This window comes from Alligator mississippiensis, chromosome 2 (assembly GCF_030867095.1).
Source record: "Alligator mississippiensis isolate rAllMis1 chromosome 2, rAllMis1, whole genome shotgun sequence".
Classification (NCBI taxonomy): domain Eukaryota; kingdom Metazoa; phylum Chordata; order Crocodylia; family Alligatoridae; genus Alligator; species Alligator mississippiensis.
Genome location: NC_081825.1, coordinates 277,453,534 through 277,581,620, shown reverse-complemented (window position 1 = coordinate 277,581,620; position 128,087 = coordinate 277,453,534). Strand labels below are relative to the sequence as shown.

General features: G+C 47.2%; 3 protein-coding genes and 1 long non-coding RNA gene across 7 annotated transcripts; 3 read left to right on the top strand and 1 right to left on the bottom strand.

Moving 5' to 3' along the window:
* The first annotated feature begins 10,365 nt into the window (after window positions 1-10,365).
* Window positions 10,366-36,418, top strand: LOC102567291 (alpha-1-antitrypsin). The gene is made up of 6 exons (XM_059721351.1): window positions 10,366-10,516; window positions 27,293-27,423; window positions 30,868-31,549; window positions 32,663-32,933; window positions 33,284-33,431; window positions 34,576-36,418. The coding sequence occupies exons 1-6, from the start codon at window positions 10,366-10,368 to the stop codon at window positions 34,780-34,782; spliced, it is 1,590 nt and encodes a 529-aa protein (XP_059577334.1). The 3' UTR covers window positions 34,783-36,418.
* Window positions 36,419-68,423: 32,005 nt separating this feature from the next.
* Window positions 68,424-82,318, top strand: LOC102566140 (alpha-1-antitrypsin). 2 transcript variants are annotated; one of them, XM_006266265.4, is made up of 5 exons: window positions 68,424-68,520; window positions 74,178-74,858; window positions 77,714-77,984; window positions 80,475-80,622; window positions 81,831-82,318. In XM_006266265.4, exons 2-5 carry the CDS (start codon window positions 74,195-74,197, stop codon window positions 82,020-82,022), a joined length of 1,275 nt encoding a protein of 424 aa, XP_006266327.1. In that variant the 5' UTR covers window positions 68,424-68,520; window positions 74,178-74,194; the 3' UTR covers window positions 82,023-82,318. The 2 variants fall into 2 exon arrangements, with proteins under 2 accessions (XP_006266327.1, XP_014451932.1); XM_014596446.3 differs by lacking the exon at window positions 68,424-68,520 and adding an exon at window positions 73,043-73,061.
* A 10,842-nt stretch (window positions 82,319-93,160) lies between these two features.
* Window positions 93,161-127,885, bottom strand: LOC132248821 (uncharacterized). Of its 2 annotated transcripts, XR_009460255.1 has the most exons (5): window positions 127,799-127,885; window positions 120,956-121,081; window positions 116,223-116,370; window positions 114,378-114,474; window positions 93,161-93,874 (listed from the first exon to the last, which is right to left on the bottom strand). It is a non-coding gene; the product is annotated as an uncharacterized LOC132248821 (long non-coding RNA). The 2 variants fall into 2 exon arrangements; XR_009460254.1 differs by lacking the exons at window positions 93,161-93,874; window positions 114,378-114,474; window positions 116,223-116,370 and adding an exon at window positions 118,924-119,303 and having other exon boundaries at window positions 127,799-127,883.
* LOC102567070 (alpha-1-antitrypsin) lies at window positions 101,452-121,566 on the top strand. Of its 2 annotated transcripts, XM_059723191.1 has the most exons (6): window positions 101,452-101,506; window positions 105,901-105,994; window positions 113,488-114,171; window positions 116,599-116,869; window positions 119,463-119,610; window positions 121,237-121,566. In XM_059723191.1, exons 3-6 carry the CDS (start codon window positions 113,505-113,507, stop codon window positions 121,435-121,437), a joined length of 1,287 nt encoding a protein of 428 aa, XP_059579174.1. In that variant the 5' UTR covers window positions 101,452-101,506; window positions 105,901-105,994; window positions 113,488-113,504; the 3' UTR covers window positions 121,438-121,566. The 2 variants fall into 2 exon arrangements, with proteins under 2 accessions (XP_059579174.1, XP_059579175.1); XM_059723192.1 differs by lacking the exon at window positions 105,901-105,994 and having other exon boundaries at window positions 101,455-101,506.
* Window positions 127,886-128,087: the final 202 nt, after the last annotated feature.

Genomic DNA, 128,087 nt, shown 5'->3' with positions numbered 1-128,087 from the left:
GCTATAGCCAAGCTGGGCCCTGTGATCTGTGGCTTCAGTCTGCTCTGAGTGGATAGATGAGCCTACATATCCAGAAAAAAATAGCTTCATCAGCATCAGGTTCATGTCCTCAGAGATTATTTTTCTTTGCTCTGTTGTTAAATGTTAAACAGAGTGCAGTGCACTTAATGCTGTTCAGCAATATAAATAACAGCACAGATCAAACAAGTGGGAGCCTTCTGCATGTATTGTAAGTACTGTATTAATCACTCTATAAGGACTTAGTTAATTTAGAAATGACACCAGGCTGGCTAGGTAACAGATACATGGGAGGACAGGATTCAAAATGTCCATGACAATGGAAAAATGGTCTGAAATATGGGCAGAGATTCTGGAGAATAGGAAGGATGCAGGGTTGGCAGGGGGAGGGGAAATTGTTCCTAGCACTGGAGATGGCAGCAGGGAAGGGGTTTGAGAGGGAGGCGAGCTCCAATGAGTCTTACCTGACTCTGGAGATTTGAAGGTCCTGGCTGATGCTATCCCAATGCAGACTCCGTATGGCCACCATTCTGGTGCCCTGTTGAAGTTGGCAACTGGAGTGAAATAGATTTGAATTCAATAAGTTATGGCAAACAATGTTCATAGGACAGAACAATCAAATGCATAAATACAAGATGGGGAGCAATTGCCTAGGCTATAGTACTGTAAAAAAGGACCTCAGGGTTACAGTGGTCCATAAACTGAATCAAAACCAAGTGTAATATTGTTGCAATAAAAGTGAGCAGCACACTGAGATCTATCAAAAGCAGTGTTACACACAAGTCACAGAAAGTTATTCTTCCATTCCATTCAGCTCTGGCGAGGTGTCACAGTACTGTTCAGTATAGGGCACCATACATCAAAAAAGATATAGTGAATTGGAAAGAATGCAGAACAAAGGACCTCTAAAGTCATTCATGGCTTTATGATCTTTGAATTCATGCTTCTATGGAGAATGTAGTTTATGTTATTTTTTCAACCTTGTGTAGGCAATTTTAATGCCTATAGAGAATCATCTATTCTGTAGACCAGGATCTGTCTAATGCAACCATGCCACAGAAGAATAGAATGGGTCCTCTAATAAGGAAACAAGTTGACTTAGTCAAATATTAAATATCAAACCTTGGATATAGATTGATACAATCCCATAAACTATAAGTATACTTTTGTGAGGCACCCATTTTTTTAAATTTTTTTTTAAATCTCTGGTTCCAAAACATGCTTGGTTTACAAAGGAAGACAATTTCCCTTTGATTTTGTAAACTGCCAGACTGTAAAGCTAACACAAGCCTGAGAATCAGGCTGAAAGTGGTCTCTACAGGGGCACTCTATCACACAATTCAGATCATAGTAGTGGGGAAGGGCTGGGGAGGAACTTGTATGTATAAAAATTGCATTCTGAACCTGCAGGGGGTGTAGTGGTGATGTGCTGTCATAGGAAGATCCAGGATTTTGAAAAGGGAAGTGCAGATGGTAACATCACATATAAAACCAGACATATTTTTCTCCAATTAAAAATAAACTAGATGCTTTACTAATATGCTAGGGGACTGGCCCGCATCACACACTTTAAGATTGAAGCAAAAACAAATATAACCTCATCTGAATGAGTTAAAAAAATAATCTGCAAGACTGTGAAATAAGAGCTTCACTACCAGGAGCAGCAAACAGCAGAATTGCAGAACAAAGGATAGTTTGATTGGTGGAATGTCAAGACCATTAAAAAGAAGATAGGGTTGTGAACACCTGGGGAATGAAAAGTTTACAAGGCATCAGGTAGATTATAATGAGCCATGAAGTCAAGATAGTCCCTCAGCACCACTTCACAAGCAGTTGGTTTTCAACACTGGGTGGAGCAGGAACCAAAGGGGGGTGCATCCCCACACCTCCAAATCTCCCCATATGTGCTGCTGTAGTGTTCCTAGGACCTCCTGTAGACATAGTGAGTTGATCCAGAAAAGGACTAAGTTACCTAATTACAAATACAGGCATTCCAATCCAAAACATTGATCTTCAAAACTACTCCTCAGTTGCCACCTAATCCTGAGGCAGCTAAAGTTTCTATATTTTGACAATAAAGGTTCCTAAATACCTGGTACTGGGTATGCTGTGAACCAGCTAAATCCTGAGATGGCCAAGCTTCTTCACAGCTAAGGGCCAACAGGATTCATATATTAAGCATTCCTCCACCTTTCAGGCACTGATCCAATAGATATTCTCAGAGCTTTCATGGCAGATCTCATCATGCACAAAATACATTTAGAGGAGGAGATGGCAGAGTGATAAGTCCATGAAGGGCTAACATCCCAGGAAACATGCCAGACAGGGCAAGGAAATAAACTATTCTGAAGTCCACTTATAAACAGGAAGCTTTAAGCATAAAGGTGCAGCATGGTGGGGCCCTCTTACACCACCCAGCACTGTGAAATATGCCTCCAAACAGGGCTCTAACATAGCAGATCATAAAAGGTCATAAATACATTTCAAAGCCATTTGGCCATGTGTTCATTATTCAATGCATACCATCAATATGAATTAATCTATCAACATCCAAGAGATGATATGTTACTTCATTGGATTGCCTCATTTAAAGGACGAAAACAGTAGAAAATAGCAAAACACACAGAAATGGGCAAACTGACAAAACTGTGTTGTTCAGTTTGTTTGTTGTTTGTTTGCTCAGGAAGTGCACTGTGATGTAAATAAATTCAATATTGGTAAATGGCCCAAAGAGAAGTGTGAAGGGACCTCCCTACTGGCAAAGGTAAAGGAGCCAACTTCTGTACTACCTGCCTTATGCAACCAATTCCAGAGCAGTCAGCCTGCAGAAAAGGTGATGACTGGGTGCATGGATGTCCAATCTGACATCAGTGTAAAATGATACAACTCTATTCGGCACTGGTGACATTTCACGTGGTATTGCGTCTGCTGTGGGTACCGCACTTTAAGAGATGCATAGATACATTGGAAAGAATCCAGTGCAGACTTAAAAAAATGAGGTCTGCAAGACATGATTCAAGGAAAGGTTAGAAGAATTGGGATTATTTAGGCATGGAGAAGAAAAAAACAGAAGGGGATTTGATAACAGTCTTCAGAATGATCAGACGTCTATGAAACATGACTTGCAAGGAAAGGTTTGAGGACCTGGGATTATTTTGTATGGAGAAGACAAAACAGAGTGGGGTTTGATAAAGATCTTCAACTATAGTAAGTGTGCTTATAAAGAGAATGGTGGTAGACTATTCTCTGTGACCACAGGAAACGGAACAAAAAAAAAAACAATTGTAAATTGTAACAAGGACATTTAGGTTGAATATTAGGATGAAACTTCTAACTATGGAGGTGATTAATGACTGGATCAGACTAATCAGGGAAGTTATGGAGTGTTTATCCCTAGAAATTGTTAACGGTAGGTTCAACAAGCATTGGAGGAAATGGTTTAAACCAGGATGATCCTGCCTTGAGAAAGGAGTTCACTATGCCTCCTGGGGCTTCCTTCTTTAATGAAAACTAGAGCTCAGGAGTAAGAGTGAACTTAAACCTAGATGTTTTTATTAGTCCAGAAACAGCTTTATTGATGTAGCTGTATTGTTATAGAAAGAGAAGGTGTAGTTCACACAGACTTTCTTATTTAGCTAAAGATACTAATAAACAGCCAGCTGTAATATGTAGTCATAACCAATTAATCCAAAGACCAACTAAATGGCTCCTGACACAGTTGCTCACTATAGAACTGTTTCTTTATGCTACCTATTTTCAGATGCAGGCAGAACACCTTTCATTATGTTAAGCAGTTGGCAAACTCCCATAATGTTTTCTGACTTATATTAAGGGCCTAGAAATCTACCTAACCCTTGTAAAAGGCATTTGCCAGTTTCAGTGTTGCCTGGCTAAAAATATTCTGCAGTGCCACAACAGACCAAGACATAAGTGACTTTATGGTGTTGGTTGGATATGGCTATTTACAGCTCTAATCAATAAACCAATTGATCTGTGCTGCATTAGTCTTCCAAGACTTAGTTATAAATTATGGATTTAAAAAAACCCCAAAAAACAAAACAAAACACCTGTTCATCATTAGATGAATAATCGTAGTGACCTGATGACTTCCTTTTCTCTGACTCCTGAGAGAAAGATGCCTTGCGTTTAAGAAGCTGACTAAGTATTGACCCCTCTTTTATTTTCCATAAGTCTCTAAGAAATATATGAGAACTTAAAGAAAACTGATGAAAAGGAACTTGTCTACTGCCTAAAATATACAGAAGATGAACAACAGCAACCTCCTGCCACTAAAAAATTTATCATAAAGCTGATAAATGTCACATAACAATGGGAAAGGATGACCAATGTTCATTACACTACCCTCTAGATGCAATGAATACTTTGTTCTGGCACTGTTCTGTGAAGAGAAAGGAAGATGAAGCCCACCATCTATCTGTGTTTGTTAATTAATGCACTTCATGCTATTGTCCACTGTGATAACCACCTGACCACCACAATGATGATCAGAAACATATTGGGTGCGTCCAAACAAGTGCGCATGTGCCTCTTGCCCTGCCTCAAACCCCTTTGAGGTGGGGCAAGAGGCACTAGCAGGAACGAAAAAATGTTCCCCACACTAAACCCCTGGATATCCGGGGTCTAAAAAAACCACTCCACAATACAGCGTAGCTAGACCATGCCTGGGGCCAGGTCCTCCAAAAGAGATGCTCTGGTTTTGGCCAAAACATCTCTTTGGTGTTCCTGCTGCCCCCGGCACTGTCCAAGGTAAGTATGGGGGGGGTTCATGGGTGTGGGTTCATGGGTGTGGGGAGGTGAGAGGTGGCTGGGGGATCTGGGTGGGGGGGTTGGGAAGTGGCAGGATGGATGTCCCCAGGGCTGCGGGGGGGCGAGGACCTGGCCCAGATCCCTGTGGCTCACTAGTCCGGCTTTGCACCAGAGCGGGTTGCACAGCTCTGGGAGGCATGCACGGGAGCCACACCTCCCAGAGGCCTGTGACCCACTCCGATGCAAAGCCGGACTAGAGAGCCACATGGGGCTGGGCCAGGTCCTCACCCCCCTGCAGGCACAGAGGGCAGAGGTGGGAGCCGGCCCTGGGGCCCGGCCTATGGTGACAGGACCCAGCCTGCCATGCAGTCCCCATGTGCTGGGCCCAGCCAGGTCCTGCTGCCCCCAGGGCCACTCCGCCACCCGGACAGGCCCTTCCTATAGCAGCAGGACCCGGCCCAGCATGTGAGGACCAAGCAAAGCCAAGCTGGGTCCTGCTGGCCCTGGGGCTGCTTGTGCTGGGTGGAAATCTGGCAGCCCTTGCAGGTCCTGTAGGGAGAAGCGTCACAGGCTGAGGAGCTGCCAGTCATATCGGAGCCCCTGGAAGTGGTGAAGGAAAGTGCACCCCAGGTGGCCCCACGCCGTGTGGCTGCCGACACTGTATAGCAGTTGCTGCAGGGCCTGAAGGTAGAATGCCAAGACCTGGCTGTGCAAGCAAATCAGGTCCTGGCTGCCCTCCCACAAGGGGAGGCTCAGAACCTCTGCAGCAACCTAGTGCTGTCCTGGCCAGAAAAACTCCAGCGCCCATCTCTGGAGTCCCGCCAGGACTTCAGGGGGCACAGGTAGGGTGTGTAAGTGGTGCCAGAGCATGGACAGGACCAGCTGGTTCAGCACCAGCACTCTCCCACACAGGGAGAGACATCACAGGAGCCCTGCCCATGCCCAGAGCTTCTCCACCACCCTTGCCTCTAGCTGATGCCAGTTCTCTGGTGGGGAGGGGTCTGTGGGGAATAGGTAGACTCCCAAGTAGAGCAGTGAGCCCATGCCCCAGTGGATCCCACAGAGTGTGGGTGGGAGTGAGCCCACCTGCCACCTGTCACCCAGGCCAAAGCTTTTGACCCAGTTGACCCCAACAAAGGAGGCCTCTGAGTACAATGCCTGGCAGGCCTCCACCCGTGCCAAGTCACCTGAGTCCTGGACCATGAGGAGTACATCGTCAGCATATGCTGATAGGACCAGCTACACTGCCGACTCCTGGAGCATCAACCCTGCCACCTGCTTCCACAGGAGAATGAGGAAGGGCTCCAGGGCCAAGATGTACAGCTGGCCTGACAGTGGGCAGCCTTGACGCACCCCTCTCCTGAATGGGATGGGCTCCGTCAGGGTCCAGTTGAACTTGACCAAACATTCTGCAGAGGTGCACAGTACCTGGAGAGCCCGCACAAAGCGGGACCCAAAGCCAAAGGCCCACAGCATGCCTGCGAGGTACCCGTGATCCATTCTGTCAAACACCTTCTCCTGTTCCAGGGATAAGAGGGCAAAAGACAGGCCCTCCCAGTGCGCTAACTCCAGGAGGTCCCAAACCAGATACAGGTTGTCGACAATGGAATGTCCAGGTACCATGTACATCTGGTTGGAATGGATCACCTCTGTCAGCACAGACCATAGGCGCAGCAAGATGGCCTTCGTTACCACATTGTAGTCCGTGCAGAAGAGGGACACAGGATGCCAATTCCTTAGGTCATGGGTGTCACAGGGAAGAGCAAGAAGGGGGCACCATAAAACAAGGAAATGAAATAAAGAAAAAACACTTACCCACACCAGGAGCAGCAGCAGAGCGGGAGCAAGAAGAGGAACCCGCGGAACTCGTCAGTCACATCTTTATCCAATTAAGACCGGCGGTGACGTCATCAACAAATGCCAGCTGGCGAAGATAAAGATGGTGACCGGCAGCGAGGAGGGAGGAGGAGAGAGCTGGAGAAGTGTGCGGGAGACAAACGAATGCACAGTGAGGCCTAGGAGGCGCGAAGCTTCAGAGAGGGAGCCAGAGGAGGCTCCTGAAGAAGAGTGTGCCGGCACCGGTGGGGAACATGCTGGAAGCTACATAAAGGGATTAAAAACAGTCTGTGCGGACTGCGGAGGTGTGACCAACGAAGAAAGGAGGAACAAGCCTGAGGCGATATACAGGATATCAGGTGGGAGCCAAGGGGGACGACAGGGAGGAGGAAGAGACAATTCCATGGGGAAGGCCTCAAGAGGAGCAACAGGGGGGACATTGGAAGAACAAGGCAGTGGCCCTGGAGCCAGAAGAGGAATAGAGGCGTGTGGGGAGGACCCAAGACACCCAGCTCAGACCAGTCCAGAGAGAAGAGATGGCAGGGAATGACTTGGGAACTGTACCTAGGGAGGGAACCTCAAGGGAGTGAGGACCCCAGAGACATCAATAGGGGACTACCAGGAGTCCCAGTTTGATGCCAAGATAAACACTTTTTTGTTACAAGTTTAATTTTGTTTCCCTGAGTGAAGAGGTTGAGAATAGGAGTGGACGGGATTAGAAAATGGGAAAAAGCTTAAGATCCCAGGGTAGAAGCATGGTTTTGGCATTTCTTTTATTTTTCCCTGAATGAAGGGGCTGGGAGGTAAGGAAAAAGGGGCCCAGATACCCTGGTGTCTTGAGGGCAGGAACATTCAAGATCCCCTTTGGATATAAGCCAGGAGGCCATAATAGGCATTAACCACATGGAGATTATTCAGGCAGGTATAGAAGGAAAGACCCTGACTGGGGGCTAGCCTGGTATCCTCGACTTCACCATAAAGGAGTGACGTGGTCCATCCAACCGGCAAGGCGGAGTAAGGCTGGGGTGTAGGGGTGGCGGAGCCCTGTAAGTGACCATCAAGCAGACTACACCCGACCGGGTGACCCTGAGAAGGCAGCCTCCACTGGGAACACTCAAAGTCATGACAGGAAAGATATGGGCGAACCACCTCAGGAGGGAACAACTACTCGGGCAACAACCAGAGTGGGCGAGGCAAACACCACCCACCATACGAGGTAAAGCTGCTCATGACCGGGTGTTTGAGGCCCAACGGCCACAGTGGGGATCTCCTTTTTTTGTCAGGAGGGTCAGCACGGCCCTCTGACATGACAGGGGGAGCTCCCCACTTCCCTTGGATTCGGCCTAGACCACAGGAAGGTCCGGGACAAGGACATCCCACAAAGCCTGGTAGAACTCTGAGGTCAGCCCGTCGATGCCCAGAGCCTCGTTGCCAGACATCAGGTGGAAGGCAGCCGAAAACTCACCCAGAGTGAGAGGAGCTTCCAGCTAGTCCTGGTCACCCACACTGACCTGCGGGAGTCCCTCCCAAAGGGTCTGACAGGCCTCAGCATCAGTCAGATCCAGGGAGAAGAGCTCTTCATAGAAGGCCCACATGTGCTGGCACATCTCACCTGGATCCATGAGGGGGGTGCTGTCACCCACGAGAAGGCAGGTGATGTACTTCTTGGCCCTCCACCTCCTCTCCAGGGCATAGAAGAAGTGGGAGCTGTGGTCCATCTCCCAAAGAAGCTGGATGCATGAGCAAATGCACCGTGGGCGCGGTGGTCTTCCAGAGCACAAAGCTCTTCCTGCCTCACCTGACACTCTCTGCAGGGGGACAGGTTGGTTGGGTCAGTGGCCAGGCACCTCTCCAGCTCTAGCACTTCCCACTTGAGCTGCTCCCGGACTGTCTTCCTCTGCCGGATGTGCCCCCACATCTGTTTTTTTGCTGCGGCAAAAAACCAGATGTGCACCTTCCCCACATCCCACCATCTCCAAGCCAAGGGGAAAGCTACCCATTGCTCCTGCCAGGCAAGCCAGAACTCCCAGAAAGCCTCTCTGAAGCCTACATCCTCCAGCAGGATGGCATTAAAATGCCAGTAGGCCGACCCCGAATACCCAGGCCTCAGCGTGGCCTGGGCCCAGACAAGGTGGTGATCACTGAAAAGGGTTGGCCCGATACCAGAGAAGTGGGCCCGGGCAAAGAGATATAAACCCAGTCTAACTGGGAGTGGCATGCCTGCTCCTCCCTCACAAAGGTAAAGACAGGGGTTTCAGTGGGGTGACAGGCATGCCAGACATCCACCAGGGAGTCCCCCATCAGGATCTCCCCAAGGATGCGCATGGCGGCCTGGTTCTTTTCTTGGCTTGACCAGTCTTGTGCATCTAGGGTGACGTTAAAGTCCCCACCAAGGACCAGGCACTCAAAAGGGTTGAGGGTGCTGATGTATGTGGCCACCTGGTGGAAGAAATCTGCCAATTCCAGGTCCTTCACTTCTGGTCGTACACATTCAGAAGGTTCAGGACCAACCCCCGCACCTGGAGCCAGAGGTGAAGTATGCAGCCCGGCACCACCTCAATGTCCTGGAGAACCTCCAGCTGCAGGCCCGGGGAGAACAGGGTGGCCACCCCAGATGAGGTGGCTGACAGGTAACTAAAAATGACCCTGCCTCCCCACTCCAGCCGCCAGTTTGGTTCATCGGCTGGAGTCGTCAGGATCTCCTGCAAGAATACCATGGGGTTCCCCTCAACCTGAATGAAGAAGAGCACCTGGCACCTCCAGAGACCCTTCCTTTAGCTTTGGACATTGAGGACCCAGGCAACTATAGGCCCGTCAGTCTTACCTCAATCCTGGGGAAACTCTTTGAGAAGATCATCAAGGAGCACATCTGTGATGGGCCGGCATCAGGGAAACCAGCATGGTTTCATTAGGGGCAGGTCATGTCAGACCAACCTGATTGCCTTTTATGATCAGGTCACAAAAACATTGGATGCAGGTGTCGCCGTGGATGTAGTCTTTCTGGACTTCAGCAAGGCCTTTGACACTGTCTCCCACCCCATCCTCATTAAAAAACTAGCTGACTGTGGCATCGATGCCTACAGTCAGATGGATTGCAAATTGGCTGAAGGGTCGTACTCAGAGGGTGGTGGTGGACGGGTCATATTTGACCTGGGGGGGAAGTGGGCAGCGGAGTCCCCTAGGGCTCGGTCCTTGGGCCCGCACTGTTCAATTTCTTTATCAGCGATTTGGACAACGGGGTGAAAAGCAACCTGTTCAAATTTGCTGATGATACCAAAATTTGGGGTGAGGTGAGCAAGCTAGTAGGGAGGGAAAGACTGCAGCAAGACCTGGATAGGTTGCAAGGGTGGGCTAACAAAAACAGGATGTGTTTCAATACTGACAAGTGCAGGGTGCTGCACTTGGGCAGTAGTAACCAGCAGCACACTTATAAGATGGGAAACTCCCTTCTTGAGAGCACAGAGGCAGAAAGGGATCTTGGAGTTGTGGCGGTCGAGTGGTAGGCCGGGGCTATGGCCAGTAACCCGAAATGGCAGGTGGGTACTTTTTGACAGATGGAGCGGAATTAGGCACGGATGCGTATTGGTAACAAATAGATTATTTACTTACGCCACTGATGTATGGGCGCAGGCAGAGTTGACTGGCTTAATTGCAGTTACAAACGAGTTACAAAGACTCTCTTAAACACGCAAGAGGACCAACAAAGTTTTCGTAATCGGCTTACTGTGGTACCGGGGTCGGGGTATGTCAGGAGGGTCGTGTGACGGGGAGTCGCTGGTGGGTGATCAGTCCACCAGGTTCACTCCGAGGTGTATACAGAGTGCTCCAAACTCCGAGAAATGTGCGGAGTTCTCCAACTCCAAGGTGTATACGGAGTTCTCCCTGTGCTCTCAATGTAAGGAGTTCTCCGCTTTGGGCAGAAACTGATTTACCTCTTATATAGCTAGAAGGCCAATCACCAGTCACTAAATATGAATAATTTGGAAGAAGCCAATAGTGATGTGCAGGTCTGCATACAGTTGGCGGGAACTTTTTCTAAAGCTGTACTTTTCCATGACCTAGCATATAGTCCTTGGGTTCTGTCTCAGCGGAATTTTCCACTGTGACCTATTTTCCTCGCTGTGACCTAGTTTCTCCCTGTGCCATATGTATCAAACCAAAGGAATGTTCCACTGTGCCATAGGCATACAACTACTTGGTTCTGACATGCCCCCTTGCCGATGGCACAGTTGGAACTATTCTACTTATAAGCCGATTACGTCGTCATCGTCTTGTTCAGGATTCTCAAATGGTAAACGAGTATATACAAAAACTGATAACGAAACAAGTTTGTTCTTAAGGTACTGTACAAAACAACAACCAACACATACACAAATACTAATGCAAACAAAAGGCATTATCAAGGTAATGGGCCAGAAAGTTAAGAGCTATGAGGATGCGTCCCATCCAAACCAATTGAAGAGGTTCGATAGTCATCCCTCTCTAATACCTGAGACCCTGCTCGTGTCGGTGGCGATTTTTGTGCCCCCTTGGCTATAACACAATAGATTAAGAGTTCAAGTTATAGATAATTTTCGTCCAGGAACTCGTCATTACCACAGGACTCAGATGGTGAGTGTATACATAAGCAGACAGCTTATTGAATCGCCTTTTGACAAACTGTAAAATACAACAACCTATACATACAACAATAGCTATTACTATTAATGGTAAACACAAGGTAATTAAAATGTTGACAATTGAATTAACCCAAACGCAGCAAATTGTTACCCTTAACTTTATGTAATTTTCTCTAATTCGATTTTCTAAGGTAACTGAGAGTGGGGTATTAGATTAATGCCCCCTATACGGAGGGTTGCTATAATTGTGGAGTAACCTCATTATGCTCTTATTATACTTGAGTTAAATTGTAGCTCTTAGAACACTGATTTTCCGTGCCGCCATCAGCGGCCTTTCTTCATTTCTTTTCATGTATCACCACCTGCTTCTCCTACATCAAACACTTCCTGCCCTCCATCCACCTACGACATCCTTCACATTTGCCTCTTGTACTCTCTCGTGTTCCAGTTAAGAACAAGACTTAATTCTGAAACCAAACTAAAAAAGGCAAAATTCCTCTCTTTTCTCTCTCTCATTTCTTCTGTCTACACCCGACCTTTCTGCGACATCCCCCAAACCTTCAGATTATCAATGCTGTTCTCTTTCTATAATTCAGAGCTGGCATAAGCTGGTTACAGCCAGCATGTCAAACAACTTGGACTGCTCCGCTAAGTGAGTTATCCTTTCCACTCAAAACATTATGGCTTGGCTTCACTGTGTAAAGTTTTGAACAGGCTTCAAAACAAAACAAAACAAGTATGTACAAGATCATTAACAGAAAAAAAAGGAACCATAAGATGAGCCGTTAGTTATGGCTTTGGCCTAGAGTGATAACAAGGTTACTTCGGTAGGTGTCATGGTAATGCCACACATTGGGCCTCGGTGCCTGCGGTGGCATTTCTCTCTCTCCCTCTGGGCCGGGTCCCTTGTCGCCGCGCGTCTCAGGTTCTGGGCCTGCTAAAAGCAAAGAAAACTAAAACAATAAAATTGTCTTTTATACATCTACGAGCATAACGTCGTAGTGGTTGGAATAGATTGTAGATGCCCCCTTCGAGTAGTTGCTTGTTGGGTCAGGCTGCGGTGTTATCCAGAGTGCGCTGTTAGGCGTGGGTGCCTCCGGGGCCCGGACCGGTTGGCGGGATCGGTCGAGGTTGGTAGCCTAGTATATGTGCCAGTTGTCGTTGTCCCGCATCTCCTAGGACACGTAGCCGTTGCTTGGTAAGCGCGGAGTGGTTTAGGAGGAACCCAAACATGGCTCTTTCCTCTGGCGTCCTCTGGGGTGGCAGTCTCAATTCCTTTTGTGAGTCGAATTGATGATATCTTGGCCCTCGATATTCGACTGGGTACGCAGTAAGATGGCTTAGGGCGACGGCTGAGTTTGCGGTTGCTGATTTCATAAGGGCTTGCAACCGTGGAATTTGACTTAAAATATTCCCAGCTGACTGCGTAACTACTGGGTTAAGGAGGAGGTGAAGGGTGATGGCATCCTCTCCTCCGTAAACCTCCACACATGCTTCGATGGCATCGAGGGTGGCTGGGACTGTCCCAGGGTTTCGTAGGAACCGGTGAGGCCAGTTGCTTCTTTGCTGGGCTTGCGTCAACCCCAACTGATGTAACTTCGGGTTCCAAGAACAATAGGATACCCCTATTATGGCTAGTAGGAGTTGTTCTGCTGTGGCTTTTCCCGACCTGCCGTCGTGCCACGTGTGAGATTTATTTTTGATCTGTCCTGCAACCAGGGATGGGAGTGGAATGTTCCAGTCGTTGTTGTTCGCTACCAGTTCTAAATCAGTAGCATGTCCTCCACTCCACGAGGCCTAACGAGTTAGGAACCTGGCCTCCTCCAAATCCAACAGTTCTGATCCATACTCCACTACGAGATGACCCAGCCAAATGACTAGTGTCTCGGTGGGTTTTACTTTTGATTCTTTACATAATTCCTGTAGCTCAGTCCAAGTGCGGGTGTGATAGGTGGTGGTGGTTGCACCCTGCGGGTTGGTTACTTGCTTGGTTATCGCTACAGGGTGAGCGGCTGCTGAAGTTGTTACTCTATCTGGTGGGAGGGTTGGATATAAATTCCCGCTCGTTGCCCCCTCCCCGTGGTACGGAGGTGGGGCCATTGGGAGCAACGTCACCTCAGGGGGCGGGCTTGCTGGGTGGAGTCCCGCCTGTTCTTCTGTGGCTCCGTCCTTCTTTTCCGGGTCCTCCGGGCAGCTCATTTTTTTCTCGGCGCCATTTTCTGGTGGTGGCGCCATTTTCGAGCATTGGCTCAGAGCCCCCCGCTGCCTGCTCCAGTGACTCCACGCTCGCTGTTTGTAATTGCATTTCTGGGTTGGCGTTTTCTCTCAACAACCCTGCTACCTTTTGAAATAACACGCTTATTGTGGTGTGGCCCTCCGCTTCTAAGCTTTTATGAAGCTGAGCGAGCAGTTCTTGGCTGCGCAACTGGGGTGTTGGGACTGGACAGTGGAACTTGTCGGGGGTTGTCCCTTCCCTGCCCTCTCGTACGGGTGTTTCTAGTTCGTCCCGTGGTCTGTACATGATCCCTTTTCTGCTCATAACACACCCGAAAGAGCTTGGGCCCAGTTGGGCGGCCCACTCCTTTCCGACTCCCTCTCCTCTGAGGGAGAAGTAACCCGCGACCGGGGCTGAACTCCTCCTGCTTGCCTGATGATAGGCAATGTGCGCCCATAAATCATCCGAGTCGGACGTCAGGCACTTCCCCCTGCGCCATGGGCAGTATTTAACTAGTTCCGACTCCATCGCGTCTTCCCCTGATCCTGTTCGTGATGCCATGTGGCGGTCGAGTGGTAGGCCGGGGCTATGGCCAGTAGCCCGAAACGGCAGGTGGGTACTTTTTGACAGACGGAGCGGAATTAGGCACGGATGCATATTGGTAACAAATAGATTGTTTACTTATGCCACTGATGTATGGGCGCAGGCAGAGATGACTGGCTTGATTGCAGTTACAAACGAGTTACAAAGACTCTCTTAAACACGCGAGAGGACCGACGAAGTTCCTGTAATCGGCTTACTGCGGTACTGGGGTCGGGGTACGTCAGGAGGGTCGTGTGACGGGGAGTTGCTGGTGGGTGATCAGTCCGCCAGTTTTACTCTGAGATATGTACGGAGTTCGAGCTCTCTGAGTTCGCTCTCTGAGTTCTCCTTCTCCGAGGTGTATGCGGAGTGCTCCAACGTGCTAAGCTAGAGAGATATGCGGAGTTCTCCGCTGTGGGCGGAAACTGATTTACCTTTTATACAGCTAGAAGGCCAATCACCAGTCACTAAATATGAATAATTTGGAAGAAGCCAATAGTGATGTGCAGGTCTGCATACAGTTGGCGGGAACTTTTTCTAAAGCTGTACTTTTCCATGACCTAGCATATAGTCCTTGGGTTCTGTCTCAGCGGAATTTTCCACTGTGACCTATTTTCCTCGCTGTGACCTAGTTTCTCCCTGTGCCATATGTATCAAACCAAAGGAATGTTCCACTGTGCCATAGGCATACAACTACTTGGTTCTGACAGGAGTCATCATTGACTCCAAGATGAACATGGGCCAACAATGCAAGGTCACGGTCGGCAGGGCTAACCGGACCTTATCGTGCATCCACAGGTGCATCTCAAGTAGGGCCAAGGAGGTGATCCTCCCCCTCTATGCAACACTGGTCAGGCCACAACTGGAGTACTGTGTCCAGTTCTGGGCACTCCACTTCAAGAGGGATGTGGACAACATTGAGAGGGTCCAGAGGAGGGCCATCTGCATGATCCGGGGACAGCTGGGCAGACCCTACAATGAGAGGCTACGGGACCTGAACCTGTTCAGCCTTCACAAGAGAAGGCTGAGTGGGGACCTGGTGACCGTCTATAAACTCACTAGGGGGGACCAGAAGGGTTTGGGGGAGACCTTGTTTCCCCTAGCGCCCCCCAGGATAACACGGAATAACGGCCACAAGTTGTTGGAGAATAGGTTTAGATTGGACATCTGCAAGAACTACTTCACAGTTAGGGAGGCTAGGATCTGGAACCAACTTCCAAGGGAAGTGGTGCTGGCTCCTACCCTGGGGGTCTTTAAGAAGCGGCTCGATGCCTACCTGGCTGGGGTCATTTGAGCCCAGTTTTCCTCCTGCCCAGGCAGGGGGTCAGACTTGAAGATCTACAAGGTCCCTTCCAACCCTACTTCTATGATTCTATGAGGGTCATGATCTTAAACAACTTCATGGCTGGAGGGCTGGAATAGATGGTTCAGCAGGGGCCTCATGCATCTCAATGCCTGGTGTGGAGCCCGCTGGTTCATGTAATGCCCACCCATATGCATAGAGGGCAGCTATGAAACTGTGGACATGCCTATAGATCTGGACATTGCATTTTTTGGGCCCCTTGCCTTCCCCTGCCAGTGCCCTTGCAGTAATGAGGAACCTGTCAAAATCTCCCCAGCAGTCCAAGGCGAGCTGTCCCTTGCTGGTGGACCGACGGGTGTAGTCATGGTCAAGAAATGCAAGTAGCCCATCCCTGGGGACCACTGGGACTGGGAGGTCAGCAGGATCCATGGAGCTTTCTGGTACTTGGGCATCCTCCTCCTGGTTCTGGAGCTCAGAGGGCTCTTCTGCCACCATCTGAACCCCCCGGTCCGCTAAGACCCTGAACTCTGGTTGTGATTGGGAGAGCTCTGCAGCCCCCTGGGACAGGGGTGGGGATAAGGGTGGGGGTGGGGCTCCTTCACAAAATGGTTAGGTAGAGCTGGAGCCCTGGGAGGTCTGTGCAAGGTCCCTGATGAGATCAGCCCATTGATTAGGGGACCCTACCATGACTTCCTCTTGTGCAGGACTATGGGGCAGGCTGCAGGTGAGGTTTTCCTGGAAGGGGGAGAGAAGAGACCTACCAGGCACCAGGGTGGCTCTGGCGTCTGCCTCGGGGTCCTGGGAAAGGGGATCTCCTCTCTCAGAATTAACTGGGGTGAGCCCCAGGTCCTCTGTATCCCCTAGATCCTTTGGGCAGGCCTCAGCCTTGGTGCCCATGGTTTCAGCGGATAGGCCTTGGTCAGCAGAATGAAGGGCTTCCCCCATGGCTCCTGTTTGGGACTATCTAGCAGCCCTGAAACCTCCTCCGTGTGGATCACCCATTTGATCTTTCCCGGGGGGTGGGGTGGCAGGCACAGCTGGGGAGGCCCCTGGAGGCTGAGCCGCTCCTTCCCCACCCCCATGTGGTGGTCTTGGGAGTGGGAGAGGAGTCCTCCTCATCAGAGGGCTCCAGCTGTACCTGGGCCTTCCTCTTTCCTTTATGCCCCAAGGGGACCTGGACCCACTCAACCATGGGGTGGTCCTCACGTGGACAGGCTCCAGCAAGAGAAGGTGAGGGTTGGGGGGGTGGGGCAGCCACAACAGGGATATGACTAGGGACAGGGTGGCCCTGTGCTCTTTCCCCAGTTGCTAGTGCCCTCCCTGGGACTGCACTAGACTTGGTTGGGAGGCAAGTTCCCTTGAGCTCATGGGTGAGCTCGTAGTTGTGGCTAGGGTGCCAGAGGAGCCTGAGGGGGGTGAGACACTGGTAGTAGGGGCACCTCTTTTTCCAGTGGGACCCACAGATGCCCTCCCCACCTGGCCATGGGGCACTCATGATGCGAGTGCCCCAGGGCATGGCAGTGAAAGTACCACAGATCCCCCAGTGTATAGAAAATCCTCACCAGGGCCCCCTGATAAGGAATTACCAGGCACCCCTCAGCTTTCAGCTGCGCTTCCCCCATCAGCTGGATCATGACCTGGCAATGGAAAGAGTTCACGTGGTGGAGGCCAGGGTCTCGGCCCCCCCAGTGAGGGACTACTGGAACCTCCTGCCACTGAAAAATAATCATGAATCTGATAAATGTCACGTAACAATGGGAAAGGACCACCGGTGATCATTACACTCCTCTCTAGATACAATGACTACTTTGCTGTCTCCACAGAATAGTTCTAAAGAAAGAAGAAACCCACCATCTATCTGTGTTTGTTAATTATTGCACTACATGCTGTTGTCCACTGCAGTCACCAACCTGAACACCATGATGATGATCAGAAAGACATTGAGACCCAAGAGCCTTCTCCCCCGGTTGAAGACCATGAAATTAAGGCCATGCCCTGTCACAAGATCGCCCCTAGAAATGCCGACTTTGCATTCAGATTCTATAGGCAAGCTGCATCAAAGGCAGCTGGCAAGAATGTTTTCTTCTCACCTGTGAGCATCTCCACTGCTATTACAATGCTTGCCCTGGGGTCTAGCTCAACCACACTGGCTCAGATTCTGGAAGGTCACGCCTTTAACCTGACAGGGCTTGAGGAGAAGGAGATCCTCCACATGCCAAACCATCCTGACAGCAAGATTCAGTTGAATATGGGAAATGTGGTCTTTGTTGATGAGGAACTGAAACCAATCCAGAAGTTTTTAGATGACATTAAAAGCTTATATGAAGAAGAAAGCTCTTTTACTAACTTCCAGAATTCCTCAGAAGCTGAGAGATCAATACATCGAGAGGAAAACCCATGGGAAATTTGTTCAGTTAGTCAAGGTCCTTGATCCAAATACTGTAATGGATCAACACATCTAAAATCTAGTGTTCTGTAGTCAATGCCTAAATATGGATTTGGGGGAATAGCTTTATGTGCCAGGGTTTGAAAAGAAAAATATTCTACAATATATTTATGGCAGAATCAAAATAAGCAGAAGAATAAATAATGAAGTTCAGATCCTCAAAGATATTTTAGACTCCTAACTCAATGAAACTTAGATAGCTGAAATATTTTTAAGAAGCTAGGTCATTACTATATAGTGCCTTGGTTTCTAAGACTGGACTGTGAAATTCTTTCAGAAAGTATTCTGAAATGTAGTTGGCTGTTCTTTTTAAAGATTTTTCAAGTTCTTACACCTACAGAATAAACAAAAAGTCTAGAAATCATGTGAGAAAAATCTTGTTAACAGCTAATTTATTTATGGAGAAATTGATGCTATACGATGTGAACTTTCTTTCTTTCTTTTCAAAAACATGAATAAAGAAATAATTTATTCTCATTTTCAAGACATTGAGCAAATATTTATATGAAAAATGGATTTAGGAATGAGATGATTTGTTCCTGTGTGGTAATAAACTTATATATTTCACATTTTGTATAAGTTGCTATGAACAACAAATATAATATGGTCTAGTTCTGGGGTATACAGGGCCCGTCTCCACATCGCCATATTGATGCTGCTGCTATGGCACTGTGCTTTAGTATAGGCAGTCCTCAGATTTATGACACAATTGTTTCCTTAAAACTGCATCTTAAGTTGAAACGTTGTAACTCAGAACCAATTTTCCCATAGGAAACATGTTATAAATGGGGGATTGGTTCCTTTACGATGCTCAACACAGCTGTGTCCAGCTAGTAAGTCAGTTTTGGAGGGGGCGGGGGGGGAGGAAAGGGGCATGGGGAGGCAGATCAACGCCTCCACAGCAAGGGAGGGATTGGGGCTGGGGCTGGGGCAAGCGCTGTCCAGCTGAGACAGGAGGCATGGGGGTGCAGGGAATGGGGGGAAGCTCCCACCACTATGTACTGCCAGTCCAGGAGCTGCTTGTCTGGCTACTCATCTGCCGGCTCCCACCGCCAGTCCAGGAGGGCATGGGGGGAGGCATGTGCCCCTGGATCTGCGCAGAGCAGGTCAAGCTGTGGCTGCACCGGGCTGCACTCTGGGCAGGAAATGGAAGGCGCTGGGAGCAGGGGCTATGCCCTCCCTCCACTTGCCCAGCTGTGGCAGGGCGGTCATGGGTGGAGCCACTACACTGCCTCTGGACAAGCAGCACACAGCAGCAGGAGCTGCCCCGGCCTCCCTGCACCTCCTGGATGAGCAACAGCTTTGTCCTGTGCCCGCCTCCCACCACCTTGCCCAGGCAAGCGGCAGCAGTGGCAGGACACGGCGGGGGGGGGTGTTGCCCCTGGATCAGGGCAGGGTGGGCAGCAGACCAGGGGCTATGCTGGGGCTGCAGCCACCCAAAAATTCACTGTAGCCCACCCATAACCCCTGCCACCAGTCTAGAGTACAGCCCTGGCCCCAGCTGCCCTGCACAGATCCAATGCATAGGCCCCTGCATGCCCTCCCAGACCAGTGGCCCACAGAAGTAGGAGCCACTCCTCCCCTTCCCTGTGCCCCCCCCCCATCCTGGCTGAGCAGCCTTTGCCCCAGCCCCTGTCCCAGACCCAGGCCCCAATCCCTCCCTCACTGCAGGGGCATTGATCTGCCCCCAAACATCCCTTCCCTCCCCTCTCCCCTTCTACCACAATGGACTTACCAGCTGGGCGCAGCTGTGTTGAACGCTGTAAAATCAAGACCCACATCAGAACCTCAAAACAGTGTAAATTTATAAAGGTCGTAAGTGCCATTTATCATAACTCGAAAAGTCATAAGTCAAGGACTGCTGGTTTTTCCTTTTGGAATTACTAACACTTGGTACAGTATGGGAGGTTACTGCACTGTGCACATGGCACATGGTTAAATTTCACTGCTACTTTGCTGTAGCAGCATACTATACTGGGGAAATATGCTGGTTTGGTAACGTAGCTGGTGATTACATGTAGGCCCGCATGATTACTATGTCATCATAGGGTGATATGTAGATGCAGCCACATTGTATGAATATTAGCCAGAAATCAATAGCAAAACATAGTTAATGTAAAAGGATTTCTTAATGAATGCTGACAAGAATCAAGCAATAAAATTATTTTAAATAATAATTATAAGAGCATAAAAATGGAGAATAATCATTATGTCAGCCTTCTGATAATGTTGCTTGTGAAAAAGGAAGCTCAGCCTATCATTCACATTGTTGCAGGGCACTAACGTGCCTGCTCCTCTAAGAGCAGAAATTGTATAGGGAGAGGGCCCCAAAAGCCAGACAGAAGCCCACAGGTGCAGGTTACTATGGCAACAGACTAAGGAGTACATTAGCCTGCACCTGCACCTGGTCAGCTGACTGGAAGAGGCAGGGCCCTGGGCATATATAAACCCCAGGCCTGGGACTAGAGGCTTAGTTCTCTAGCAGCAGCTAAGGGGAAGGAGTCTCCAGGGAAAAATTGCCCAGGGACTGCCTGATATGCTGCATACTGGGCTAATGGGGCTCCAGGAGCTCAACAGGTACCCTAGCCTAGAAAGCACTTAGTGCTGGGGGAAGTTTGACTTTTTTAAAGGGACAGAGCACACCCTGAACCGCTTATATTATGTTATAGCCCAAGGGCTCATGTTTAAGTTGCTGTTTATAAATACCAGTGGATTGGGCTGAGGCTATTGGGGAAGGAGGAGGCCTCATTGGGAGCCCACCATGGTGTGGGAACCCCAGTGCCAGAGAAGGACGCAGTGACAAGGGGGTGAGCAGACCCCAGTACCAGTGTGGGGCATGGAGACAGAGCTGCGAAGAGCCCAGCACCAGTGTGGGGCACGGAGATGGGACTGTAAAAAGCCTGGTGAGGACAAGAGGCTGAGCAGTGGCAAGGCCCCAGGAGAGCAATGTTTAAATACCATCTGTGAGGCTTGAGGCATGGTAAAAAGGTGGTTTTGGAGCCACGCATCTAGTCCATAAGGCTGAGGGTGTCCCCTGAGGCATCCATTTTGAACCAGGACCAGAGGGGTCTAAGAACCGACAGGATTCAGTGGGGTTCATCAAGACCATGTCCAGAATACAAACTCAAGGGCAGCCTCCTGATTTATTAAAATTACCAGCAAGACATGGCAGGCAAGAAAGGGTGCCCATTGGGCAGGATTGGCATCATCAAGGAGCCCTAGGGGTATCACGGTCATCCCTGGGGACCCCACCCTGTGACACACATCTAGCGGGATACTGAGATTTGCAGTTGTTACATTGTATTATTTATTTTTACAATTTTGTTTAATTTCATTTGAATCCATAATATACTATATACCTTGGGGGCTCGGACAGTAAAGAAATTCTTCCTTATGTCCATCCTGAAACGGTCATAAACTACTACAAGACCGTTTCAGGCTGGACATAAGGAAGAATTTCTTTACTGTCCGAGCTCCCAAGGTCTGGAACAGCCTGCCACTGGAGGTAGTTCAAGCGCCTACATTGAACACCTTCAAGAGCAAACTGGATGCTTATCTTGCTGGGATCCTATGACCCCAGCTGACTTCCTGCCCTATGGGCAGGGGGCTGAACTCGATGATCTTCCGAGGTCCCTTCCAGCCCTAATGTCTATGAAATCTATGAAATCTATAGAGTCTATTTTTTAAGAACTTGTACCTTTCCCATGCCATCTAAATGGGAGCTATATGCTCCTTATTCTTATTCACCTGAAATCCCAGACAGAAAGCAAATAAAACATCAGGAAAATCTCAGATGAGATGTCATTAAGAAGGAGACATCACTTGACCATTAGAAGCATGATCCATTAATTTTAATGGTGTTTGGATCAAGCCCTAAATACTGGAATGCTCTTCTACATAAAATTTTCCTTGGTGAAGCAACATTATCAAAAAAGGAGCAATCAGATGTACAGCTTCCTTTACAAAGAACAGAAAAATTGGGCACCTGTACACATGCATCAAGACTACTCCGACACACTGTAATAACTGCAAATTTTACCGAGCATTTTAATTACCACGCTCCAGCAGACTCCAGCACCATGTGTATCTGCCTCCCCATGCTAAAGATTGTGGTGGGGGGTACTTTAACTGAAGCTTGCTCAATGAGCTTTAGTTAAAGGGCCTCCAACACCATTTTTCAGCATGTAGACTCTCATACATGTGACGCTCCAGGCGCTTTAATTACAGTGGCTCTTGGAGTCAATCTAATTAAAGTGTACATGCATACCTCTTGGAGCACATCTTAAGTAATCAAGTTACTTTTATTTTTTTTAAATCAGAATGAAAATCTCAGGATTCTTTAATTCCCTTCTTACAGCTATCAAGACTTCAAACAATCCATGAAACTTCCAGCCCAGATATGGCTATTACATTATTGAAAGAAAATAGCAAACAGGATAGGAAACAAATCCCATTAGGAAAATATACTTTTGAGTGCTCATAAGTTTCCAAATGTGGCATTATTATATCTGAGTCATTCTGGATTATAATAATACAGTCTCTTTCACAAAATAATGCATGGCATTTTTTTCTTTTGATCATCAGCCTACTGGGAAAGACCTTTAATATTTGACTGACACGGGGAAGATGATTTTTTTTGTGGGTGACAATACAACGATTAAAGTGATTATGATGACTCAATATAATTGGTATAAAATTCACAATGATAAGGTGCTGTCTTGTAAAGTGGTCCAAATTCCTTACAGTGGAGATGCTGTAGCACTATTTATCCTGCCCCAGGATAAATGAAGCAGGTGGAAGATGTTCTTGTAAAAAAAAAAAACAACCCCCCCCCCCCCCACAGTTTTTAAATGGGAAGCAGCACTAAAAGAAACATAATTGTTAGCTTCTGCTTTGATCTCCTAATCTCCTATTGTTTATACAGGAATACACATTTGGGACAAAAGTATTATTAATGATACCATAAAAATACTGTAATATAGCTCTCTGGAAATAGGGGTAACTAGGGACAGTTTAGTTTTTCCTTACTGTGAGGTAAGAGTGTGCATATGAGCAGTTGTCAGAGAACAGATGAGAAATGGTGAAGTCCTTCTCCCATAACCATCATGATAAATTATTGCTGTACTCACATAATTTCTGAGAGGCGTCTTCTAATTGATCTTGAGCTCTAATATTGACACTGACAGAATAACTACTTTAAAATGGAGTTTATGATATTTATCTACTTCATAAAGGCAGTAAGATAGAAGACACTGATACCTGTAAAGCTTTTCTGACTTGGAAGAGTTGGTTGCACCTTTTTCTGTCACACAACTGAGTAAAAGACAGAGTAGATATGATTCTGATATCATAGAAATTTTACACTGATGGCACTCCCTTTATATCAGTGGAGTAATTCCTGACTTCCCTGGGTCATTGTGAGATAGGGGAATAAATAACGCAACAGTCCCTTACAGTATAGCAGAAGGTAGGACAAGGTGATAACCTTAGACACTAAATAGCTTGGAGAAGTATGAGCTCTCTTAGGCAACATCCTGCTTCCTCAGATGCTATGAATGTTCTTGCAGAAAGAAAGGATATACAATATAGAGAAATGTAAATACAAAGGAAAAGGACTTGGGGGGGCACCTCTGAGAGAGGCAAAAAGTGGATTGAAAAGGTCAATATGTATAAACAAAGCAGTTAACATACTGCGGGACATAGGAATAAACAGCAGCAGTTAAAAGCTAGCATGTGTAATACTATCTCTTCTGCAATATTGCAATCAAGATCTTTTTTAAAGTTTTTTTTATTTACTAAGTTCAGTGATAGGATCTCCAGGAAAGTTAAAGGGTTCTGGATTTTTGTGCATTTCTGAAAATGGTTATTAAATTGTTGTCCTTTCATTCTTTTACATGGGGATTGTTGTGTCTAGCCAAAACAGACAGTAGAGGGGCAATGTAAGAAGGTGATGGTATATGTGATCTTGGTAGAGAAGCAAGTGAACAGATCCTGGATGTTATATTTATGTGGTTTGGACCAATGATGACACAGTCTGTGCTGATGAGGGAGCACAGCTGGCACCTCAGTGTGTAGCAAGGTCTAGTGAGCTGGTGAGAGTCAGAGTTCAGTACAGTAGTATGTTACTGGCAACACATTGTTTGACGCTGGGGGTTACCAGTGAGCCAGAATGCAGTGTTGAGACTGCATCTATAGCAAAACAGAGTTTAGTTCTTAGTTCTGCAAGAAATAGATGGGCAAACCCAGGAAAATCAGAGAAACCAGAAAAAATATAGTGATTGTAAAGATTAGTTTGAGGGGAAATGTATATCTATATACAATGTATCCAGAGGATGACTAAAGTCGATAGACTTTGTGTATGAAGATTTTCATGGGAATTTATTTATCAGGCCGGGCCCAGATTTGACTGGCTCGCCTTTTATCATGTTGCTTATTTCAACATGTTTTGCCCACATCCAAGAATCTTTTGTTCTGAGCAAGAAGGGGCCAGGACCTTGAAAAGCCAGTAGATAACATTAAGAAGGTGGTTATCACCAAGCAGAGATGGGAATTGCTTAGTGTCACAGTATTCAATCCTGCACCATTAAAGTCAGGGCAAGTTTTGCAACTGATTTCACTAGTTGCAAGACAAAGGTCATAATGGACTGTAACTAAGATTGACAGGTATTTCACTAAGCAAAGGAAAATGCAACCTGAATGTCATGGCCATGGGTGATTAGTGCCTCCTGAGCCTGGGGCGGGCACAATTTTGTGGGCAGGCCAGGGGGCGGGTCAACAGCCCCATGTCCACCCCTATACTTCTGTGACAATAAATTAAGGGCCATGCTGGTGGGAGGGGGACACAGCACTCCACTACCCCACCCTTTCCCTCCTCCCCCCCCCACAAGATGCCCAGGCTTACCTTTCTCCCACCAGCAGGAACAGCACCTCTGCTGGGGGATCAGAGCAAACTCTTTACAGGTAGGGAGGGGGAGGGAAGGGCCTCACAGGGGAGGGACGCAGGGCAGTGTTCAGGTTGTGTGGAGCGCTGTCTGATGCTCTGGGCTCCAGAGCGCTGTCAGGGAGGGTGGGGCTGGGTAGAGAAGCAGAGTACAGCCGTACAATTTGGCCAGGGACATCTGCTCTGCGCCTGGCCCCATCCTGAGCTGTGCTGAGTTGGGGTGCATCAACGGGCCCCCCAGCACTTTCGAGAAGGACTCTCTGGGGGGGCATGTGCCCCCCGGTACTCCCCTACCAGTTGCCTGTGGTCATGGCATATTACTTTATCTAAATGAGAAATATTGATCCATTCAAGAGTCTCCCCTAGCATGTAGTGGAGTTAACAGTATTTCACCTGGATTGTATTAAGAGTTCAGTGAGCATTAACCTGCATTGTCACAGACTAATACAGCAGAAACAGAAAAGATGGCCAAAGGGGTTCTACCATATCAATTTTCTTTGTTTCACTGCCATGAAGTGTGATAGACTGGAAATAATATACTCCCCATCGAACAGAAATGATGTTTTGGAAGGGAAGGAATTCCATAACTGTACCTCAGCACAGAGGGAATTGGAGATGAATTAGGAAAAGATTCATTTCTTCCATCAATGCTTAGTCCTTCATCCATCGTATTGTTCGAAACGAAGAAAATACAGAAGTTACCATCACTTGTTTAGCAAATGTAGAGGCTGAGCAGATAAGCAGGGAATAGGAGGCTATACTTTTCCCTTCGTGATCCTGGAGCCGCTCCAAAGAGACTACGTTCAGGCCAGTGGTAGAAGTGGCCTCATTTATGTGGCTGGCCAAGGGGAAGGGAGAAGACAATTTCAGCATCGAAAATCCCTGCATCCCAGGCTCAGCAGCTCCAGGACCACCAGGCTTCTCAGTGCCCTGCTCTGAAGGGAATTTGCACTAAAACATGTTCCTTACTATAAAGGGGATCTCTGGTAGGGCCCTCCCAAGTCAGCCTCACATCTCTCAAGAAAGGTCCAGCTGAGAAGGTTCTTTAGAGACAGTTAGTTGGGGCTGGATTTGCTGCAAGAAAATTCACCTAAATTAAGTGATTCCTGAGGAGTCACGAGAGCTTTTTCAGCCATCACGTTCTTGTGGGCATGCTTGGGCGTTGTCTGACTGCAATACGTTCCCATCACTTTGTGTTGTATTCAACAGAAGAGTCATTCTGCACGTTCCAAGAGTGTCTGTTTCAGGCACCTATGACCTAAGTGAGATCTTCAAACGCCTGGGCGTGACCGATGTATTCAGTGACCATGGAGATTTGTCTGGAATCACTGGGAAGCCTAAGCAGAAGGTTTCCAAAGTAAGTTTGTAATCAGAACCGTTGACCAGAGGATTTCTCTGCAAGTAAATAGCAATGGCTCTAGACAGCGTAAGACAATGCTCTATACAACTTGCAGTGGATTCACAGTGGCTCTGCTCCAACTGCGCTCCCCATGGGGGACAGGAATCAGGCTCCGACCTCCACTCTGCTCCACTGCAGCAGCTGCCACCTCCCACAGGCAGCAGCCAGGGCTTGGGCACTGCTGCAGGGGGCAGATGGGGGTCCCTGGCCCTATAGCCCTGGCAGCTGGGGCCCCCTCTGGCAGGGCTGGGAGGAAAAGGCCATATTTCATTGCCAGTTAGTCCTTGAAGATGAGCATAAATTATTACCAAAACACAGCAAATACATTTATGCATTCATCATACAGAGTAACATATCTGTGCTACATTCACAGATCAGCTATTTTTAAAACATAAAGATTCTAGTATCAGAATAGAGACGTTACCTGGCTAAAAATGGTGTCAAGGTTCCTGTTGTCTATCAAGTAGATTGTGAATGAAGAGGGTATGAAATAGCAGATTTATTTTTATTTTACTGACTCTTGTAAAAATAGGATAAGAATTTCAGTACAGCTTCCCCTTCCCTCTGGGTGAAGGGACAGCTGTAGGAATTGTTTCATCCCCACTGTAACTTCTGTTCCAACCTGAAGGAATCTGCAGGTTGTTACAGTAATCTCTGTATATCCCATCCCCGAACCAGCTGGAGTCTGCAACTTAGAGCTAACTGTAGTAATTTCCAGGTATGCAGGCAACTTGGCCAGCCTGTCTATCTACTCTTACTCCACTGGTGTGTGCACAGGCATGCACAGACACACACACAACAAGCAGAAAATAGGAGTCAGCCCTTAGGCAGAACTCTGGACTGTCTTCTTTTGCTTTCTCCTAATACGTTTGTTATAGTAACCTCTTTATCCTAACTGAATATGGCATTTCTTGCAGTGACAAATGTCAGTATCTTCTTGCGGGGAAAGATGCCATGAAAAGTACTCTACATCAAAGAGCTAGTCAAACAGTAAGAAGCTGTGGGGGTATCATACAGTAAGCCTTCCTACAAATACAGAGTGTGCTGGAAGTATGGCACTGCAAGAAACAGTCTGAGCACAACTAGCAGAAACTTCCGGTTGTGACAAAACAGCAACAGGGCTCGTGATCAGCCCTGATAGGGGCTCATGATAGGGGCGGTACTAAGACTGCTACCCCTTGACTGTCAGAAGTACTCTGCCTGAGTCCTTGTACATAACAGAAAGTTGTTTGCAGGCCTCAAGCCTCATTAATACCAGAAACGGACAGCTCAGCGTGCTGGAAGACACAGTGACTGAGGTAAGACAGAAATAGAAGCTGCAGAGCCTGCGAGCTCCCCCTCCCTCCTTGATATTTCAGGAAAGTGCTGAATATGCCTGGCAAAGGTTCAAACAGTAAGCTAAGCAGCTGTATGTGAATGGCACAGGGGCAGATGAATTAGAGGAAGAGAAAAAGATTGCTCTGCTCTTAATAGCTGCAAGGAAAGAAGCACCAGGGGTGTATAATAGGGTTACTATATTTACATTTTCAAAAAGCAGTGTGGGGAGGAGGAGAAGTTAGAGGGAGCAGAGGTAAAAAATTGCTCTACTCTTAGTAGCTGCAACAAATGAAGCTCTGGGGGTGTTTAACAGGGTTACTGTATTTCCAGTTTCAAAAAAGCCTGAGGGAGGGTGGGGTGAAGAAGGACAAGGCTGGGAGAGAGGGGGTATATGATTGTTGGAGGGCCAGTGTTATGTGGGTGCCCTGCCCCCACCCCTCACTCCCAATTTAATCATAATTTTGGAAAATCACTGTGTTCCTACCATAAAAGGTATTTATTTATGAGACATGCAAGTTCAGGATGCAAACATAAATGAAGGGGGGAAGCAATGGAAGAGTTTCTCACGGACCGGAAACTAAACAGTCAGTCCCATGAACACAGAATGCTCAGAGACTCTCATTAAAGACCAGGTAGTCCTGGGGGATTATAATAAACAAGTCCATGAGTGATTACAGAGACAGAGGAACTTGACACTGCACAGGGTAATATGTATATGCCAAGCTGCAGAATTAGCAGAATCGCAAGCAGAACTTAACGGAAGGCACAAAAGAAATAATTGTAAATCCTATCATTAAACCAGCAAAAGAAAAGTCCACAAAAACTAAGGACAGTCACATAGGAAGTTAGATCAGTAATACAACAGCCGGCACAATCATAGGAAGTGCACAGCATTTGGACATATATGTAGAAACTGTAATAAACTGAACCACTATGTAAAACTGCACGGAGACATCAGGAAAGTACAATGTATATATAGTAAGTGCAGAAAGGGAATCAGCTGAGGAGAAAGAGTGGTTTTTAAGCGCAGCTCAAAAAGTAGCTTAAAAATTTACAATACAAGCTAATTAAAAGAACATAGCATTTATGTTACCAACAGCAGATACTAGGGCACAGTAAATGTAACAACAGGAACTGAAATACAGATGTAAGGAGCATGTGAAAATGAAAGTCTAAAGTGTCTTCAAAAGATTAAAATGGAGAAGGCATATACGGAGAAACCATCTCAATGTTTGGAGAGTGTAAACCCTGACAACAGAAAAAAATTCTGGTGCTACATAGAGGAAAACATTCAGTTGGGGGCTTGTACATATCTGAGATACTTGGTCTTATTAAGAAGAGGCTGTGTCTTCCAAAGAAGTTTAAAGACAGGATTAAAGGCATTAAATAGCATCACAAAGATGTATTTACAGAAAATGGGTGCCTTTTGGTAACATAAGATTCAGTTAAGAGAAGATGCAGAACATGGAGTTTTGTGCAGGCTTTTGTTGTTATATCTGCTATATAACCTATGTCGTGCCTACTTTTCTTCAGAGACCTGAGGACAGGTATTTGATACCCAGAAGCTTGCCTGCATCCTTCCCAATGGCACAGTTAGTGCACTAAAAGATATTGCCCACAATAATTCTTGCCTCTCACATTTTTACATATACCCTCTCTAAGTCCTCTAGGGCTCCCATTCTCTCCAAATGACACAGCCCAGAAGCAACAGCCATGGGTATACATCTCCAAGGGAGATGTGCCACATACCTCTCCCATTCTCCCAGCATGCGTCTCTGAAGCATGGCACATTAGTACAGGTACATATATTGAAAAGAAAGAAGAAACAGTGAGATCAGATTGGGTGGATAACAGCAATCTTAGCATAACTGCTTCATAGCTGTGGTTTGTTTTTCTAGCTGTGGTCTTAGGAAGAAAAGCATCTTGAAATATGTGATTATTTATAAACCTCATCAAAATAAAGTCCTCAAAGATTGGGATAGGAAATTAGTACAGCAGCAAATTTCATTTTGTCTCTAGTACACATTCAATTTAATTCTGTTTCCTGCAGGCTTAGATGCCTCCCTCAGGAAAGCCAACAGTATTCCTTCTCCAAGGCCCCTAGGGCTCCCATTTTCTCCAAAGGACAGTCTAGTGACTCCGTTTAGCATGAGCCAGTACCAAGGAAACATGCAACCTACCTCTTTTGTCCTCCCTTCAGGTAAAATGACTGGTGTCCTCACAAGCTTTATTTGGGTCACAGTTGCTTCAAGTCCCAAAGAGGAGAGGCAGGGTGAGGCACCTTATTCAGATTCAGGTTATGTGGTGAGGACACCTCACTGACTTAAGAGAAGAGCCACCCCACTTTTGCCCTACAAAAGGGGCTTACTTTAAAAATGATAGTTTTGGTTTCTAGGTGCACCTCATCATGGTGGCATTTAAACCTACACCTCCTACTTGCAAGCCAAGTGCCCTATTCCCAAATGGGATAGGAAATTCATTTAAGCATCTGTGTGCTCATTGGCCACAAAGGATTGTTTCAAAGCAAGACGGTAGGTGAAGTCTAGGCATGTAGGGAATTGTGGAGAAGAGTTTCAGGTTAAAATGGAGCTGAACAAGAGGAAGATAAGGAATCTCAATGTCTTATTGGAATATTTTGCATATAAGTGGAACTAAACAGGATCACATTAAAGGATTGAGGTGTTTAGGAACTGCTTAAGAAGCATTTGGTGCCACAGAAGTCAAATAGGATTGGCCAATGAAAAATTCTCAAATAAGGGCTTACAGCAGTGGTTCTCAACCTTTTTTGTAGCAGGACCCATTTGTGAACATCGCCGGCCAGTCCCAACCCAGCGCCCCTCACTCCCGAGCCACTGTCCCCCGCCCCCAGGCCTCTGCCCCCAGTGTGTGGGGTAGAGGAAGGGATGTGAGGGATGTGTGGGAAATGGGGGGCCCCAAGCAGCCCCTGCAGGCTGGAACTCTGCTAGCCTGCAAGGGAAAAGCCACTGTTTCCCGTCTTTTTCTCCTTCAAAGGAGAATCCATTTTCAAAGTTTGTTCACAATACTTTCATACATTCTTGTGACCCACTTTTGGGTCGCAACCCACAGGTTGAGAAATGCTGCCCTACATGATCTGCATTCAGCTACCAACTCTTTGTCTGCTGCTCTCCTGTCCTTTTCTGACATCCACTATTCCCACACAGATCCCCTTCCCATTCCTTAAGTCTCCACTTCTTTGGAGACTTATGAACTTGAGTAGCTATTGAGACAGCATGGAAGCAAGTTGCAAAGAGGCCTAAGGAAGAAGCATTTCTACATGCATCAGTAGCAATACAACTTAATATCTCAAACAAGAATATTGATGCTCAGAATCTATAAAAAGAGCAAAACAGTTTTCACAAGTGAACTCCGTAGATCTAATCATTGCCTTTATGTTCTTTTAACAGAATAAATCAAAAACAGAAGAAAGCCACCATCTATTAGTGTTTGTTACCTCTGCACTTTGTGTCCATTGTCACCAAGTGCCCCACTACGAAGAAGACCAGGACAGTCAGAAAGAAATAAGTTCCCCACAGCAGCAATCCCAAGCTGAAGGCAGTGCCACAGGTAAAAACATGGCCTGTCACAAGATAGCCCCAAGCAATGCTGACTTTGCATTCAGGTTCTACAGGCAGGCTGCATCACAGGAAGACGGCAAGAATGTTTGCTTCTCTCCTGTGAGCATCTCCACTGCCTTTGCAATGCTCATGCTAGGTGCCAAGAACACCACACTGAGGCAAACTCTGGAAGCCTTTGCTTTTAACCTGACAGAGATTGAGGAGAAAGAGATCCACGATGGTTTCCGGCATCTACTTCACATGCTAAACCAACCAGACAGTGGGGTCCAGCTGAGCATGGGAAATGCCCTGTTTATAAAAGATGGGCTGAACGTACTCCCAAAGTTTTTGGAGGATGTCAAAAGCTTTTATGCGTCGGAAGCTTTTTTGAGTAACTTCCAGAATCCTCCTAAGGCTGAGAAGCAGATCAATGATTACATAGAGAAGAAAACTGCGGGGAAAATTGCCAGTTTAGTGAAGGATCTGGATCCAGATGTTTTAATGGTTCTGGTCAACTATATTTTCTTTAAAGGTAAGTTGTGTTACAGAGGTGCATACCTTCTACACATAGAAGGTAGGAATATAGGAGTATGATCTAAATAAAGAGCCTCTCACTAACGAAGCTGCATGGTAAACCATTTTAATGCCACTGAGAGTGCTGAACCTACAGATACTTACTTCTTTAATTACGCTAAATCTTTCACTATGTTACTTCTAATCCATATTTATTTATCTAAGCATGTAGTGTTAGACAGTTACCTGATGAAACATGGCTCATCAGGAACACTGTCTAATACGTCATATTACTATGAAATTAAGTGGAACCAAAGGTGCAGGTCTTCTTAATTTTATTGCATATGTAGGAAGCTAAAAAGATAAAGATAGCCACAATTTTACACACGTTCTTAGTAGTAGAGATATTTTTTGCATGTGGAGTTGTGCAGTGCCCAGTGAATAGATGTTTGCATGTTCAGGCAATTTTCCAACTGCGTAAGTGCCATTCTCCATGCAGTGTGGACACATAAGCATCCATGCAGTTACTGAATGTGTGTCATAGCCTCCAAACTAGCGAAGAAGGTGCATGGGTCTGGACCCAACTATTAGACTTGAAAAATGAGTAGGACTCATCCAAACTTCAGTTCCAATAGTTGAGTGAGGAATGTATTCCCCAAGGAGGCAGGCAATCCAGGTTTAAGGGAGCCCACCCCAAAAGGGCTTAAACCCACATCACTCTCTGACTGCTGAGTATAGTGCTCTAACCACCAGACCAGACCATATTCACTACAGCCCTTGGAACTGAACCATTGGGCCTTGTCTTTAATTGTATGAAGTGGGCAGAAAGTCATGGAAACATTTCTGTTCCACCGGTCCCAGGCCCAGTTAAAACCCTCCTTCAAATGAGAAAAGCCATGTTTTTCCACAGCAAATGGAAAGCCCGCATTCCAGCTCATTAAGGTTGCTAACACTTTATACAACATATCAAAGCATCAGAAATGCTTCAGAGGACAAATATCTGAAGACAGAAAAGCACTAGTGATTGACTTCAGACTCCAACCAGGCATGTTACATTTAAACTGGTCTGATAAAACATTAATAATTCCTTTCCCAGTTCATTCAATCATATTCTCTCTCTTATTGTCATAAGCCAATTGGAAAAGTCCTTTCAAGAAAGAGGACACCAAGGAAGACGATTTTTTTGTGAACAGCAAAACACCTGTCAAAGTAAAAATGATGCATGGAGAAAAAGTCTGTGGTGTTTACCGTGATGACATCCTGTCTTATTGGGTAGTTGAAATGCCCTACAAAGGAAATGCAGCTGCATTATTTATTCTGCCAGATGAGGGAAAAATGAAGCAGGTAGAAGAAGCTCTGTTGAAAGAAACTGTGGAGAAATGGGAACAAGCACTGGAGCAAAGGTAAACCTTTAACTGGTGCTATGGTCATGTCCATTTTTCTTAAATATAGACTAGACCCCTCACTAAGTTATTCTCCATGATAAATTAAACAGTCCTTTCAGTTGTTTTCCAGAAACAGCTAATTGGTCATATGTAGCTAATGAAAATACATCTGAGAGGAGTGGAACTTTTTAGTGCCTCCAGTAGCACAGTTAATACAAAAATATACACCTTTTGTATCCGGGCAACAGTAGATCAAAATTGTCAATACTTGGTAACTTCAGTGAAACAGGTGTATAAAAATAAAGCCTATTTAAGTACCTAGTGCCCTGGTGATAATCTCTGGGCATTTTGTATTTCTTTTTAAACAGACAAATTCATTTGTACCTTCCAAAATTCTCTATCTCTGGCACCTATGAGATGACAGCCCTGTTGAAGAACATGGGTGTGATGGATGTATTCTCTGACTGTGCTGATCTGTCAGGAGTCACCGGGAGAGCTGATCTCAAGGTCTCAAAAGTAAGTTTTGCCAACTTGGTGGATGCTTGTCTCTTCCCAGGTTTCATCTTTGTAAGCATCCCCTGGATCACGCTAGGGAATGCTACAGTCTATCACAAAACCATTAAGTACAAGCTACCCAATGAAGTATGTGTTCATCAAGCAGAAATATGTTAGTTTTCTAAGCTTTTCTTCTTGGTCCATGCCCAGCACCACTTGACAGCAGCCTATGTTATATATGTTTTACAGTGTAGCATGCGGAGCAGGCAAGACATGCTTTACTAAAGGACATGCCCTTATAACCCAATTCTTGTTTCCACAGAAGAAATATCTTGCTGATAGCAATAAAGTCATGATGGTTGCAAATCATAATATGCTTGATATACTGTTCCCATAGGAATAAAGTCTGACCTGAAGTGCACAGAACAAAAAGAGGAAGAAAATGTATTTTCACTAGTATCTAAGATAAAATCATGAACTTTTAAATATAGAACCTCGCTGTACTGTTGGTACATTTGTGAACCCATTATTGCAGTACTTGAGCACCTTACAATCTGCTGTTACATTTATGCTCACACCGCCCTCCTCAGGTAGGGATTATTTTCATTGTACAAATGGGGAACTGATGCAAGACAGCTCTAGTGACTGGCCAATTCACAGAAGAGATCTATGGCTCCATGGGTGGATTTTGAAAAAGGGGTACAGATGATGTGATGCATCATAACATATAACACAACACACATTTCTCTCCAGTTAAAAGGAAACTAGAATCTTTACTAATAGCTAAGGGCCTAGGGCTGTTCAGTTTAAGATTGAAGCAAAAATTTTATGAATCTTTTTCAGATTCATAAAATCATGTCTTCCTAAGCGTCTTGACAGTGCACTCAATGCTTCACTGAAAACTATTTCCATACCTAAGTTGATGTTCAGCTGAGTAAATGTTTCCATACCGGAGCAATCATTTTAACTTGGGTTCAAAAACTCTGCAAAAGGAGCAGCTAACAAACAGCAGAACTGGAAAAGAAAGTATAGCTTGACCTATTTTTATGATGGTGAGACAATACAGAATCAGGAGGATTTCTCTGTGGTATGAGGGTGGCAGACATCTGAATTTTGCAGCTCAGCCTGATGCATTTGCTGTGATCTTTGCTTCATTTCTGCGTAGGCTCTTCACAAGGCTGTGGTGGATGTTGATGAGAAAGGCACCGAGGCTGCAGCAGCAACCGCTCTTCTATTGGTATTCGGGAGTTGTTTTTCTTATGTTCCTCCTCCTATCATCAAATTCAACAAGCCATTTCTAATGGTAATTGTTGAGAAAAATACCCACAGCATCCTCTTCGTGGGCAAAATTGTGGATCCCACTTCTGCATAAATCAAGGTACTCCTTTTAGTTAAATGCCAAAGAGGATTTGCTCAGTATGCAAACTCTTTTACCCTAATGAAACAATGATTAACGTGAAATAAAAAATTGGGAAAGCTCACAGCAAAGGGCAGGACTATAGAATAATGAATTATCCTTGGTGACACACACATTGGTTTCTCCTTGTTCCAGTCTCTCCCATACCAATCTAGCCTTCTCCCCACCACCCAATGACCTCCTCCAAAGACAAACTCCACCCATTAACTGACTGGTTAATTCTGTTTTGCTTTGTAACTTGAATCCTGGTTTTCTGTGTCTAAAAATCACAAATTCTCTGATTAAAAACTAAAAATCTCTGTTTTTCCACAATTAAAATGAAATACTACTGTATATATGTATTAGTTGAACACAATGTTTTATTGATATATACAATTTTAAAGCAATTTTGAAGCCTACCAGGGTCCCCCCCAGCCCTCAGCCCCCTCCCTACTTGCCCGCACGGAGCCCAGGTCCAGCTCTCTGCAGCAGCGAGCGGGGACTGCCCGAATCGTCGAATCTCCGAATCTTTCTCCAAATCTTTTCTGAACCGATTCAGAGGCTTCTACTCAATTTGGACCTTTTTATTGGTCTCCCGATTAGATTCAGATGTGGAGATTTGGCTACCCAATTAAGCCAAATCTCCTCCAAAACTAATCAGCGCCTGAAGCTTCACACAGCCCTATTGAGCAACCCTGGTATGCTGGTGCACAGCCTATGCCATTGCCCTTAAAGCCAGCCACAGCCCCCCATGAGGAGGCCCAAGCAAGGAGCAGTGTGTGGAGGGTCTGTAATCTCTGCTTTGTTCTCAGCCCTCTGCTGCTGCTGCAGCAAGTCCAGGGACTGGAGATTGGAGGGATCATTGCAGATCCCCCTGAATGTGAAGCAGCCCTCACAAGCTGCTCATTGACCTGTTCCTTGTAAACTTAAATAGGCCCTTTGCTGCTTGATGGGGACATAGCCTAGGCATTAGCTTACATCCAGTTGGCCATAGCAGGTAAAAGAAGAAGCAAAAGATAAGCAGGCAAGAGGATGCCATAGACAAAGAGACTTTAAAAGGCGTCAGAAAGATAGGTTGGAAAAAGATGACTCAAAGATACTTAGAGCCCATTTAGTAGTTTTATGCTTGTTATACCTGATTTACAACCAAGGCTTAATAGAAATAAGAGATAAAAACAGACATATTATTATAAGTTAAGATATAACCTATTAGGGCCATTTCCATGTTCTAAGTAAGCTTGGAAATTGGGACAGGTAACGGAGTACAAAAACCCAGGACCACCTTAGAATTTTTCTCTTCAGTCTAGAACTACACTTCTTGCTGAATTGTTAGTCTGCAAACATAGTGTGTCTTAAAAACTTTGTTTTTGAACCCCAGGTGTGAAGCTCAATTCCCTATTGCCCAGGCTAGCCACTTGTTAGAGGCATTTTAAGGCCTAGAACATAGAGTATTTAGGATAAATTTGTTTGCAAAATTGAGAAGACGATTATTTTGTTAGGTGAATAAGAAATTTAGCATTTTCAATAATGTGCTTATTATGCCTTCTCTGTAATATATTTCATCATTTATATATTATCTGTATTTCAGTATTAAACTTGATATTCAAATGTGCTTACATTTATTTTCTTGAGTACTTAACGTGTTGGGGTGGGCTCCTTGAATCTTCCTTGGTTTCTGTGCTGCTTGTATTACTATATGGAGCTGTATCTCTCCCTTCTGCAAGTTCTTACCCCCAGTGGAGCTATCTTGCAGGACTCAGTTTCAATCGGGCTGGGTTCCTTCAGCCACCAAATTAGTCAAATACACACACGCGCGCGCACACACAGATTAATGCCTGACCCGGCATGGGTCATGCTGACTGGGTCATGCCGGCTGGGTTGACCAGCATGTACTGACTGACACCTTCATATGCCAGGAATCAGTTCCTGGGCAAACAATAAAATGCAGTCAGACACAAGCACGCAGGTGAACAGAATAACTCTGAATCCGGCTGGGTGTCCAGCTCACACCCTCATGAGCCAGCATTCAGTTCATTAGGGCACGTCTGAGCCAAACTGGGTCAATTAGCCTGTACAAACCGATCCCCTTATGTGTTTCAAACTCAGCACATCCCAATCTTTTGCCCTAATTGTCCTATTAGTGGTAGCCTCTTGATGAGCGGACCCCACAGTATTTCTGGGCTTCACAGGATTTTTGGCTTAGGTAAAAGAAGCGTTGCTGCAGAGCAAGTGGGGAAGGGAAGTAGAGAAGGAAAAATACACCCACTTAACACCAGTTTGATTATAAAAGTTATTTATTGCTAGGTATATGAAATTTATAATGGTACTAGTAGTAATAGACAAGCAAGGCAAAAATGAACAAAACAACTACAATATTACCCTGGTTTAATTGAGTATTTGGGGAAACCTAGCTCAAGCTTAAATAATACAATCTAGATTCGAAAAGCTATGCCTAGAGAGAAAAAGAAAAAGAGAGAGAGAGAGAGAGAAAGAAAGAGGGAGAAAGACAAAGAGAGAGAGAGTGAGAGCTGGGATCTCACGTTCCAAGGCACTCGGGTGATTTGTTGACAAGCAAAATTTCTAACACGATCGTTGACGGGAGACGATCTGTTTCTCCCAGCTTCTCAAGAACAACAGCGGATAGTGTCAGAGAGATTTCTCTCTCTTGAAGCACACTGTTTGCTGCTTTACAGCTTTTTTGTACCCTTAGTCTAGCCTCTTCAAAGCATTCTTTTAATTGTGTAAATCAAGAGGGGCCCAAGCCATAATTGGCAGGAAAAATCCTGTTATATAAACAGTTTCAATTTAAATGAATAACCTTTCTCAGTGACAAGGGGTTACCTGGTTTGGAACATCTCAAGCAACTGATTAACAACCAGGAAAAATATTAAATTTTAAGGAGTAGCCAGACACCTAGAAGCCATCTTGAAATTATTATGAATATACAAGATATTTTTTCTTAGATGGCCTAGCTGTGCTTGCACTGTGAAATCAGCATCAGTGTTTTGCATTTTACCTGTTGTGAATAAGCCTGAGCTTAGCATAACTCTCCGATTTTACTGTAGTCTTTTAACAGACTTAAGGGGATTGATTACTTGGAGTGTTCATAAAGTTTGTGGGGAGGACTTTCACCAGTCATCCCGGGAAAAGTTTGGCAGCATTTGTGGTCAGGGCTCCAATGGGCTGGATGCTGTGATGAACCCCTAACCATTGTTCAAATGTTGCCCATACTCACTCTGACTTGGTCTCTTGCCTCAGCATTCCCTAACCCGGCAACCGAGTTTTAGTCAATCAAGTTTAAATAGGCCTCCCATAGTGGGACTGGGGAATGTATGGCCCGAGATGCCTAATAAACTTTTCTTCTGCTTAGTTCTGGTTAGATGAGGTGTGTGTTTGGCAGGGAAGAGGGGGAAATAGAAAAAGTCCTTTGTAAGTCTAGCAAGCTGAGTGCCAGCGCTCCCTCAGGAACACAGAGCTGACAGGTAACAAAGGGACATATCCTCCAGGGAGGTTTAAAGGGAGGTTCAACAATGGAGGCACAACTAATTGGTGCACATATCAATGTAGTGAAATCCGGTACACATGTATGGGTATCTCTTTGATAACTGGTGATTGGGTATTTTTATGAGATTATTAAAATCAGAAATTTTTTAGTAATTATTCTATGTATAACAAAGGTAGAAAGGTTGTAACTATACTCTCACACTTTGGACATGTAGGCTAAGTGCAGACCTTCAGGGATATTAGGGGAACATTAGATGGTGTTACAAATGGCAACCTAATCTAAGGCAAATCAGGATGGGGGTGCTAATGTGGGAGGGATGCTGGGTAGGGCATATGTGATTCTTGGGAAAGATAAGGGGGGCAGGCATGATCTCCAGGTGTGATGGGGGCAGGGAACAATCCACGGGGGGCTCAAAGGATTGGGGGCCTGCAGGAGGCATGGGGAGGAAGTTGTTATCTGTGGGGAAATGGGAGGGGGGCAGGTGTGATCTTTGTGAGTGATGGAGGGAGACTGGGGTTTCATGGGAATGATGGGGGGAAGGCACCATGTGCAAGGAGGTGGTAGGGGACAGGTGCAATCTGCAGGTGGGTCAGGGGTATCAGGGCTCCGTGAGAGGGATGAGGGGGCAGGCAGGATCCATGATGGGATCAGAGAGGTCGGGGGCTAGATGGGGTCTACAGGGGGGTTCTGGAATCCAGGAGAGTTTGATGGGATCAGGGGTTCATAAAGGTCTGCAGCAGGGTTTTGGGGGGAACCAGGGCTTACCCCTCAGCAAACCTACTTCCCATCACTCCCATCTGTCATCCCACTGGGACTTACTTGTTTGGCTCCTGGCTGCAGGGCACACCCAGAGCGGCATGGGGATTGGCAGTGGGGCCAGATGATCTGCGTGGGAGGGCGCTAAAAATAGCCTAGTGCCAGGGGAGTAGGGATAGTAAAATTGCAGCCCTGGGGCTAGGATTGGTGGCTGAGCTTTCCCAGCACCGTGGCTGTGCACGTTATTGTACAGAAGTTCCATGCTCCGGTGTAACCTAGACTTAGTAAGTTTGAGTATACATTGATATAGATCAATCTTAAACCAGGTTCCACCATTTTTAGACTGGTTTGTGTGCACAGAACTTCTGTACAGGTTTCCCGCAATTTATATGGCACGTGTTCCCGGAGAATGGCACATAAATCAAATTCATATAAAGTGAACCCACTTTACAATGTAACAAATAGGGATAGGTTCCCATGGCAGTGATGGAGGGAGGGAGTGAGGATGGGACTAGGGAAGGGGTGGGTGGAGGGGTGCCACTCCTGAGGCTGCACAAGGCAGCAAAGCAGAGGGAACAGAGCAGCACTCACCCCAGCCCCGGCTCCAGTGGTCCCGGTAGTGACTGGCGCCAGCGGCCTGCAGCCATGGGCTGAACCGTGCTCTGCCTGTCCCCTGGTGCGTGGGCTCCACCTGTGCCCACTCACCTCTGCTCCTGGGCTGCGCCATGTCCTGGTGCAGGCAACTGGTGTCAGCTGCTCCCGGGGCTGCTCCAACACGGGCTGGGTTGAGTGTGGACAAGTGGAGTGTGGTGCAGCCCAGTGGCTGCAGGCAGCTGGCACTGGCCACTCCTAGGGTCACTGCAGCCAGGGCTCGGGTGAGTGCCACGCCCCACGCCACACGGGGCTCCACTTGCCTGCACTCACGCCAGCCTGTGCTGGAGCAGCCCTGGGAGCAGCCAACACCGCTGGCTTCTTTACTATTCCTTTCATCCATGAACAGAACATAGACACATCAACTGCAGGTACTTACTCAGCCTAACAAAGGGTTTTTGAACCCAAAAGCTGGCATCCCAGTCAGCTAAGCTGAGCTCACCTGGAGCCTCAAAGCTCCACTGCAACCAGCAAGCCTGAGGCCTGTCAAAGATGTGACGGGTCTGGGCTTGCCCCAGCCAGGACTGTGCATGCATGTGGTAGCTGCAGGTTATGGCACCTCCTACCCACCTTTCACCAGGGGATCCTCGGTCCTGGCACTTCAGGGCTACTGCTCCACCAGCAGTTCCAACAGGCCTTCCTGACCCTGGCAGAGTTCAGTTTTAGTGTTCATGCCCAGGACCTGGGGCCTCCTCCTTCCCCATAGCCTCAGTCCATACCTCCAAGTTCATCCTGGCACAGGAGCTCAGCAAGGATATGTTCTTTCCCTGCTGGCTGGTGATGCAGTGAGTTCCCCCTCCAGCTCTGACAGCAGAGCATGAAATGGATTTAAAAAAATTAAAAAAGGAAATCGATGCAGACGGAGTGAGGAGGGTGGCATTCATTCATCTGCATCTGGAGCTTGGGGAACCCCAGCAGTGGGAGGTTCACCTTCAGAAACACCAGCTGCTGCACCAAACCAGGATCCAAGCAGGTGCAGTGGGGTGTCACTACATCCCCAGCAATGCTGAACACCCTCTCACTCGGAACACTGAACGGTGAACAGGACACGTGTTCATGGGCAACAGTGGCCAGATTCGGCCACATCTGGATGCAGCTTGCCCAGTAGGCCAAGGGGTCGCACAGCAGCAGGTCCACATCCTCAGTGAGATAGGCAGCCACCAAAGCCTGAGCGCTACCTGCCTGATGGTGGAGTCTGGTGCCTCTGGACCCCACCATGAAAGCCATGCCCTTGGCCCACATTGGCAGCACCTGTGGTGGAGGAGGAGACTGGCTGGTGGTGAAGACTGACTGTTTGGGACGCCCTCTCCATCTGGACAAGCACCATGCCACATCACCTATCCACACAGAGGCCCTGACGGCGACCCCCCTCTGGGCAACACCTGCTGGACAAAGACCCCTTTCCAGCCTGGATAGGTAGCTATCATCCCCACCCCCTCTTCAACCAAGGACTTGGAGTGTGTGTGTGTGTGTGTGTGTGTGTGTGTGTGTGAGAGAGAGAGAGAGGGAGAGAACCAATAACTTCATGGGGTTGTGTAGCGTGTTGTCTGTTTAATAAACCTGTTATTTGGACCCCTGAGTTGGATTTTGCTTTATTATGGTTCAGCCCTTCTCCAATCTCTGCTCCTCACCCCTCTAACTTCTGTCTCATTTCTCCCTCTCCTGCTTCTGGCTGACTGCCACCTCCAACACCTGTCCTGAGCTCCTCTCTGCCTCCAACCCCCCTGTTTCTTTGCCATTGCCTTATCCCCACTGCCCTTTCCCCTGAGCTCCCAGGTTTCTGCCTCTCTCTCTTTTCTGGCCGTCTCCTCCTTGCCACCGGACTTTTCCCCTTGCACCAGTGACCTCGAGTAACCGTGGGGCTACTTGCCCAGTCTCAGTTCCTCAGCCAGCTTCTCTCTAGTCCACTTCAGTTTCTTTCTTGGCTGCCTCCTCCTTGCCACCACTTCTCTTCCCTCCCAATATCTCAGCTGTCTGCCTCTTTCCAGCCCCAAACTCCCAGGTTTCTGTCTCTCTCTCTTTCCTGGCTGTCTCCTTCTTGTCACCAGGCTTTTTTTTTTTCTTTTTCCCCACCCCCGCTGTGCACTAGTGACCTTGAGTAACCCTGGGGCCACTTGACCTTAAGTAAACCCAAGCCTCAGTTCCTCTGCCAGCTTCTCTCCAGTCCACCAGTTCTAATCCCAGTTCTGGCAACTTTCACTCCCTACACTTTAACTCTCTCTCTCTCTCACCTTAACCTTCCCCCAAGTATCCCAGGTACCTCTAGCACACACATACACACTGTACCATCCAAGTTAGGAACTTACCTGTGTGTATGTGTAGGTGGGATGTATGTGTGTGAACTGGTGAGTGTGTGTGTATATATGTCATTGTGTGCATGATATACGAATTAGTGATCTGTGTATGTGTACTGAGTGTGTGAGTATTGACAATTGATTTTTGTCTAATTTTTAGTGTGTAGTGTGTATGTGCTTGAATTGGTGATATGTATGCATGTGCCTAGGCTGGTTTGGATATGTATGTGCCTGAGCTGGTAGAGTGAGTGTGTGTGTGTGTCTGTGTGCACGCACCTAATTGATTTGTGTGTTTGTATATGTGCAATTGTGTCACACCCTCCTGTTTAACAGCAAAATATTAAGATCCTGAGAGTTGGCCTAACCCCACAAGGCAGCAGTGGATGGCGTGCTACCATGGGACAGTGGATCCCCCTCTTCCACACCCCACCGCCTCCACTATCCTGCCTCTCTGACTCTGTTCACCAGCACCTCTGTCCACGGATTCAGGGTTTGGCTGCTGCATGCACTGCCCTTCACCCTCAGGTCACACATAGCGGCCAGCACATGGACCATACTGGCCCGCAAGGGATCAAGCCATTTCCTGATGCCCTCCTTCAACTGCCTCACCAGTGCCTGGATGTCTGATGACAGTGGCCTGCCCCAGCCAGGAACATGAATCCCCTGGAAGCTCTCCATGTGGCTCTGAAGTTCCTTCACTATGGTGATCACCTGGCTAAGGAGGACATCAGCAGCACCGAGGTTCTCAGTGGCCTCGAGGAAGGGCTTGAGGACCACCAAGATCTGGGAAATGGTATCCCACTCAGCTCTGTTCAGCGGGATGCTGATCCCAATCTCCCTGAGCAAGGTCATCATCTCATGGATGGCCTTCTGTTGCTCTACCAACCTCTTGAGCATCAGGTATGTAGAGTTCCACCGAACCTCCACATCCTGCATGATTTTGTGCTGCAGGATGTTCATCTCTGTTTGTTTGTCCCACAGCATCTTGCCCCCCTTGATACTCCAGTGGAAGTAGCCTGCGACCTTCCTGCATTTCAAAATGAGCTTGCTGGTGGTGCTGGTGCCATCACCGGCAGCCCTGTCCCCCTGCAAGGCATCCCTGACAATAAGGTGCAACTTGTGTGCCTGTAACAGAGCACTGAGGTGCCCTGTGCCTGAAGAGGGGAAAACTGCTAAGGAAGGAGCCCTAGCAGTGACTAAGGAGCACAGCTGTGGGTTGCCGGGGCAACCAAGGAAGGTCAGCTGACCAGAAGGGGCAGGGCTTGACCCTTATAAAGCCCAGGAGCAGAGGCCTGAGGTGTTTCCCTGTCAGCAGCCAGAGAGACAGGAGCTCCCTAAGCTAGGATATGGGAAGAAGCCTGACTGCAGGTATGGCTTATAGCAGCTCTTGAGGCTTGAGCAATGTTGTTTTAGCCAGGTGGCTTCAATTTATGTTACAGCCCAGGGGCTTGTGTTTTGTTGTTGTTACAAGACTGGTGGTTTGGGTGAGGCTATAAGGGGAGGCCTCATAGGGGACTCACAGCAGAGTGTGAGGGCCCCAGCGCCAGTGCAGCATAGGGGGTATAAAGACCCAGCCCCAGAGGGGGGGTGACTGAGAAGCCCCAGTGTGGGGGTGGTGAGCCCCAGAGTGGGGGAACTACTGAGAGCCCCAGGAGAGAGCAGCGTGATTGAGGAGTCCAAACTGGACACAGTGAGCCCCAGATAGGGGGCAACATTACTCGGAAGCCCAAGTGTGGCCACGGCGAGCCCCAGATAGGGGGCAACATTACTCGGAAGCCCAAGTGTGGCCACGGCGAGCCCCAGATAGGGGGCAACATTACTCGGAAGCCCAAGTGTGGCCACGGCGAGCCCCAGATAGGGGGCAACATTACTCGGAAGCCCAAGTGTGGCCACGGCGAGCCCCAGATAGGGGGCAACATTACTCGGAAGCCCAAGTGTGGCCACGGCGAGCCCCAGATAGGGGGCAACATTACTCGGAAGCCCAAGTGTGGCCACGGCGAGCCCCAGATAGGGGGCAACATTACTCGGAAGCCCAAGTGTGGCCACGGCGAGCCCCAGATAGGGGGCAACATTACTCGGAAGCCCAAGTGTGGCCACGGCGAGCCCCAGATGGGCTTCCTGAATTATGCTGCCCCCTATCTGGGGCTCGCCGTGCCCACATTTGGGCTTCTTAATAGTGTTGCCCCCTATCTGGGGCTCGCCGTGCCCACATTTGGGCTTCTTAATAGTGTTGCCCCCTATCTGGGGCTCGCCGTGCCCACATTTGGGCTTCTTAATAGTGTTGCCCCCTATCTGGGGCTCGCTGTGCCCACACTTAGGGGGCAACACTATTAAGAAGCCCAAGTGTGGGCACGGCGAGCCCCAGATAGGGGACAGTATAATTCAGGAAGCCCAAGTGTGGGCACAGTGAACCCCAGATAAGGGGCAACACTATTAAGAAGCCCAAGTGTGGGCACGGCAAGCCCCAGATGGGCTTCCTGAATTATGCTGCCCCCCCTATCTGGGGCTTGCCATGCCCACACTTGGGCTTCTTAATAGTGTTGCCCCTTATCTGGGGTTCACCATGCCCACACTTGGGCTTCCTGAATTATGCTGCCTCCCCTAAGTGTGGGCACAGTGAGCCCCAGATAGGGGGGGCAGCATAATTAGGAAGCCCAAGTTGGGCACGGGGAGCTCCAGGAGAGGGCATTAGCATCACAGAGAAGGCCCAGAGAGAACAGGAAGGGGCCAAGATAGGGATAGACCTGAGTTAACATATGCGAGGCTTGGGCTGCGGTATTGGGGAGGAACAGAGCCGCAGATAGCGCCCCCTGGCAGCGGGGCAGTACCAGGGCAGCCTCCCGCTAATTAACACCAATTAATTAATTAACAACAAGGTGTGGCAGGCGAGTAGGCAGGCGGTTGCCCCAGAGACAGGTGTGTGGGCCACATTAAGGGCGGCCCAGATCGTGTACCTGTTACAGTGCCACACGATGGACACCAACAAAGTTGGCATCATGGTCCGCCCTGACAATATTGGCCCCATTGCTGGTGACCATGAACCCATGGGTGAGCCCTGCCCCGCAAGCCACCCCTGCACCAAGCAGTTCATGGTCCCCATGAACTCATCCATCACCTCAGCTTGAAGGAGAGCCCACCAATGGCCTGACTGGTCACAACACTGTCCCATGAGGGACAGGTAGGCATGATTGCCACCCTGGCTGCCTTGCGCAGCTCCTCCCTTATGTGCTCCCTGCATGCCTCATACAGGGAGAGCACCACCGTCCTGCTGAAGGTGGTGCCTGCAGGCACTTGGAAGGATGGGGCTATGAGTGCCATGAGCCACCTGAACCCTGGCCGTTCACCTAATGAGAAGGGCTGGCCACCCATAGCAGGCATCTCCCCAGTGCTCTGGGTGATCTCATTGGCCCTTGCAACTTGCCCTGCTTCCTGTCTGCCTTTCCCCCACTGTTCCAGGATGAACTGCCTCTGCTTTGAGGGGACAGGGGCTTTGAAGTGAGAGTGGGCCTTCCCTTTGAGCATGCTCCCCCTGGTGCCAGGCTGAAGAGGAGCAAGAACAAGGGGGTGATGCCTGCAGAGATGCATCAGGTTCCCCATGGTGCTCACGTGTTTTGTTCTCATGCCCCAGCTGATTTTTGGCTTGGAAGTTGAGGCAAATAGCATATGTGGGATCATCTGCCAGCTCAAAATGATCCCAGACAACACTATCCACACACTTCTGGGGTGCAGGTGCATGCGTGGATGCTGCTGCACTTTCCCCCTCCTCAGCAGGCAGAGGCACAGCAAGAGGAGGAGCAGACTCAGCTGAGCCACTTGTCTCCACCTCTACCTCAACCTCTTCCAAAGTGCCTTCTGGGGAAGGAGACCTGGCTCTAGGGGCAACTTGAGGGATGTGGAGCACAAACACAACTGATTCCCCCTCCTTCCCCAGAATTTCCCTTGCTAGGGCACTGAAGTCCAGATCCAGCTCTTCCTCTGGCACTGGGAGGCTCAGCATGGGAAGTGAAATAGGGGTGGAGTAGGCTGTCATGCTGGTGCTCCTGCTGCTGCTGCTTGTTGTCATGGTGGTGTTGAGGGTTATGGCTGGTTACCATGGAGGGAATGCAGTCTCAGGCACAGGCAGTGGCACTGCTCCCCTCTCCTTGCTGCTTGTGGAAGCCTCATCACTTCTAGCTGGAGGAAAGAGGCTGCATCTCAGTTTGGGGGGGCGGGGGGGAGAGGGGGAAACTTTCAGCTCTCCCTCTACCCCCTCTTCCGCTCCTCCCTGAAGGCTTGCCAGCTGCCATTCCACCGTGCTTCATGGTGTGTTTCAAGTATTCCTTTTCTATAAATATATAAATATATTTGCATTCCTACATAAATTCAATACCATAGGGGTGTGTGTGGTACAAAGAATAAATGTATAAAAACAAATATAAATATATCTTTCTTCCTATATAAATTCTATAATGTATGTATGTACGCTACAAAGGTTTAAATGTATAAAAATAAAATATAAATGTATTTGCCTTCCTATATAAATTAAATTATATGGTGTGATCCTATCCAATATAATTATAAAATTCAAAAGAATAAATCAATGAATATAATAATAAAATAAAAGTGTCTAGAAGAAAGAAAAAGCCAAAAAGGTATTCTGAAATCCCTCTTGCTAGGCTGCCTAGGCTAGCAAGTAAGAAATCCTTCAGAAGATCACTGCTATAGACTCCAGTGTCTGCTGCTATGCTGCTGAAACCCACAGCTCAGTATAACTGACCCCAAGGCAGAAAGCAGGCCAGTTCAGACAATGCTGCCTTGTATGCTGTTTTTCCATCCCTCCCCCAGAGCACTGGGATTGGAAGGGACCTCAGGGAAGGATGACGGTCACTGGGCCATCTACACAGTCAATATGAGAGCATTTCTTCCCCCTGTTGGAGGGGGGGCAAAAGCCGCCCCCCACCCCCATCTGATACACCCCAGTACTTACCATAGGAGCCAAGACAAGCAGCAGTCGAAAGGAAATGCTGATGCAGATACAGCAGTTCTGCAGCTGCCTGAGCCTGCGTATCAGTGACCACCAGGGGCATGGCTCCGGAGAAGCGTGGGCTGCTCAAAAGGCAGCCGGAGATCCAGGTGAGCCAGTGCTGGGGAGCGGAACACCAGTCGGGAGACGCCGGCTGTGGAGCCAGAGAGCACCAACTCTGGGTGCCAGAGGAAGGAGCCAGGCACCTGCCGAAAGACCCAGATGGGTGATGCAAAAAGCAGTCTTGGGGGGCTGACAGGGGCAAGGGAGCCTCACCAAGGAGCAGCAGCCTTCAGGGATGCCACAGGGGAACAGAAAGTCTCTGACCGGTAGCACAGATGCCGTGGCCAGGGACAGCCACTCAGGACTGCAGGCATCCCTAAGCAGCCCCACAGTGAGCAGAGCATGGGGGAATCACAGGCCCCTGGGAAGGGGGAGTTATTGATGCCAGCTGGTGGGACCAGGACAGCTTGATCACAGGTCAGCTGGGCCCCCAGGAGGTCACGCCGGAAGAGCTGGCAGAGGCTGGGCACAGGGCAGTTGCTTGTCCCCATGCCTACTAGGATACAAGGGACAGAAGAGTGTCACCAAGGGCCCAGAGAGACGGGATCTCAGGAGCCTGTTGACAGATGCTGCTCATTTTTTCACTTAAGTTTGCTTCAGTTACAGTCTAGCCCTGGATGGGACAGGTGTAGTTGCCCGGGGAGGGGGAAACCAACCCAAAGAAGAGGGATGGACCTGGGAAGACTGGCGGCCAAGAAGACCTGACCCTTTCAAGGCGAGCAGTATGGATGAGGTAAAATCATCCAGGGGAAGACCCACGGTGAGCAGCATCTACCCAAGCTGAGGACATGGTAAGGGTGGCGTAAAGGGGAGGTTTGGAGCCCCACAAAGACAGCCCAGAGCTGAGACCCCCTCAGACCACCTACAGGGAACTGCCTCCCTAACAATGAACATCAAAGACATGGCAGATGAGAAAGGGCAGCACCTGAACCATCTAGGTGTTACTGAAACCTGATCTCACCTTGTTGCCGCTGGGGAGGCAAGGCACCCACCAAATGGGCACCAAAACCCTATAACACCTACGAGCAACACCCCCCTCCCTCTCCTTACTTTCTGTTTCCCTGCAGGCAAGCCCAACTTGAGCTTCAAAACTCTAAATGTTTCAAAACTTTCAAAATGTTTCGACTGACCTTGTTTCATTTTGAGTATGTTTTGAAGCCCTCTGTTTCATTTCGATTTCACGTTTCAATGTTCAAAACAACATCAAAACAAAACAGCTAGCGAAGCTTCGCACAACCCTACAATCTACTCATGAGTAAACTCGTAAGTAAAGACTCCCAGGCATGTGTTTACACACTTCCTGGGGCACTGCAATGGGATCCACTGACCACCAGGGGGAGCTCTGACTAGTCCAGGGCCTGCCAGAGAGAGCACTGAGCCAAAAGATATGACCGTGGAGCTCAGACAGGGAGATAAGGATCTCCCAGCGCTGGCCCTGCTGTTGCAGAGCTGGTGCTGTGTGATAAGGGTCTCTGAACCCAAGCCCCATGACCACAGAGCTGAAAGCTCCCTGCTGGCAGGGGAATGTAGAGCCTGTTCCCCACCCAGCTCTGTGCACACAGAGCTGAGGAATAGGCTCCCAAGCTCCGCCCCAGAATCGTGAAGTGGGGACTGGGAACTGTCCTGGTCAGGGGCAGGTCCCAGCCCTCTGCCACGATCCACCTGTGGGGCAGCTAGCATCTAGCTCACTTCTAGCTGCCCCACTGGCAGATCGCGGCAGGGGGCTGGGACCTGTCCCTCCAGTGCAACTCTTTCCAAGCAGTAAGGTGTCTCAGGTAGACGTACCCCATAGCACATGGCTAGACAGCTGACCAGGTGCAAATTGCTCCCAGTTAGTCCAGGCAGCAGGGGCAGGAGAACTGTCCCCTCCCCCAGGCAGCTGCCTGTTTCCCAGTCCCTGGAGCCCCTGGCCCTGATTGGAGCTGAGACTGGATCTCAGAGTACGGACTGGGGTATTACCCTCTGCCCCAGCAGCAGACAGTTTCCATGCCCCAGCTCCGAGATTAGACCAGGAGCTGCCTGGGCCCAAGATCAGAGCAGGAGCCCAGCAGCAGACAGCTTCTGGGGCAGGAGATAATGTCCCAGCCTCTGCTCTGATCTTGGAGCTGGGTTTGGTAGGGGTGCAAGGTGGGGGAGCTGTCCCAGAGGCAGGAGAGCTCCCCCAGCCTCCCAGAGCCCAGGCCTGACGCTGGTGCCCCCCGCCAGCTCAGAGCTGACACCTGGAGGATGCTAGAGCTCCCCCTGGATGCCATATGGGAGCAGAACAGGGCAAAAGCAGCACTGTACTGAACTGCTCCTATTGGGAGCAAAGGGCTCCCAGAGAAAGCTTACTGCATAGTATTTTACTGTGCAGTAAACTTTCAGCACATTAATCAAATGTGTGGACATGCCCACTGGAAAGTTAATGTTTATTGGTAGCCGGTATTTCACTGTCAGTTAAAGACTTTGAAAGTGACTGTATTCTTAGCAAAGATGCAGTTAATCTATTTATATATTCACCATAAAGACTAATATATCTGTGCTGCATACAAACATTAAGTATTTACAGAATGCAGGAATGCTATCATCAGGCTAGACGGCTTTTCTCACATTGCTAAAATGGTGGCAAGGTTCACAAAATACATTGTCAATAAAAGTGATATAAAACAGATTTTTTATTTACCCATTTCACTAAGAATAAGAAAAATACTAAAGCACAACTCCTTTCCTCTGGGTGAGCCAAGAGTGGAATACAGTCTATGTACCCCATCCCACAGCCAGCAGCATTTTTCAGCTTAAAAGGAGTAAGTGGAATTTCCAGGAAGGCAGTGCATGTTGGCCAATCTCTGTCCCCTCTTACCTCACTAGTATGTGCAGAAGCATGCCCACATACGTTTGTGCACGCACACATCCACACACACACCCCAGAAAGTACTTTGACCACAGATATTAGCATGCAGTGCATTTAAAGTGTCACTAAAAACTTGTTATAAAAATCCCTTTTTTATAAAAATCTCTTTCTTACCAACCCAAAATGGCATTACTCAAACAGAAATGTGTCAGTACCTTCAGCCCTTGCTATAAGTTACATGTATTACACAATTAACTAGTGAATTCATAATCATTTTAGACTGGTCACATGTACAAAGTAATGATCACACAACAAACTGGTTAATTGCACAATAAATTTAGATTCGCTACATGCTGCAAAGTAATTATTATGCCATTAAAATGTCCATCCAGCTATAAAAAGAGCCAAGCAGCTACAAAGACAGTGCTTGAAAATGTATTACAACTTTATAGCTGGTTTCTATCCAGCTTTAATTTGAACATGTGGCAGGGCCCTTATTGTGGGGAAAGAACTAAGTAACTATTCTGAAAATAACAGAACAGAAAAGCTTATCAAACAGGAAGAAACTGAGGTCAGGAAAATCTGTCTTCTAGTGAGAATCTGAACAATGAGACCAAAATAAGATATGTGTATTACTCTGAAGTAATTATCCATAGGAACAACACTCTTAGAAGTGGGCTGCAGTTTCTCAGTCCAGACTGGGTTTCTTCCCAACAGAAACATGCTCCCGTGACTAGAGGATCTGAGCTGGACGCACAAGCCACTTGGCTGCAGCCAGAGTTCTCAGGGTTTCCAAGCTACAGACCCAGAAGCTGAGTCCTGATTAGAGACAAAGCTTCAAGAAAATCCACACACTTGCCACCATGAGCACGGAGTGTGAGACCTTTAGAGTGGTTGGCAGCCCTAGAGCAATAGCCTCTGTAATCCAGGGGTTGATGGCACTCAGGCTTTTTATCTGCTGATTTGACCCAGTGACAGACAGTCTCAGCTTACAGACTGCCCCAGAGCCAGGGACCCTGCACTGGGCGCACACAGCGGGATTCCTTCAGACATGGTAAAAGCTGGTTGAACCTTGATGAGACATTCTGGGCTCACTAACTCAGCACTTCAGGAGAAAGTCTTGTTGTGTCTAGTTGTGTTGAGTCCATCCTTGGCAAAGTCTTTGAAAAAATTATCAAGGCTCACATTTGCGAGAGCCCGGCAGGACAAATTATGCTGAGGGGAAACCAGCACGGGTTCGTGGCAGGCAGATCATGCCTGACCAATCTAGTCTCTTTTTGTGACCAGGTTACGAAACGCCTGGACACAGGAGGAGGGGTGGATGTCGTATACTTAGACTTCAGGAACACCTTCAATACGGCATCCCACCCCATACGGGTGAACAAGTTAAGAGGCTGTGACTTGAATGACTACACAGTCCGGTGGGTGGCGAATTGGCTAGAGGGTCGCATCCAGAGAGTCGTGGTGGATGGGTCGGTTTCGACCTGGAAGGGTGTGGGCAGTGGGGTCCCGCAGGGCTCGGTCCTTGGACCAATACTCTTTAATGTCTTCATCAGCGACTTGGACGAGGGAGTGAAATGTACTCTGTCCAAGTTTGCAGATGACACAAAGCTATGGGGAGAAGTGGACACGCCGGAGGGCAGGGAACAGCTGCAAGCAGACCTGGATAGGTTGGACAAGCGGGCAGAAAACAACAGGATGCAGTTCAACAAGGAGAAATGCAAAGTGCTGCACCTAGGGAGGAAAAATGTCCAGCACACCTACTGCCTAGGGAATGACCTGCTGGGTGGCACAGAAGTGGAAAGGGATCTTGGAGTCCTAGTGGACTCCAAGATGAACATGAGTTGGCAGTGTGACGAAGCCATCAGAAAAGCCAATGGCACTTTATCATGCATCAGCAGATGCATGACGAATAGGTCCAAGGAGGTGATAATTCCCCTCTATCGGGTACTGGTCAGACCGCAGTTGGAGTACTGCGTGAAATTCTGGGCACCGCACTTCAAGAAGGATGCGGATAACCTGGAGAGGGTCCAGAGAAGGGCCACTCAAGGTTAAGGGCCTGCAGACCAAGCCCTACGAGGAGAGACTAGAGAAGCTGGACCTTTTCAGCCTCCACAAGAGAAGGTTGAGAGGCGACCTTGTGGCTGCCTATAAGTTCATCACGGGGGCACAGAAGGGAATTGGTGAGGATTTATTCACCAAGGCGCCCCCGGGGGTTACAAGAAATAATGGCCACAAGCTAGCAGAGAGCAGATTTAGATTGGACATTAGGAAGAACTTCTTCACAGTTAGAGTGGCCAAGGTCTGGAACGGGCTCCCAAGGGAGGTGGTGCTCTCCCCTACCCTGGGGGTCTTCAAGAGGAGGTTAGATAAGCATCTAGATGGGGTCATCTAGACCCAGCACTCTTTCCTGCATATGCAGGGGGTCGGACTCGATGATCTATTGAGGTCCCTTCCGACCCTAACATCTATGAATCTATGAAAGCAAAGATATACCAGAAAACACTGTTTGTTATTATACATTATTCTCAGTATTATTCACAATCCCATTCTTTTTTAAATTTAACCCCTTCTTCACTTTTTTGGACCAGAACTGCAAAAAGGAACAGAGGCCTTTATTGAGATTTCCACAACAATATCCAGGTCCTTTCTCTTACCAGACAGGGGTTAATTCACACCATTAGGGTAGTTTAATTTTCTCCCCATCAGCTATCGCTGGGCTCGTCTACACGAGACACTTTATTGCACAGTCGACTAAACTACTGCAAAGTAAAGCGTCATTGTCTACAGGTGTGTGGCATGTACTGCACAGTAAATTAGTCTACTGCACTGTTAGCTACTACCTGTAAATCCAGGGACTAGATTAACTAAGCAGTACTTACTGCATAGGGGTCCATCTACACATTCATTAATGTGCAGTAGTCACTCTGCATTTAGTTTAGTGTTTGCTTAATGAAGTACTAACAAAATTCACAGTAACTACAGCTACTGCACAGTAGCCTAATAACACTACACAGTAGCTTATTAGCACAGTTCTTGACTGGCACGCTATTGCACGGTGTTGTTAGGCTACCGTGGAGCAAGCATTGCATGTAGACATGCCCAGTAGCACTTGTGTAGGTGCTGACTGGGAGCAAATGTTCTTTCCATCAGGCATACCAGCAGGGGGTCACAGGGGATGGGGAAGTTCTCCGTCTGTGGTCCTGGTTCTGCTTTCCTCTTGGCTCCTCCCAGGAGCCTAGAGCCAATCAGCACCAGGACAAGGTCGCTCTCTGCCTTCCCCATCCTGGTGCTGCAGTTTCTGGCTCCCCACAGGAACCAGGAGCAGAGCTGCACCAGGACTTGGGAGTTCTTTGCTCAGCTGGGGACTCACCAGCAGCTGTCCTGCTTGTGAAGCAGCTGCCAGCAAGACCCTGCTGGGTGGGGAAGCCCCACTGGGCATGGGCCTTGCTGGCAGCTTTGTGTCCCAATGTGCACAGGATCAGGAAGGCTTTGCCAGCTGCAGCAGCAGCAGTCTCCCGGCCCTGTGCACATCAGAACTCCTCCTGATGGGTACAAGGCCAGGAAACAGCTGCCTCTATAGCCAGCAGAGCTCTCTTGGCACTGAGCACATCAAGACCATCCCCTGTGTCCCATGCCAACCCCTGGCATAGCACTCCAGGGGAGCCAGAAGCTCTCTATAGCTGCTGCAGAGAGGAAGGAGGTGGCAGATTTGCTCCCAACAGCATGCATGCTTAAACAAGCTCCAGGGAAAGGCTTATGCAGTATTTTACTGTGCAGTATTTTACTGCAATGTACAGGTTTTCCTCGATTTATGCGGTACATGCATTCCTGGAAAACTGCCCATAAATCAAATTTGTTTAAAGGGAGGGCTGCATGTTGGGGGGCTGTGCTGGGCTCTTCCTGGGGGGGCACATGCCCCCAGATCTGTGCACGGGATGAGAGCCAGCTGCCCCTGCAGGCTGGGGCTAGCAACAGCACTGTGCTCTATCCAGCATTCGGGGAGGTGGTGGCACTGGGAGGCGGGCTGCTGCCACCCCATAATTCACCATACCCCCCAACCTGCCCTTCCAGCACCGCCACCAAGTGCTAGGAACAGCCTGGTGCTGCTGCCAGCTCCAGCCGGCCGCAGCAGCCTGCTTTCATCCCACACACAGATCTGGGGGCACACGCCCCCCTGGGAAGAGCCTGTCGCAGACCCCCAGTCCACAGCCCTCCCATGGTATGCGTAGCAACAAGAGCTATGCCCCCCATCCCGTGCCCTGCACCCACTTCTCTGCAATGGGTGGGGGGGTTACCTGCTCCCCACATTGTGCATATGGTGGGGCTTATGGTGGTCTCTGGTTCTGGCAGGGCACAACACAATTGCGGGCTCATGTAAGATCCCATTGCAATTTATTGCTCATGTCTGGGGAGCCAAATCCCAGGCTAACACTGTACTGGCAAAAACCAAGCTCTCACAGATGGGAATCCTCTCAGCTGAGGGGTCCCAGCTACAGGAGCGCCCCATAATCCCCCGTGGCTGCAAATTTTGACTTCTTTATCTCTTATACTGGTTCTGATCTTAGTATTTTCTTTGAGCATCCAAAACACTTCAGTCAGACCAAGCACGAAAAGATGACTCCACAAAGCTAAACTAAGTCAACAGGGGTAATGAAAAGGAACAGCAGGCAAGTAAAGAAAAATATAACCTACATATAATAAGATATTAGCATGCTGAAAAATAAAATCTTTAGCTTTGTGGAAAACTCTCCCTGTGGATGACATGGAATCCTGCATAACAGGGGGTCTGAATTGATCTGGAAGAAAGAACTCAGATCCCTTGGTGCGCTAAGTTGCAAAATGTCAGGATCTAGCACCAGGGGAATTGAGAAGATGGCAAAATCATTTTTTCTATGTTGAACTAACTTGTATACTCATCAATGCATGTTAGTCTGAATAAATATATTAATACAGCTTCCTAGAAAAGAAACAAAGTTCTGGACAAGAAGGAGAAATTATTCAGACACTTCAACCTAGAGAGGAATAAGCACAAGGCTCATTTCTTCTATAGATGCTTCATCCTTAATCAAGCATACAGTTCCACACAGGAAAACACAGAGGCCACCACCAAGTCAGCCTCATATCTCTCAGAAATTCTGCAAAATTCAGCTAAGAACATTTTCTCTAGAGACACTAAGCTGTGTCTGGATTTGTTTCCCAAAATCTCACCCAAATTAAGCAGATTCCTGATGAGTCACAAGATCTTTTTTCTCAGAAATCACTTTCTAGCAGGGGCACCTTGGTGTTGTCTGATTGCAGTTATTTTACCATCATCTTGTGTTCCTCTCAACAGAAGAGTTGATCTGCACATTCCAAGAATTTCTCTCTCAAGCACCTGTGACCTGAAAGATATCTTTGAAAGCCTGGGTATGACTGATGTATTCACTGATGATAGAGATATGTGTGGAATCACTGGAAAGCTTGAGCTGACAGTTTCCAAAGTAAGTTTATAGACAAAAATGGTGACCAGTGTACTTCTCAGCATCTAATGGTCTTGACTTTGACTGTGTAGGAAAACAGTCCCACAACTTGGAGCAGGATCTCAATTGCCTATAGGACATCAACTAGAGGAGGCTGATGTTTCTGTTCAATCTGGCGGCTAAGAATATCCAGAAGTGAAAAATAAACTTCCCCAAATTAGGGTATATCTTAAGCAGGGAAGTCAATTTTATGCCCAAAATAATAGCACCCAAATGTCATCCTTGCTCCACAGTGCAGCAGCAATATGAGCATTTTTATTCAGGTAGCTAAGAGATTCAATTGACTTAATCTTCATTGTTCTTCACTCCACAGGTGTTAACAATTATCTCTCCTTCTTAATGGTCTTGATGTTTCACTAATCAAGCTAACCTTTCTTCAAGCAATTTTGCTGTCTGCTAGCTTCTCCGAGCTCCCTCTCTCCTATTTCACAGCCCCAGACACTCTTTTTAGTTCTTTTCCAAACCATTGATCCACCCATGGAGAGCAATCTTCAGTTTTTAGTTAAGCAGGAAAGAGAGGGTGAACAAGATGAAGACTGGGCTGTATCCCTGCTCTATTCAGCCATAATTCTAGACATATCACCTGGTCAAAGGAGAAGAGATTGATGTCATATATCTTGACTTCAAAAAAGCTTTCAACCTGGTATCCCACGATTTTCTTACAGAAAAACTGGCCAATTGCGGGCTCAGCTACATCACAGTCTGCTGGCTGGGGAACTGGCTTCGAGGTCAGACCCAGAGAGTGGGGTAGTTAATGGAAGTCAATCATTGTGGTGTGCTGTGACCAGTGGGATCCCCAAGGCTCTGTCCTTGGGCCTGTCCTTTTCAACATCTTCATTAATGATGTGAACATTGGTGTCAGAAGCGAACCGGCCAAATTCACTGATTACAGCAACTTTGGGGTAATGTGTCCATACCCAAGGACAGGATGGTGATCCAGGCCAACCTTGACAGGCCTGGAAAATGGGTGGATGAAAACCTGATGGCCTTCAACTCCAAAAAATGCCAAGTACTCCAGCTTGGGAAGAAAAACCTGCAGCATGCTTATAGGCTTAGCGGTGCAACGCTTGCTAGCACCATGACCGAAAGGGACTTGGGGGTCATGACAGACCACAAGATGAACATGAGCCACCAATGTGATGTTGCAGCCAGCAAAGTGAGAAAAATTCTGGCTTGCATCCATAGATGCTTCTCTAGCAAACCCCAGGATGTCATCTTCCTGCTGTACGTGGCCTTGGTGAGGCTGCAGCTGGAGTACTGTATCCAATTCTGGGTTCCACAATTTAAAAAGGATGTGGAGAAGCTTGAGAGAGTCCAGAGGAGAGCCACATACATGATCAGAGGGCAGGAAAACAGGCTATATGATAAGAGGCTGAGAGCTATGGGATTCTTCAGCCTGGAAAAGAGCAGGCTCAGAGGGACCCAGTGGCTGTCTATAAGTATATAAGGAGTGTACATCAGGATCTGGGGGAATGCCTGTTCACCAGAGCGCCCCATGGGATGACAAAGTCACAAACTTCTCCAAGACCGTTTCAGGCCAGATGTAAGGAAGAACTTCTTTACCTTCCAAGCCCCCAAAACCTGGAACTGACTGCCACCAGAGGTGGTGCAAGCACCTACTCTGGATTCCTTTAAGAGTCAATTGGATGTTTATTTTGCTGCGATCCTGTGACCCCAGCTGACTTCCTGCCCCTGGGGCAGGGGGCTAGACTCAAAGATCTTCCGAGGTCCCTTCCAGCCCTAATGTCTATGAAATCTATGAAATAATTCATTGGTTAGGATTAAGGTTTTAAAATGCCAAACTAACCTGCCACATCTTTGAAAAACAATAACAAGGCCCTATATTCCTTGTTATTTGACATTTTGTTTTGTGTCTTCTATATTTCGCCAACCAGTATTGTTTGTTCTGCTGTTTGTGTTTTATATTTTGTTAACCCTGTCTTTTGTCAACTGGGTGAATCTGTCTATGATTGTAAGTGTCTAACCTTTGTTGAATCCTGCCCCCTCAGGGCACTGTAGTGTCCCCTATACCCCCTCTTTTATACTGGTCATGTTCGCAGTACTGGTCTCTCATTTAAAGGTATATGGTTAAGTCCCCATTAGTGATCTGGCTCTGCTTTATAGGGGGAGGAGGGTCCCTACACCTCCCACAGCTCTCGTGCACCTGCTCTGATCCCTTCAATTGGAGAGGGGGTACCTCTTGGAGTACCGCCTGGGTTACATATCTTTTACACAAATGCATCAGATAAACAAGATGAGGTTTGATTCTGTGAAGGGTAATGGCTCATGCTGACAAGATGGACATAATCTAGCAAACAGTGGCCCAGAAAGGGACTTGGAGCTTGTGGTGCATAACCAAGTGATTGTAAATTCCCAAAGCGATGCTCTAACACAGTTAATGTGATCATCAGAGGTGTTAACAGGGGGACATCAAACAGAAGGAGGGAGGCTATATTACCTCTGTGTATAATATTACTGAAGGCATCACTAGAAAGGAGAGTGGAAAATAAGAGATGGATACAAGAGGTATAAGACGGACATGAGGTCTGGAAATCATGTCTTATAATGAGAGCCTTAAAAAGATTATTCTATTTAAACTATTGAAAAGAAGATTAAGAGGTAAGTGAATTAGTTTGTAAGGGCCAAATCCAAAACAGCAGCTGAAGGTTCCATATGCAGAATGTTGACACCTAAGCCCACGTGAGCGTGTGCCAACGCGCCCCCAGCAACCACTTTGTTTTCTACAGAAAATGTACTGCATTTACCCGAATGTAAGATGACTTTGAGTTTAAGATGATCCCCTGCCACTAGTTAGAATCTATACATAGACAAATGTACATTTATTATAATTTCCATACACAGAGTCTAATTATTGGATGCTGCATCCATCCCCTCAGCTCTCCCAGGTGCCAAATCTGCTTGTGGCTCTAGTCAGCATCTGCATAGTACCATAGTCATTGTCACACTTGCCCAGGAAGTGCAAGATCTGAGGGCCTAGTTTCATGATCATTATGGGCAGCTCCTGGAGCTCTTGACCCCTGGATTGTCTGCACATTAACACCTGAAAGTGGTTTTAAGCATTCATTATTTGGCTCAAAGTTACGCCACCTCAGGGCAGGATTGTCTCTGATCCTGGGTACTACCCAGCTCCTGTTCCATTAAGGTGTGGCCACTCCTCACAGATATGCCACCCAAGTTGAAGTACTCCAGTATCCCAGAATCTCTCACACCCTCACCCATTAAGCAGTGGTAAAAGCCTGTCCTGGCTCACCAGCCCTCTAGTGGCAACTCAAAGCTCCAGTTCCTAGTCTTGCCCCTGCTCACCAGGACTCTTTTGGCATGTCACAGCTGTGCAAGTGAGGGTGCAGCCAGAGAAGGTTTCTAAATTAAGGGTATGACTGCTCCTAACTCCAAGCTAGCACCAACACTGATCAGCATTTGGGTGGCTCACAGCATAAGGTGTAACAAGGCCCTGAGCTCCACTCCGTTCTTAATCTGAGTGTGTCCTGTCTCCCAGATCCATTTACTCATTTTATAGAAGGACTGTTTAATGCAAAATGCATTAGCACACCCAAAAGTAGGGACTGTAACCCAGGACTCTCTCCAGAGAATCCTGCCCATGACATGAATTGGGCTTTGAAGGTTCCTATAGACCAGCAGTTTGTTTTTGTCATTTGGGCTTTCTTTGCCTGTTGTTATAGGGTTGGAGCTAGCATATGGATTTAATCAATCAAATCTGAACACGACTGAGCCTTTCACTCCTTGTCCCTGCTAGTTGCAATCCATGGGTGCTTGTACACTTGTTGGGGGTTTAGTCTTTATGGCTGCATTCTATGCCATCCTACATTGAAACAGTGAGTTTTTAATTGAAACAGTGGGTTTTATTTTTTTGCATTGTATATATGCCATTGTCCTGGTAGCTGTAAGTACCTGCTGAAGGCAGAAGCAGTGAGGGGCCCGATCCTTTTTTTTTCAATGAAGCCTGCTCACCTCTCACAGCCATTGGTCCATTAATCTGTGCTATTAATCTGTCATCTTGCCCCCCAGCCATGAGAGAGGTGGGCAGACTCCAAAAAAAAAAAAAAAAAAAAAAAGGATAGGGTCCCTCACCACTTCTGCCTTCAGCAGGCTTCTGAAGCTGGGAGGACACCTGGGGCCACCTGGGAATGGGCTGGCTTAACCCTGGAGCAGTGCAGGGAGGCAGCAGGAGGGTGGCTGGGTGTGGTGGTGGATGGAGAAGGCAGCAGGGATGGTGCACGAGATGCTGGGAGCCTTGGCAGACTTCGGGAAGCTAGCTGCCCACTGGGCAGCCCTATCCCCAGCGCCTTCTCTGGTCACCAGCACACCCAGCCACCCTTCTGCCACCTCCCCGTGCTGCCCCAGAAGCAAGCCAGCCTATTCTTTGGCAGCCCCATGTGTCCTTCTGGCCACAGGAGCCTGCTGAAGGCAGAAGCAGCGAGGGGCCCAATCCTTTTTTTCTGCGGAGCCTGCCCACCTTTCCCACAGCCAGGGAGCAAGCTGACTAATGACTGCAACAATGCAAACTCATTTAAAACCCCCAAAACTCACATGCATGTAATGTGTGACACCATTAAGATACACAAAGGGAAATTTTCGTCATGTGTACATTGTGACATAATCACATCTACAAGCACCCCATACTTACAAACACTGTTATCTTCACACACCCAAATTCCAAATACATACACATTTCAGAAAAAATTGAACTTTCTTGTGCCCTTTCACTCATAAAGCATGGTTATGAACAATACGAACAAATGTCTGGGATTTGATCAGCTTCTTATTGAAGTTTTTCCGATGCTTCCTGGCTTGCCTAGCAAGGAGTTGCTTGGTAAGGGGAGGTTGATTGGGGGCATGGGGTGCCACATGCATCTGTAAGCACGCACACATACAGCCAGGCAGTGTGGCAGGAGCAGCCCCAGCAGCTGGATGCAGGTAAGTCTATGGAGAACGGGGGTTGGAGGGCCAGGGCCTAGGAACTCTCTGGAGGGCTGTGAGGGGCATGTGAGTCAGGGGGGAGCGGTGGGGGAGTGCTTGCCAACACAGGGAAGCTGTCCAGGCCTTGGGGCTGCTTCAGGGCAGGGGGCAGTGGGAGGGAGGCACCTACCCGTCTAGTACGGGATAGGGGAAGGGGAAGGGGAAAGTAGGCCCTTTGGGAGCAGCAGGGAACTGCGTGGCCTGGCCTGCGGCAACAGGGCCAGTGCCCTTGCTCTCAGGGGCAGTGCGGCTGGGAGATACTTCAGGGCTGAGGGGAGCACGGAGCTGGGGACCAGAAGTAAGGGGCACTGACAGAGCTGGGGGGGCTGTGCCTTGGGGGTGAGGGGCACGGTGGGAGCACTAGCAGTGGGGTCAGAAATGTGGGGCACTGACAGCATAAGGGGGCTGCAGATCAGGAGTGAGGAGCACCAGCAGGGATGGGGGTGGGCTGTGGGTTGGGAGTGAGGGGCATCAGTATAGCCCAGGGTGGCAGGGAGGTCTGCAGGTCAGGAGTGAGGCGCAGGAGCAGGGCTCAGGGGACTGCGGCCTGGAAGTGAGGGGCAATGACATGGACAGGGGCAGGAGCACAGGCAGGGCACTGACATATCACTGTCCCCCCACAATCATATACCCCATCCCCCTGACTAGTGTCCTCTTTTTTGAAACTGTTAATGTGGTAACCCGAGTTAAACACATGATCTGCTTGAATTGCTAAGATTTATACTGACTCGCAGCAAAGCAGTACCAGTTCCTCCAGTCCAGCTGGAGAGCAGGTACGAGGCCCTGGCGACACTGCAGGAGAAGGAAGGAGAGGAGGAAACCTCCAGAGAGGAGGCAACTCCACACTCTTCACGCTCCAAACAGGCCGAAGGAGCTAAGCAGAGAGGAAAAGTCAAGTGATTGTCATAGGCGACTCCATCCTGAGAGGTATGGAGGGTCCCATCTGTGGCCAGGACCCCTCAACATGTGAGGTCTACTGCCTGCCCGGAGCAAAGATTCAGGACATGATGGGGATGATCCAGGCCGTGATCCAGCCCACCGATTACTACCCCATGGTCCTAATCCATGTGGGTATTAATGATGTGGCCAGGAGAAGCCCTGATCACCTGATGATGGACTACCACGCTCTGGGGAGTGTGCTGAAGGAGATAGGGGCACAGATGGTATCCTCCTCTGTCCTACCAGTGAGCAGAAGTGGAAGATGACATGAGAACTGCATCAGAAAGACCAACTGGTGGCATCGGGAATGGTGTCTCGAGGCAGGCTTTGGCTTCCTAGACAACGACCCATACATCACGACAAGAGACATGCTCGGGTGAGATGGGCTTCACCTTTTCCCCAAAGGTAAGTGTGTGTTCTTTTCTACGTTGGCGGATCTCCTCCGGCGGGCTTTAAACTAGGCTTATCGGGGGACGGGGAAGATGAGGGTGGAGGAAGCCTTGAACCAATAAACCAAGAGACACCCACAAGAACAGCCCAGCCTGGACCAACGACAAGCAGAATGAATACCCAGGTAAGCAACTGGGGCCCGGACAGTACTGAGATTAGGAGGCCAGTGCACACATCTTCAGGAGGCCTCAAATGCCTCTACACAAATGCTCGTAGTATGGAGAACAAGCAGGAGGAACTTACTCTCCTGCTAGCTGACACCAAGCTAGACATAATGGGGCTCACAGAAACATGGTGGGACCCAACACATGACTGGGCGGTGAATATCAAGGCCTATAGGTTGTACAGGAGGGACAGGACAGGGAGGAAAGGTGGGGGTGTGACGCTGTACATCAAGGAGGAATACACATCCTCATCAAGTAGCACAAGGTCAGATGAGGGGCACACTGAAGTGTTCTGGGTTAGAATACAAGGGAGTCGAGGGGAAAGGGACTTAATGGTGGGGGTCTTCTACAGACCACCCAACCAAGGGGAAGAGCTAGATCGGGAATTCTTAAGTCAGCTCACAGAGGCAGTTAGGTCAAAAGACGTGGTCATCATGGGTGACCTGAACTTTCCAGACATCTGCAGGAAGAGCAGTCAGCCAGGTCTGACCATTCACGTAGGATCCTAGCTGAAATACAGGACCTCCATCTAACCCAGGAGGTGCATAGCCCCACCAGGGGAGATGCTTTGTTGGACCTGGTGCTGGCCACAAGCAACAACCTCATGCAGGTGCTCGACCACCTGGGTAACAGCGATTATCACCAGCTGGAATTCACCATCCAGCACAAGGTGGCAAAAGCCTGCAGCAAGGAAGCATCCATGGACTTCAGGAGGGCGGACTTCAATGAGGTAAGGAAAATAGTTGGGGAGGTACTGAGATTCCGGGGGGGGGGGGGGGGGGGAGTCAGGTGTCCAAGAAGGGTGGTTGTTCCTTAGGGAGACGATCCTCCAAGCCCAAAGGGAGTTAATCCCAACAAGGATCAAAGGGGGCAAGAGGGCACAAAAGCCCCCATGGCTCACCAAAAGCATAAGGGAACGTCTCCTAGCTAAAAGAGATGCGTACACCCAATGAAAGGGAGGAGCCATCACCAGGGAGGACAATACCTCAGTTGCTTGGGGCTGCAGGGGGACGGTCAGGAAAGCCAAGGCGGAGATGGAACTGGGACTAGCTGCCCAGATCAAGGACAAGATGTTCTTTTTTAAATACATAGGGGCAAAAAGAAGGTGCCAGGTAATGTGGGGCCTCTGCAAGACACACTAGGAAATCTGGTCGTCACACCAGACAACAAGGCTAACCTATTTAACAATTTCTTTGCCTCCATTTTCCTGAGCAGGGACCGGATCAGCCCATCCACTGGGACCCCCTCAGACCTCGGGGGAGGCACACCCAGGCCTAGGGTCAATGAGGATCTAGTCAGGGAACTTCTGGAGGGACTGGACATATTTAAATCAGCAGGTCCTGACTATGTCCACCCCAGAATGCTGCGGGAATTAGCAGAGGTCATTGCAGGACCCCTGGCACAACTTTATGAGCACTCGTGGTGTTCTGGTGTGGTGCCAGATGACTGGAAAAGGGCCAATGTGGTTCCCATTTTCAAAAAAGCGAGGAAGAAGGACCCAGGAAACTATAGGCCAGTTAGTCTTACCTCGATCCTGGGTAAGCTTTTTGAGAGAATTATCCTGGCACATGTCCATGAGGGGTCAGCAGGGAAGGTTATGCTTAGGGGCAACCAACATGGGTTCATTAGAGGCAGGTCCTGTCAGACCAACCTGGTGGCCTTCTCTGACCAGGTCACAAAATCCTTAGACACAGGGGTGTGCGGGCCGGAAACGATCCGAGGCCATTTTTTTCGCGCGGCGGGCTGTGGCCAGCAGCCCGCACACACCAGGTCGGGGAAGGCAGGCGGCACGCTAGAATTAGGCACGGAAGCTTAACAGTTGTTTAAGATTGTTTACTTACACCGAAGATGGTCGCGGTGTAGGCTGGAAAACTTCCAGGAAAACTTCACTTAAGTCCCAGTTTAAGGACTCGGACAGAGCTCTGGATACACTCACACGAAGTTTGCTAGGTTCTGTGGAACTTGCATGCCGGGAACGGTACGTCGAGGGATCATTCGGCGATGGGGAGAGGCGAGAGGCTGATCAGACCCCTATAGCCTTCTTGAAATACGCTGGGTCCAATAGGCTCCGCAGCACTTAGAGATCTTCACAAGACGTGAAGTTTCCTCCTCCTGATGGTCGTGGAGTCCTCCAACTTGGGTGGAAACCACTCAAGCCTCTTATACGGCTAGCAAGCCAATCGCTAGCCGCCACATGGGAATAATTTAGAACTGGCCAATAGTGGGGCTCAAATTTAAATACAAATGGCAGGAACTCTTTGCAGCGTGCATCTCTCTTCTGCAGCTAAGAAATGCACCCTGCAAAGAAAGCTACAAACGGCGGGAAATAATTTAGCAGTGCCGAAGCACACAAACAAAAATCACACCCTTGGGTTGTGACAAGGGGTAGCAGTGGATGTAGTCTTTCTGGACTTTAGGAAGGCCTTCGGCACGGTCTCCCACCGTCTCCTAGTTAAAAAACTAGGGGACTGTGGCGTCGACACCTACACAGTCAAATGGGTCACTAACTGGCTGGAGGGCCACACCCAGAGAGTGGTGGTGGACGGGTCATTTCGACCTGGAGGGATGTGGGCGGTGGGGTCCCCCAGGGCTTGGTCCTCGGACCCGCACTATTCAACATCTTCATCAGCGACTTGGTCGAAGGGGTAAAAAGCACCCTGTTCAAATTTGCTGATGACACTAACATGTGGGGGGATGTGGGCACGCTAGAAGGGAGGAATAGGCTGCAATTGGACCTAGACGGGTTACAGGGGTGGACGGATGAGAACAGGATGGGTTTCAACACTGACAAGTGCAAGGTGCTGCACCTGGGGAGGAAGAACCAGCAGCAGACCTACAGGCTGGGGAACTCCCTTCTCATCAGTGCAGAGGCAGAAAAGGATCTTGGAGTCATTATTGATGCCAAAATGAACATGGGCCAACAGCGTGGGGACATGGTCAGGAAGGCCAACCACACCTTGTCATGTATCCACAGACACATCTCGAGCAGGTCCAAGGACGTGATCCTCCCCCTTTATGCGGCACCGGTCAGGCCACAGCTGGAGTACCGCATCCAGTTCAGGGCACCGCACTTCAGGAGGGATGTGGACAACTTGAAACTGTCCAGAGGAGGGCCACCCGCATGATCAGGGGGCAGCAGGGGACAGCCTACGAGGAGAGGCTAAGGGACCTGAACCTGTTCAGCCTCCACAAGAGAAGGCTGAGGGGGGATCTAGTGGCCTGTTACAAACTAGTCAGAGGGGACCAGCAGGCATTGGGGGAGTCCCTGTTCCCCCGAGCACTACCAGGGGTGACAAGAAATAATGGTCACAAGCTGGCAGAGGGTAGATTCAGACTAGACATCAAGAGGCGCTACTTCACAGTCAGGGTGGCTAGGACCTGGAACCAACTTCCAAGTAAAGTGGTGCTGGCTCCTACCCTGGGGGTCTTTAAGAGGAGATCAGACAATCACCTTGCTGGGGTCGTTTGGCCCCAGTACTCTTTCCTGCCATGGCAGGGGGTCGGAATTGATGATCTGCTCAGGTCCCTTCTGACCCTACCAACTATAAACTATGAAACTATACACGTTTTATATAATTAGAAGACAAGTCATGAAATTATACACCAGAGAGGCTATTAAAAAATGTACTAACTTGACACTGTAAAGAGAAGTCCCACCAAGAAATCCTACAGCCAAAAATAGATGATGAGATGCAGTTAGAATGTTTCCAATATTTTCGGCTTAGCCAGGAAGAAAAATGACTGGATTATTTGAAAAAGGATTTCACAAATGAATGATTACAAGAGTGGCAGGTCAGGCCCTCATTCTGCTGGCTGAAACCTCACAGTGTTATACTTTAGTTGTTAGGGGCTGGAAGGGACCTTACAGATCATTGGGTCCAGCCCCCCTGCACTTGGACAGGAAAGACTGCTGGGATCAGATGACCCCAGCAAGATGGATTTCCTTCTTTTTCAAACTCCCAACCTTGCACCTGATTAGCAAATCTATTTTTGCTGATCTAGTGTCTTTGGTAACATACGGTTGACGTCTAGTGTCTTCTCTTCCAAAATGTAGCAGGGCTCTAAGGCCTTTTCTGCCTCTGCACTGACAAGAAGAGAGCCAGGAAGACTCCTCAGGTGTCGGTTGCTGAGGTAACTAGAGGGAGCTAACGATCCGCGCCTGCCTAGCCAGCTGACAAGAAGGAGCAGGGCCTGGCTCCTGTATAAACCACAGGCAGGAGGACAGGCGGCATTCCCTTCCAGCAGCTAAGGAAGAAGGAGCTTCCTGCCAGAAAAGAGAAGTAGAGCCGGGATGCCAGAGCAGCGTTGGTCACCGCGGTGGGATAGAGAACCCTGGTAGGCCTGAGCGTAGTTTGGCTGGAGGCTCATGTTTGCATTGTAGCCCAGGGGCTTGCGCTTATGTTGTTGTTTGTGTTTGCTATTGATTACACCGGTGGTTTGGGCGAGGCTATTAGGGAATGGAGGAGGCCTCATAGGGGACTCGCAATAGCGTGGGGACCCCAGCGCCAGTGAGGGCGCTGCATACGGGGTACATAGACCCCAGCCCGAGAGGGGCAGTTGAGAAGCCCAGAGAAGGGGGCATTGTTAAGCAGCCCCAGAGCGGGCGTGGTGAGCCCCAGAGAAGGGGGCCGCCTTGTGGTGAGCCCGAGAGACAGGGCGGCATACGGAGAGGGCCCTGAGAGACAGGGTGACATAGACTCGAGAGAAGGGCATGGAAAGAGAAAAAGAAAAGAGAGAGAGAGAGAGACGGGACTGTAGAAAGCCCAAGTGCCATAGAGGGCGTGAAGACAGAGAGAGGGACAGAACAACATCCATTACATCTGCGAGGTTTGGGGCGTGGTATTGGGGTGGTAGGAGCCACGCATAGCCCATACGGCTTGGGTGCATGGGACACCCATGACAGGAGAACCGTGGCCAAGAGGACAGAAGGTAGCCTCCCTATAAAGAAAATTCATACAATCAAAGACATGGCGGGCGAGAATCGGAGGGTGCAAGAAGGCTGCTTGGCACAGTGAAGGAGGCGGCAGGGGAGAGCACGGTGACCCTGACGTCCCTCCTGTTACACAAAAGTACATGGCTTCTTACAAATTTCACGCAGATTTTCATAGACGCAGGTTTGGTTTCTAAATGTGCACATGCTTACTTCGCAGTAACCTCCCTAATCCCGAGTAAATTTGCTACCTGAAAATGAAAGTAGCAAAGTTACTCGGGATTAGTAATGGCACCTTAGCACTCATGTAGATTTGGCTCCCGGTCAGTCATCCACCAGGGGTCAGGAGATAGTTCCCTGCCCCGGGAGCTGCCTGCTGCGGGGGGAGGCTCTGCTACAGGAGCCCAGGAGAGGGCTATGTACCCCTGTCCCAGCATCAGGGAGCTCCAAGCCCCTTCCTCCAAAATCACAATCGAGGAGTGGGGACTGGGAGACCCTCATCTCTCAGCCTGAGCTCTGCAGTCACAGGGCTCAGTTTGAGAGACCCTTATCTCCCATCCTGAAACCCACAACAGCAAAGCTCAGGCTGGGAGACAAGGATCTTCCAGCTCTAGCCCTGCAACTGCTGGGACCTCCAGGCTGGTGTGGGCAGGGGAGCCTGTTCCCCACCCAGCTCTGCAATTGTACAGCTGGGGCTGGGAACAGGCTTGGAGCTTATTCCCAGCCCCCACTCCACGACTGCAATTGCTGAGAGCTCCCTGCATGGGGACAGTTCCCTGCCCAGCCTAGAGCTGACTGGGACCTGCCCCTGACCGGGACAGTTCCCAGCCAGCCATAGGCTGTGCAGGGAAGCACGTGCAGCCTGAAGGTGGCTGGACACTATCCTGTTTCAGGCAGTCCCCAGCCAGCTCCAGGCTGCACGTGCAGACTTCCCCACAAAGCCCAGGGCTGGCTGGGAACTGTCCTGGTCAGGGGCAGGTCCCAGCCCTGTGCCCTGACCAGGTGATCGAGGCATGGGGCTTGGAAGGAGCTGCAGGAGTGGGGTAGGTCCCAGTTCTGTACCCCATCCACCGGTGGGGCAGCTACCAGTGGGGCAGGGAGCTGGGCCCTGCCCCTCACCTGCAGCTCTTTCCAAGCCCCATATCTGCTCCCTAATCCCCACATATGTAGATGCCTGTCCAAAAACCCTTAATCCGGAGTAGTTTACACTGGCGTAAATGCATATGTAGACATGCCCACTCTGTCCCAGGGAAGTAGGTTTGGCAAAGCTGCCATTCCTGAGCTCTGACCTCTTGTCTACAAGACTTGTTTGAATGGAGAAGGTTACATGCTTTTAGAGGTAGGGAACATTATAATCACAGCAACCCCCAAGCTGGGCCCCATGATCGGTGGCTTCAGTCTGCTCTGAGTAGACAGATGATGGTTACATGAACCTACATATCCAGAAACAAATAGCTTCATCAGCATCAGGTTCATGTCCTCAGAGATTATTTTTCTTTGCTCTGTTGTTAAATGTTAAACAGAGGGCAGTGTACTTAATGCTGTTCAGTAGTATAAATAAATGTAAGAAGCAGCACAGATAAAACAAGTGGGAGCCTTCTGAATGCACTGTAAGTACTGTATTAATTACTCCATAAGGACTAAGTTAATTTAGAAATGATACCAAGCTGGCTGGGTAACAGATACATGGGAGGACAAGATTAGGATTCAAAATGTCCATGATTAACAGGAAAAGGGTCTGAAATATGGGCAGAGATTCTGGAGAGTGGGAAGGATGGGTGAGGCAGAATTGTGCCTTGCACTGGAGATGGCAGTGGGGAGGGGGTTATGAGAGGGAGGCAAGCTCCAATGAGTCTTACCTGACCCTGGAGACTTGAAGGCCCTGGCTAATGCTATCTCAATGCAGACTCTCTATGGCTACCATTCTGGCTACCTGTTGAAGTTGGCTCCTGGAATGAAATAAATTGGATGATATTCAGTAAGGGTTATAGCAAAATACTGTTCTTAGGACAGAGCAATTAAATGCAGAAATACAAAATGGGAAGTAATTGCCTAGGCTACAGTACTGCAAAAGAGGACCTCAGGTTTATAGTGGACCATAAACTGAATCCAAGGCAACAAGTCTAATATTGTTACAATATAAGTGAGTAGCACACTGAGATCTATCAAAAGCAGTGTTATATGCAAGTCACAGGAAGTTGTTTTTCCATTCTATTCAGCTCTGGTTTCACTTACAGTGTCTTACAGTACTTACAATACTGTTCAGTTCAGGGCATCATAAATCAAGAAAGATATAGTGAATTGGAAAGAATACATAACAGAGGAAGCAAATGATTAGAAGTCTGGAAAACTTGATGCATGAGAAATGGATGGAGGAATGGAGATGATGTAGTCTGGAGAAGAGGAAACTGAGGCAGGATTTGATGACAGTTTCAAATACAGAAAGGGTTTGTAGAAAGAGGATGCTGATCAACCATTCTCTGAGTCCACAGGGAATAGGACAAGCAGTAAGGACTAAAGTTGCAAAAAGGAGATTTAGGTTGGATATTATAATGACTTTTCTAACTCGGAGCATGGTTAATCATAAGAATATATTACCAAGCCTGGGTCCCAAACACTAGAAGTTTTTATTTGCAGTTTGACAAGCATTTGCCTGCAATGATTTAGACAGGAAGAATCCTGCCTGAAGCACTGGGTTGGAACAGATGATCTCTAAAGTCATTTGTGGCTTTATGATCTTTTAATCCATGTTTCTATGGAGAATGTAGTGTATGTCATTTTTTCAACCTTGTGTAGATGATTTGAATGCCTATAGAGGATCATCTATTCTGTAGACCAAGATCTGTCTGATGCAACCATGTCAGAGAAGAATAGAATGGGTCTTCTAATAAGGAAGCAAGTTGACTTAGCCAAATATTAAATTTCAACCCTTGGAGATAGTTTATTGCAATCCCACAAACTATGGCTGTACTTCAGTGTGGTTTTTTCCTTCCTTTTTTTCCTCTCTCATTGGCTCTAAACATGCTTAGTTTACAAAGGAAGACAATTTCCCTTTGATTTTGTAAACTGCCAGCCTGTAAAGCTAACACAGGTCTGAGAATCAGGCTGAAAGTAGTCTCTTCTGGGGCAGTTTATCACACAAGTCACATCACAGTAGTGGGGAAGGGCTGGGGAGGAACCTGCTAAGTATAAACACTGCATTCTGGTCCTGCAGGGGGTGTAGTGGTGATGTGCTGTCATGGGAAGATCTAGGATTTTGAAAAGGGAAGTGCAGGTGTTGAGGTGCATCATCACATATAAAACCAGACATATTTTTCTCCAATTAAAAATAAACTAGATGCTTTACTAATATGTTAGGGGCCTAGGCCCACATTATACACTTTAAGATTAAAGCAAAAATGAAAATAACTTCATCTGAATGAGTTAAAAATAAATCTGCAGGGCTTTGAAATATGAGCTTCACTACCAGGAGCAGCAAACAGCAGAATTGCAGAACAAAGGATAGTTTGATTGGTGAAAACATCAACACCATTAAAAAGAAGATAGGGTTGTGAACACCTGAGGAATGAAGAGGAGTTTACAACGCATCAGGTAGATTATAATGAGCCATGAAGTCAAGTGACTCCCTCAGCACCACTTCACTAGAAATGCTGCCACTTCTAAGCAGCTGGTTTTCAACACTGGGTGGAGCAGGAACCAAAGTGAGGTGCACCTCCACCCCTCCCAGATCTGCCTGTGTGCTGCCATAGTGGTCCTAGGACCTCCTGTAGGCATAGTGAGTTGATCCAGAAAAGGACTAAGTTACCTAATTACCAATACAGGCATTTAAGTCCAAAATGTTTATCTTCAAAACTACTCCTCAGTTGCCTCCTAATCCTGAGGCAGCTAAAGTTTCTATATTTTGACAATAAAGGTTCCTAAATACCTGGTACTGGGTATCCTATGAACCAGCTAAATCCTGAGATTGCCAAGCTTCTTCACCGCTAAGGGCCAACAGGATTCATATATTAAGCATTCCTCCACCTTTCAGGCACTGATCCAATAGATATTCTCAGAGCTTTCATGGCAGATCTCATCATGCACAAAACACATTTAGAGGAGGAGACGGCAGAGTGATAAGTCCATGAAGGGCTAACATCCCAGGAAACATGCCAGACAGGGCAAGGAAATAAACTATTCTGAAGTCCACTTATAAACAGGAAGCTTTAAGCATAAAGGTGCAGCATGGTGGGGCCCTCTTACACCACCCAGCACTGTGAAATATGCCTCCAAACAGGGCTCTAACATAAAAGATCATAAAAGGTCATAAATACACTTCAAAGCCATTTGACCATGTGTTCATTATTCAGTGCATACCATCAATATGAATTAATCTATCAACATCCAAGAGATAATATGTTAGTTCATTGGATTGCCTCATTTAAAGGATGAAAACAGTAGAAAAAAGCAAAACACACAGAAATGGGCAAACTGACAAAACTTGTTCATTTTGTTTGCTGTTTGTTTGCTCAGGAAGTGCACTGTGATGTAAATAAATTCAATATTGGTAAATGGCCCAAAGAAGTGTGAAGGGACCTCCCTACTGGTAAAGGTAAAGGAGCCAACTTCTGTACTACCTGCCTTATGCAACCAATTCCAGAGCAGTCAGCCTGCAGAAAAGGTGATGACTGGGTGCATGGATGTCCAATCTGACATCAGTGTAAAATGATACAACTCTATTCAGCACAGGTGACATTTCACCTGGTACTGCATCCGCTGTGTATTCCACACTTAAAGAGATACATAGATGCACTGGAAAGAGTCCAGTGTAGACTAAAAAGAACAGGTCTGCAAAACATGATTTTCAAGGAAAGGTTAGAAGAATTGGGATTATTTAGGTATAGAGAAGAAAAAACAGAAGGGGATTTGACAACAATCTTCAAAATGATCAGAAGTCTATGAAACATGACTTGCAAGGAAAGATTAGAGGACCTGGGATTATTTAGTATGGAGAAGAAAAAACAGAGTGGGGTTTGATAAAGATCTTCAAATATAGTAAGCGTGCTTATAACGAGAATGGTGGTAGACTATTCTCTGTGACCACAAAGAACAGGATAAGAAAAAACAATTGTAAATTGCAACAAGGAAATTTAGATTGAATATTAGAATGAAATGTCTAACTATGAAGATGATTAATCACTGGAACAGACTAATCAAGGAAGTTGTGGAGTCTTCATCCCATGAAATTTTCATGAGTAGGTTCAACAAGCATTGGAGGAGATAGTTTAGACAGGGATGATCCTGCCTTGAGAAAGGAGTTCAATTATATGCATCCTGGGGTTCCTTCAGGCCCTACTCTTATGTGATCCTATGATTCTGTAACCAGGCCTCTCTAACTAATACAGTATAACCTCATGAATCCAGCATGCTCGGGACCAAGCACCTGCCGGATATCTGAAAATGACAGATTTTTTTAAATCCGAGTGACGGGCAGTCCCGGAGCAGCCATGTGCAGTGCAGGGTGGTTAATGGCAGTGGCAGCCACTCCATTCAAGCTTTCCCCTTGCTGGGTGTGGGGGAGAGCAACAGCCAGTCCTGGAGCAGCCACTCCAGTGCCAGATTTCTGAGAATGCCAGATTTATTGTATACAGGTTCTACTGTATCAGGACCACATTGAAGATACATCATTAAGCCATAACCAGCTCTTACAACTGCTTCCTTCTTTAATGAAAACATGAGCTCAGGAGTAATAGTGAACTGAAACCAAGATGTTTTTATTGGTACGGAAACTTTGGAAACATCTTAATTGGTGTAGCTGTGTTGCTATATAAAGACAAGATGTAGTTCACACATAGTATTATTAGCTAAATAAGAAAGTAATAAATAGCCAGCTGTAACATGTAGGCATGAGTGAATTTATCCAAAGACAAATAAAATGGCTGCTGACACAGTTGATCACAATATAACTGTTTCTTTATATCTATTTTCAGATGCAGGCAGAAAGCCTTTTCTTATGTTACTCAGTTGGCAAATTCCCATAATATTTTCTGACTTATGTTAGGGGCCTAGAAATCTACCTAACACTTTGTAAAGGGCATTTGCCAGTTTCAGTGTTTCTTGGCTATAAAACGACCCGTGCAGTCGTGGGCAGGCTCCACCAGAAAAAAAAAAGGTAAGGGCCAGATCTCCCCCCCCGCCTGCCTGCCTCTCCCCACCTGCTCCCCCTCCCCCGCCCCCAGGCAGCATGCACCTGCTAGCAGCCCATCTGGGTGATCCTGGGGGGTGCTGCTGCTGTGGAGGGCAGGACCAGGACCCTCCACAGCTCAGGGCCCTCTTGGCCCACTGTCGGCTCATCCCCCTGTCGCAGGAGAGGCAGGCAGGCTCTGGGGGAAAAAAAAAAAAAAGGATCGGGAACCTCACCGCTTTTTTTTTTTCCTGGAGCCTGCCCACATCTCCCATGGCCAGGGGACAAGCTGAGCTGAGCAATCCCTAAGCAGCAAAACCCCCAGTCATTCCTTATGTGGTGGTGGTGCCCCCCGGGACCACTTACGTGAGCTGCTAGTGGGCAAGTACTGCCTGGAGGGCACTGCCACCGCAGAGGGAAGGCAACTTGCCCCCCAGCCACAGGAGAGGCAGGCAAGGTCTGGGAGAAAAAAAAGATCAGGCCCCTTGCTGCTTTTTTCTTAGTGAAGCCTGCCTGCATGAGCTGCCACTGGGTCGCACAGCCTCTGAGCTGCACATGGCTTGGTGCTTCTCTCCGTGATAGTGCCCACCACCCCCTGGGACCGGCTGAGTGTGGTGCAAGAAGGCAGGTGCCACCTGGGGGGGCACCACCACCATGGAGGGAAGGTCTGGGGTTCTACACAGCTCAGGGGCCACTTGGTCCCCCAGCAGCTTGCCCCCAGTTGTGGGAAATGCAGGTAAGGATTTAAAAAAAAAACCTAACCCTGTTCATCATTAGATTTATAATCATTGTGACCTGACGAGTTATTTTTCTCTAACTCCTGAGAGAGAGATGCCTTGAGTCTAATAGTTTAATAAGCTGACTAAGTGTTGACCACCTCCATTCCTTTTCATAAGTTCCCAAATAATTCTCAGAGGCTTAAAGAAAACTGAGGAAAAGGGAGTTCTCTACTGCCTCAAATATAGAGAAGGTGAACAACAGGAACCTCCTGCCACTGAAAAATTATCATAAATCCGATAAATGGCACGTAAAAATGGGAAAGGATGACCAATGTTCATTACACTACTCTCTAGATGCAATGACTACTTTGTTCTCTCTTCACAGAATAGTGCCAAAGGAAGATGAAGCCCACCCTCTATGTATTTATGTTAATTATTGCACTTCATACTGTTGTTCACTGCAATCACCAACCTGACCACCATGATGATGATCAGAAAGACATTGAGACCCAAAAGCCTTCTCCCCCCATTGAAGACCATAAAAGTAAGGCCATGCCCTGTCACAAGATAGCCCCTAGCAATGCTGACTTTGCTTTCAGATTCTATAGGCAAGCTGCATCAGAGGCAGCTGGCAAGAACGTTTTCTTCTCACCTGTGAGCATCTCCACTGCCTTTGCGATGCTGGCCCTTGGGGCTAGATCAACCACACTGGCTCAGATTCTGGAAGGCCTCGCCTTTAACCTGACTGAGCTTGAGGAGAAGGAGATCCATGATGGTTTTCATCATCTCATCTGTATGCTGAACCGTCCTGACAGCAAGATTCAGCTGAGTATGGGAAATGCGGTTTTCATCAATGAGAAACTGAAACTACTCCAGAAGTTTTTGGATGACATCAAAAGCTTGTATGAAGCAGAAAGCTCTTCTAGTAACTTTCAGAATTCCTCAGAAGCTGTGAAAGAGATCAATGATTACATCGAGAGGAAAACCCATGGGAAAATTGTTCAGTTAGTCAAGAGTCTTGATCCAAATACTGTAATGGTTCTTGTCAACTACATTTACTTTAAAGGTAAGGTGTGCTATGCAGATTTACATTCATTATAAAAAACAAAAACAAAAAAAACCCCAAACTTTCTTAATGTGATTGACTTGAATCAAGATACATACAAGATGATGATGATTAGAATGTTATTTTTCAAAGGAATGATGTATTCAACATTATCAACCATATGAAATCCACTGCATTAAAAATGACCAGATCCAGAATTTTTTTCTAGAACAGGTTTCTGAAGTCCTTAGGCTTTCTAACATAAGAATCCACACTATTAAAAGTTCTAAGATTTCCCTCTGAAATTAATAGAAATTACAAGTGGTCAGCACATCTAAAATCTGGCTACCCATAGGTGATATCTAAATATGGATGTGGGGGAATAGCTTTATGTGCCAGTGTTTGAAAAGAAAAATATTTTGCAATATATTTAGGGTAGAATGGAAATAAGCAGAAGAATAAATAATAAAGTTCAGATCCTCAAAGATATTTTAGACTCCTAACTCAATGAAACTTAGATAGCAGAAATGTTTTCGAGCAGCTAAGTCTAAATCTTTCAGCAAACTGTTGTAACCATGGGCACATCTCTGACATCGTAGTAAAAAACTAAGCCTGGTCATTTTTGCTTATATATTGGTATCTCGTATTGCCACATAATAAAAGACAACAGTACACAATCGATTATTTGCAAAACCTTAAGAAAATAGGGACAATTTCTTTAAAATTTTGGAGAATCTGGAACACCTACTGATGAGCAGCACTACAATCATTAGATGTTCTGGCAAGCTATGTGTGTCAGGGGCTATAAGCCAGCTGCAGGTGGTAAGAAGGTGATTATAGGCCTGTCTAGGAAGACTGGGCCAGCTGATGAGGATAACTGGTTGGACTAGGGGAAGTTAAAAGCTCCCTGGGAAGAGACCCAAGGGAGAGAAAAGTCAGTGAGGTAGAGGCTGCAGCACTGAATCAGAGCAGTCTCTCAGGGTCTGGGGAAGGACTGAAGGGTGTGAGTTAGCCCTTTATGATTGCTATCTCTGTTTGTTTGATGATTAATGTTTTGTGTTCTATCCTGTAGGGCAAGTTTTCCCCAGGAAATTAAAGACTGTGTTGTGCAAATGGACAACCTACTATAGTTGCCTATATTAAACAGACAACACAATGCTTCATGTTCCACAAATAGTATTCAGAACATATGAATGAATCATGAAGCATTGATTGGCATGATTTTAAGGCCTGGAAATCAACCTGTTGCAAACAAAATCTATTCAGTGGAGAAGTAATCACATCAAAGCTATGAAAGCTGAATACAAACTGGCATCTCAGGCATCCTGTATGAAGTGTGGAGCAATTCTTCTCCCTATAGCATTGATTGGCATAAATAGAGACCTGGTGGCAATTTACTAGAAATTAGAATCAAGTGTAATCTATTTTATTATAACCCTCTAAACAAGATTAAATAAGACTGTGAATCACAGACATTGCCCTTATTTACAGCCAAATTCATTGCCTAATGCAAGTTAAGAAGCAAATGAAAAATGGCTAACTCAGAAGTTCTGACTACAGCTTTGCTATAAACCAGATGCATGTCCTATAGCGTGTCTCATTACTATATTGTGCATTGGTTTCTAACTCTGGACTGTGATATTCTTTCAGAAAGTATTCTGAAATTTAGTCTGTTGTTCTTTTTAAAGATTTTTCAAGTTCTTAAATCTACAGAATCCCCCCAAAAATCAAGCAATAAAACTATTATAAATAATAATTATAAGAACATAAAAAAGGCAAATAACAATCATTAGGTCAACCTTCTGATGATATTGCTTGTGAAAAAGGAAGCTCAGCCTATTATTCACATCTAGAGGGAATTCTGAGATTTGCAATTGTTATATTCTATTATTTATTTATTTTTACAATTTGGTTTCATTTGAATCTATAATATACTAGAGAGTCTATTTTTTAAGAACTTGTGCCTGTCCCACGCAGTCTCATTGGGAGCTAGATGCTCCTTATTTTTATTCACCTGAAGCCACAGAAAGAAAGCAAATAAAACAGGAGGAAAATCTCAGATGAGATGCCATTGAAAAGGAAAAATCTCTTGACCATTAGAAGCATGATCCATTAATTTTGATGGTGTTTGGATCAAGCCCTAAATACTGGCATGTTCTTCTAAATAAAATTTTTCTTGGTGAAGCAACATTACCAAAAAAGGAGCAATCGGATGTAGAGCTTCCTTTACAAAGAATAGACAAATTGGGCGCCTATACACACGCATCAAGGCTATTCCGACATGCTGTATTTACAGTGCAATGGAGCATACTCAATTAACCAAGTCAGCTGGAGCATAGTAATTACAGAGCTCCAGCAGACTTGAGAGTCATGAGTATCAGCATCCCCAAACTGAAAAATGGTGGCGGGGGTACTTTAACTGAAGCTCGCTCAACGAGCTTTAGTTAAAGTGCCCCCACCACCATTTTTCAGCGCAGGGATGCTGATACATGTGACATTCCAGGTGCTTTAATTACAGTGGCTCTTGGAGCCAATCTAATTAGAGTCCCTGCACCCCACTTTTGGAGCATGTCTTTAGTAATCAAGTGACTTTTATTTTTAAGAAACTAGACTGAAAATCTCAGGATGATTTTTTTTCCCTTTATACAACTGTCACCAAGACTTCAAACAATCCATAAAGCTTTCAGCCCAGAGATGGCTATTATAGTATTGAAAAAAAAATAGCAAACAGGAAAGGAAACAAATCTCATTAGGAAAATAAGCTTTAGTACTTATTAGTTTCCAAGTGTGGCATTATTATACTTGAATCACTCTGGTTTATAATAATACATTTTCCTTCACAAAATAATGCATTACATTCTTTATTTGATCATCAGCCTACTGGGAAAAACCTTTTAATGTTCGACTGACTCGGGAAGATGCCTTTTTTGCGGATGAGAACACAACAATTAAAGTGAATATGATGACCCGAGATAGTTGGTATAAAATTCACAATGATAAGGAGCTGTCTTGTAAAGTGGTACAAATTCCTTACAGTGGAGATGCCGTAGCACTATTTATCCTGCCCGATGAAGGAAAAATGAAGCAGGTAGAAGATGCTCTTGTAAAAGAAACAATTTCTAAATGGGAAGCAGCACTTAAAGGAAGGTAACTGTTAGCTTCTGCTTTGATTTCTTATTGTTTATACAGGAATCCACATTTGGGACAAAATTATTATTAATAATACCATACAAATATTGTAATATAGCCCTCTGTAAAACAGGGATAATCAGGGACAGTTTAGTTTCTCCTTACTGTGATGTAAAAGTGTGCATATATGCAGTTGCCAGAGAACAGATGAGAAATAATCACGATGATAAATTATTGCCATACCCACACCATTTCTGAGAGGGGTCTTCTAATTGATTTTGAGCTCTAATATTGACACTGACAGAATAACTACTTTAAAATGGAGTTCATGGTATTTACCTACTTCATAAAGACAGTAAGATGGAAGTCACTGATACTTGTAAAGCAATGGTCACCAACCAGGGGATCCCGATCTACAGTTAGAGCCTGGAGCCTCTTTTGGTAGATCCTGGGCTGGGGGGACAGCTGGGTGCATGCACACACCCACCATCCACAGCCCCATCAGGTCAATCTGTGGGGGAAGGAAGGGACGGGGGCCAGACTGAGGCCTCAGTGGTGAGTGGCTGACTGTGCGACCCAGCCAGGATCAGGGGAAGGTAAGTGGGGCCCCACCCTAGCCAGGTGGTGGGAGGATTGGGGTTTCCTCCAGGGGTGCAGGGGGCTCCCTCCCCCATCTCTGCTCACTTCAGCAGCGGGGATTCATGTGGGGGTGGCCCTGGCCTAGCCGGATCTGAGAAGATCTGGTCATCCAGGGGCACATGGGGGGACACTCCCGCCACTGGATACAGCCTGGCAGAGGCACTGGGGGCCTGTACCCCGCCACCTGTGTTTGGGGTGGAGTAGGCAGTCCCAGGATCTATGGTGCCCCCACTCACCTGCCCCACCCTGCCCCTCACCCCATGCACCCCTGGACTGTGGAGTCTTCTAGACCCAGCTAGGCTGGGGCTCGATCCCACTTCTGTGCCATAGCTGCACTGAGCCATGTGCCCAGCAGTCAGATGAATGTGACACTGGGTCCCAGCCCAGCCAGGTCTAGAAGTCTCCACAGTCCAGAGGCATGAGGTTGGGGGGGGGGGGGATGGGCCCCTGGGGCCTCCACCAAGCTGCACCTAGCAGTGGAAGCCACTGCAAGAAATAGGTGGGCAAACCCAGGAAAATCAGAGAAACCAAAAAATATATAGTAATTGGAAAAAATAGTTTGAAGGGGAATGTATAATTTGTATAGTGTATCCAGAGGATGACTTAAATTGACAGAATTTGTGTATGAAGATTTTTATGGGAATTTATTTATCAGGCTGGGCCTAGATTTGACTGCCTCATCTTTTCTCATGTTCCTGATGTCAACATGTTTTGCCCACATCCAAGGATCTTTTGTTCTGAACAAGAAGGGCCCAGGGCTTTGAAAAGCCAGAGTTAACATTGAGAGGGTAGTTATCACCAAGCAGACATAGGAAATGCTTAGTGATCATGCACCATTAAAGTCAGGGCAAGCTTTGCCATTGATTTCAATGGTTGCAAGACAAAGTTCATAATGGACTGTAACTAAGGTTGACAGGTATGTTACTAAGCAAAGGAAAATGCAAGCTAAATGTCATGGCATAATACTTTATCTAACAATGAGCAATATTGATCCATTCAAGAGTCTCCCCAAGGACATAGTAGAATTAAAAGTATTTGACCTGGATTGGATTAAGAGGTCAATGGGCATTAACCTGCATTGTCACAGACCAATCCAGGGGAAACAGAAAAGATGGCCGAAGGCATTTTGCCATATCAATTTTCTTTGTTTCATTGCCATGAAGTGTGATAGACTGGAAATAATATACTCCCCATGGAACAGAAACGATGTTCTGGGAGGGAAGAAGGATTTCCTCAACTGCACCTCAGCACAGAGGAGATTGAGTAAATGAATTGGGGGGGAAAAAATCATTTGTTCCATAAATGCTTGGTCTTCAATTCATCATATTGTTCAAAATGGAGAAAATACAGAAGTTACCATCACTTGTTTAGCAAATGTAGAGGCTGAGCAGATAAGCAGGGAATAGGCAGTTATACTTTTCCCTTCATTATCCTGGAGTTGTTCCAAAGAGACTATATTCAGGCCAATGGTAGAAGTGGCCTCACTTTATGTGGCTGGCCAAGGGGAAGGGAGAAGACAACCTCAGCATCAAAAATCCCTGCATCCCAGGCTCAGCACCTCTGGGACTACCAGGTTTCTCATTGCCCTGCTCTGAAGAGAATTTGCACTAAGACATGTTCCTTTCTGTAAAAGGGATCTCTGGTAGGGCCCTCCCAAGTCAGCCTCACATTTCTCAGGAAAGGTCCAGCTGAGAAGGTTTTGTTTAGTGACAGTTGGTTGGGGCTGGATTTGCTGCCCAAAAAAAATCACCTACATTAAGTGATTCCTGAGGAGTCACAAGAGCTTTTTCAGCCACCACGTTCTTGTGGGCATGCTTGGACGTTGTCTGACTGCAATACGTTCCCATCACTTTGTGTTGTATTCAACAGAAGAGTCATTCTGCACGTTCCAAGAGTGTCTGTTTCAGGCACCTATGACCTAAGTGAGATCTTCAAACGCCTGGGCGTGACCAACGTATTCAGTGACCATGGAGATTTGTCTGGAATTACTGGAAAACCTGAGCTGAAGGTTTCCAAAGTAAGTTTGTAATCACAACCGTTGACCAGAGGATTTCTCTGCAAGTAAATAGCAATGGCTTTGGACAGTGTATGAGAATGCTCTATACAACTTGCAGTAGATTCACAGTTTCTCTCATGGTATTTTTTTAATGACCCCCACCAAACGAGACATCGAGAGCAAACTGGTAGTCCTCTTATATCTGGCTACCTAAACCACCCATGAACCCTTGTAATAGCCAAGGACCATTATCCATAAAAGGCACTTTGACCTAATGGCACAGGATGGAAGGAGGTGTAGAAACTTCGACAGATGCTGTACACCAGCTGGAATTCTCCAATCAGATGTGTAACCGACCATTATGACTGCCTTGCTGCACTACAGTTGGCATGCAAAGAGATTTTTTTTTTTTTTTAATATATTCCAGCATTTTAAATGCCCTGATCCTGCCCTCATTGAATTCACTGTCAAGATTCCCAGGTTTATGGATTTAGGCAGGATCAGATATGAGAAAAATAATCTGTCTTGAATGAAGCGATATTTACACCTTCCTGATAGCAATCACTCATTTGGTGGCAATCCTGTAGTAACTTTGTAATGGTTTTACAAATATTCTGAAAAGACTCAAATATAAAGAAAGCTATTTTATGTATTTCTGATGACTAAAATACCAGAATTAAACAGAAATAAACTGTATCAATAATCCCCACATTAAATAAACTTTGACCAAAATTTACTGTGGGTGCCATTTGGACAATACTGCAACTCCAAAAATGTGGGGAAAACCAGCCAATGTTAAAATAAGAACTAGTTACAGTCTGACTAATCTAAGAAGCCCTGTTCCCCCTGACATTGTTTAATTATCATTTTTTTTTTTGCTGTAAACTTATACTTCACAATAACAATTAATTAGAGTTTAGTTTCATATTTTGAAATCATTCTTCCACAATAAGAAATGGTAAATAGGGGAGCACCTGTTCATAAGGTGAGAGCAAGTGTGATCTAGAAGCTTGAGCTTCATTCTTCAAAGTTTTTGTTCCTGTTCCTTCAGTGCTTGCTTAATGCAGCCAGGCTCCTAATGAACATACTAAAAATGCTGTCCGTATTTTCCCCATTTGGTAGATGACTTCTCAGTTCATCTTGTCAAGAGTCCTGGGTTAAAGATACATTTCCATTTACTGCCCCCTGTGCTAAACCTACACCATAACGTTTGCTTCCTTTCCTTGCAGGCTGTTCACAAGGCTCTGCTGAACATCCATGAGAATGGCACTGAGGCTGCAGCAACTACTGTGGTCGAAATAGTTCTTACTTCGCTTCCTCCTACTGTTAAATTCAACAGGCCCTTCTTGTTGTTGATTGTTGATAAACACACACACAGCATCCTTTTCATGGGGAAAATTGTAAATCCTACTGAAAATTAACTGTGTAGCTGGTGTACATGATGGTTAAATCCTCAGGTATTTTACATGCCAGTTGGTGTTCATATCTATATCAAAACTTTAATTAACATTAATTCCCAAATAAATGCACTTGAATTTGATAACTCCTAGCCACAGACATTTTGTTATTCCATAAGCCATTAGAAAGCAATTTGTGCAAAATATTATTGCTAACATTAAACTGTGTATTGGTTTGGAATTACTATTTTTAAGTGTCAGACAAGGTTCTTTGGGTAAATGTGATATCTTTTATTAAACCAACTATATTTTAAGTGTGACACTAACTTGCCCATCCTTGAAAAAACAGGGTAAACAAATATATCAAATAAACAAACTGAAGTTTGTTGTGTCTGAATAAGATGGAAAGCTGTACTTTGGCAAGCTCTGATAATGTAACTGTCTCAGACATCAAGCTACTTAATCAAGGGACTATGAACTCACATTTAATGCTAAGCTTAAAGAGTTAATGGGATCATCAGAGATGTTAACAGTGTAATATTGAGGAGGAGGAGGATATTATATCTATATGTTATCGACAGGGATCCGAGTTTTCCGTTTCCCATGGAAAAACAGGGGAAAAGTGGATTTTCCCTTTTAACTGGGAAAAACATTGATTTTAACAGAGAAACACAGATTTTCCACTTTTGCAAAGAGCTCTCTGCAGGTTGGCACAGTTCCTGCTGGGGTAAGTGGGAGAAGGGCAGTTGGGCACGGGGTGCCATGTGTATGTGATCACGTAAGCATATAAATCATATGGCTGCCAGGCAGCCTGGAGAGCAGCTCCCATAGATAAGTCTAGCAGAGGGGGGAGGAGAACTGGGATTGAGGCCCCCATCAATAAGAAGGGAAGGAGTTGGGAAGGCCTGGGAATGCTGCCCAGCCAAGGCAGTGCGTGGGGCTTGGGGCCCATGGCCAGAATGCACGGCCGCAGTGCCTGGGCAGGAAGTAGGATGGGGCCATGGACAGCTTGTTCAAGGTGGGGGTTGTTTCCCCACTGCTTTGCACACTCTCAGGGAGGTATGGGGGCATGTGCCTCCCAGATTTGTGCACAGGGCAGATGCGGGCTGCCTATTGCAGGCTCGGGCTCCTACCCCTGCTGCCCTCTCCCTGGGTCCTCTGAAGCCCAGCAAGAGGGACCCTGTGTGGCAGGGTACAGCAGGCCTGGGCAGGGAAGCTCCTTGCCACTGTGAGCCCCATGCCACCCTCGCAATGCAAAGTCTGCCCACCCAGCAGCAGTGGGGTGGTGGTGCAGAGTTGTGTTCATCGCTTCTGCAGGGCAGAGGGGGCACCTCACCAGGGAAATGTGGAGCTCCCAGCAGCAGCAAGGAACTTCCCCACAGGGACCCACTCTGCCCTGTTGCACTGGTCCTACCCGCTGGGCCACAAAGGCCCTAGGGGGGAAGGCTACAGGGCAGGGAGCTCAAGCCCACAACGAGCAGCCTTCCCCCACCCCATCATGGGCTCCATTCCAGCTGTGCTGCCCATGGGGGATAGGAACCAGGCTCCGACCTCCACTCTGCTCCACTGCAGCAGCCAGCACCTCCCACAGGCGGCAGCCAGGGCTTGGGCACTGCTGCAGGGGATGGGAGCTATGGGTCCCTGGTCCCATAGCCCTGGGAGCTGGGGCCTCCTCTGGCATGACTGGTAGGAATAGGCTGTATTTCATTGCCAGTTAGTCTTTGAAGATGAGCTTAAATTCTTCCAAAATACAGCAAATCCATTTATGCATTCATCATACAGATGAACATATCTGCTACATACAAAGATCTTGTATTTTTAAAATATAAGAATTCTAGACACAACTAGAGACTTTTTGTTATGTTGCTAAAATGGTGTTAAGGTTCCTGTTGTTTATCAAGTAGATTGTGACTGAAGAGGATATGAAATAGCAGATTTTTTTTTACTGAGTGCTTTAAAGATAGGATATGAATTTCAGTACAGCTTCCACTTCCCCCTGGGTGAGGGGACAGCTGTAGGAATTGTTTCATCCCCATTACAACTTGTGTTCCAACCTAAAGGAACTTGCAGATTGTTACCAGATCTCTGATTGGGACCAAATCTCTGAATCCGAATTGAATTGGGAGACCAATTAAAAGCTCCAAATCGATTTGAAGCATCCAAATCCGGGTGGGATGTGGGCGCGGCTCACTCTGGGTGGAAGGGAGCAAGCAGCAGCAAGGCACAGTCCCTGCTCACAGAGCTGCTGCCCCTGCATCCCATGCCCTCTGTGCCAGCTGGCAAGTGGTGGCATGGCAGAGACCCCACTCCCAGTGCTGATGCAGTCAGGGCTATGCCCTGCTGCCACCCGGAGCAAGCTGCACCTGCATCACACCCTCCCTGCATTGGCTGGGCAAGCAGCAACAGGTCAGGGCCTCTGTAGGAGCCACAGTAAAAGCCCCCATGGCCGCTCTGCTCAGCCCTATCCCCCATGCAGCCCCAGCCTCCCAGCTCTTTAAAAAAAAAAAGCCCCACACTCCTGCTCTGGCAGCAGCAATTGGAGCCTCTGAGGGCTCGTGGCAGAGCACCCACACACAGCACAGGGCAGTGGGGATCACCGCCCCCCCCCGTCTTGCACCCATGCGGCAGTGGCCCCATGGCACAGGTGCAGCATGGCTTGGCAGAGCGCCACATGCTGTCTTGAAACTCAGGCAGCTCCAGCAGTCAGCTGGAGCCCAGCAGCGCTCATCCCCAACGGCCCCAGCTCCTAGGCAGCATGCGGCAACCTGCTGAGCCGCGTTGCACCCGTGCAATTCGATAGTTGCCGCACGGGTGCCAGGTGGGGGGGGAAGAAAGATCCCTGCTGCCCCCCCCCACACTCTGTGCTGTGCAGGGGGGGCTCTGCCATGAGCAGCCAGAGGCCCCAATCACTGCTGCTGCAGCCAGTGAGTGCAGGGCTTTTTTTTTCCTTAAAGCTCCGCACTCACTGGCTGCAGCAGCATCAATTGGGGCCTCTGAGGGTTCATAGCAGAATCCCACATGCAGCACAGGGCAGTGGGCACAGCGGGGATCATACCCTTCCCCCCCCTCAACCCCCCGCTTGGCACCTGCATGGCAGCTGTTGCATCATGGCTCGGCAGGGTGCCGTGCACTCCCTGGGAGTTGGGGTGGCTCCACCTGTCACCCAGAGCCTGGGACCACTCAGCCCGCTACCCCAGCTCCCAGACAGTGCAGAACACCCTGCCAAGCCATGCTGTATCTGCACCATGGAGAAACTGCCATGTGGGTGCCAGTTGGGGGGGACGATCCCCGCTGCCCCTGATGCCCTGCACTGCACCTGGGGGCTCTGCCATGAGCACCCCGAGGCCCCAATTGCCGCTGCTGCAGCCGGTGAGTAGACTGGGACTAGGTAAGTGAGTAGGCTGGGGCTGGGCAGGGTAGCCATGGGGGTTTCTCCCATGGCTCCCCCCACCCAGGGAGAGGCCAGCACAGCTGAAGGAGCCACAGGAGAACCTGCAGCCACCCAGCTGTGCCTGCCTCTCCCCAGCTGATCCGAATCACCAAATCTCGCCAAATCTTCTGAAGCCAATTTGGCCGAGTGGATTCAGGACAATGATCCAAATCTCCAAATCTAATCACTATCCTCTGAATCGGCCAAATCTGAATCAAATACTTCCCTGTTTGCACAAGCCTAGTTGTTACAGTAGTCTCTGTATATCCCACCCCTAACCAGTTGGAGTTTGCAACTTAAAGTTAACTGTAGTAATTTCCAGGTATGCAGGCAGCTTGGCCAGCCTGTCTATCCACTCTTACTCCACTGGTGTGTGCACAAGCATGCACAGATACACACACACAAACAGCAGAAAATAGGAGTCAACCCTTAGGCAGCACTCTGGACCGTCTTCTATTGCTTTCTCATAATATGCTTGTTATAGCAACCTCTTTATCCAAAGAGAAAATGGCATTTGTTGCAGAGACAAATGTCAGTATTTTCTTGTGGGGAAAGATGCCATGAAAAGTATTATAAATCAAAGAGCTCAAATGGTAAGAAGCTGTGGGTGTCATACAGTAAATCTTCCTACAAAAATAAAGTGTGGTGGAAGTATGGCACTGCAAGAATCATTCTGAGCGTACCCAGCAGGAATTTCCAGTTGTGACAGAACAGCAACAGGGCTCATGATCAGCCCCTTGAGCACCCCGAGGCCCCAATTGCCGCTGCTCATGATCAGCCCCTTGTAGGGTCAGTGCTAAGACTGCTACCCCCTGACTGTCAGAAGTTCTCTTCCCGAGTTTCCGTACATAATGGAAAGAGTTGTTTGCAGGCCACAAGCCTCATTAATACCAGAAGTGGAAAGCTCAGTGTGCTGGAAGACCCAGTGACAGAAGACAGGCGTTGAAGCTACAAAGCCTGTGACAGTGAGAGGAGCTCTCCCTCCCTCCCTCCCTCCCTCAGCTGCCAGGTTCCAAAGGAGGGCCACAAGAAGAACTACATAATGCACAGCCTGTGGTCTGGAGATATAAATACTGTGTAATGAAGTTGGAGAGATGTAGTGAATGTGATGGACTAAAATATGGGAGATCTGTTACTCATGGTTTGTGCCACGTAAAATTTCCTTTCTGTATACAAAAGAAGTCAAGGAAAGTTTTGCTGTTGTTCAGAGATAAAATAGTATCATATTTCATGACTCCTTCACTTAAATGTATCTGGCTTATGTATTATGTATGGAAATGGACTTAGACTAGCAGAGCTGGGAGATGTCTTACTGCAAAATTTCATAGATTTCATAGACATTAGGGCTGGAAGGGACCTCGGAAGATCATCGAGTCCAGCTCCCTGCCCCAGGGCAGGAAGTCGGGGGGGGGGGGGGGGGGGTCATAGGATCCCAGCAAGATAAACATCCAAATGTCTCTTGAAGGAGTTTTAAGTAGGTGCTTGAACCACCTTTGGCAGCAATCTATTCCAGACCTTGGGGGCTCGGACAGTAAAGAAGTTCTTCCTTATGTCCAGCCTGAAACGGTCCTGAACGAGTTTGTGACCTTTTGACCTTGTCATCCCTTGGGGCGCTCTGATGAACAGGCATTCCCCCAGATCCTGGTGAGCACCCCAATAAACTTATAAGCAGTCACCAGATCACCCCTGAGCCTGCGCTTTTCCAGGCTGAAGAGTCCCACGGCTCTCAGCCTCCATCATAAGGTCTGTTTTCCTGACCTCTGATCATGCGCATGGCTCTCCTCTGGACTCTCTCAAGCTTCTCTACATCCTTTTTGAATTGTGGAGCCCAAAACTGGATGCAGTACTCCATCTGCAGCCTCACCAAGGCCAAGTGCAACAGGAGGATGACGTCCTGGGATTTGTTTGAGAAGCATCTATGGATGCAAACCAGTGTTTTCTTGCTTTACTAGCCACAGCATCACATTGCAGACTCATGTTTATCTTGTGGTCAATCATGACCCCCAAGTCCTTTTCGTCCATAGTGCTAGTCAGCGTAGCACTGCTGAGCCTATAAGCATGCTGCAGGTTTTTCTTCCCAAGGTGGAGAACCTGGCATTTTTCAGTGTTAAACACTGTCAGGTTCTAAAATTTAAAAACTACAAAACTAGCTGTTTAAAAAGCAACTAATCTTCAACTTGCCTACATCTTTCCTTTCCACACCCTTCTCACTGCTGAGTCTCATTCCCCACACCTTCATTTAAAGACAGCCACATAAGGAAAGCGGGTGTAAAACCCTGGAGGGCCTCAGTTCAACAGCAGGAACAGCATGGTAGCTTTGCTCACGAGGATGCCTTTAAAGACAATAGCAGCCCTCTGTTTCATCCTCATTAGCAGGGACCCTGGTTTTCTCTTTAAAAATTGTGTGACCAAAAATCCCAAAATCCATGTTTGTCCGCTGATGAAAACACGAATTTGGGGATTTTGATAGATGAAGCACCACTATATATATAGGTATCAATTTAACACAATGTTTTATTGATATATTTACAATTTTAAAGAAACATGGAAGCCTACCAGTTTGTACCTTCCAAAATTCTCTGTCTCTGGCACCTATGAGATGACAGCCCTGTTGCAGAACATGGGTGTGATGGATGTTTTCTCTAACTGGGCTGATCTGTCGGGAGTCACCGGGAATCCTGATCTCAAGGTCTCAAAAGTAAGTTTTGCCAACTTAGTGGATGCTCAATGGATTTGTCTCTTCCCAGGTCTGTGTAAGCATCCCCTGCATCATGCTAGGGAATGCTACAGTTGATCACAGAACTATTAGGTACAAGTTACCCAATAAAGTATGTGCTCATCAAGCAGAAATATGTTAGTTTTCTCAGCTTTGCTTTTTGTCCTGTGCCCAGCACCACTTGACAGCAGCCTGTGTTATATATGTTTTGCAATTTAGCATGTGGAGCAGGGAAGGCATGATTTACTAAAGGACATGCCCATATAACCCAAATATGTTTCCACAGAAGAAATATCTCACTGAGAGAAATAAAGTCAGGAGGGTTGCAAATCATAATATGCTTGTTCCCATAGGAATAAATACTCATAGGAAGGGGCACAGAACAAAAAGAAGAAAATAATGTGCTTTCACCAATTTCTAAGATAAAATAATGAACTTTTAAATATAGAGCCTTGTTGTACAATTGGTACATTTGTGAACCCATTATTGCAGTACATGAGCACCTTACAATCTGCTGTTTGATTTATACTCACAGCACCCTCCTCAGGTAGGGATTATTCTCATTGTACAAATGGGGAACTGATGCAAGACAGCTCTAGTGACTGGCCAATTCACAGAAGAGATCTATGGCTCCATGGGTGGATTTTGAAAAAGGGGTGTAGATGATGTGGTGCATCATAACATATAACACAATTCACATTTCTCTCCAGTTAAAAGGAAACCAGAAAATTTACTAATAGCTAAGGGCCTAGGGCTGTATTATTCAATTTAAGATTGAAGCAATAAAAATTATGGGAATATGCATTTATTCGCTATATTATTTATTAAGTATAAAACAAAAAATAGGAAAAAAAAAATCAAAAGTTGTTGTTTTGTCCTACTGTCTTTAGAATTAAGTGTGCATCTTTTTTAGATTCGTAAAACTAAATCAAGTCTTCCTAAGCATCTTGACAGTGCACCCAATGCTTCACTGAAAATTATTTCCATACCTAAGCTGATGTTCAGCTAAGTAAATGTTTCCACACCTGAGCTAATGTTTTAGCTAAGGTTAAAAAACTCTGCAGTAGGAGCTACATTAAGAGGAGCAGCTAACACACAGAAGAATTGCAAAAGAAAGTATAGCTTGAACTATTGTTTATGATAGTGAGACATTACAGAATCAGGCAGTTTTCTGTGTGGTGTGAGGCTACCAGAAATCTGAATTATGCAGCTCAGCTCAGCTTGACCCCACTGCATATGAAGAGGAAGAGCTCTCTTTGAGTTAGGAGAATGCTGGGAGCACAGGGCAGAAGTAACGTTTTGTACTATTGATTCCGTCCTCGCTCTGCTTGCTCTTTAAGGCTAAGTACACACAGTCAAAAATGGCAAGGCTGAATTGATTCAGTCTTTCCAGGTTAATCTAACCTGCAGAAATTCAATTGAAACAGAAGTGAACAGACATTTACCTTTAATTCAGGAAATGTAACCACATGCCCTCAGTGGTTCAGGCCAGAAGCTAGGGGATACTATAGCACAGCCCCTTGGTACAGCCAGCATGGGCTAGGTGTTCACTTCCTCTTCCTACTGCCCCTGAGGTTTCTGGGATTTGCAGTCCAAAATCACAACCGCAGGACTCTGCAGGATTGCTTATTACTTTCTCTTCTTGCTTCCAGGTGCCTTTAGGATTTGTGGTCCACAGTTGCCGCCAGCAGTAATTTTGAGTTGAGGAAGGGGTGTTTAGCCCCTTCTCTGGCCCCAGACCCCAGCTGGGGTTTGCCTGGGGTGGAGCAGTCCATCCCCACCTTGCAGACTCGACTGTATCCCCAGCTGGGCTTGCCCCACCCCATCCCCTCTGGAGCAGACAGTGCAGCCCGGCCCAGGGCTGCAAAACATGCTAGGATGCTATGATTTAAATTGAATCAGGAAGGGGTCTGGGACAGAAGTTTCAGACCTGGTTTGACCCAAATCAGTTAAGTCTGCTATTACATTCAACCAGGTTTATCTTAAGCCAGTATCAGCCATTTTGAAACTGGTTTATGTGCACTGACTTCTGTTCTGTTACAGACTTAAACCAGTTTCTGAACTTATAAGGAGTTTCAGGCAGCCTAGACAGACAGCAGGGGTAGCTGTGCTTGGAACAGTGGTTGAGGTTGCAGATCACAAGATACATTTCCACCAACCTCCTTCATTTACCTTCTGATTAATTGTATCTTGAAAACAAAGAAATATGACAATGAGGAAGGGATTTTTAAGAGAACACATGAAATAAAAAACTGGCAAAGCCTGTTGCAAAGGGCAGGATTGTAGAATAATGAATTATCTTTGGTGACTTACCCATTGGTCTCTCCTTGTTGAAATCTCTCCAGTACCAGTCCAGCTTTTTCCCCACCACACAATGACCTCCTCCAAAGACAAACCCCACCCATTAACTGACTAATTTTATTTTCCTATGTAACAGGGACCCTGGTTTTCTCTGCTTAAAAAAATCACAAATTCTCTGATTAAAAACCCCAAATCCACATTTTTCCATGATTCAAATGAAATGCTGTGTATGTATAGGTATCAGTTATTTAGGATAAATTCATTTCCAGTATTGACAAGATGATTATTTTGGAAGCCTACCAGTGCATCAATCACTATAATAACATAAAACCTAAATACCTATACATTCTGGCATTTGACTATGGGTTTTTTATCATGGAAAATCAGAGCTCCCTCTACCCCCTTCACTCACCGGGATGCAGGTCAAGCTGCAGCTGTGCCCCCCACTCCTTACTGTTTTATGGCACTGAGCAGCCCTGAAATGCTGGTGCCCATTGTACATCACTCCAAAGCCACAGTCCCCCAGACCTGATGGTGCCCCCCCCACCCTGCTGGAGAGGCCCCACAGCTACCTGGGCTATGGGGCCAGGGACCCAGGTCTACAGCTCCCTGCACCCACCAAGCCCCAGCTGCCACCCATGGGAGGTGGCAACTGCTGTGGCCTGAACAGAAAATGGAGTGCAAAGCCTGGCTCCCCTTCCCCTGTGGTGGCACAGCTCCCTGCCCTGCTGCCCTCCTCCCAGGGACCTCTGCAGCTCAGAGGGCAGGCCCTGGTGCAGCAAGACAGAGTGGGGTGGGGAGGCTCAGTGCCACTGCCAGGAGCCCTGCACTGCCATGGTGAGGTACCCCCTGCCTGCCCAGCCGCAGTGAGGGGCACAACTCCATGCCACCACCCCCATTACTGCCAGGTGCCTCTGGGATGCCTTGCCATTGTGGTAGGGGCTCCCGGAGGTGGCACCAAGCCTACTCACCCTGCCATGCCTCACTGGGTCCCACCTTCTGGGCCATGGAGGCCCCAATGTGAAGGCAGCAGAGTGGGGAGTCCTGAGTCTGCAGCAGACAGCCCACACCCGGTCCCACCCTGTGCACATATCCGGGGGGCATGCGACTCCCGTGCCCCCCGCCATGCAGTGGTGGGGAGCCAGCCCCCTGCCATACCCCAACAAGCAACCTGCAGCTCCATCCCACTCCCTGCCTGGGCCCTGCGGCCTCATATTCCTGCCCTGGGCCCCAAGCCCCACATATTGCCCTGACTGAAAAGCATCCCCACCCACCCCCCACCCCTGCCCAACTCTCTCCCTCCCTTACAATGGGGGCCTCAATCCCCCTTCCCTAGACTTACCTGTGGGAGCTGCTCTCCACCCTCCCTAGTTGCCACATGTGCACATGGGACCGCCTGCCTACCCACCCTCCTCCCACTCCTTCCAGCCCCTTGCAGGCTGGAACTCTGCCAGCCTGCAAAGGGAAACCCAACATTTCCTGTTTTTCTCTTTTAAAGGAGAAAATCTGTGGTTTCTCCTTAAAAGGGGAAAATCCATGTTTTTCCATGGTAAACAGAAAACCCAGAACCCAAGTAATAAACCTTTGAGTCCTCAGTCAGAACTTTCCCAGCTCCCTCCTCTTCCTCCAGCCTAAGCCCCTCAGAAATACTTATCACACAACCTATTACCTTGAGGGTGAGAACCACTCCTCTTCTACCTGCCTCCCTCTGCATCTCAGGAGGAACCTTCCCAGCTTGGAGTCAGGTTTCTGAGCCCACCAAACCTTCCAGGGCTCAGAAAACAACTCAACACAGAAGCTTTGGAAAACCGGCCCGCAGGGTCAACCCTGCCCCCTCCGACCTAAGAGCTCAGGACAGTTGTAGAAGTCCACACGCCTTCGCCCTTCCCCACAGGCCTGTGCTGCCATCCCATTCCTACTTGTTGCTAAAGGTCGAGAGGAAACAGAAACAGAGGCAGCAGTGACAGGCTGTGGCTACAGGGAGATGTTGCTTTGAAGAGGCCTCCTAGAGCCTGTAATCTCTGCTTTGTTCTCATCCCTCTGCTGCTGCTGCAGGAAGTCCAGGGACTGGAGAGTGGAGGGATCATTGCAGATCCCCCTGAATGTGAATGCGAAGCAGATCTACAAGCTGCTCATTGACCTTTTCCTTGTAAACTTTAGTAGGCCCTTCACTGCTTAACGGGGATATAACCCAGGTATTTGCTTGCATCCAGTTGGCCATAATAGGTAAGAGAAGCAGCAAAAGAAATAAGCAGGCACTGGAATGCCACAGACAAAGATACTTTAAAAGGTTGGAAGAAGATGGCTAAAGGTTGCTTAGGGCCCGTTTACTGGCTTTATGCTTGTTGTACCCAGTTTATGACCAAGACTTAGCTTAAATAAGGGATAAAAACAGGCATAGTATTATAAGATATAACTTATTAGGGCCATTTCTGTGTTCTAAGTAAGCTTTAGAAATTGGGCCAGGTAACTGAGTATAAAAACCCAGGTCCACCTCAGAATTTTTCTCTTCAGTCTTAAACTACAATTCTTGCTGAACTGTCAGTCCGCAAACTTAGCATTTCTTAAAAACTTACCTAACAGGCTGGCCACCTGTTAGAGGCATTTTAAGGCTTTAGAACATAGAGCATTTAGGATAAATTTGTTTCCATTTCTGACAAGATGATTATTTTGTTAGGTAAATGAGACATTTAGTATGTTCAATCATTTGCTTATTATGCCTTCTCTGTACTATTTGGCCATGTATATATTATCTATATTTCAGTATTAAACTAGATATTCAAATGCACTTACATTTATTTTCATGAGTACTTAACTTGGCAGGATGGGTACCTTGAACCTTCCTTTGTTCCCAGAATACCTCCCGGAGCCCAAAGCCTCTTTCCTGTGCTGGTTCCAGACAATGCATTATGACGCTGGAGAAAGCATCCAAGTGAACAGCAGCTTCCCACAGCTGGAGTAGTTTCAATCCCTTGAGCACTGTTTCTGACAGCAGAAGAGGCTGCTTTCTGCAGTACATCAGCCATACACCCCAATGTAGCTCACAGCTCTGGCACTAATGGGGCAGCTTCGTTCCATCAGCCACAAACAGACTCATTTTTACTTCTGCCATGTTTGTCATTCAGAGTCAACTCATATGTATCACACAAAGTTCCTGAGAATGCAAATTTTCCCAAAGTCTCTCTCACCTTAGCTGTTCTAGCCTGGACATGATTTGATCACTAAGACTGAGCTGTGTGAGATGTGAGGGAGACATGCATGCTGTACTTTACAGTTCCAGCATCCCGCTGATCCATGCACACTGATCTTCCCAGTGGTCTTTTTCCTGTTATCTGGCTTCTTTCTTCTCTTCCTCCTACTAAGTCTCTAAATTCAAGGAGGCCAAATTGGGCAGACAACAAAGACTTGATCTTAAAGGTCCCCGGTTACCTGGTAACACAAAAACAAGTTAGTTAGTGACTCAGCTGGGCTGTTGGACAGAATCAGAATGTGACAGGTGAAAAGAACTGGAATTTGCTTACAGAACTACAGAGCTCAGCAATTCAAAATGAGCCAACACAAAAGTTAACTGAAAAGTTTTATGTTTTGACATTGCACACCTTTTGGTTATCTGCAGGTAGCCATGTAAAATGGGCCATAAGGAATTGAATGGAATTTGCCACTCAAGGAACATCTTGGCTAAGACAGTGGATGGCCCAATAACTAGAGGTAAACCTTTAAGAACTGGCATCTAGGAGCAGGGACCAAACAAAGCTACTGGGAATGAGAAAGTGTAAAAAGGAGGTAGGGAAGCAACTGGAACAACAGAGAGTCTATCTAAGAGCATCTTTCACATGGGACACTGTATACTGTGGGTCTTGTCTTAGGCAACAAGGAGGAAAAGAAGCTGTGTTCAGATACTTCTCCCTCTTGGACTCAGGAATCAGCAGCACTCTTGTTTCTCACCTGGATAGAGGGACTGAGAAAAAGCAGGTTGGAGCAGCACAGGAGACTGCTTGGAGCTGACACTGTGGAGAGCAGAGGTGCAGCCCAGAAAATAGGATCCAGGGAGAGCATCTCTGCCTACTATCAGTGTAGGGGCTGTTTTAGCTGGGGGATGGAGTAAAGCCTTCAAATCCTGCATGTTCCACAGGTGCAAGAGATCAGCCCACCTGCAGCATGGGTCCATCTACGGGAAACAAACTGTGAATGGGAAATAAAGTGAAAAGGGTCAAGACTAGCTAGTTTATGAGCTCTAACAGAGGAGGGAAAGGGCAGGCTCTGAAGTGTCAGGAAGATTAGAGGCCCTGTAGCCTTGCCATTATCTTGCTAAGGCTTTGCATAACAGGCATCCTTGGGAAACGGCTTCACGGGCATTAATCCACTCTTTACTGTTACACACTTAGGGAATCAATAGACGTGCAGCAAGACTGCTCCAATGCACTGCAATTACAATGTGTCGAAGCAGACTCGATTGATCTTGGAGCTGAGGCCTGGCAGCTGCCTGCTGCCAGGACAGTGGCAATACCACAATGCTCACTCTGAGATTGGAGCGGGGACCAGCAGCAGACAGCTGCTGGGGCAGGAACAGTGTTCCAGCCTCCACTCCAATCTCAGAGCTGGGGTTAAGTAGCAGGCAGCTGCCTGGAGTAGGGGTGCAGGGTGGCTACTGCCCCAGAGGCAGAACAGCTCTGCCCACCTCCCAGAGCCCAGGCCAGACCCTGGTGCCCCCTGCCAGCCCAGAGCTGACATCTGGGGGAGGCTATAGCTCCCCATGGCTGCCATATGGGAGCAGAGCAGGGCAGGAGCATTGCTGCACTGAACTGCTCCCATCAGGTGCACGTTTTAGATGTGCTTCCAGAGAAAGCTTACTACACAGTATTTTTCTGTGCATTAAGCTTTCACTACATTAACACCACATTCACACATGTAGTCACACTCCCTGAAAAGTGAACTTTTGTTGGTAGGCTGTATTTCACTGTCAGTTAAATATTTTGAAAGTGACCATATTCTTAGCAAAGATGCAGTTAATCTATTTATATATTCACCATAAAGATAAATATATCTGTGCTGCATACAAACATTATGTATTTACAGAACATAGAAATGCCATCATCAGGCTAGAGGCTTTTTCTTGCATTGCTAAAATGGTGGCAAGGTTCACAATTGACATACATTGTCAATAAAGGCAATATAAAATGGATTTTGTTTTTTTACCCTTTTCTTTAAAAATAGAATAAATGCTAAAGCATAGCTTCTCCTTCCCTCTGGGTAAGTCAACAGAGGGAGTAAAGTCTACAAACCCCATCCCACAGCCAGGAGCATTTTGCAACTCAAAGCTAATAAATGGAATTTCCAGGAAGGCAGTGCATGTTGGCCAATCTCTCTGTCCCCCCGACCTCACTAATATGTGCAGAAGCATACTCACATGTGTTTGCACACACACACACACACACACACACCCAGAAAGTAGGAGTTTGACCTTAGATAGTAGTATGCAGTTTATTTAACTTGCCACAAAAAATGTTATAAAATCCCTTTCTATAAAAATCTCTTTTTATCAACCTAAAATGGCATTGCTTGAACAGAAATGTGTCAGTGTCTAGGGCCCTTGCTATAAGTTACATGTATTACACAATTAACTAGCTAATCACACAATACATTTAGACTGGCCACATGAACAAAGTAATTATCACACTATTAACTGCTTAACTAAGCAATAAATGTATATTGGCTACATGTTGCAAAGTACTTATAACACCATTAAAATGTCCATCCAGCTATTAACAGCTATAAACAGAGCCAACCAGCTATGAAATTAGTGCTTGAAAATGTGTTACAACTTCAGAGTTGGTTTCTATCCAACTTTAATTTGAACATGTGACAGGGCCCTTACTGTGGGGAAAGAACTAAGTAACAGTCTGAAAATAACAGAATGGAAAAGCTCATCAAACAGAAAGAAACTGAGATCAGGAAAATCTGTCTTCTAGTAAGAATCTGAACAATAAGACCAAAATAAGACACATTTATTACCATGGAGTAATTGTCCATAGAAACAACACACTTAGAAGTGGGCTGCAGTTTCTTAGTCCAGACTCAGTTTCTTAGTCCAAGAGAAATATGCTCCTGTGACTAGAGGATCTGAGCTGGATGCACAAGCCACTTGGCTGCAGCCAGAGTTCTCAGGGTTTCTAAGCTACAGACCCAGAAGCTGCAGGCAAAGTCTGTCCCATGGGTTGGATTGGGCTTCCAATGGACTCCATTTACCAGTAGCTCCTGCCCATGTCACTGCAGCCAGTTTCCACAGAGCCTCCGGGAGCGGCAGTGCTCAGGCAGTTCAGGGCCAGGGTTTTTATGGAGATCGGCCCCAGCAGGGCATGCAGCTTGGTGGGGAACTGCTCCAGGGCTGGGATCTTGCAGTGGTCACAGCATGGTCCTGAGCCAGGTAGAGCTACGATCCCCTGCACCACCTCAGGCAGGGGTATGCAGGCAGCAGATCATGGTTCTGCCCTGGCTTCGGACCACACTGTAACCATTGCAAGATCCCAGTCCTGGCTGGAGCAGCTCCCCACCCAGCCGCATGCCCTGCCAGAGTTGATCCATCCACAGATATTCAAGACTTATACCAAAATTACACTTCTCGGATAAATAATGCAACTCAGCTAGCCTGGGAACACAACTGAGCAAACAATGTCAAAAGCCTATGAGTTAATGAAAAGTCAGTAGCACTGCACATTTCTGGCTAGCCTCAGGGATCTGATTGGCTTCTAGGTAGAAGATGAGCCAGTCAGCATAGGAATCTCACATGATGGCCTGTCCATATCAAATGCTTTAATGTGGTTACCATAGTGGAACATTCCCATCCCATAGGACCTCATCCTTGTCACCAGGGTAGTGTCTTGCAGGATATTTGTTGTCCCAATGATATGGCACAGGGAGGAACAGGGCAGCCAGCTTCATTGTACAAAACAAAAGGGCCTAACTGAGTACTTTTGCAAGCATCGTAGCAGGAAGCAACAAGAAATACAACACAACACAGCATAGCTCCACTCGCTGGAATGCACGACACAGACATGACACTCAGTGTGTAACAAAAAGAACCCTGAAAAATTAGTGAGAGTTTTTAAAAGAGCACCAGGAATGTTGCGAGGTTTGAAAATCCTGACACATGATGAGAGATTTAGGGTGCATTGCCCCACTTTCTAAGAGCTTTTGAAGGCACCTCCCAAGCACACCTCCCTCACCTGAACCCATTCTACAAGTGCCTTCCTTGGAAATACCACCACTCTACCACTGGTCTTGACTGTGCCAAAATCAGAGTGTGAGCGCCGCAATGAAGGCCGCTCATGTATTTCCTCATTCCTGTGTATGACACAGGAGCAGATGGGTGGGCCCCCAGGCAGAGGTTGGGAAGCAGTATTAATATACTCTTATGGAGCATATTTCATTGGAAGTATTAGAAGAAGGTTAGAGCATGATTTGATTATAGTTGTTGATGTAAGTACCCAGGGACTGTAGAAGGCCATTAACCAAAGAGACAGCAGCAAGACACAGCCCACTGTCTGAAAGTTGAAGGGAGAAGTTCAAACTGGAACCAAGGTACAGTTATTAAACAGACTATAAATAACTGGAATGATTTAATAAATAGGTGGATGCAAGATCCCTGGGTGAAATTCTCTGGCTTTGGTTGTGGAAGACAACAGGCTGATGAATACAGTAATCCATAAATTATTGGGAAGCAGAGGAATTATAGCTCCAGGAGAAGCAGAATTTGCTAGCTGTAATTTTGAGTCTCCCTCAGTGAACAGGGTCCCTCTTTCCCCCGCATTATGAATTGAGAGGGGAGCAAAAGCAGAGAGGGAGACTGGTAAATGAAACAGTAATGAAGACCCAGCTGCCAGCTCAGCAGCTTCAGTAGTTGCCTCACCCTGTACAGTTGAAGAAGAATGATGACTTATTCTTCAGGAAGGGACTTGCAGACTTCTGACCAGAAGCGGGAGTGCATGGGCCAAAGCCAAAATTGTGTGACCAGAAACTGGGAGTTCTTTTCTATAATGATGGGCCACCATGTTTTGGACAGATGCAAAAGTACATATAGAGCAAGAAAAAAATCAAGCTGCACTGTGGCACCCATACAGAACACGGAGGGGAAGCTCACAGTTGACCCCCATGAAAAGGCAGAGCTCCTCAGCAATTACTTTGCATCAGTATCCCTGAAACAAGGTGAGAACTGGTCACCAGACTGGGGGAGCAGAGAATATAGCAATGATAGCAGTCCTCATAAAATCAGTCCAGAACAGGTGAAGATACTCTTAGATCAATTGGACGCTTTCAGGTTAGCTGTTCCAGGCGACCTTCACCAAAGAGTGCTGAAAGAGATGGCTGAGCTCACAGCGGTGCCTCTGGCAAGGCTGTTCAAGGAATCATGGAACTCAGGAGTTGTCCCTAATGACTGAAAGAAGGTGAACATGGTACCCATCTTTAAGAAGGGAAACAGGGATGACCCTGCCAACTATACACCAGTCAGTCTGACTTTGGTCCTGGGAAGGTCTTTGAAAAAATTGTCAAGGAGAACATCACCCACAAGCTCACATGTGGTGGTGTACTGAGAAGCAACCAGCATGGCTTTGTAGACGGGAGGTCATGCCTAACAAACCTGGTGTCCTTTTATGACCAGGTAACTAAGCACCTGGACATGGGACAAGAGGTGGACATCATCTACCTAGATTTCAGCAATCCCTTTAATACTGTTTCCCATGAAATCCTCTGAGTTAAGTTGGAGAGTACTGGCCTAGACTAGGCTACAGTGAGGTGGGTTGGGAACTGGCTCTGCAGCTGATCCCAGCAAGTCATAATTGATGGGGTGGTCTCATCCTAGAAGGCCATCTCCAGGGGTGTACCCCAAAGATCAGTGCTTGGGCCCGTGCTTTTTAATAGCTTTATTAATGACTTGGACAAGGGAGTGAAAATTGCAATGATTAAGTTTGCAGACAATACCAAACTGTGGGAAGAAGGGGGCACATTAGAGGACAGGTCAAGGATTCAGCTAGACTTTGACAGGCTGGTCTTATAGATTCATAGATTCGTAGATGCTAGGGTCGGAAGGGACCTCAATAGATCATCGAGTCCGACCCCCTGCATATGCAGGAAAGAGTGCTGGGTCTAGATGACCCCAGCTAGATGCTTATCTAACCTCCTCTTGAAGATCCCCAGGGTAGGGGAGAGCACCACCTCCCTTGGGAGCCCGTTCCAGACCTTGGCCACTCGAACTGTGAAGAAGTTCTTCCTAATGTCCAGTCTAAATCTGCTCTCTGCTAGCTTGTGGCCATTATTTCTTGTAACCCCCGGGGGTGCCTTGGTGAATAAAACCTCACCAATTCCCTTCTGTGCCCCCGTGATGAACTTATAGGCAGCCACAAGGTCACCTCTCAACCTTCTCTTACGGAGGCTGAAGAGGTCCAGGTGCCCCAGTCTCTCCTCATAGGACTTGACCTGCAAGCCCTTAACCATACGAGTGGCCCTTCTCTGGACCCTCTCCAGGTTATCCACATCCCTCTTGAAGTGTGGCGCCCAAAACTGCACGCAGTATTCCAACTGCGGTCTGACCAGCGCCCCATAGAGGGGAAGTAGCACCTCCTTATGGGCTGAAAAAAAACAGATGAGGGTGAAAAGGGACAAATGCTGGGTCCTTCATCTGCGTAGAAAGAGATCTCACCATATCTATACAATGGGTGGTGGTCTACTGGCTGGCACTGCATCTGAAAGAGTCCTAGAGGTGACAATTGACCAGAAGATGAATATGAGCCACCAGTATGATGAAGTCGCCAACAGAGCAAATAGAACTCTGGGGTGCATCACCAGATGTGTCACCAACAGAACCAGAGAAGTGCTCCTCCCCCTCTATTCAGCATTGGTGAGGCCACAGCTGGAGTACTGTGTCCAGCTCTGGGCACCACACTTCAAGAAGGATGTGGACAAGCTCAAAAGGGTGCAGATAAGGGCCACACACATGATCAAGAGCCTATGAGGCCCTATGAGGAGAGACTTTGGGATAGTTTCATAGTAGGTAGGGTTAGAAGGGACCGGAGCATATCATCAAGTCTGACCTCCTGCCCCAGGCAGGAAAGAATGCTGGGGTCAAATGACCCCAGCTAGGTGATTGTCTAGCCTCATTCTGAAGAACCCCAGGGTAGGAGCAAACACCACTTCTCTTGGAAGTTTGTTCCAGATTCTAGCCACCCTGACTGTGAAGTAGTGCCTCCTGGGCTTTTGTTTTGGCCCAGTGGGGAAGCTGATAGAGATATCCCTGGCTAGTTGGTATCAGGGGTGGATCCAGGGTCAGTACAGTGGTGCATTTGCATCCTCCCCAACACTTTTCTTCTTAGTCCACCCAAACTATAAAGCCAACCATCTGACAGTGACAGCAGAATTTCTATTCAAGCAGCAATGAGGGAGTCACTTGACTTCACGGCTCATTATGGTCTACCTGAGTGCTTGTAGACCTGCCAGGAGGCTGCTCTGACATGCTCTAATTACAGTGCATTGGAGCAGACTCAATTAATCAAGTCTGCTGGACTCTGGAGTGTGCTAATTAGCTCACTCCAGCCAGCCTCTGCTTCTTGTGTATCAGTGTTCCTGTGTTTCAAAATGGCTGCAGGGACACTTTAACAAAAGCTTCTTCAAGAAGACACTGAGGGTGATGAGACTGTCTGAGCTGCTCTACTTAAAGCCCACCCCAACCCCTGGAGCATATGCAAAAATGCCCCCTGAGTCCTGCTAATTTCTCTTTATACCACAAGTGTTAATGACTGTAGCAGGGCACATTTGGGTGCCTGCTTGCAGCAGGACATCTGTGATACCTGCCACTCAGAGGGCCTGAGTAGGCAGCAGAGGCAGCCTGCAGGTGGTTTCACTCTCCAATCAGGAGTCACATGGCAAGCAGGAGACTGCCTGATTGGGGAAGAGGGCTCAGCTGCTATAAGAGCAGGCTTGAGAAGCAAACCCAGTAGCAGCACCTGCAAGCAGCTGGAAGTAGAACATCTCTCAGTTGGAGCTGTTGCTCAGGAACACACAGAGGACAGGGTAAGAAGTATGGGGATGGCAGGAGGTTTCTGGTCTTGGGGAACAACTTAATACTACACTCTGCTGGGGTTGGATGGTATGGTGGGGCTGCTTCTGGCAGGGCAGCTTCCAGGCAATATAACACCTATGCCTCCCCAGTGAAGAGTGAGTATGGGATGCCAGAAAGCCTCCACCCCTGCTGCCTTGTGGGTTCTCCTGTGAAGGGAGAGGCTAGAAGAGCACACCCTGAGAGAGAGCACAGGGGCTCAGGCCCATTGAGTGGGGCCTATGGCTGGGTTCAGATACACTGACAGACCCCTGAGGCCTGAGGAGCCATAGGCTAAGTTAGGGGGGCCCAGGTGTTACTGCTGAAAATTTATGTCTGTGTAATAAAGGTGCTTGCTGAAGGCTCTATGAAGATTAGACCAAGTGTTTTTCTGTCACTTGTTCAGCTATTAAGCTATATGTTCTTGCTAAAAGCCTAATTAAAGTCTAAGATGTAGTGCGGCCTAGTAAATTTAGGAAAGCCTTATATAAGTGATTTTAGGCCCTGTGGCATAGTTGAAAATTAATGTTGTCAGAAGAATGCAAGGCTTGTAGTGCTATTGGTCAGTCTAAGGACATTTTGAAGTTGAACTAAAATGAATATGAATGGCTGTAAGTTATCAGCATAGCTCAAAAGCTTATAAATTGGCTGGCACATCCGGAAATCACTTAGAAGGAAAATGAAGCTTTGTAAAAGGGGCTAATTAACTGCTGACCTGAATCAGTGGGCCCATGGATCTCGGAGCCCAAGGACTGAATACCAGGGTCCTTTCGGGTACCCCTCAGAGCACCGATTGGGGATGTCTGACTTCACTGAGCTTTGCAGAAGAGAAGTTTGTTGTATATCACATTAGCAACTTCTCAGCAGTCCCCTCTGATGCCTGAAGTATTATCGTCTGTCTTCGTATATTATGTGCAGTTGTGTTTTTTGTTCAGTTAATAAACCTTTCTGACCACACTTTCAATCCCGAATCTTCTGCAGGCAGTTGGGACATAAATTAGCATCACAAACAGGAACGAGAGACTCTGATCTGGAGAGAGAGAGAGGTCAGAATGGAGGGAGTTCCATGGGCCCTGCTGGTGGCTTTGCTTAAAGAAGTAACAAGGATGGAGAATCCCAAGTGGGATAAGGTTAGGTTGAGACCTGCCTGGAGTGATCAGGGAACTGTACCCTATCATTAGGCTAGGTTTGCTACTGCTGCCCAAGGAAAGCGCAAGAAAGGGTGCCTGTCATGGCTGCTGGCCACAGTTTCATAGTAGGTAAGGTCAGAAGGGACCTGAGCACATCATTGAGTTTGACCCCAGCATTCTTTCCTGTCCATGGCAGGGGGTCAGACAACCCCAGCTAGGTATCTATCTAGCCTCCTTTTGAAGACCCCCCAGGGTAGGAGCGAGCACCACTTCCCTTGGAAGTTGGTTCCAGCCCCTAGCTGCCCTGAATGTGAAGAAGTACCTCTTGATATCTAGGCTGACTCTACTTTCGGTCAACTTATGGCCATTGTTCCTCATTACTCTTGGTAGTGCTCGGGGGAACAAAGACTCCCCCATAGCCTGCTGGTCCCCCGTGGCCAGTTTGTAGACAGCCACCAGATCCCCTCTCAGCCTTCTCTTGTGGAGGCTGAACAGGTTCAGGTCCCATAGCCTCCACTCGGGGCAGCAAGGCAGGCCCTACCTGATCATGCAAGTGACCCGCCTCTGGACCCTCTCCATGTTGTCCACACTTCAGGTGGGATGTGGCACCCAGAACTGGACGCAGTACTCCAACTGTGGCCTGGCCAGTGTCACACAGAGCGGGAGGATCACCTCCTTGGCCTTGCTTGTGTTGCATCGGTATATGCATGACAAGGTGCAGCTTGCATTCCTGACCGCATCCCCACATTGGCAGCCCATGTTCATTTTGGAATCAATAATGATTCCAAGATCCTTTTCTGCCTCTGCACTGACGAGAAGGGAGTTCCCCAGCCTGTAGGTATGCTGCTGGTTCTTCCTCCCCAGGTGCAATACCTTGCGCTTGTCAGTATTGAATCCCATCCTGTTCTCATCTGCCCATCCCTATAACCTGTCCAGGTCCGATTTGCAGCCTATTCCTCCCTTCCAGCATGCCCACATCTTTGTCATCCACGAATTTGAACAAGGTGTTTTTTTTTCACCCCCTCGTCCAAGTTGTTGATGAAGATGTTTAACAGTGCGAGCCCAAGGACCAAGCCCTGGGGGACTCCACTGCCCACATCCCTCCAGGTCGAAAGACCCGTCCACCACTACTCTCTGGGTGCAGCTTCCTAATCAATTTGCGACCCATCTGACTGTAGGCATTGATGCCACAGTCGCCTAATTTCTTAATGAGAGTGGGGTGAGAGACGGTGTTGAAGGCCTTCCTAAAGACCAGGAAGACTACGTCTGCTGAGACACCTGCGTCCAAGGCTTTTGTGACCTGGTCGTAGAAGGCCACCAGGTTGGTCTGACAGGACCTGCCTCAAATGAACCCATGTTGGTTGCCCCTAAGCATTATCTCCCCTGCTGGCCCCTTACAGATGTGCTCCTGGATAACTTTCTCAAAGAGTTTCCCCAGGACCAAGGTAAGACCTAATAGGTCTGTAGTTTCCTGGGTCCTCATTCCTCCCTTTCTTGAAAATGGGGACCACATTGGCACTTTCCCAGTCCTCTGGTACCTTGCCAGAGCACCACAAGTGTTTGTAAAGCCATGCCAGGGATCCTGAAATGACCTCTGCTAATTCCCTCTGCACTCTGGGGTGGATGTCATCAGGACCTGCTGATTTGAACACAACTAGACCCACCAGAAGTTCCCTGACTCTGGGCCTGGCAGCGCCTCTCCTGGGTCCATCAGGGGCCTAGTGGGGGGATCTGGGACTTCTCATCCTTCTTTTGCTCAGGTTGAAAGGTGACTTTATAGCCACCTACAAATATGTCCAGGGAGAACACCAGGAGCTAGGTAAACACCTTTGTAGAACCCCTCCTCACCCCTTCGGGAAGATGCAGACCAATGGACACAAGTTAGTCGAGGAAAAGCTAGTCATAAGGAAAAACTTTTTTTCCATATGGAGATCTGGAATATGCTTCCAGCAGAGGTGGTGAAGTTGCCTTCTCTGGTGGTCTTCAAGAGGAGGGTGGACAAATACCTCGTTGAGCTTGTTTGAGTCCAATTACCTCCTGCCCATGGCAGGGGACCAGACTTGATGATCTTAGAAAAAACTGGAAGGGACTTATATGATTCTATAAAAAGGAACAAAGATGTTTATAGAGATTTCCACAACAATATCCAGGTCCTTTCTATTACCAGACACTGGTTAATTCACATCATTAAGGTAGTTAAATTTTTCTCCCCCTCACCTATCACTTGGTAAATCTACGAGACACTTTACAGCACAGTAGATTAGTCTACTGCACAGTAAAGTAACTCCCTACAGGTGTGTGGCATTTACTGAACAGAAAATTAGTCCTGTAAATACAAGTACTAAATTAACTGAGCATTAGTTACTGCACAATGGGAGCATCTGCACATTTATTAATGTGCTATAGTTACTGCACATTTAATACTTGCTTAATGAAGTACTAACTAAACGCACAGTAACTACAGCTACTGCACAGTAGCCTATTAACACAGTTCTTGACCAGCACAATGTTATTAGGCTACCACGCAGTAAGCATCTCGTGTAGATGCACCCAGTAACACTCATGTAGATGCTGACTAGGAGCCAACTTGCTCCCAGTCGGCCACACCAGCAGGGAGCCACAGGCAATGGGGAAGTTCTGTCCCTGGTTCTCGTACTGCTCAGCTCCTGGCTCCTCTCACGTGCCTGGAGCCTATCAACACCAGGACAAGGTTGCTCTGTCACCCTGCGGGGAGCTGGGTACCGCTGGCTTAAGGAACTGTGAGCTGAGCAGCACCAGACTTAGGAGTTCTCAGCTTCCCTGCTCAGATGGGCACATGCTGGCAGCTGTTCTGCTTATGGTGCAGCTGCTAGCAAGCCCCCTGCTGGGTAGGAAAGCCCCACTGGGCATGGGGCTTGCTGGCAGGTGTGTCCCAGTGTGCACAGGACCAGGAGATGGCTACTGTTGCAGCTGGTAGAGCTCTCCTGGCACTGTACACATCAGGACTGGCCCCTGTGCCCCCCTGCCAGGCCCCACCATAGCACCCTAGGGGAGCCTGAAGCTCTTTCTGAAAGAATAGAGAGATGTTCCTTCCTTGACTGTAATCAAGCCCCACAACCCCCATGGAGTGCTGGCACCATTCTGCATAGTGTGAGGCAGCAATGAGCAGATAGCCTTGCTTGTCTGGGAAAACAGCTGAAATACTGTTTGTTCTGCAATCTTTCTGATAATTTTTATTTGCTGGGCTTGGCTTTCACCAGAAGACATTCAGCATGTAATAGTGTGCCACGCTATAAATAATACTCAAGGAACACAGGAGATCAGTGCTCTCTCCAGGAATCCTCTGACTGTACAGTAAGTACCATGTTCTGTTTTCCTAACCAAACTCAAAATAATATATGTTCTAAGACGTGTACATTTTATTATATAGGATTCTCTTATTCATGTCTTACTCTATAGCAGGTATAGAAATCAAATCACTGCCATGTGTGGTTAAAAAAAACAACAAAAAATCCCTAGCTGTAGAATCTGATTATTAATGAGATATTCAAGCCTCTAGTTACAATTGTGATGAAACTAGACATTTAGGACCTTTTTACATGTGGGACCTGGCGCTGGATGCTTTTAATTGGCAAGCCATGCTAATTATAAGCACCCATGCATCACATGCATCAGCGTGCATGTGAATCAGTGCGCTGAAAAAATGGTTGCAAGGCACTTTGAACTGAAGCTCATTGAATGTGTTTTATTCAAAGCACCCCACGAACACTTTTTCAGCATGAAGATGTACAGCCATACTAATGCTCTGGCAGCCTCTCATGTGTAAGTCATTTTCCTATGCTCCACCAGACCATGATTAATTGAGTCTGCTCTGATGCACTGGATTTCCAATGCGTTAAAGCAGGCTCCACGCACGTGTCTAGGAGCCCACAGAGCTCAACACTCAAAAGTTACCAAGTCACTTCTGTCCTCCCTGGATGAAACTGTCATGGATTCTTAAAATCACATGTAAATCTGAGACTGTGAAAATAATTGTGCTGTATTGGACCCTTGGAGAAAGCGATGATGCTATCCCATAAGAATTGTATCAGGTTGTATAGATGCAGTTCCATGTTTACGTTACTGGAATAAGAAATCTTTTAAGTCTTATTTATTTAAATTACTAGAGTTTCAAGGACAAACTGGAATTGTGTGTCTTTTGGTTTTGCCGTTTCAAAGGCCATTAGAAACGTTTCGAAACAAGAGGGCAAAAATGTGCTGGCACCCTCGGGGAAACACTTGTGCTTGAGTCTTTTGCTATCCCTGTGTAACAACTTGATCAGATTTGGACGGTTTTTGACTTCTGAAACTTTGCACTGTTCCTGTCCCAAAGTGTTGACAGAATAAAGATAAGGCAAGAGGTGACTCATTAGAGCAGGCATACATATGGAGCAGAAGAAAAGAAAAAGACTAAATTAGCCAACATGATAGTGATCCCACCACTTCTGACTGATTTTTATTTCCAGTGATGACGGGAAGGAAAGCCTCTCTTAGCAGATGATAGTTCTTTAAACCTCCTCAAAATGAATACTCAAAGATTGAGATGGGAAAAGTGTACAGTAGCAACAGCCCAAATCCAATCTAGCATCTAAAGAATATTCAGCTTAGATGGCAATGGGTTTCAGACTTCAGTGCCACCCTATCTATTTGACCACAAAGTCTCTCATCCTCTAAAAGCACAATCTAGTTCTTCACCATAGGTTGTCACTACTTGGCAATAGCACCTCTCTCTCCAATTCTGTCCATGAACAAGGTTATGGGTAGGTTCACAAGCTTCCTTTGGTCACAGTTCAGCCTGCTTCAAGTACGTAAGATGTGATGCCAGGCAAGGTGGCCCTACTAGAATTCAGGTCATGTGATGGAGATGGCTAACAGATTTAAGGGAAGAGCCAGTACTCCTCTTTCTTCTAGAATTTAGTGGTAAAGACATCCCTTTCTAAACAAGCGCCCTATTCCAAATGGCATGGAATAGGAGGATCATGTTACAGTGTAAGTGTTCTTGGAGACTTTGCCACACTGGATCACTTGGAAGTAGGGCAAATGTAGGCACCTAGAGAACTGTACAGACTATTTTTTAGGTGAAGATGGAGGTACCCAAGAGGAACATAGGGAATGAAAGTTTCTTAGTGGAATTTCTGCTGTCCTACGAGATTGTAGAAAATCATATTAAGTGACTTAAGGATCTTCACCATTTTAAAGTAAAGTCATCAATTAAAAATTACTCTAAAGTCTGGCACATGTATTAAAGTGGCAGAAGTCACCTTAATTAAAGCTGGTTGGGTGTATTTTAAATGTAAGGCAAAATGCAGTAGGGTAAGTCAGAACACCTCATTCGCCATAATTCCATGTACGTTTAAATGGGGCTTTCAAATTGGTAATTATCAGGGATCCTGATATTTTTTTCCCCCCCCCCCCTGTTTAAAAACAAACACACACAATTTCTCATATATATTATATTAGTGGATTTTAGGGTTTAAAAAAAAAAATAAAATGAAAGGCCCTTCTCTCTTGTCCGTCCGTCCGTCCGTCCGTCCGTCCGTCCCCCCCCCCCCCCACCTCCTGCTGGAGGGGTGCCTAGCTGCCAGGGCTATGGAGGCAGGGACCTGGGTCTGCAGCCACCTTTGCCTTGCAGGAGGCAGTGGCTGCTGCAGTGGAGCAGAGCCTGCCCCCCCCCCCTCCCCCCTCCACTGCCTGCTGCCTGCCTGCTTGGGCATGGAGGCAGCTCCTCATCACTGCGCATACTCCCAGAAGGGCAGTAGGGACCTTTGCTCCTCAAATATGTGCACAGGGTGGGGGTAGGCACAGAGCAGGCTGCCTGTTGCAAGATCAGACTCCGGACCCTGCTGCCCTCCCCTGGGGCTCTGCAGCCCAGAAGGTGCGACCCCATGCTGCAGGGGAAAAGCAGAGCTGCACAGGGATCTCCTTACCTCTGCAAGCTCCACATGGCTCTGGCAAGGCATCCCCTGTGCATGCAGCAGCAGTGAGAGGCACAACCCCATGACACCACCCCTGCTGCTACCGTGCATACAGGGATTGCCTCACCAGAGTGGCTCAGAGCTTGCAGAGGCAAGGAGATTCCCCACATGGCCCTGCTGTTCCTTGCAGCACCAGGTCACATCCGCTGGCCTACACAGACCCCAGGGGAGGGCAGCAGGGTGGACACACAAGCCTGCAACAGGCCCCTGTCAGAACCAGAAGGCCCCCAAAAGTCCCCCCTCCCCCCCAATACAGTCCTGTGCACACTATGGGGAGTGAGTAACACCTGTCCCCCATTGCAGCAATGGTGGAAAACCCATGCAAAATACCCGCCCCCCCCCCCAAAGCCCAAGAGACCCCCAAGCTCCCCTCTAGGATCCCGTGCACACTTGGGTGCAGAAATATGCTTTCCCCTCATCAGCTGCCACTGTAAATTCCCTGCAATTTTTCCCACAGACTGCATTTACAGGGTTACTGCAAGAAATGAAGTAAATGTGGCAGATACTTTGTCAAGTGAAACATTAACAAATTTTATTCATTCAATTAACTTTTTGCATTCAGTTCAATTCCCCACATTGCCAACAATGAAAAATATAAAATCTTAGGTGTGTGCTGAGCTAGGGTTTCCCACCCCCAGCATCATGGTGCTTTTGTTGTTAAAGGGTGCCATCCTTCCCCAGCCCTTTACCCACTTCCCTAGAACTGTTGCGGGGGAGGGGGGGCTTGTAAGTCCAGAGCTCAGGCTGCCAGACTGTACTTGCAGCTGTTGGAGCATTGAGAGTGATGAACCTGAGACCCAAGCTTTCCTGGACTGTTCCCAGCACTGAAGCAGACTGCAACCAGCTCCAAGTATTGACTGGTCCCCATCTGATGCCCCCAACAGTGGTGGCTGACAATGGCAGCCACCACTGTTTCCATTTTAGTCTCTTGCCTTTGCCACATTTCTAAACTACTTTCTCTCACCAGGCATCCTGTGACCACTGAATCGAGGGCATGATGTCCACTAGAGATGGCAGTATATCCTCTTTAGACTGCCTTAGCCTTCTACAAAGATCTTGTATGCACTTGGCTCCCAACCTTATTATGACCATCTGTGGTCCAGCATCAGACCCATGCTGAGCTGCCCTCCTGCACACAAATGCAGTGCCAACTGACAGAGGAGTGCCAACTGCCCCTCCATATCCCATAGTATGGATTTTCAGACACTTACCGTACCTGGGGCCTGAGTTGTCAGGGGCATGGTTTGGAGTCTTGGTTGTGGCAGTCATATGGCTATACTCCTCAATTTCTCTACCCTCTTCTGCATCCTCCAAACCCTCTCCTTCATCTGCACACAGAGAGGCACAATGCTGCAGGTTCAGGGTTGGAGTGATCAACATGTCCTTGGCATGTTACCCTGATTCAGTCTGGATGTCCTCCAATGACTGCCAGAACTGGCAGCAAGGGGGTGCTCTCATTCATCACCATCTTCACATTGTGAACTCTTTGTCTGCAGTCCCCAGCGAGGTTCCCTGTAAGGTGTGTGCATGCGTGGCCATACACAACTAAAAGTGTGGCCACGCACAGCCTTTTCAAGGCTGTGCACCAGGAGAGGCTGGGGCAGGAGCCTGGTGCGGGCTCTGCTGGCTCTGAGGAAGTGCTCCTCTCCCCTACATCAGGCCTGGGGAGCGGAGCACTTCCCCGCAGCCAGCAGAGCCCATGCCAGGCCCTCACCCCAGCCTCCATGCCTGCCTTGCCTCACCTCAGGGAGGAACCACTGCCTGTCCCGAGTGAGGCCCCGCCGGCTCTGGGACACTGCTCCGCTCCCTTGCATCACCTTGGGGAGCAAGGAGGCACATGGCATCAGGGCCGGGGAGCAAAGAGTGTCCTAGAGTCGGCAGCATCTCCTCCCTGAGGTGAGGCAAGGCAGGGATGGAAGCTGGGGCGGGGGGGCTGGTGTGGGCTCTGCGGAAGTGTTCCACTCCCTGGCCCTGATGCAGGGGAGCGGAGCACTTCCCCAGAGCCGGGGAGCCCACGGCAGGCTCCAGCTCCAGCCTCTGGCCCCAGCCACCGTCTCCCAGCCTCTGGCCCCTGGCTCCAGCCTCTGGCTCCAGCCCCCTTCAGTAAGTGTCCCATGCCGGACCGAGGCGATGCACTCATGAACCACAGCTCCTTATAGGGAACCTTGGTCCCCAGTCATGCAGCTATCACATGCATTTTTGGGGGTCATAGTCCCAATGTTCACATCATCACAGTGGTCCAAAGTCTCCAGCTCCTCCTGCTCCCCTGTAGTGCCAAATGTTTTGGTTGCCTAGAAAACCTTCTTTTTGGATAGTATTTGTGCTTTGGACAGCTCCTCATAAAATGCATATTTGCCTTTTTGCTCAGGCTCTCTTGTTGGCATCTTTCATCTGGTAAAAGTCACATTTATCACCTTGTTCTTGCATCAGCACTGCTTAAAGTCTCCACTGTGGCCACGAAGTTGCATCTGCTCTGCAATGTACTGGAAGACCACTACAACAAAAGCACCTTTCTCCAGCAGGCACTGGATTTGCTCTTCTTCCCTATGTCCAAGATGTCTCTCAGCTCTGCTTTGTCCCAGTTGGGTCCCCAGGGGTTTGGCTGCGGAGCAAGAGCAGTCTGTACCTTCCCTGAACGGCACGGATGCCTGCCTGTTCTTGGCTTCCGTGGCTGATTGAAGGAAAGTCTGTCTTTAGTAAGACTCGAAGGTTAATGCTCATCTCTCACAAAACAGTGACTGTAGGGCCTTATTCTGACAACGGCAATAACCACCCTACCATTGCCTGGGTGAAAATTTGAATTTTTGCAATACAATACAGCCAGCCAGCTGCACCCCACACACATTAACGAAGCCTGAAAACTGAATTGAGAGCCAGAAGTTGTGCTCCCCATGGTGGGGGTCTCCCCTCTCTTTACTGGAGAAGCAAACTGAAGCTATGTAAAGGGAAAACCTCAGGTACAGGGAGAGAGGGTCTGTCTCAGGGCTTGAGACCTCTGTCCTTCCTTTTTGTTTTTTCTGGGTTTTGAGAGGGATGATGCCATAAGGAGGGTATCAGTCCCTGCAGCAAACTAGCCAAGGTTGGAGCCTGGCAGTTTTGGTGGTGTGATCTGGGCCAGGGCTGAGAGCCTGGCATGTTTTAGTTGCTGTTGCAACTTCTTTTGGGTTCAGCACAGCTGTGTTGCTGAAACCCAGTTACATGCCTTGCTGGCAGTTTTGGCCACGTAGGCTTTGAATTGGATGCTACCATGCGTGTATTCTTCCCTAGTGCAGGCTGAGTAGGAATGGGGTCCTGGCAGCTGCTGGCCCCCCATGTTGGGGACTGTAGTAGTATAGCTGAGACTAGATGCCCAGGCTACAGCCATAAGCCCAGGCCCTTTTTACTGTTTCACAGCTGTTGCATTTCAGCCTAGCTGTGTGTGGATGAACCCCAGCCATATGTTGGCTGGCAGATTTGGGACAGGAGGAAACTGGCAGGTGCTCAGCAGAAGGGTTACACACACACACACACACACACACACTCTCACAAGTTTGTTAATTTTTCACTTGACAAAGTATCTGTGTCACATTTGCTCCATTTCTTGCAGTAACCCCATAAATGCAGTCTGTGGGGGGGAAAAAACCCAGGGAATTTACAGTGGCAGCTGATGAGGGTGCAGGAACACACTTCTCCTAAGTGTGCATGACACCCTGGGGGGAGCTTGTGGGTCCCTTGGGCTTCAGAGGCTGTCATGCAAGGGTTTCCCACCATCGCTGCTATGGGTGGGGGGGCAGGTATTTTACCCACTCCCCATGGTACTCATGGGACTGTGGGAGAGCTTTTGGAGGTCTCTGGTTCTGACAGGGGCACGGAGGTGCACCAAGACAGAAGCCACAGTCCCAGCTCTTCCCTTGGCAGCAGCACTGGTGGCAGGAAGCCTGCCCCTGGAGCACATATGGTGGGGCAGTTCCCCTCCTACAATGCTCCTGTCTTCTACAGATGTGCTTACTGGGATGGCACACTGGGGATCATGCCATCTGCACCCCCTGCCTCCGTTGCTCGCTCACTCCCTTCTTCCTTCCCTTCTTCCATGAAGAATGTTGTGAAAATGATTAAAAAAAAAACATTGACCAAGTTGATTTTATTCTGTTCCTTTATTTTATTTGTCTTTATAACAAAGGAGATGGCATATACCACTCACTTGCATGCAACAGTGCAATTAGATTATGCAGCCTGGCACCCCCTGCTACCTACTCCACAGAACTACAGCAAGGCATGAAACATGTACGAAGCCATAGCATGCATATTCATTTTTAAAAACACTTAACAAAAAGCACTGAAGTTAAAGCACCTTTGTATGTGCATGTGTATAGATGTCCGAAGGTGCCTGGGAGCTTGTCTAACTAGGTACTGAATGGCCTAGTGCCACTTGGATAGCATAGAGGTGGAGTAGGGTTGGGACATAAACTGCCCTAAACTTTGCTTCCCCATCAGCTACCTTCAGCATTAGACTATTGCCTGACATTCTTGTTTCCTTTCTCTGAAACCCAACAAGAGCACAGCAGGTTCCCATTCTTATTTTCCTTCCTTAAATTGCTATTTGATTGGAGACTGGTTGAATGGAGATGGAGGTGAGAGTTAAGGGAAAGGGAGAGGAACAGAAGAAGTGTGAGGAGTCCAGGGGAAAGACCTTTCCTGTATCCTGGTATATCAGTAGAAGTACAGCTAGACAACAGTAAAAGTTAAAACCTACAATGCAAACATTTGTATTTATACTCTGTAACGAAAGATAAATAATTTTGTAACTTTATTCTGTAAACCTAATGGTTGCTATACTGTTTTGTTTTTAAACAGAATAATCCAAAACCAGGATGAAATTCACCTTTTTTTTGTGTCTGTTGCTTGTTGGCCCTTCTATCCATTGTCAACACGTGCTTGGCCAAGAAGATGAAGTGAATGGTCAGAAAAAGACACATCCCCCAGAACAGCATTTCCAGGCCAAAGGCAATACAACAGGTGAAAACATGGCCTGTCACAAGATAGCCCCAAGCAATGCTGACTTTGCATTCAGATTCTACAGGCAGGCTGCATCACAGGAAGATGGCAAGAATGTTTGCTTCTCTCCTGTGAGCATCTCCACTGCCTTTGCAATGCTCATGCTAGGTGCCAAGAACACCACATTGAGGCAAACTCTGGAAGCCTTTGCTTTTAACCTGACAGAGATTGAGGAGAAAGAGATCCACGATGGTTTCCGGCATCTACTTCACATGCTAAACCAACCAGACAGTGGGGTCCAGCTGAGCATGGGAAATGCCCTGTTTATAAAAGATGGGCTGAACGTACTCCCAAAGTTTTTGGAGGATGTCAAAAGCTTTTATGAGTCAGAAGCTTTTTTGAGCAACTTCCGGAATCCTCCTGAGGCTGAGAAGCAGATCAATGATTACATAGAGAAGAAAACTGAGGGGAAAATTGCCAACTTAGTGAAGGATCTGGATCCAGATGTTTTAATGGTTCTGGTAAACTATATTTTCTTTAAAGGTAAGTTGTGTTACAGAGACGTATACCTTCCACACACAGAAGGTAGGAAAATAGGAGTATGATCCAAAAAAAGAACATCTTTATTAATGAAACTGCATGGTCAACCATTTTTTACACCAAAGAGAGTGCTGAACCTGAAAGCACTTCTTTCACTATATCACTTCTAATCAATATTTATGTATCTAAGTGTGTAGTTAGGCACTTACCTGAGAAACAAGATTTCAGCAGGAGCACAGTTGAACACTTCATATTAAAATAAACCAAAGGTGCAGGTCATCTTAATGCTACTGCAAAACTAGGGAGCTAAAAAAGATAAAGAAATCCATAATTCCATGAATATTCTTACGTGTAGATGCATTTTTTGTGTGTAGAGTTGTGCAGTGCCCCATGCCTGAATTTTTGCACATTAAGGCAATTTTCCAACTGTATAAGTGACATTCCCCATGCAATGTGGACAGTAAATCATCCACACACTTACTGAATGTGTCATAGCCACCCAATTAGCAAAGAAGGTCCATGGCCCTGGACCCAAATACAAGTCCTGAAAAAGGAGGAAGAGAACACATCTAGATTTCAGTTCTAATAGTTAAGTGAGGACTGTATTCACCATGGCCAGAAACCCAGGCTCAAGGGAGCCCCCCTCAAGGGGTTTGAGCCTGCATCACCCTCTGACTTCTGAGTAGAGTGCTCTAAACACCAGACCACAGCTTATCCAATACAGCCCTTGGAACTGAACCATTGAGCCTGGCCTTGAATTGCATGAAGTAGACAGAAAGTCAGACATTTCTACTCCACTGGTCCTAAGGTCGAGATGACAACCCAAGGACCTTTCACAGCAGCATCCATATCACCGAGTCACTCATCCTCTAGCTTGTTACAGTGGTGTACCATGGGTCTCTGGCACCCAGGAGCCAATGCTTGGATTTGACCCCCTCCCCCCAGGACGATCTGAGCAGGGTGCGAGTCCCCCTCTCCTGTCAAACAGCATGTCTGCAGGGAAATTAACAGTGCGGCGCACCGGATGTGGTGGGCTGGGGCAGCGGCCAGAATTTCTGGTCAGAACAGCTACAGAAATTTACAACCCGCCGGGGGGCAAGCTACACACCAAATATGGGAGGCACTGCGGCCTCTCTACCTGGCTCTGAAGGGCCTGGCCGGTGCCTCCCCCAGACCAGCCCCCACCCTTGTCCAGCGCCTGGGGGCCTTGACCCCCCTCCCGCCCCTCCCCCAGAGGTACGCCACTGGCTTGTTCACCTTCTCCTTGGCTCATATAGCTCCCTCTCTCAGATGTCAGCTTCCAAAGGAGGGCTACCAAAAGAACTAAATAATGCATAGCCTGTAGTTCAGAGGTTTAAATACCACATAAGGAAGTTAGAGGAACAGAGTGGATGAGATGGGCCAATAAACTGGGTTTTCTGTTCCGAGGGGGAAGTGCCCTCACAAATCAGTTGGTTGAACTAAAATATGAGAGGTCTGCTACTCATTGTTTTAGCCAGGTAAAATTTCATGTGCAACAGTGACCCAATACACATACACAAAGAGCACTATGACTGCCCAGCCACTACATAGGCTACCATGACTGTTCAGTAGCTAAGCATCCATGCAGCCTGGAGAACAAGCTCACTAGTGCTGCATAAGTGCAGTTATGTATGCAGAATGCTGCCATTTGGGTGCAGGAGATGAAACAGGATTTAACCCTTAATTGTTTGCAAGTCATTCAGTTTTACACCTGAACGCAAGATGGATGAAGGAATGCATTTACTGTAATGGAAAGTGCTTTACTTGAGCAGAAAAGAGCATATGCACTCTGGTGAGGGAGCATATAAGCACTTCCCAAAGTACTTATTTCCCACATAAGAGAAGTCAAGAGAAGTTTTGCCACTGTTCAGAGATAAAATAGGATAATTTTTCATGACTTAGGCACTTAAAGAATTTTACTCATGTCTTACCCATGGGAATGGACTGAGACTGGCAGAGGTAGAGGAAGTCTTACTGCAAAGTTTAAAAACTACTAAACCAACTGTTTAAAAAGCAGCTATTCTTCAGCTTACCTGAATCTTTTCTTTCCACACCATTCTCACTGTTGAGTCACATTCCCCAAACCGACAGCCACATAAGCAAACTAGGTGTTCACAGCTTGGAGAGCCTCAGTTTAACACCAGGAACAACATGGTAACTTTGCTTTCCTCAGAGGGATACCTGTCAAGACAACAGTATCTTTCCATTTCATGTTGTTAGGGCTGTTAACCCTTCAAACAACATGTCAGTGTATCAGAAATGCTGCACAGGGCAAATATATCATGACTGAAATGCACTAGCAACTGACTTCACACTCCAACAAGGCATATTACATTTAAATTGGTCTGATAAAACAATAATTCCTTTCCCGATACATTCAATCATATTCTCTCTCTTTTTTGTCATAAGCCTATTGGAAAAGGCCTTTCTTTGAGCACATGACTGAGGAAGATCATTTTTTTGTGGATAGCAAAACATCTGTCAAAGTAAAAATGATGCATCAAAAAGGTTTATTTGGTATTTACCATGATGAGACCCTGTCTTGTTGGGTAGTTGAAATGCCCTACAAAGGAAATGCGGCTGCATTATTTATTCTGCCAGATGAAGGAAAAATGAAGCAGGTAGAAGATGCTCTGTTGAAAGAAACTGTGCATAAATGGGAACAAGCACTGGAGCAAAGGTAAACCTTTAACTGGTGTTCTGGTCGTGTCCATTTTACTTAAAAAGAAGCTAAAACCCCACACTGAGTTGTTCTCAGTGCAAAATTTAACAGTCCTTTCAGTTGTTTTCCAGAACTAGTTAATTAGTCATATGTAGGGACCTAACTAATTAGGGGTGACTGCCTCCTGATTTTGCAGTCCTGGGGTAGAACTGGGTGCCATTTTCGCAGTTGCCTCTCATTTTGCAGGTGCCTCTGGCCAAGGGACAGAGGAAATCCCACCCTTCCCAAAGACTGACAGATAGCCTGAAATGGAGGCTTGCTTATTAACACAGCAGTTAATGGCTTCCCTGAGCCAAGGGAGTGCTGGGGGGAGGTGGGGGGCAGCACACTCCCTGGTGGACCCAGAAGCGGACCGGACATGCTTCCGATCCACTACCGGGTCTTCTGCGGGATGCTCCATCTGCCCCAGCATCTCAGCATTGATGAGCCGCCTATTATCTTGAGGTATATAGAAAAAACATTTAAAGCTGTGTTTATGTCCAAATCACTTAATCTTTCCGAATCGGTTTGGAGGGTTCTGATTCAATTTGGAGAGATTAAAAGGTCCTCCAATTCTGTTCAGATTCAGAGATTCAGCCACCAAATCAGGCCGAATCTCCACTGAATTGAATCAGGGACTGAAGCTTCGCACAGCCCTACTTAATAATACAGTGGCAATTAATGACTTTCCCAGCCTTAATCCCCTGTGAAAGCCATTTATTGCCACATTATTATTAAGCAGTCTGAGCACCTAAGGACATTATTTAAAAGATTTTACTGTAACTGAATGCTAACCTTAAGGCAGACAGCTCGGGCTGTTATTAAATGCAAGTATGCTGCACCCAACCACAATGGCTGGGGACATTCTTTACCTCTGTGGGGTGAACACTTGTTCATACACAGGGATGGCACATTCAGCTTCCATCGCTGAAATGATGAGGCAGTATCTTGCCAGGGCATAAAGATAAGGAAACCAGTCACAGACAGAGTCCCGGCACACAGGCATGGACACAGGCATCTGGATCTCTGACAAAGTTCACACAAGCAGCACATTCATTGTCATTCTGTTTCCTCATCCCAGGATTGTTTTCAGTAGCCAAGGGTCACAAATCAGTAGAGACACCTGGTTGGAAATCCAAAATGCAAATAATAGCACTAAGGAATGGGCAGCCTGCTGTCTGAACCATGGTGGCAGTGACAGGTCATACCTGTAGTAATGGTTCAGCTTCTCAACTATTGCCTGGAACAGCTCCCTGCCCTTGTGAAAACCAGTGCAGAAGCCTGACAGTTCTTGTGATGCTCTGCCTTTGACCCCACTTATCCAGTCCACCACCTTGTTGTTGTTGTGTGTGGTGGATCACAGGCCTTCAAACAAGCTCAGAAGCTCCATGAGCTAGGTAGCACTGTCAGCCACAAATGTCACTTGATCTTGAATGCCCCTAGGAGACTGCAAAGCTTGAGCATGCACTTTGTGCTGGATGTGATTTCCAGCTCCTAGCTCACAAATTCCTGATAATGCTGCATATGCTTGGCTTGGTAACAGACCGCACATAACCTTGAATTCCACTGAGTGAGCTCAAGCTCTGGTGGCAGTGGCACAGGGGCAAATGAGTCCCCATTTTGACTGGCAATGGACTCTCTGTACCAGAGCTTACAACCTGGATAAAGTTCAAAGGCTTTCTTGAAGGAAGACACCAGGCTATCCACCTTGGGGAACTGCATGCACCATATGTTGCTTACTAGGGACAGAATGTGTGCATTGCAAGTGACATGAACAGTGTTGGGCAGCATTCATTGGAAGACATCAGAGAAAGCCTTGCACATGTACATGGCTTTGTCAGACAGGAATGCTGAGATCTTGTTAAAGTCTACACCACAGCTGACAGTTACCTTCACAATTGCTTGGGACATAGTGGAAGAGTTGACAGGAATGAGGTGGACTGGCTCAGTTTGAAACAGAGGCAGGTTCCAGTCGGACCAGCCCCCACAGTACAAATAAAATGTGCAGCACATAGTTGTCCTGAGGGTCAGTGGCTTCATCAGCCACAATGAAAAAGGAATGATACTCTGCCAAGGCAACCTTTGTTGATTCTACATGCAAAGCAATCACTGCAGGAAGATAGTCCTGACAAAGCTTGTTGGTGCACAGAAACCTGCCAACATTGGGCATGTTTTGTTTCAGGTACTCCCTTATAGCTTGGGGTGATCATGTTTTTCCAGTGGGATGTTGGTCACCACATAAGCCTCCACAAGGGAAAATGATGCCTATCATGGTGCCAAGCTGCTTTCTGTGGTCCATTTAAACAGGGAGGATATGGTTGCTTGCTTCTTACTCTGACCTTCAGCTGCTGCAGCAGCCTCCCTCTTCATTGAAAAATACAGCTGCTAGGATTGTAACTCCTCAGTACTGCAGCTAATACAAAAACATTTACCTATTATAACTAGGCAATAGGAAATCAAAATGATCAATACTTGGTAACTTCAGTGAAACAGATGTATAAAAATACAGCCTATTTAAGTACCCAGTGCCCTGGTGATAATTTCCTGGCATTTTGTATTTCTTTTTGAACAGAAACATACATCTTTACCTTCCAAAATTCTCTGTCTCTGGCACCTATGAGATGAGAACCCTGCTGCAGAACATGGGTGTGATCGATGTATTCTCTAGGAGTGCTGATCTGTCAGGAATCACTGGGAATCGTGATCTCATAGTCTCAAAAGTAAGTTTTGCTAATGTAGTGGATGCTCAGTGGATTTGTTTCTTCCCATGATGTGTAGGTTTCATCTTTCTAAGCTCCCCCTGAACCATGCTCTGAAATGCCTCAGTGAAACATGGGATACTTAGGTATATAGATATTTTAAGTGTGGAGTTGTGCAGTACCCAATGAATGGATATTTTCTTTGCATGTTACAGCAACTTTCCAACTGTGTAAGTGCCACAACTACCCAGTGAGTGAAGTGTGTGTTCAGCAAGCATCAATATATTCATTGTCTCAGGCTTCCTTATTAGCACATGCCCAGCACCACTATAAGCTACACAATGAAGCATATATAATACAACATCAGTCAGTTCATCCTCTCAGATCTACTGATTTATGTGTGTTTATAGAACCTTTCAGCAGATGAAGTATGCAGATTAGGCAAGATGTACTGAAGCACTTGCTAGCACAGTCCTTTGATGGGGAAGATACCTTCTAAATAGTCCAGTCTTGCTTCCAGTGAGATATTTGGTGACTAATTGGCTGTGGCTATGGGAAGAGCTGGAAGCCATGGGTTTTGCTCTTAAGACCATCACAATCTGTAGGATCACAGGATCAGTGACAGAACCAGAGTTTGAAGGGGTTGGAGCCCCAGAAAGAGACCAGTGGTAGTGGGAGTCCAGGTAAGGACAGCACTAGTAGAATCACTCCAGACCTTGCGGGGAGGAGGAAAAGGGAGCACCTCCCAACATAACAGAACATAAACATCAAGACATGGCAGATGAGAAACCAAAGGGACATTTCCAAGGAACTGGAGTGGGACAAGATTTACCACAGCCTCACTTAGGGCCTATCACAAATGAGGAGATAAAATAATCGAATGGTAAAATGTAGGGAAAGTTTGCAAAGGTGAAGTCTGGCCCCATCTTCAGTATATTTGTAAACCTGTTACTGCAGTAAATGACTGTCTCATAATGTGCTATTGTATTTATATTCACAACACCCTCTTGAAGTAGGCAGGAAACTGATGCAGAGACAGATCATGTGAATGGCCAACTCACAGAAAAGGTCCATGGTTCCATCCTTCCTCATATGCAGTAACACCTTCATCCATGAGCATCCTTCTGGGCAGAGTAGTATAGTGCCACTGAATGCAAGTAAGGGTAATGAATCTCACTGTAAGTCTAAAGGAAATTCCTGCTCCAGTGTCATTAGGATTAATGAAAAGGAGTTTTCCTATAGCTCTAAATTGAAAAGAGTTAACATTTGGACTATGAAATAAATAGAAAAATCTTTGAAATAGAATAGATTATGAAATTGAAGTAGGAAGCTGTATTAGACCAGGCCTTACTGGTGGGTCACTTACCTTGCACCTATCCCTGCAATGTGGCTTCCAATATCCTTATTGAACTCTCTTTGCTATTATCTTCTTTGTTAAATCTAAAGTTCCTTTGTGAGGTTGAAACCACGCTGAATGGGGGAATCTTCCTTTCTGGGGATGAGATGATAAGAGATATGAGGTGTACATCTAAATATATAGGAGTGTGGTAATGCAAAAAATAAAATCACCTCCAGTGGGGCATGCTGCCCCATTGCTTTGCACATCATTTTATACTCTGCTATGATCTATGCTCCATTTCCTTGTAGGCCACTCACAAGGCTGTGGTGGATGTTGATGAGAATGGCACTGAGGCTGCAGCAGCAACTGTCATTGAAATTATGGTAGGCGCCTCCATGGATCCTCCTCCTGTCATCAAGTTCAACAGGCCCTTCCTGATGTGGATTGTTGAGAGAGACACCCGCAGCATCCTCTTCATGGGCAAAATTGTGAACCCCAAAGCTCCATAGCTCCGAGTAAATCTTTGGATAAATACCAAAGAGGATGTACTCATCTTAGTCTTCTTTATGCCAATGACTGCAAAAAAGCTATAATTAACATGCATTCAAAAGAAATAAAGCAGTTGTGGTAAATCCTCACCTCCAAACATACTAGTATTTGTGTGAATAGGGCATATGTGTTATAAGAAATTTTGGTTAGATCAGACAGAGTGCAGGGGTAATGGCTGGTCGTAATAATGTGTGAGGATATAGATCACAAGATATATTTTCTCCAATCCCCTCCATCCCACTGAAGATTGATCATATTTTTAAACAAAGAAATATGACAAGTAGGGTATTTTAGGATATGTGGACATATTTTTGGAAGATTGGTGGAAAAAGGAAAGAAAAAAAGGTTATTTTGTCTCTTCTGTGACATGTTCAATTTTTTGCAATGAAAAAAAAAAAAATGGGAAATTCCATGGCAAAATGCAAGATGAGAGAATACTGAATTCATCTGTTGGTGCTGCACTCTCTCGTTCCAATCTATACAACTCCAGTCCAGGTTTTTCCTACCAAACAGTGACCTCCCTTCACCCACAGGCAAATGCCCTCCCACTAAATCACTAGCTGATTCCATTTTTCCTTTGCACTTAATGACAACCTAACACCTACCCCAGATCCTGCCATCCAAACACCCAGCTCAGAATTATTTACAGAACAACTTTTATTTACAGCACAATGCCCTTCAGGTTAAGAAACCCTCTTCTTTGACCAGGCTCTCTCCACATCTCTAGACAACCTCCACATGAGTAGACCCACTTCCCACCAAACCTGCCAGGGCCTAGAACACAAATACACACAGAACATTTGTGTCTGCAGCATCAGCCCTGCCCCCTCCTATCTGACATCCACTACCAGAGCTGTTCTGATCCAGGCATTATTTAGTCACTAAGGTTGGGCTGTGTGATACATGAGAGAGTCAAGTATGCTGCATCTTCCAGTTCCAGTACTCCACTGATCCACTCAGACTCATCCTCCCACTAGACTTTTTACTGGTGTCTATTTGTTCTCATCCATCTGCTCAACCTCTAAATTTAAAAAGGCCAAATCAGAAGACAGCAAAAATTCCATCTAATGAAGTGACTAATTACTGGGTAACACAAAAACCAAGTTACTAGTTCAGGTGGGCAGTGAAACAGAATATCTTGTGTGCACTTTCCCTTGTCATGAAAACAGCTCGAATAGAGCTTAGTGAAATAGGCATAACCTGACCCAATTCAGCTTCCAATGACCATGAAGTAAGAATATGCACAAAAGCAGTTACCAGGAAGCAATTTAAAGCATGACAAAGCCCTATCCCCATAACCACCATGATAAATTATTGGTATACCCATTCCATTAGTATGAGGGGCCTTCTAATTGATCTTGAGCTCTTACCTTTACAGTGCCTATAAATCTACTTGAAAATGGGGGTAATTATATTAATCTACTTCAGGCACTAAGGGCCCCTGTACACATGCAGGTAAAAGCATGATAGGATCTAATGCAGGGGTGGGCAAAATACAGCCTGCAGGGGATCCAGCCCAGCAAAAGATTTGATCCAGCCCATGGGTGGATGGCTGCCAACTCATTGGAGGCAGCCAGGGGCTCTGGCCACCATGTGGTACCAGGCAGGCAACGGGGACTGCTTCAGCCCAGCAGCATCAGGCATCAGCTGTAGGCCTGGGCATGGCTTTCACCACAGCAGACAGGTGGCAGTGGCAGGTGTGGATGCCACAGACAGGATTAGGAGCCTGGACACAGAATCTGTTGGTGGCATTCATAGCTGACCTACCCGCTTCCAGAGCCCCAACCCAGAACTTGCCAACACTGTCAGCTATGGACTCAGGCAGGAGCTGCTGCCATGCCAGGTGGGTGGCAATGTCTCTCTGTCCTATTCCTTCTCTCCCTTCTTCCCCACCCTGGACCTCCCTACAAAACAATTTACACAAATTAAGTGAAGTCACAAGAGTTTTTTCCAGCATCACTTTCTCACAGTAGCTTAACTAGGGCATTGCTCCTGCTTCTCTTCCTCCTACCATAACATTAAACAGGCCCTTCTTCCTACTGATTCTTAACTAATGTACCTGCAGCATCTTTTTAAAGGGGAAAATGGTAAACATTATTGAAAACTGCTGCATATACCCAAATACAAAATAACTTTGAATTTAAGACAAGCTCCCCCAAAAATAGATTTGTTATCGTTTTCAATATACAGAATCTAATTGTAAAGGATCATCAGGATTTCTTTTCCCCTTCCCCAACCATCACTGCAATGGGGAAAACAGCAGTGGTAGAGATGACCGTGGCAGGATGCGGAGCCTGGGGCAAATCAGCCTCTGCAGGGCCCAGACACAGCAGCAGTGGCAGGAGCAAGGGGGGTGGCAACCAGATACAAAGCTGGCCCGACTCCCCGGGGTCCCCCAAAATGCGGGGCACAGTGCAGTTGCCCCAGTTTGTCCCACGTAGGCATGACCTACATGGGAACAGACATCCTGACCCGAGTCCTTTCTTCCCCTTGCACTTAGCCCTACCCACCACTTGCCTTCCCGGTCTCCTGCTCCCACATGCTATGCTGCCAGGTGTCTCCACATGACCCTGAATGCCTCAACACCCTGTGCCTCTGCACTGGATGCTTCTGCACAGGGTCCCACAGTGAATCCTGTGACACCCTGTTAACTAGGTCCCACACCATACTGTGCCCCATTAAGTAGATTCCTGCCACCTCTTCTGACTGTATGTACTGCATTTTACTTGATACTTGATTCTAAGGCTTTGTTTTCTTCATGTTGAATAGGAGGAAAAAACCCTCATCTTGAAATTGAGTAAATATGGTAATTGGCCAGCTGGTCTATACACTGGTTAAATTTCCAGGTTGTGTCTATAACTTCCTGCTCACAAATAGTTTATTTCATTACCCACTACAAAGCAATCTATGTAAAGAGATTATTCCCAAGACCAAACTGTGATTGTCTAGAATTAAGATGTTTAAATAGGAAATCAACTTGTCTATCCCTGAAAAACAAGATAAATAACCTGTTCCAGGAAGCATATTTAATATATTTACATAAAGGTATCAAATGAACAAGCTGAGGTTTGTCATGCCCAAAGACTACAAAGACTAACAAAGAACCTGTGTCATACCAAAGAGATGAATAACTGTATTTTGGCAAACACTGTAGCATAAGACTCTTGGATGTCTTGCTATATAACCAAATGGCTCTGAGCTTCCATTGCAATAAGGTTAAAAAAGTTAATTTGATCACTAGATCACAAATGATAACACAGTTAAACCACACAGTTCCTGGAGGGTGATGTTGTCTCTGTGAATGTTATGAATGAGACCAATATGTCAGAGGTTCAAAAGAGTACTGGCAAAGGTTCTGAAAAGAACAGTAAAATGACATGAGATCTGAACATCGTGCCTCATGATGAACAATTTAGTGGATGTCTGCAACTGTCACGTACCAAGGCACAGGCAGTCTAGCCGATGGTTTGCACAAGCTATTAGCCAAGGTCCAAGGGATAGCCGGGGTCCAAGCCAGAGGATCATAGTCTGAGCCAGGGCCAGAACAGTAGACAAAGCAAGGTCAGGGAGCAAGCCGGATTAGATACTTGTGAGAGGCGAGCTCCAATAATCAGAGATATGAGGCAGAGACAAAGGTCAAAGTCTGAGCGTGGTCAGCAACAGGTGGTCAGCCAGGGCATAAAGGCAGGAAAACAGCGGAGCATCCCAAAGACAAAAGAACCCTTGATGTCCAGACAGTTTCCCCAGGAAACAGGAAGCCTTATATAGACAGGAAGATCCATTCGGGGACTGGGAGCCCCAAGCCAACGGGGGCCAGTGGTAGAATGTGTTTTCCCAGTGGGGTCCCTTTCCTTGCCACTCCACCTTCTGTCATGGGCTATGGCCTGGTAAGGGGCTGAGCTGGTGCTTGGTCCCAGAGCCCCAGGGTTGGTGGTCTGGGATGGGGTCCTAACAGCATCACTCAAGCACATTTCACTCAGCTGCTTTCTGCTCTGCAGGTACCAAATCTGGAAATGAGGCACTTTGAAGACAGCCCTCACCACGACTCTCAATCATACTTTAATCTAAGATCTTGAGAGCAGTGATGAAAGCCCCTTAAGCACAGCTATACGTCCTCATTTCTGGGACTCGCACATGTGGAGTGGACCAGATAGGTGTGCGCGCCCTCTTGGAGAGGTGGGGAAGAAGTGTGAATGTACCCTTATGGAGCCTCTTCTATTTAAAGTATTAAAAGGTTAAGAGGTGACTTGATTACAGCTTTGAAGTACCACATGGGGAACACAGAAGGCCTGGAACCAGAGACAGCAGCAAAACACAGTCTAGTGTCTGAAAGTTATTTAGCTTAAGACTAAAACTAATCTAAATTGATTGGAACATGCATTAATTTGTTAAGTTATATATTAAGTTTAAAAAACACAACGAACTAGGCAAAAAAAAAAAAAAGTCAAAAGATGTTTCGTTAGTCCTTGTAGTTAACGGTCCATCTTTCAACTGCATAAAACACAATTTTCCCTTCTAGAGTGTTGTGTAGGTGCCTCCAGTCTTCAGAGTCAGTCATTACTGCACCTGAGCTAATATTACCACACCTGAGTTAAGGCTTTTAGCTAGAGCTAAAACCAGCCTGCAGGGCTGTGAAACAGGAGACATTACAAGGAATAGCTAATACACAGCTAAATTGCAGAAAAAAAGTCTAGCTTGAATAGTGGAAACTGAGACCATTAAGGAGGAGAGAGGGTCATTGTAACAAGGTAACTATCAGGGTTGATCACCATGCCAGCCCACCTCCCTCTCTGGGCAGCCTGCCTGCCTACACTTTTCTGCCATGTCTTGATGTAAACAATAAGTTGTTTTTTTAAGGCAGGAGGGCTGCCCATTTTAAAGCCCAATGCCAAGGGAATGTTATACGACTCCAAACCTCCCCTTATACCATGTCCCATGCCTTGCAGATGGCATACAAATTCCACTATCACTCCCCCGGCCCCTTACTGAGATGACCTCAGCTCTGGCCCAACTAGGCTTCAGGTATCCTCAGACTTGCCTGGGCCTTAACTCACTCCCCCTTACTGGGGGGGGTCCACTCCAGCTACTCTGGTCAGCTTGTGCACAGTCCTTCAGGCCATCTTAAGACCCTACCCTACACAACTGCCAGCTGGAGCTAGTCTAGTCAACCCATATGCAGCCCCTCAAACTGTCTTAAGGTCCTACTCTACAAGCCATCGGGTCACTAGTAGTCTGCCCCCTCATTGGGGCCTCTGAGCCTCAGGAGTGTGATGACTTACCTGGTGTCCCAGCCGCCTACAGAGGGTTCAGGATTGAGAGTGTGGTCGGGGGTAGAAAGCTAAGAAAGGTTTATTGACTTAACAAAAACATAACTACGCATAATATACTAAGGCAGATAATGACAGACAATAATAATTCATGTTGGCAACTTATCGGCAGTCCCCTCTGATGCCTGATATATGACAAGTTTCTCTTCTGCAAAGCTCAGCGAAGTCAGGCATCCCCAATCAGTACTGTCCGAGGGGTACCAGGAAGGACCCTGCTATTCAGTCCTTGGGCTCCTCGAGATCCATGGGCCCACTGATACAGGTCAGCAGTTAATTAGCCCCTTTCACAAAGCTTCATCTTCCTTCTAAGTGATTTCTGGATGTGCCAGCCAATTTATAAACTTCTGAGCTATGCTGATAACTTACAGCCATTCAGATTCATTTTAGTTCAACTGTCCTTAGACTGACCAATAGCATTACAAGCCTTGCATTCTTCTGACAACGTTAATTTTCAACTATGCCACAGGGCCTAAAATCACTTCTATAAGGCTTTCCTAAATTTACTAGGCCTCACTACATCTTAGACTTTAATTAGGCTTTTAGCAAGAACATATAGCTTAATATCTGAACAAATGACAGAAAAACACTTGGTCTAATCTTCATCGAGCCTTCAGCAAGCACCTTTATTACACAGACATAATTTTCAGCAGTCACACCTGGGCCCCCCTAACTTAGCCTATGGCTCCTCAGGCCTCAGGGGTCTGTCAACGTACCTGAAACCAGCCATAGGCCCCACTCAGTAGGCCTGAGCCCCTGTGCTTTCTCTCAGGGTGTGCTCCCTTAGCCTTTCCCCTCACAGGATAACCCACAAGGCAGCAGGGATGAAGGCTTTCTGGCATCCCATACTTACTCTTCACTGGGGAGGCATAGGTGTTATATTGCCTGGAAACTGCCCTGCCAGAAGCAGCCCCACCATACCATCCAACCCCAGCAGAGTGTAGTATTAAGTTGTTCCCCAAGACCAGGAACCTCCTGCCATCCCCATAGTTCTTACCCTGTCCTCTGTGTGTTCCTGAGCAACAGCTCCAACTGAGAGATGTTCTGCCTCCGGGTGCTTGCAGGTGCTGCTACTGGCTTTGCTTCTCAAGCCTGTTCTTATAGCAGCTGAGCCCTCTTCCCCAATCAGGCAGTCTCCTGCTTGCCATGTGACTCCTGATTGGAGAGCGAAACCACCTGCAGGCTGCCTCTGCTGCCTACTCAGGCCCTTTGAGTGGCAGGTATCACAGATGCCCTGCTGCAAGCAGGCACCCAAAGGTGCTCTGCCACAGTCATTAACACTTGTG

Bases quoted from the DNA above. Each gene is read 5' to 3' on its own strand.
- LOC102567291 (XM_059721351.1), top strand. From the start codon at position 10,366: ATGTCAGGAGGGTCGTGTGACGGGGAGTCGCTGGTGGGTGATCAGTCC. The intron at 32,934-33,283 runs GTAAACCTTTAA...CTTTTTAAACAG, and splicing joins GAACAAGCACTGGAGCAAAG to ACAAATTCATTTGTACCTTC. The intron at 33,432-34,575 runs GTAAGTTTTGCC...ATTTCTGCGTAG, and splicing joins CTGATCTCAAGGTCTCAAAA to GCTCTTCACAAGGCTGTGGT.
- LOC102566140 (XM_006266265.4), top strand. From the start codon at position 74,195: ATGAAGCCCACCCTCTATGTATTTATGTTAATTATTGCACTTCATACT. The intron at 74,859-77,713 runs GTAAGGTGTGCT...TTTGATCATCAG, and splicing joins CAACTACATTTACTTTAAAG to CCTACTGGGAAAAACCTTTT. The intron at 80,623-81,830 runs GTAAGTTTGTAA...CTTTCCTTGCAG, and splicing joins CTGAGCTGAAGGTTTCCAAA to GCTGTTCACAAGGCTCTGCT.
- LOC102567070 (XM_059723191.1), top strand. From the start codon at position 113,505: ATGAAATTCACCTTTTTTTTGTGTCTGTTGCTTGTTGGCCCTTCTATC. The intron at 114,172-116,598 runs GTAAGTTGTGTT...TTTTGTCATAAG, and splicing joins AAACTATATTTTCTTTAAAG to CCTATTGGAAAAGGCCTTTC. The intron at 116,870-119,462 runs GTAAACCTTTAA...CTTTTTGAACAG, and splicing joins GAACAAGCACTGGAGCAAAG to AAACATACATCTTTACCTTC.